At 50.6% G+C, this 121,022-nt stretch overlaps 13 protein-coding genes and 2 long non-coding RNA genes across 22 annotated transcripts in view; 10 read left to right on the top strand and 5 right to left on the bottom strand.

Annotated features, from left to right (window-relative positions):
• The first annotated feature begins 11,116 nt into the window (after positions 1-11,116).
• Flywch2 (FLYWCH family member 2) lies at positions 11,117-19,806 on the top strand. Its single transcript, XM_027424882.2, has 3 exons — positions 11,117-11,232; positions 16,550-16,976; positions 19,604-19,806. The coding sequence occupies exons 2-3, from the start codon at positions 16,622-16,624 to the stop codon at positions 19,702-19,704; spliced, it is 456 nt and encodes a 151-aa protein (XP_027280683.1). The 5' UTR covers positions 11,117-11,232; positions 16,550-16,621; the 3' UTR covers positions 19,705-19,806.
• A 3,300-nt stretch (positions 19,807-23,106) lies between these two features.
• On the top strand, positions 23,107-42,501 carry Flywch1 (FLYWCH-type zinc finger 1). Of its 5 annotated transcripts, none has more exons than XM_027424877.2 (8): positions 23,107-23,263; positions 30,553-30,913; positions 31,292-31,717; positions 32,909-33,379; positions 33,521-33,784; positions 38,315-38,578; positions 39,242-39,670; positions 41,377-42,501. In XM_027424877.2, exons 2-8 carry the CDS (start codon positions 30,667-30,669, stop codon positions 41,400-41,402), a joined length of 2,127 nt encoding a protein of 708 aa, XP_027280678.1. In that variant the 5' UTR covers positions 23,107-23,263; positions 30,553-30,666; the 3' UTR covers positions 41,403-42,501. The 5 variants fall into 5 exon arrangements, with proteins under 5 accessions (XP_027280678.1, XP_027280677.1, XP_027280675.1 ...); XM_027424876.2 differs by having other exon boundaries at positions 39,242-39,679; XM_027424874.2 differs by having other exon boundaries at positions 39,242-39,697.
• LOC107977230 lies at positions 37,430-45,989 on the bottom strand. Its single transcript, XR_003487030.2, has 4 exons — positions 45,690-45,989; positions 45,507-45,617; positions 45,149-45,414; positions 37,430-39,038 (listed from the first exon to the last, which is right to left on the bottom strand). It is a non-coding gene; the product is annotated as an uncharacterized LOC107977230 (long non-coding RNA).
• Positions 45,990-46,006: 17 nt separating this feature from the next.
• Positions 46,007-54,015, top strand: Kremen2 (kringle containing transmembrane protein 2). The gene is made up of 12 exons (XM_035448026.1): positions 46,007-46,236; positions 48,639-48,918; positions 49,546-49,631; positions 50,129-50,427; positions 50,655-50,829; positions 51,507-51,598; positions 51,671-51,795; positions 51,978-52,131; positions 52,486-52,818; positions 52,897-53,022; positions 53,110-53,188; positions 53,422-54,015. Exons 4-12 carry the CDS (start codon positions 50,337-50,339, stop codon positions 53,630-53,632), a joined length of 1,386 nt encoding a protein of 461 aa, XP_035303917.1. The 5' UTR covers positions 46,007-46,236; positions 48,639-48,918; positions 49,546-49,631; positions 50,129-50,336; the 3' UTR covers positions 53,633-54,015.
• Positions 54,016-54,783: 768 nt separating this feature from the next.
• Positions 54,784-58,999, top strand: Paqr4 (progestin and adipoQ receptor family member 4). Its single transcript, XM_027424880.2, has 3 exons — positions 54,784-55,326; positions 56,813-57,034; positions 57,164-58,999. The coding sequence occupies exons 1-3, from the start codon at positions 55,161-55,163 to the stop codon at positions 57,595-57,597; spliced, it is 822 nt and encodes a 273-aa protein (XP_027280681.1). The 5' UTR covers positions 54,784-55,160; the 3' UTR covers positions 57,598-58,999.
• On the bottom strand, positions 58,446-69,617 carry Pkmyt1 (protein kinase, membrane associated tyrosine/threonine 1). Of its 2 annotated transcripts, none has more exons than XM_027424878.2 (8): positions 69,391-69,617; positions 62,817-63,304; positions 61,188-61,681; positions 60,211-60,317; positions 59,901-60,073; positions 59,552-59,709; positions 58,772-58,849; positions 58,446-58,684 (listed from the first exon to the last, which is right to left on the bottom strand). In XM_027424878.2, exons 2-8 carry the CDS (start codon positions 63,165-63,167, stop codon positions 58,573-58,575), a joined length of 1,473 nt encoding a protein of 490 aa, XP_027280679.1. In that variant the 5' UTR covers positions 63,168-63,304; positions 69,391-69,617; the 3' UTR covers positions 58,446-58,572. The 2 variants fall into 2 exon arrangements, with proteins under 2 accessions (XP_027280679.1, XP_035303916.1); XM_035448025.1 differs by lacking the exon at positions 69,391-69,617 and adding an exon at positions 68,748-69,307.
• A 5,991-nt stretch (positions 69,618-75,608) lies between these two features.
• On the top strand, positions 75,609-77,687 carry LOC118237887. The gene is made up of 5 exons (XR_004770784.1): positions 75,609-75,696; positions 76,602-76,631; positions 76,983-77,015; positions 77,298-77,327; positions 77,612-77,687. It is a non-coding gene; the product is annotated as an uncharacterized LOC118237887 (long non-coding RNA).
• A 1,159-nt stretch (positions 77,688-78,846) lies between these two features.
• Positions 78,847-86,106, top strand: LOC107977228. The gene is made up of 20 exons (XM_035447842.1): positions 78,847-78,865; positions 78,954-79,013; positions 80,344-80,376; positions 80,481-80,516; positions 81,247-81,279; positions 81,368-81,427; positions 81,505-81,537; positions 82,514-82,653; positions 82,738-82,779; positions 82,975-83,004; positions 83,124-83,156; positions 83,245-83,286; positions 83,738-83,767; positions 83,838-83,870; positions 84,635-84,670; positions 84,811-84,837; positions 85,276-85,305; positions 85,384-85,416; positions 85,511-85,546; positions 85,999-86,106. The coding sequence occupies exons 4-20, from the start codon at positions 80,490-80,492 to the stop codon at positions 86,021-86,023; spliced, it is 690 nt and encodes a 229-aa protein (XP_035303733.1). The 5' UTR covers positions 78,847-78,865; positions 78,954-79,013; positions 80,344-80,376; positions 80,481-80,489; the 3' UTR covers positions 86,024-86,106.
• Positions 86,107-86,931: 825 nt separating this feature from the next.
• LOC113836621 lies at positions 86,932-90,481 on the top strand. The gene is made up of 11 exons (XM_035448089.1): positions 86,932-86,983; positions 87,090-87,134; positions 87,452-87,493; positions 87,612-87,644; positions 88,333-88,608; positions 88,703-88,732; positions 88,814-88,873; positions 89,014-89,115; positions 89,374-89,418; positions 89,508-89,564; positions 89,732-90,481. Exons 1-11 carry the CDS (start codon positions 86,932-86,934, stop codon positions 89,755-89,757), a joined length of 768 nt encoding a protein of 255 aa, XP_035303980.1. The 3' UTR covers positions 89,758-90,481.
• A 12,300-nt stretch (positions 90,482-102,781) lies between these two features.
• On the top strand, positions 102,782-103,435 carry Cldn9 (claudin 9). Its single transcript, XM_035448293.1, has one exon. It carries the CDS (start codon positions 102,782-102,784, stop codon positions 103,433-103,435), a length of 654 nt encoding a protein of 217 aa, XP_035304184.1.
• Positions 103,436-104,061: 626 nt separating this feature from the next.
• Cldn6 (claudin 6) lies at positions 104,062-107,928 on the bottom strand. Of its 2 annotated transcripts, XM_027424870.2 has the most exons (3): positions 107,125-107,928; positions 106,868-106,939; positions 104,062-105,399 (listed from the first exon to the last, which is right to left on the bottom strand). In XM_027424870.2, the coding sequence occupies exon 3, from the start codon at positions 105,381-105,383 to the stop codon at positions 104,718-104,720; it is 666 nt and encodes a 221-aa protein (XP_027280671.1). In that variant the 5' UTR covers positions 105,384-105,399; positions 106,868-106,939; positions 107,125-107,928; the 3' UTR covers positions 104,062-104,717. The 2 variants fall into 2 exon arrangements, with proteins under 2 accessions (XP_027280671.1, XP_027280672.1); XM_027424871.2 differs by lacking the exon at positions 106,868-106,939.
• A 796-nt stretch (positions 107,929-108,724) lies between these two features.
• Positions 108,725-110,631, top strand: Tnfrsf12a (TNF receptor superfamily member 12A). Its single transcript, XM_027424867.2, has 4 exons — positions 108,725-108,882; positions 109,581-109,685; positions 109,910-110,044; positions 110,137-110,631. The coding sequence occupies exons 1-4, from the start codon at positions 108,789-108,791 to the stop codon at positions 110,190-110,192; spliced, it is 390 nt and encodes a 129-aa protein (XP_027280668.1). The 5' UTR covers positions 108,725-108,788; the 3' UTR covers positions 110,193-110,631.
• Positions 110,632-110,943: 312 nt separating this feature from the next.
• On the bottom strand, positions 110,944-112,194 carry Hcfc1r1 (host cell factor C1 regulator 1). Of its 2 annotated transcripts, none has more exons than XM_027424869.2 (3): positions 112,062-112,194; positions 111,486-111,614; positions 110,944-111,274 (listed from the first exon to the last, which is right to left on the bottom strand). In XM_027424869.2, exons 1-3 carry the CDS (start codon positions 112,145-112,147, stop codon positions 111,139-111,141), a joined length of 351 nt encoding a protein of 116 aa, XP_027280670.1. In that variant the 5' UTR covers positions 112,148-112,194; the 3' UTR covers positions 110,944-111,138. The 2 variants fall into 2 exon arrangements, with proteins under 2 accessions (XP_027280670.1, XP_027280669.1); XM_027424868.2 differs by lacking the exon at positions 112,062-112,194 and adding an exon at positions 111,801-111,941.
• A 259-nt stretch (positions 112,195-112,453) lies between these two features.
• Positions 112,454-117,456, top strand: Thoc6 (THO complex 6). The gene is made up of 13 exons (XM_027424866.2): positions 112,454-112,592; positions 115,158-115,273; positions 115,380-115,444; positions 115,533-115,636; positions 115,727-115,764; positions 115,852-115,900; positions 115,990-116,061; positions 116,150-116,252; positions 116,490-116,539; positions 116,614-116,676; positions 116,758-116,868; positions 116,949-117,083; positions 117,160-117,456. Exons 1-13 carry the CDS (start codon positions 112,554-112,556, stop codon positions 117,238-117,240), a joined length of 1,026 nt encoding a protein of 341 aa, XP_027280667.1. The 5' UTR covers positions 112,454-112,553; the 3' UTR covers positions 117,241-117,456.
• Bicdl2 (BICD family like cargo adaptor 2) overlaps positions 117,396-121,022 on the bottom strand; it is a 3,884-nt gene continuing 257 nt past the window's right edge. Inside the window, exons 2-9 of the mRNA XM_027424865.2 lie at positions 120,676-120,891; positions 120,412-120,528; positions 120,185-120,331; positions 119,329-119,526; positions 119,067-119,216; positions 118,689-118,819; positions 118,029-118,149; positions 117,396-117,937 (exon numbers count right to left, since the gene is read on the bottom strand). Of these exons, the coding sequence (XP_027280666.1) occupies positions 117,776-117,937; positions 118,029-118,149; positions 118,689-118,819; positions 119,067-119,216; positions 119,329-119,526; positions 120,185-120,331; positions 120,412-120,528; positions 120,676-120,891 (1,242 nt within the window). The 3' untranslated portion in view covers positions 117,396-117,775. The remainder of the gene's footprint in view (positions 117,938-118,028; positions 118,150-118,688; positions 118,820-119,066; positions 119,217-119,328; positions 119,527-120,184; positions 120,332-120,411; positions 120,529-120,675; positions 120,892-121,022) is intronic.

The raw sequence follows: 121,022 nt of genomic DNA, 5'->3' as shown, positions 1-121,022 counted from the left end.
GATTCACCTGTCTCTGCCTCCTGAGTGCCGCATGTGCCACCACCTCCTGGCTATTTTTGTGTTAGTTTTTTTTTTTTTTTTTAAGATTTTATTTATTTCTTATGTATACAGTCTTCTGCCTGCATGCCAGGAGAGGGCACAAGATCTCATTCAAGGTGGTTGAGAGCCATCATGTGGTTTCTGGGAATTGAACTCAGGACCTCTGGAAGAACAGTCAGTGCTCTTAACCACTGAGCCATCTCTCCAGCCCATATTTTTGTGTTTTTTATAGTAACTATTCCAGTAGGTATAAATGATATAATTCTCCCCCTCTCTCTCCATCTTCTCAGGGTGAGTATCAAACCCAGGACCATGTATATACCAGACACTCGAGTGTTCTCCTCCTGAGCTAACTCCCCATCCTGTGATCTACTATGTTTTGTTTTGATTTTGGGATACATTTATTTTATATTATGTTTTTCCTACATGTATGCCAGTGCCAGGTACCCTTGGAAACCAGAAGAAAGCATTGAATCCTATGTCTAGGAACCAAATGTGGGTAATGGGGAAACCTGGGCCTCTCTGGAAGAACAGCGAAAATTCTAAACTGCTGAGCCATCTCTTCAGTCCCTACCAAAATAGTTTTGATTGGCAATCCCCAATAACTAATGAAATGAAACCTGCTACATTTGAGCCAGTGTTGGTGGCACCCGCCTTTGATCCCAGCACTCGGGAGGCAGAGGCAGGTGGATCTCTGTGAGTTCGAGGCCAGCCTGGTCTACAGATTGAGTGCCAGGAAAACCTCCAAAGCTACACAGAGCAACCCTATTGTTACGATAAATCTACACAGAACTTTAACAACCAATAAGATAAACATATACAGTACATTCCCCATCACCCTATCTTGAAAAAAATAAAAGGAAAGAAACATGCTACATAGGATGATTGAAGATTTTCTTACTTTCTCTGGAGAAAATTTATTCAAGTCCTTTTTCCTCACTCACTGGTGGCAGGTATGCTGGAGGCCAAATCCAAGACCTTGTGCAGACATGTGCTTTATTATTGAACAATGTCCCATGACCTCTTTGACATTTTTTTCTTTCTACAAAGAAAAAGGAGAGATTGGTGGGAAGGCTTGCTTTGTTTCTAAGCCTGACCTCCTGAGTTTGATCCCCAGGACCCACATGGTGGATGGAGAGAGCCATCTGACACAGATTGTTGTCTGACCTCCACACAAGCACACCCCCCACACACATAATGCAAATACACAATGATAATAATAGAGTTTGTTTTAAATGTGATACATCACCTTTAAGTTATATTTCTGAAGTTCTCCCCTCAGAGATAATAACATCATGGAGGAGACAGACAGCTGTCCCTCAGCTTGTCTCTGTTGCTCTCAGCTGCCACGGTCCACACCCACACTGGCCACAAGTGATGGTTTCCCCTCCAGCCTTCCTATAGCCTTCAAAATGTTTTTTTTTCAATTTTAATTTGAAAAATTATGTCATGCAGTACAGCAGTTTGAACAGTCTTGCTCAAAATGTCATGTCCACACAGACATGCAGTCTGGTTTGAGATAACAGGCTTTGCAGATATAATTAAGAAAATATATATATGTATATAAACATATATAATTAAGGGTCTTGAGAAGACATCATGAATTTAGGTCAGACCTTAAATCCAGTGACTTTACAAAAAAAAATTGTCTTTACTAAAGCAAAAGGGGAGACTGGGGAAACAGCTCAGTCCATAAAATGTTTGCCATGCAAACATGAGGACCCTAGCTCAATCTTCAAAACCCACGTAAAAAGTAAAAAGCCAGACATGGTGGTGCCCCTGGTAATTTCAGCAATTGGGAAGGTAAAGACAGGTGGATCCCTGGGGCTTAATGACCAGCCAACTTAGCTTAATCAGCAAGTTTCAGATCCCAGTGAGATCTTCAAAAAAAAAGCAGGGCAGACAGTGTGTCTCAGTGGTTAACGGCAACTGCTAACAAACATAATCTGAATTCAATTTTGAGGACCCGTATCGTAGAAGAGAGGACCTGACTCTTACGAATCGTTCTCTGACTCCACATGTCTTGTATATACATACACATCTTTTGTATATGCATACAAAATAAATAAATGCAATTTTAAAAAAAAACACAAGGTGGCAGCACTCAGGAGGTAGAGGCAGGTCAATCTTTGAGTTTGAGGCCAGCCTGGTCTATAGAGGGAGTTCCAGTTCAGCCAGGGCTACATAGGGAAAACCTGCTTCGAAAACAAAACAAAATAAAAAAAATGACAATGGTTGTTGTGCTCAGAGAACAGTGTCCTACAACATTGGGAACGGTAACTGTCAGGCCTTGTTTCTGCCCCTTGCAAGTGATAAGCCCGTGTAGTGCAGAGCTGGTCATGGCCCCTCCTGGAAGCAGGAAGCAGGAAGCAGGCTGATTTTCAGAGCACTGGCTGCTGGCTCCTGTGGCTTAGAATCCAGTGTGTCGCTGTCTTTGGAGATTTCTCAGCAGGACAAATGAAGGGCACAGAGTGGAGACTCCATTCACTCTGACAATTTCTTTTCTTTCTTTCTTTCTTTCTTTCTTTCTTTTTTTTTTTTTTTTTTTTTTTTTTTTTTTTTTTTTATCAAACCGGGGTTTCTCTGTGTAGACTTGGCTGTCCTGGAATTCGCTCTGTAGACCAAGTTGTCCTGGAACTCACAGAGATCCTCCTGTCTCTGCCTCCAGAGTGCTGGGATTAAAGGCATATGTCACCACCTCCCAGCTTCCCTGTGACAATTTCTTGAGCCTTGGAGACTAACTCTGGCATCCCTTTCTGCTCACTGAGAAGTAATAAGCCCATTCCAGGCACCACACCTTGTGATGTGAAGCGTGCTCTTCCACAGTGGCATGTGGAAACGACGGATTCCTGTTCCAGGTAGCTGGCTGGCACAATGACAACCTCTAATCTCAGAGGTACTTTCCACACCTGGGATTGGTTATGGAAAACCTTGTCCCACAGGGCCCTATCTCCAGGAAGTATCCTCCTCTTGCCTGACCTTCCCAGAATGTCCAATTTTTCCCCTCCCCCAATCTTCCAGGCCTGATGGATTCCAACGGAGAACAGTGTCTAGCGCCACCGCTGCCCCTCCTCCTGCTCCTAGAATTCCTGGCCTGTCCACAGCTGCGGCCCCAAGGAGGACTCAAGGTCCAAGGGCGCCTACCAGAGCAGGGTGACACAAGGCTTCTAAACAGCCGACTTCGGCGGCGCAAGGAACAAAGGCACAGCGATTCCAGCTGCCTGTGAGCCGCCAGCGAAGGGGAACTGTCAAGCTGCAGGTTCCTTCACAGTCGCTTGTTTTGTTTCTTGAGATTGCCAAGGGGGCCCTGGTGCTCAACAGTAGTCCAGACTGGCATCTCACTCCTCCTGCCTTGGCCTCCCAAGTGCTAGAATTACAGGTATGAGCCACCATACTAGAGGAACACTGTGACAAGCCATACAGCAAAGGAGGAAAGGGAAATAAAATATGGGGGAGGGGAGGTAAAATACTGTACCCTTGACTTTTCCTTACAAAAATATTGTTAATATTACTTTTTTGTTTTTACTTAATGGATTTTGTTTTTGGACAGGCTCTCATTAAGCCAAGGGTAAGTGTTAATGCTTTACCACTACACTGTATCCCCAACCCTTTCTATTTTTTGACACAGAATTTCATGTAGCCCAGACTAGCCTCCAACTTGCTATGTTATGGGAAGGGGCCTTGATCATCCTCTCTCAATCTACTAAATGCTGGGATTACAGGCATATACCTGTTAGGTCCCAAAGAAATTCAGGACAAATGACTGAGGTACCTATTAACATATCAACAACATCCAGCTGGCTGTTAGGAAAAAGCTCCAGGGGAACCTTGGTGGATTCCATGGCAGGCCAGGGTTGGGGAGGGGGGGACGACAAATATGCCCGGTAGATAGAAAGGGAAAGGGGGAGGGAAGAAAAGAGGTAAAGAGACACAGAGACAGAGAGAGAAGACGGAAAAGAGGGAGACATGAAAAGTCCTGTCTATTCCAGGGGAACAGAAGAAAACAGAGCAGGAAAGAGAGTGAGACATGAAAAGTCCTGTCTATTCCAGGGGAACAGAAGAAAACAGAGCAGGAAAAAGAGTGTAAGTGGGCACTTAAAGGGGTCCTTTGCACCTGTGTCCAGACAAGTACTCACAGAACCCTGGGCTGACCAGGGTACTGCCTGAGTGCATTCTGCCAGGTGACAGGGTCAGGCCAGCATAATGCCTGATTTCCTTACATTGGCTACACAGCTCTCTCAGCATAGCAGGTACCTGTTACAGAACCCTGGCTCCTCTCAGCACTTCTCACCCCCACCCTCTACTCTCAACATCTCCAGCCCTGAGCTCCCCTTCCCTTTCCCCAGGTTCTCATTCCTATATAGCCCAGCCATTTTGACCAAGCTCTCTTGATTCTTCCTCTCCTGATCCCCTCTCTTGTCCCTCACTCTTCCTCTTCCACTCCGCTCCTACCCCCATCTCATGGCCTGGTTCAGTCTGGACCCTTCCAGAGGCTTCTGGCTGTACTGTCCCTCATATCTAAAATAAAAACTTCCTGAACCATACATTGGAGTAGTCAGGTTCTTATTTTCTTATTTTCACTCACACCACCATGTCTAGACTGTTCTGTTTTTTTGTTTTTTTGTTTTTGTTTTTCTGAGACAGGGTTTCTCTGTGACTTTGGAGGCTGTCCTGGGACTAACTCTTGTAGACCAGACTGGCCTCAAACTCACAGAGATCCGCCTGCCTCTGCCTCCCAACTGCATGTGCCACCACCGCCTGACCCTGTTTTGTTTTTTTTTTTTGAGACAGGGATTCTCTGTGTAATAGTTCTAGCTGTCCTGGAACTCACCTATGAAGCCTTTTTTATGTTTGTTTTTCGAGGCAGGGTTTCCCTGTGTAGCTTTGGAGGCTGTCCTGGAACTAGCTCTTGTAGACCAGACTAGTCTTGGAATTCACAGAGATCTGCCTTCCTCTGCCTCCCAAGTGCTGGATCAAAGGCTTGTGCCACCACCAGCTGACTCTGCCAGGCTTTTTTTTTTTTTAACTTTTTATTTTGACACAGAATATCACTAAATTTCTCCTCTTTGACCATGAACTTGTCATTATTCTCTTTCGTCAACCTCCTGAGTATCTGAGATTAGTCTTGTATCATTCAAATCAGATAAAAATGTAAGAGGTTTTGTTTTTTTGTTTGTTTGTTTGTTTTTCGAGACAGGGTTTCTCTGTGTAGCTTTGGAGCCCACCCTGGCACTCGCTCTGGAGACCAGGCTGGCCTCGAACTCAGAGAGATCCGCCTGCCTCTGCCTCTGCCTCTGCCTCCCAAGTGCTGAGATTAAAGGTGTGCTCCACCACCATCTGGTTAAATACTTTTTTTCTTTTTTTTGGAAACCCTTTCTTACTCTGTTGCCTTACTGGCCTTCAATTCTATGTAGAGGGATGAAAAAAAGAAATAAAAAGGAAGGAAAGGACATGACTGTTCCTAGGTGTGGAGGAGGAGAGAAAGTTTATTGTAGACGTGTTGGAGAGCATAGGCAGAGGCAGGGACATCTGGGAGACTCCAGAGTGGACATGACGAGGCTGAGCTGGGCCATGTGGGATAGAAGGAGGAGAAGAGAGAAAGGAGAGACAGGAACCAGGTGCAGCAGTCAGGAGGCCCAAAGATACAAAGTGTGAGTAACCAAAATGTCTGGATTATATAGGGAAGAGCCTCTGGAGGCAGGGCAGCCCAGGCCCTGGGCTGGATAGTTCAGTGTGCCATGATGTTTAGGGCTGAAGGCAAGGACACTAGGAGGGGATGGCAGAGAGTAGGTTGAGGGCTAGATTGTTTCTCTACATCTACCCCAGGGTTACCCAGCCTCCTACCATGCTCTCTCCCACCCAAGGCTTGACATACCATAGATTCTCAGGACACATGTGCGCCCCGGGCTCTGCCAGAGCTTTAAAGTGGGAGCTGGGCACCTGGGCAGCAGAGGAAACCATCTGAGGACAAGAAGTGATTGCAGAGTGTTATCTGAGGAGCAAAAGGGATGAGGGGGACAAGCCTGGGGCATTCAGTGTGGAAACCAAGAGGGCTTTGAACCCTACCAGAGCACAATCTGTATTCCAAGGTGGGAGAGAGAACAGGAAACGGAAGCTGAAGAAGCAGGGTGCCAATGGAGGCAATGACCATTCTGCAGGCCACAGGGCCTTGACGGGAACAAGACAGCAGCTGACTTTTAATCAGTTCACTGGCAGCTGGAAGCCCTCTGTGTGGAACCAGCTGTGTGGTGCCCTGTCATGTGCACACACACATCCCTTCCCTGCCCATGCCACCCCTTCCCCTGTCAGCTGCGTCCTTCTTCAGCTGCCTCCTCTGTCAGAACCCTTAGGAAGCCACAGGATGGGCCAAGAGCAACTCCTGGAATAGGGCAACTGCAGAGCTTTGATGTCTTCTCAGAGCACACTGGCTTATCAGGGTGAGCCCAGGCAGGTCTGGGAGAAATTAGTGCTCCAGCCATGGTCTGAGAGGTGTGAGGGCATCTTCCTGAAGTGGAGAGTTTGTAAGAATTGCTAAGCTATTTTGCCAACCCCTCCTTTCGCTTTTGGAATACTAGCATTCTCTCTCTCTCTCTCTTCCCCCCTCTCCCTCTCTGTGTGTGTCTGTGTCTGTGTGTGTTTGAAACAGAATTCCACATAGGTCAGGCTGGCTGTAGACTCACTATGTGGCTGAGGCTGGCTTTGAATTCTTTGATCCCCTTCCCTCCTTTTCCCAAGTGTTGTTATAACCCCACCCATTTACTTTATTTTAGAGAAAAGGTTTCATTGTGCAACCTAGGCTATTCTCAATTCTCAATCCTCCTCCCTCATAGTGAGTCCAGGGCCAGCCTGACCCCCCACCTCAGAGTTTTGTATTACAGGCCAGGTGTGTGCGTGTGTGTGTGTGTGTGTGTGTGTGTGTGTGTGTGTGTGTGTGTGTGTGTGACCACTCCCAGATATTCCTGCTCTTTTTTTCACTCTGAGACAGAGTAGGGTGTCTCTGTCCTGGAATTCTGTAGACCAGACTGGCCCTGAACTCAGAGAGATCTGCCTGCCTCTGCCTCCAGAGTGCTGGGATTAAAGGTGTGTACCACCACCGCCTGGCCAATTCCTGCTTTCTAATTTTTATTGTTTATTTATAATTTTGTTTTTGTTTTTTGAGACAGAGTCTCATTTTGTAGTCCTTCTGGCCTGGAACTCACTATATAGACCAGGCCAGTACTGCCACACCTAACCCTGCTATTTTGTTTGTTTGTTTGTTTGTTTGTTTGAGACAGGGTTTCTCTTTGGCTTTGGAGACTGGCCTGAAACTAGCTCTTGTAGACCAGGATGGTCTGGAACTCAAAGAGATCTGCCTGCCTCTGCCTCCCCAGTGCTGGGATTAAAGGCACATGCCACCATCGCCCAGCTAGCCCTGCTATTTTTAATAAATAAGTTTTACATCTCCATTTAAAACTCTACATGACAAATTTTAAGCTCACATAAACTAGAATCTCTTTGAGTTTCTCAATAATTAGGAGTGGTGGCGCTCGCCTTTAAGTCCAGTGCTTGGGAGGCAGAAGTAGGCAGGTCTCTGTGAGTTTGACAGCCTAGTCAACATATCGAGTTCCAGGACAGTGAGAGCTATGTCTCAAGAATAAACAAATAAAAAATTTCATGGCATAAAAGGGCCCAGGGAGATGGGTTCTAAGTTGGCTGTGTGGTGCATGCCTGGAATCTCACAACTGTGAAGATTAGCGATCTAGGATTCCACTTGGTTTGGGCTGTACACCTGCTTCTAATGCACATGACAACCTGAGACCTTCACCCACCTGTACACAGCCCTCTCTGAACAATAACTATCAAACTTGCATGTTTTGTCTGTCTATTTTTAGAGATTTATTTATTATGTATACAGGGTTCAGATTATTTGCCTGCACAACAGAAGAGGACATACTCATTTATAGATGGTTGTGAGCCACTGTGTGGTTGCCGGGAATTGAACTCAGGACCTCTGGAAGAGCAGTCAATGCTCTTAACCTTTGAGCCATCTCTCTAGCCCAGCCTTATTTGTTTTGTTTTGTGTTTCTCTGTGTAGTTCAGGCTTTCCCGCAACTCTCTCACAGCAATCCATCTGCCTCTGCTTCTCAAGTGCTGTTGGGCTAAACTTGAACAGTTGTTTGTTGGTTTGCTTGATTTTTTTTTTTTTTTGAGACAGGGTTTCTCTATGTAGTTCTGGCTGTCCTGGAACTCGATTTGTAGACCAGGCTGACCTCAAACTGCCAGAGATCTGCCTGTCTCTTCCTCCTGAGCACCAGGATCAAAGGTGTGTACCATCACTGCCCAGTGCTTATACAGTTTCTATTCAACAGCATTCTCCACACATCTGGTGGGAGGGTAAGAGGGCTGATTCAGCCTGAACTAATTTTAGGTGCATGTTTGTATTGGTTACTTTTCTATTGATGGGATAAAACACTGTGAACAAGGCAACTTGTAGAAGAAAGTTTATTTGGGCTTAAGTTTCCCAAAGAATAGGAGTTCATCCCAGCAGGGAATCATGGCAGCAGGTATAACATCAGGGACAGAAAGCTGAGAACTCACATCTCAACCATGAGCACCAAGTGGAGACAGCAACTGGAAATGTCAGAGGTCTTTAAACTCTCAAAGCCTTCCTTATGTGACATACTTTCTCCAAAAAGGCCATATTTCCTAACTCTCCCCAAACAGTGCCAGATTCTGAGGACCAAGTTGAGCCTATGGAGGACATTCTCATTGAAACCACTACAATATACAATAAGACAAACCATATCTTCGAAGTGAACTTTTGGGGAAATCCCCTATTTACCATGCCTATACATAAACAGGCATGTATCGGATTAAAATCAGTTGCATTATGGGAAAGTACATGCACAGTGAGCAAAGGCTGACAGTCAAAACAGAGAAGCACCCAAACTACAAACCATGGTAACTACTGACCCCCATGTTCACAGGGCCTGCTGCCACACACTACAGGGTATCTCACTTGTTCTTTGATTTGAATAAAGTTTCCTTGCTACTTTACAAATTTGTGTCTTCATTTCAATTCCCTGAAAAACCAAGAACCTGGAAACACAGACCCTGACCACTAGGAAAACTTGGGATGCTGAGGCAGGAGGACTGTTATGAGTTCAAGAGCTGTATGGTGATATGCTATTTTAAAAATGTATATATATGTTATTTCCTCTTAAAACAGCTTCCTGTGTAGTCAAAGTTGGCTTTGAACTCTTAGTCCTCCTATCTCTGAGATTACAGTCAGGTGCTTCCATGTGTGTTTGTTTGTATGCTATTTTTTTTTTTTTTTTTGGTTTTTCGAGACAGGGTTTCTCTTTGGCTTTGGAGTCTGTCCTGGAACTAGCTCTTATAGACCAGGCTGGTCTTGAACTCACAGAGATACACCTGCCTCTGCCTCCCGAGTGCTAGGATTAAAGGCATGCGCCACCAACGCCTGGCGTGTGTTATTTTTTTTAAATACAAGATCTTTATTGGTTCTATGCTTCGAAAATAGCTGCCACAATATTTATTTAATTTTTAAAATATGTTTGTGTGTTTTGCCTGCATGTATGTTTATGCACCACCTGCCTGGTACTCATGGAGGCCAGAAGAGGGCATCAGATCCCCTAGAACTGGAGTGACAGACCATTGTGAGCTGTCCTGTGTGTGCTGGAAGAGCAGCCAGGGTTCTTAGCCAATGGTTCTTAGCTGGAAGGAACCATCCATCCTTCCAGCCCTAGTTCATTGTTTTTATGTGAGGCCATAAGCTTGTGTGTGGAGATCAGAGGACAATTTTGCAGGTTCCCTTCCCTCTGCCTCCTGAGTGCTGGGATTAAAGGTATGAGCCACCAACACCTGACTCTCTTCTCACCTTTATGTAGGTCCTATTGATTAAATTTGGGTAGGCGAGGCTTGTCAGCAAGTGCTTTATAGACTGAGCCTTTTGGCTGAGCCCAGCTATCCAACTGAGCCAATTCACCAGACCCCTTGTTTTATTCTTTTTTTGTTGTTGTTGTTTTTTGTTTTTGTTTTGTTTTGTTTTGTGTGGTTTTTTTTGGTTTTTTTTTGTTTTATTCTTTTAAGGCGAGGGTTTGCCATCAGTGATTTATTTATTTTATTTTATTTAGAAACAATCATTTTACGCATCAACCGCCGTTCCCTTTCCCTCCCATCCTCCCATATCCCCTACCAACCCCCACAACACAACCCCCACCAGCGCCCCAAGGACGGTGAGGCCTTCCATGGAGGATCATCAAAGTCTGTGACATCATTTGGGGGACATCAGTGGTTTATATACGAAGACATTTATGACAATAAATTTAGAAATAACCAAGGCTATGATTGATTGCAGATGATGTAATTAACGAAGGCCCTTGAGTTACTGGAGAATGCCCAGGAAATGACGTTGACTCGGGAGAAAGGATGGGGCCAAGGAGATAAAGGAACCAGAAAGGAGAGTGGGACCCAAGGATCTGCAGAGCCAGGGACACGAGGGAGTAAAGGGGGTGAACCTTTCTGCAGGTGGATGTAGGCCAGACAACCCCAGGAAGTCAGGATGCGCAAGCATGCAAAATACAGAAAGAACGCAGTGTCTGAGCCATCTCAGTCTCTACCTCCACAGTGCAAGGTTTCAGGGCCAAAGTGTTATGGTCTATAAGCCGGAGCTATACCAGCAGGCGGTGACTACAACAATGGGAGAGCTGGGCTAATGACAAAGGATGTTACGCAGTTAGGAATGCTTGTCGGAATAACCCAGTTAGCTTCAATGAAGAGGAAAACATTTCCTTCCCCTCAATGGGACATAAAAAAATTAAATAAATGGCCCAGCTTCCTCCTCAGGGAACCAGATCAAATACTGTGTGAAGTGAGTGGAAAGACATCAGTAAACCATACTCAAACTGGATCCCAAATCCAGTTTGCTGCATCCATACTGGCTCCGCCCCTTCTGGGTAGTGGGTCCGCCTCTCACGCCGATTGATCAAGCGGTCCACTCGCCGCTGCGAAGGTAATATCCGGATAAGCGGAGTTCGTCAAAGGAATGGATCGCCCTCGCGGCCCTACTGCGCATGCTCGCCCCGTGACCCCAGCTTGAGGTGACGGCGGGAGCCAAGGCGGGGGCCCAAAAGCACTGAGGCTGAGGGACCCGCCACGGCTCCGTCGTCCGAGAGGCAGGGCCTGTTGCCGTCGGTGAGGACGGGCCCCATCGGGCGGGAGGGTCCCGGCCCGCGAAGCGACTCCCTGGGCCTGGCTGTTGCGGGATCCGGGACTGGTTGGTGCTAGGGAAGGGTCCCTGACTCTGCCCCCCAGATTCAGGCCGTCTCCCTGCCGTCCATCCGCAAGGCGCTTCCTTCCTCCATGCTTCCCTTTCACTAACCCACCCTACCACTGAACCGAACCTGTACATCCCCAACCCGGGATCCACCCGCCCAATGCGCACCTACCTACCCCAATCGGTCCATTCTGCCTGGTACACGCCCATCCTTAACCTCTGCAGTTTTGTCGCATCTGTCCTGGGGGTGCTTGCCCCAATGGCAGAGTTTAAGGGCTGGGAGCTGGGTAGATGCTTTCAGAGACTGGAGAGGGGGGCATTGGTGAGAGGGGATCAGGGAGCCAGGGCGTTTTATTTTAGGCTCAAGACCAGACCTGTTGGGCAAGGGTGGTGGAAGATACCATTTTGAGTCAAGGTGATTAGGGAAGGGAAGCGCCCTTATTTGAGACCCCACATTGGAAATCTCTCCACTGTTCTGTATATTATTCCATCCTTGACCTTTTGGGAGGGTCACTGCCTTTTTCTCCTGTCTCCCCGTGAGAATATGTCCTGCACACCTCAACGTCATATTGTTCCCTAAGCAGTCCAGTCACAGTCCTCATGACTGTGCAGGACAGTGACTGGGAAGCAGCTGTCGGTATCCTGAGTTCAACAACCTTACCCTCCACCTGATGCTAGCAACTGCAACTACAGAGATCTAACCAGCCCTGAGAGAGTAAGGGGTCTGTCCTTCTGCTAGGACATAGATGTTTCACCCCAAGATAAAAGTTACAAGCCTCCAGAGCCTCATCGGTAAGAGTTTGGACCTTAATTGTTTTATGGCCACCATAATAAATCGACACCAACCTAGTGACTTAAAATAACACAACTTCATTTTCATACATTTTAGAGGCCAGAAGTCTGATGTGGGTGTTGTTAGTGTCAGCAGAGCTGTATTCCTGCTGAGGCTTTAGGAGAGAAACACTTTTCTAGAAACAGCTTACCTTGTTTGGCTGGTGAGGGCCTTCATCAGTCCTCAAAGTCCCATCTCAACCCATGGTCCCTGCCTCTAGCCTTATCCTGCTCTTTGCCTCACTTTCACATTTCTCTCTCTCTCTCTCTGGGGGGGGGGGTTGAGACAGGGTTTCTCTGTGTAGCTTTGGAGCCTGTCCTTTTGGGAGGGTCACTGCCTTTTTCTCCTGTCTCCCCGTGAGAATATGTCCTGCACACCTCAATGTCATATTGTTCCCTAAGCAGTCCAGTCACAGTCCTCATGACTGTGCAGGACAGTGACTGGGAAGCAGCTGTCGGTATCCTGAGTTCAACAACCTGGTCTCGCTCTGGAGACCAGGCTGGCTTCGAACTCACAGAGATCCGCCTGCCTCTGCCTCCCGAGTGCTGGGATTAAAGGCATGCAACTCCAACGCCCGGCCCCATTTTTCTCTTTTTGTTTCTTTTGTGTGCCACATGTGTGCGGTGCCTGTGGAGGCCAGAAGAGGGCATCTGATCCTCTGAGCTGTGCAGGTGGTTGTGAGTCATCTGATGTGGGTGCTGGGAACCAAATTGCTGTCCTACGAAATTGCAGGAAGCACTAGACCACTAAGACATTTATCTGGCTCTGTGTCTTCTGTTTGACTGCGTGGTAGGGGGCCAGGAGTATGCATATACCTGTGGACAACTTGTGGGAGTTGACTCTCTCCTACCATGTGGATCCTGGGATGGAACTACTCAGGTCTTGAGGCTTGGTGGAAAGCACCATTACCTGCTAAACTGTCTTGATAACCCTTGTTTTGGAGACAGGCTCTGGATACATAGGTTTGACTTGAACACCCACCCCCACCAGGCCTCCTGCTTTAACCTTCCTACTGCTGGGATTATAGGTGTATGCCACAACACCAGGTTCTAGGGACTAGGATCTGGAGAGCTGAGTATTCATTACTCTGTCACAGACCTGATGATGTGTGAATGACTCCTGCTCATTGTATGCTCTTGACTTTTGAGCCATTTTTGCTCTTCTGGGTCTCCTGGTCCATGAACAAGGTCATGAGTGCTGATTCACTTTGTCATGCTGGGGATTGAATGTGGGCAAGCTCTCAACTGGGCTACACCAACTCTTGCTTCATTTTTTTTCCCCTTGGTGGGGGGATAGTGTGTGTATGTGTGTGTGTGTTCGTGCAGTGCTTCTGTACACATGCAGAGGCAAGAGGAGGATGTTGAATGCCTCCCCCCTCCCACCTTATTCCCTTGAGACAAAGTGTCTCACAGGAAGTGGAAGCTCACCATTTTGGCTAGGTGGATTTGTCAGCCAACATGCTCCAGGGATCTGAATGTCTCAGCTTCCCAGTGCTGGGTTTCAGACGTGTATTGACAGGTCTGGTTTTAACGTGGTGCTGGGAACTTGGACTCAAGTCCTCAGGCATGTGCAGCAAGTGTGTTTTTTTCTCGAAGTTGGAACACATGACAGTCTTCCTGATTCACTCTCCTTAGTGCTGGGATTTTAGGTGTGAGTCACGACACCTGGCTTTACTTCTCAATTTTATTTATTTATTTATTCATTTATTCATTTATTTGAGACTGGGTCTCATGTAGCCCAGGCTGGTCTTGAATTCCTGATCCTCCTGCCTCAACTTCATAGGTGAGAGGTCTGTCTGAGACTATTTTTCTCTGAGTAGTAGACTTAAAAAAAAAAATTATCCCTTGAGTAAATGTGTCTTATCTTTTAATATGTTAAATGTGTTCCTACTGCAAAAAAGAAAAAAGAAAAATAAAAAGAAAGAAAGAAAGTGAGTTCATGAACATTACAACTTGAGAAGATGAGTCTGGAGAGATGGCTCAGCAGTTAAAAGTGCTTGCTGCTCTTTCAACAACCCCAAGTTGGGCAGCTCACAACCACCTGTAACTTTAGTGATCTGACACCCTCTTCTAGCCTCAGAGGGTACCTGTACACATGACATCCACTCACACAGACACACATATAAAAATAATAGGAGTAAATCTTTAAAAATCAATCTGTGATTGTGAAAGGTAAAATCACACATTCTCATCAACCCAAATTCATTCCAGATCTTGGCAGATTTGAAGAGCGTTAGCCAGGCATTTTGTACAATAACTCATAATGTGGGGCTGAGATTTCCTAGGATCCCACAGAGATGAACTGCCTCATGGCATCACAGCACAGGCACTTCACATCTAGGCCGATCACCACAGATTATATGTTGGCTTTGATCACATGGTAGAGGTGGTATATGAGCTGCACTGCAGTCACTATTCTTATCATCCCTGTTTCCTTGGGAATGAGTCACTGAGTGACAAGGTCCACCTTAGGTAGGAGCATACTCTTTAGAATTCTGTTAGCTTGAGACTGGGTCTCATTTAGCCCAGCTTGTCCTTGAACTCTGTATACGGCCAACGGTGAGCTTGAACGCCTGACTCTTTGGCCTCTACTTCCCAAGTGCTGAGATTATAGGCATGTGCTACCATAAAAGGTTTATGTGGAACCCATGGTTTTGTTGGGACTGGCACCCATGGTTTTGTGCATGCTAGCTAGGCACTCTCCCAACTATATCCCCAGCCTGGAATTCATGAGGAAGACTTGGGCCCTTTCCAATAGATATTCAATTATTTGTATTGTGGGCTTGTGGATATTTATTTTATTCTTAGGGTTATAAACCTGCCCACTTAAGGGTGGACTTCATTCTGTGGAGCAGTTTTCTTCATAGCTGGTTTTGGCTGGAATTGGCTATTGGCCGGGGGGTTCTAGTCTCAACTCTCACCAGCTGTGTGTCCCTGAGCCACTCCACTAAATGTCCAAGGTCACCTCCACTCCACCCCTGGGGTGGGGGATGGGGGCAGAGTGGGATGATGGTAATACCTGAGAGGGACATCACTGGGTTCCAGTAAAGAAGTTGACATCAGATCTCATTCTTGACTTGGGCTGCTTTGTGGACAAGAAGGCAGTAGGGTAGGGTACCTGAGCACTTCCTCATACCATATCATCCTAGAGGTTTCTGGGTCCCTCTGTTGTGTGTGTGCATGTGTGGTGTAGTGTGTATACGTGTGACTGCAGTGTATATGTGTTTGCAGGTGTGCTCTTGTGTACATGTGCAGGTCAGAGGTTGTTACTGAGCATCTTCCACAACCTCCACTTCATACTTTTTTGAGACAAGGTCTCTCACTGAACCTAGAGCTCGTTGTTTTGGCTTAGACTGGCAGGCAAACTATCCCCGGGGTCTCCCTGACTCTGCTCCCCTCCCTGCAATGCTAGGGTTACAGAGGCTGACATACTGGGCTTTCTGTGTGAGTGTTGGTATCCAAACTCAGGACTTCTGCTTGCACAGCAAGACTTTGCTCACTGAGTCTCTGGGTCACTTCTGTCTTTGTCAACTTGTGTGCTGTCTTAAAGTCTGGAGCAAAATCTTTTCCTCCCCATGCTATGGATTGACCGCTCAGATGCTAGGCAAATGTACTGTGTCCCTGAACTATATCCCCAGCCTAAAACTAGGGTTTTTGGTTTTTTTTTTTTTTTTTTTTTTTTTTTTTGGACAAGGTCTCATTATATAGTCTTTCTTGTTCTGGAACTCCCTATGTAGACCAAGCTGGCCTCAAACTCAGAGATCTGCTTCTGTTTCCTGAATGCTGGGATTGAAGGCATGTACCATCATGACTGGTCCTAAATTTTAATATGCTTGATTTTATTCTAGTGATTTGTATTAATCTTTGTTTGTTTTTTGAGACAGGGTTTCCCTATGTAACAGCTCTGGTTGTTCTGGAACTTGCTTTGTAGACCAAGCTGGCCTCACTCATGGAGATCTGCCTGCCTCTGCCTCCTGACTGCTGGGATTAAAAGTGTGTGCCATCAATGCCCTGCAATTTGTATTAATCTTATTTATTTGCTGTTTAGCTTTTTTTTTTTTTTTTGAGGTTCTGGAGATCTAACTCAGGACCTTGTGCATGCTAAGCTTGAGCACTACCACCAAGCCACCAAGCTGCACCCCAGCACACTCACGTGTGTTTTCTTTTCTGACATTTACATTGCACAGGTAATGAACTAATGGGGAAAATTACCTTGTGAGTAAGTATATCTCATCTCTTTTTAGATGTTAAATATATTGCCACTGGGGGCATGGGAATGAACTCATGTCATAGTAAAATAGTGAAGGGTAAAACCGCTCATTCCCACCATCACCTCAAGCTACATCCAGATCCATTTGGTAGCACTCCATCCTCCTCCACTGACTGCTTTGCCTCCTCCCTTAGGACAGAGCCCTGGACTCTCAGGTTCCTGGCCAGGGAGGTGGAGGAAAAGGAGAGACCTATCTGCCAGGGAGAATGTGGCCTGAGGGTCAGGCTTCTGGTCCTGGGATGCCCCAGCCCAAGCCCAGTGAGCAGGAGGGGGAGAGCATGAAGGCCGGCCAGGAGCCAACTCCCCAGCCTGGCACAGATGTGGTCCCAGCAGCCCCCAGGAAGCCCAGAAAATGCTCCAAACTGGTCCTGCTGACAGCCTCCAAAGACAGCGCCAAAGTGGCTGGGGCCAAGCGCAAAGGAGTGCACTGCATCATGTCCCTGGGGGTGCCAGGCCCTGCTACCCTGGCCAAGGCCCTCCTCAAGACTCATCCTGAGGCTCAACGAGCCATTGAAGCAGCCCCCCAGGAGCCTGAGCAGAAGCGCAGCAAGCTGGATCCGGGTGAGGCTTCTGTAGCTGGCACTGCCCCTCAAAGATACCTGGTTCCTTTCAGAGCTGCCATAGGCAACTGGCTCCAGTTCTAAGAGTCCTGGTTCTTCCTTTGCCTTCGTGATCCCTTCTCCTTTACTTCTCCGAGCACAGGTTGGAGGTGGAGGGCTCAGGGGTGATAGATAGGTGCTGCTGAGTACTCCTTGAGCCTGGGACCCTATCTTAGCCCCTCCTACTCTTGCCAAATAGCTTTGCCCCTTTGAGCCCACGAAGAGTTCCCTCTGCGTGGCCTGTATGCCTTGCTTCATCACACAAGTGTCAGAGGTTGAGATGGGCCTGCTGTCAAGCACTTTCATGCTGGAGGCTGCTGGCCACTCTCAAAGTCTTGGCTATGTTCAGGTGTTTCCAAAGGCTTGGGCTTCTTGGTCCACCTGCCACATGCTTCACAAGCATTTCATAGACAGTACAAAAATTGCCATCATTTCTTCAGTCAGCCAGCTTACCTGTGTTTGTAGACTTGGGGCAATGTGCTCACTGGGCACTAAAGGCCATCGGAGTTGTGGGGACTCCCCTCCCTGTCTCTTCTGCCCCAGCCTCATCCACACTGAAGCTGCCACAGAGGATAGAACAGGGCTCCAGAGGACTGTCATGAGGCAGCAAAGAAGTAGCCTTAGAAGTTGCAGGCTGATGAGGGTACAAGGCTTCCTGGGAAAGTTCAGTGCCCTCTTCTCTTGTTTTGCAGTGATGAGATGGTGGGAGGTGATGGACAGGGTTAGCCTCACCCCGCACTACTCCACCATAGCTGTGTCCCTTCCTCCAATGTGACTGGATGGGTGGTGGATGGTGACAACAAGCGGTCCCTTTCTTTACACCTAGCTCAAGCTGGCCTCATGTCAGATTATTGGGACCTGTGGCTGTTACCTCAGGCCTCCCTGGCAGTAGTGAGGTGACAGGTAGCAGAGGAATTGACTGGGGACAAGCAAAAGAGGGTTGGCAGATATCCTTTGAGTGTTCAAGAGGTTAGAGGAGAACAGCAAGTGGCCAAGCTGGTAGTCTTCAGAGTCAGGATGCTGAGGGTGGTGCTGAGGTGGGGAAAGAGAGGGGGCTGCTGGCTACAGGGTGTACTTACACAAGTCAAAGACTTGAGACTGGGTCTAGGGTCTGATCCACTTGCCAGGACACAACAGTTCCCAAAGTCACTAGAACTGGAAGGAGAGTCCTAGGCCAACAACACCTGGAGACCAGGGAGGGTGACAAGACACCTTCCTGGATGGAGCTGGAAATTCCCTAACCTGGGTGTCTTACTGTGTGTGTATATGTTGTGCCCATTACTGTGTGTATTCTGTGTGTGCTTGTCTATGTGAGCATCTCTTTGTTTCTCTTGTCCCTTTGTATGACTTTTACCCATGAGAGTGAGTGTGTGTTAGTCTGAAGCAGTTACCCCTCCCCACTAGGTGTGAAGCAGGAGATACTGCAACTCAAACACCCCATTAGGGGTGCTCAGTAACAGAAAAAAGATAAATGAGGTGATCTATCCCAACAGAAGAGCATCTGGTAGGCCCTGAGATGGTAGGGGTAAGAAAAGCTAAGTCCTTGGCCTCCATTTGTTGTCTTTGTACAGGTGGCCCCTTGGGATCAGCCATGCACTGGCATGAGGAAGGAAAGGAAGCTCCTGTGTTATCAGTAGTTAGCTAGGCTGGGCAAGGTACCCTGCCTCACAGGTAAAAAGTTAATGGGATAGCCTAAGGTCATAAAGATTCATAGTCCCACCGCCCACCCCCATCTGTAGGGGCTAAAATCTCAAGAAAGCCAAGATGGAGGGTCTATGGCTACACACTTGGATTTCTTTGGGGGAACCATTGGATCCTCAACCTCCCACACACAGCTGGAGCAGTACTGAGGAGTCAAAAAAAGACCTAGGAATGAGGACTCTGAATGCTCCCACTAGTCAGTCCTGCTCTGGGTGCCTCCCTATCCCCCATCTACTTCTCACCAGCACAGGGGTAGAGAATGGGAGTATCCAAGACCATTAGGAGGCTGACCTCACAGAGTCTGTCACCAGCTAAGCCACCTACACAGAGGGAGAGGGTGGAGTCTGGCTGGGAACCTGTTCTTCCCACAAGAGTTGGGTATAGAGACATCATGTGTCTCCTTTCCAATCATGGGAGCCCTTAGCTTGCTTGTGTAAGATCAGGTGCTGCAACGCCATGGCTTCTATGAGAAGTGGGACAAAACTCACTTCTCCAGATGAAGTACAAAGGAAGGCATATACCCCTTCAGGGCTTTCTGGGCAGGTGCTCCTGATCAGTGGACAACCTCCTGCCCCCTGTTCCCACATGCACATCTCCCTGTCTCTGTCCCACCCAGGGCCAGGTGGTGGTGATTAAGCCACTTCCTGCTCAGATGTTTCCTAGAAATGAGTTGAGGAATGTTTGTAACCCTGAACTTGTTGGATTTTTAGGAACAGTGTCTCGTGTGGCAAGTACTTCTCTAAATTAACAAAGATATCTGGCCCTGTACTGACCCCTAAGAAGTCAAGGTGAGGGTGGTTTTCAGCTTATAGTGTGAGCCTAGGGCCAGCCTCTCCCAGCCCTCCTTTGTTCTTTGTTACCAGCCTGACCTATCTGCCTTTCTTCTAGATACAGGTGGCCCAGAAGACAACGGATGGTCTGGGGTGTCTTCTTCAAGTCCTGAGAAGGAGACCACTATGCTTCCCAAGGCACCCAGCACTTCCCCATAACCTTGGCAACTGCTGCAGCATGGGCTGCTCACTGTATCAGCTACTTTTATAAGCAAGAAGGAAAAAATAAGAGAGAAAATAAAATAAGCTGTATGCTATTTCCCACCATGGGTAGGTTTTTGTTGTTGCTATTGTTTTTTTCAAGACAGGGTTTCTCTGTGTAGCCCTGGCTGTCCTGGAGCTTGCTCTGTAGTCCAGGCTGGCCTCAAACCCACAGAGATCCATCTACTTCTGCCTTCCTAGTGCTGTGTGCCACCACCAGTACTGGTATCAAAGACCTGCACCACCACCTCCAGGCTAAGGTAGGATTAAAACGTTGTAGGACTTTGGGTCATTGGAGACCCACTGTGACCTCATCATTCTGGAGACTTCCTTTTTGACTTTCCTTCCTTTCCCAGACTTGCCCGGCCTGGGCCATTGGACCAGCGGAGTCTCCCTTGAGGCCTCCAATCCTTAGCCTCACAGTTGGGCTCCCTTGGCCTGGAAAATGAGCGCTTGGCATAATTTAGACTGGTTCCCATGGCTTCATGTCCGTGCTGCCACTAGCCTGAAATGAAACACTGAGAGCTCCTGCCCTGGACCAAGAACAGTCTGATCCTCATCCCTCCCCTCTACAAAAGGCATCTAGTTGAGTCCTCTAAGGTTGCCATAGGCCTTTGTCCTTTCTAACCTAAGACTGCTCTCTAGGAGAAGACCCTCAGATTGCTGGCACCCAGGCATGGGACCCCAGCATCCTCCCTACAAGTGCCACTGAGGAAGGGATAAGCCTGTACCCGACAGTTGTCAAGGATCTGCCCGGATCCTCACAAGAGTGCAAGGCCATCCAAGAAATCACACACAGCCTGAACCCCTCTCCAACTTGTGGATAGGAGAGAAAGGAAAACTGTTGCCTTCCATTTCCAGTCCCCAAGTTGGGAACTCCCACTCCCAGAGACCCCCAAAGGCAAATGCTTTGACTTCCAGTCCTTTTACATAAAGGTTCTTATTCTTTAAAAACCACTTTTGAGTACAAAAAACATCTTTTTCAATGTAAGATGTTCCCTATGTTCCAACCATGTCTTCAAAATTGGCTGTCTCTGAAACATACTTGGCACATTTTTCTCCTGCCATTTTGTTCTATTGCTTTTACAGTTTTAGGGGTTTTTTTGTTGTTGTTGTTTTGTTTTTTGAGACAGGGTTTCTCTGTGGCTTTGGAGGCTATCCTGGAACTAGCTCTTATAGACCAGGCTGGTTTGGAACTCAGAGATCCTGCCTCTGCCTCCCGAGTGCTGGGATTAAAGGCATGTGTCATCACTGCCTGGCCTATAGGTGTTTTTTTTTTTTTTAATTAAAAAAGGACTAATTTTGTCTGCATGTATGCTGTGCAGCTTCTCACTTCAAAAGTGAGAAGCTGTTGGGTCCCCTGATACCACAGCCACAGATAGTTATGAGTTGCTATGTGGGCACTGGGAATAGAACCTAGGTCTTCTGGAAGAACAGTTAGTGCTCTTAACCACTGACCCATTACTCCAGCCCCATCGGGGCTGCTGCTTGTAATATTGCTATTCTGTTCAAACCCTGGAAGTTTGTTCTTTTGTCCTAATGCTCTTTTTAAATGGAGTCCACTGTGTTTTCTCTTTTGCTGTGTGCATTTGGTGGTCTAGTTTTGTCAGATGATAAGAAGTCCTCAGCAGGGTGTGGTAGCTATGCCTTTAATCCCAGCACTCAGAGGTGGGCTGGGGGTTGGGGTGGAGGGACAGGACCTAGGGAGATGGCTCAATTGGTAAATGCTTTCTGCTGCTCAATTATAAGGACCTATTTCTAACACACAAATGTGCGCGCACCACACACACACACACACACACGAAGGCTTGAGAACAGAGTAAGGGGAGAAGGGGGAGCAGAAGGGGGCAAGGCTATCCTAACCTTTGTGTGCAAACCTCTATATGTATATTTTCCTGGGTTAAAGTGGCTGGCCCTTTCCAATACCCCTAGATCTCACAATTGCTGCTGGAGACCAGATGGTGGCGCGCGCGCGCAATCCGCACAGCTCCCGCATCTTCGTGGTACATGTGAGTGCTGAGCGCCTCCTGGAGTGCGGTCTTGGATTATACGTCTCAGTCAGTCCGGCAAGGCACTGAGTCAGAAGCAAGGCCTCCTTTTAAGGACCAGACACAGGATGGTTTCTTGCATCATATGATGTATTAGATTTATTGCCCCTGCTTCCTACTCCATCCCCACACCACAGTAGGCTAACACTACCAGGGAAGGGATCTCTGTCCCTTGGGCTCCTGAGTTTGTGGAGACCCTAAGGAGAGGAGCCTGCAGGGTCACCGAATGCACAGAGCATGGGAGGGAGAGATGGAACAGAGATTTGAGGTGACCAATTTGCGAAGGCGTATAGGTTCTGCCCATGTGTAGATCAGCTGTGTGGATGAGATTAGCCCCCCCCCCACTCCCGGTGGGGGAGTGTTGCAGGAAGCTGGTATCATACTAATTCTGAGGGGAAGAGATGGCAAAGCAAGTGGGGAGCCAGTCCTAGGACCTTTCAGCTAGGTTAAAAGCAAGGAAGAGCAAGCAGTCCTCCCTGTGGGAGCCATCCTCCTGCTTCTGCCTCCTGATTACTAGGATTACAGGTGAGCAACCACCATACCTGTTCTTTTTTTTTAAAAGATTTTATTTATTATGTATGCAACATTCTGCTTCCATATATATCTGCACACCAGAAGAAGGCACCAGATCTCATTACACATGTTGTGAGCCACCATGTGGCTGCTGGGAATTGAACTCAGGACCTCAGGAAGAGCAGTTGGTACTCTTAACCTCTGAGCCATCTCCAGCCCGACCATACCTGTTCTTAAATTTTGGCTCTTTTAAAATAGGGCTCATTGTGTCCTTGAACTCTTGATTATCTTCCATCTCCCAAGAAGCTAGAGAGAGAGGGATGGAGGGAGGGAGGGAGGGAGGAAGGAAGGAAAGAAGGAAGGAAGAAAGAAAGAAAAGAAAGAAAGAAAGAAAGAAAGAAAGAAAGAAAGAAAGAAAGGAAAAGAAAGTTCAGGAAGGTCACCGGCCTAAGAACGCATTTAAGCCAACACTACAGTCAAATCGTATGAAAGGCCCGGGTGTCTCAATAAAGACTGCTGATATCCTCTCACTGAGGATGCCCCGCCTGCATCCCTACAACAAATTCACCTGCCGCCCTGCCCCAGCCCCTGCCCCTCTCCCTCCCCCCAACAGTAGCCGGTCCAAGGGTTGTCCCACCTCCTCCATGTTAATAGACCCGCCCCTGTACGCTGATTGGCTAAGGTGTTAGGTTGGCACTGAGCAGAGAAGACCCGGAGAAGTAATTCCCGCCTCGGGAATGGCTCGGCGCCTCTGCTGCGCATGCTCACTAGTTGTGTTATGGCGTTCCAAGCCGGCTCCGCGCGGGGGCGCGCGCGCGGGCACGGGCTCGCTCCCCGGGGTGCAGTTGGCGGCGGGATCGGGCGCTCAGGTCCTTGTTCTTAGAGCTGCCCCGGCTGCTAGGCCGACGCCTCCGTTGGCGGAGACCCACACGAAGGACCGCGTGGCTCAGCCGCGGGTGAGGACGGGCCCCTACGGGCGGGAAGGTCCGGCCCGCGGGGCGATGCCTGGTCCGGCTGCCCCCGGGTCGGGCCCGGTAATGGGGAGGGGCCCCAGCCCCGCAGCTCGGGCTCGGGCTCGGACTCGGGTCGCCTCCTTGTCGGTCATCCGCGGTGCGTCTCCTTTCTCCCTGCTCTCTGCACCAACCCACCTGACCCCTGTGCCGATCTCACTATCCTTAAATCCGGGATCACACATTCTCCCGTCTTCCTCGGACCGTGTCCACCCTGCCCACTGCGTGCCAGCCTGGCTCTGTCGCGGCCCATCCTTGCGGCCGCAGGTCCCAGTGACCTTGCACTTTTTGCCGGTTGTTATCCCTCTGACTATAGATTGCCCCTTATGGCTTTCAAACTTTGTGACTCATTCTAGCCTGAGAAACATGTTTTATGTGTATATTCAGTGCCTGACGATAGATTCGTGAATCACAAGTTTAAAGAGAGCCGCTTACTCGGCTCACTGACGCAGATCTATTAGCCTCTGTTCTAATTCATTCCTTTCTCTTCGGTTCCATTCTGTTCTATTCCAAATGACTGACTCGCTAACGCATTGATTCAAGACTTAGTTTATCTGACGGCTTTAAACCCTCCTTTACTCCTTACTCCCATAGTCAAAGATCTTTTTGTTGTGGTGGTGGTGGTTTTGTTTTGTTTGTTGTTTTTTTTTTTTTTTTAACGTTTCTGCTTTCCAAGATCCATACCATTGCTGGGGCTTTTTTTAGGTTTTCTGGTATGATTCAGGTATATTTTTCTCATTGTTCTTCCAAGAGCCAGTAGTCTGACATGTGTGGAAAAAAAAAACAAAAAAAACTGAAGTTGTGACTAAGGGAGCTTCTTATGGGTGAGCTGATGAGATGCTTGCCTATGACCAAGATGGCTTTTACTGGAGGCGTGCGTGTGTAAACTTGATTTTTAAGAAGAGTAATTTGTCAGCTTGTCGGTACTCTTGGGGAGAATTGGAGTGGCCAAAGATGAAGACCATCAGAGCACTGCCCAGATTTAGCTGGGCTGAAGAGGAGGCAGTGAGGAAGGACAGGCCTTGATTACAGGAAAGCAGATGAAAGATGGTGTGACTACATATACAGAGAGTGGCATTTGAGGGTACATCAGGCTAGGCAAAGGAGTACATTAGTCAAGATGATTCTGGTCTAGGATGATTGGGGAATGTATCAGTTGGCTTGCCGTGTTTCCTTATCGTGTGTGTGTGTGTGTGTGTGTGTGTGTGTGTGTGTGTGTGTGTGTGTGTGTGTGCGCGCGCGCGTGCAGAGGCCTGTTCCATCACTCTGCCTTATTCCTTTAAGACACAGTCTCACTGGACCTGGAGCTATCCTGAAAGCCATATCTCTGCCTTCTACAGCACTGGGGTCACAGTCTACCCTCACTTGAATGCTGCTATCTGAGCCAATGTCCTCATGCTTATGCAGCAAGTGCTGTTGTCTGCTGAGCCATCCTCACCCCACCCCCATCCCCAGCTTTCCGAATCTATGACAAAATACTTCAGAGTTGTTGTACTCCTCAGGGGGGTGGGGGATAATAACATTGAGAAAAAAAGAATGAAAACACATTAATTTTCTTTGGTTTTGGAGAATCTAGTCCAAGATCTGGCAGTCGAATTTCCTTACAAAGGGTGAGCTGTGTGGTGATGGCTCGGAGCATATAATAGAGCAAGCTGCTCCTATCATAGTCAGGAAGCAAGAGTGAGAAGGGCTGACTGGGGTCCCCGTAGGTTGCTCAAGGGCATATACCCCAGTGATCTAAGGGCCTCCCCTAAAGGTTTCATGACCTCCCAATGGTGCCACATTGATTGTTTGATTTCTAAAAAAAAAAAAAATTCTACTGAGACAGGGTCTTTCTATATAGGTCTGACACCTAGAATTCAATATGTAGCCCAGGCTGGCCTTGAACTCACTCTGTAGACTAGTCTGGTCTTGAACTAACAGAGATCCTCCTGCCCCTCCCTCCTGAGTGCTGGCATTTCACCACCATGTCCTGCTGCAGTGTCTGTATTTCTAATTGCTTTGAAACAGTGCTCTCAGACAGTCTACTGTTGTCACCTCTCCACCCAAGACAGCCAGCAGTATTGCTTCCACAGTTACTTGGAAAAAGAGGTGATAGTGGATTTTATGTAGTATACAGATACCAGAGGGGCCGATAAACACCCTACCTGCCCTGCCCCTCGAAGTGAAGCAAGATCAGGTCTAGAATGCCACCAGTGCTGAGGGTGTGAAACTCCACTTCAGAGTAGTCAATGGCAGTCTTTCTGGGAATTGCTACCATCTTCATCCTGTCAGGAGTGATGCTTGCCCACATAATTTCACTTACAGTATCTCATTTGATACTTGGTAGGGAATGTGGGGGGGAGGTCAGAGGAGGAAGCCAGGAATGGCTCTCCACCTTATGTTTTGAGACAGAACCTCACACTGAACCTGAAGCTTACCATTTCAGTGAGACTGGGTAGCAGCAAGCTCCTGAGATTCCAGTACTGGGGTTACAGACAGTCATGTGACCCTGTTTTACATAGATGCTGTGTAGTATTCTGACATGATAAGTTCTCAGCTGCAGTCACTAAGAGCACCACCTGTGTACATTCACTACTTTCCCCTTTAAAAGAGCCCTGCCCACCTCCCATCTTTCTTTCTCTCCCTCTGTCTGTCTGCCCTCTCCCCTGATTCTCTGCCTGTCTCTCTTTCCCTCACCCTCATCTCTGCCTCTCTTCTCTCTTCTGTTGCTCCTGTCGCCAGAGGCCGGGGGCATATACCTTCCTCCTTTTCCCCATTCCCTTTGCCCTAATAAGAAACCCCTCCATGTGAGCTTTCTCAAATGGCATCTTTCTCTCTTGTGATGCTTTTTATTTTTTTTTAAGATTTTATTTATTTATTATGTATACAACATTCTGCTTCCATGTATATCTACATACCAGAAGAGGGCACCAGATCTCATAACGGATGGTTGTGAGCCACCATGTGGTTGCTGGGAATTGAACTCAGGACCCCTGGAAGAGCAGTCGGTGCTCTTAACCTCTGAGCCATCTCTCCAGTCCTCTTGTGATGCTTTTTAAATTACGACATGCTGGGGAGTTGAATCCAGTATCTCATACTTTTACAGCAAGTACTCTTACCCACTGAGCCTTCTCCCCTGACCCTCATTCACCGGTTTTCCTACTTTGTAGGTGAGTGGCCAGGGAAATTCTGGTAATACCATGCAAGGGCATGGTAATATAGTTTATCTCCCATGTAAAGGTAAACTGTTGCTCTGCTGTTAGCTGTCAAGAGAGGCTTCTGGCTTTCAGGATTTTAGTAGTTAGCGATTGGACTCACTTGTGTCTGAGAGGCACTGATTAATTCCTAACATTGCAGGGCCTCTTGGCCTGCTCTGAGCAATGTGTGACCATCTGCAGGGCCACAGTGGGAGAGCTGTAATCACCCAGCTCTGACCTCAGCACTGAGGGAGGAGAGGGGATGGAGAGTAAACCACAAACTTTATAGACTCTTGAATGTGCTGTTCACATCTGTCTAACCTGAACACACTGTGTTTTCATTATAGACTTATATTGGGTGAGAAGTAGATATTGCAAAATAAACACATTAAAGCTCAAGTTGATGGGCGAAGTAAATAAAACAAGGCAGGGCATGGTGGCACACATCTGTAATCTTAGCATTTGGAGGTAGAGAAAGGAGAACCAGTCACACATCTGTAATCTTAGCATTTGGAGGTAGAGAAAGGAGAACCAGTCATTCAAGACCAGTCACAGCTGCATAATATAATGGGTATGATGCCAACCCCGGGCGGAGGTAGGTGGATCTCCTTGAGTTCCAGGCCAGCCTGATCTACATAGTGAGACCTGGTTTCGACAAGGGAAAAAAAAATCCCCAAACAAACAAATCCTGATGGGCTGGATAGATGACTCAGCAGGCACAGGCACTTGCTGCCATGCTGAGGACCTGATTAGATAACCAAAATCCATCTTGACCATAGAGAACTGACTGCTGCCTATCTCTTGGCCTCCGTGCACTGTACCTCACACACATGTGATCCAGTGCATGCAGACATTCACATAGACAACAAATACAATGTATTTTAGGGTTTTATTTTTGTTTTGGGGGTTTTCAAGACAGAGTTCTATGGGTAGCCCTGGATGTCTTGAAACTCTGTAGACCTCAAACTCAGAGATCTACTTGCCTTTGCCTCCAGAATGCTGGGACTAAAGGTGTGCACCACCACTCGGCTTTGTTGTTGTTTTTAAACTGAAATAGGGTTGGGGACATGGCTCGGCCAGCTAGCTGTGAGGGCTGGTTTGGATCCTATTGTTTATGTAAGACTAGGTGTGGTATCATGCATCTGTAGTCCTAGCTTTGGTGTTGAGGCGGGAGACAGGCGAAGTTCAGGACTCTGGTAAGCAAGCTAGCCTGGCATTTCCTTCCAGAAGGGAATAAGAAACTTCCTCAAATGAGGTGAAGGCAAAGACTGACACCCGAGGTTGTCATCTGACCTCCACATCCATGATGCTCTTGCCCACACTTATACTCAAGCACATGTGTATACCCTCATGTACATACATACAAAGACACACAAAGATAAAAAAGCAGGATTGTGTGGAGAACCCCATGTCCCCATCAACATGAATGTCAGCATCTTACACTTTTTATCTGGTTTTTATTTATTTGTATGTGTTTGTGTGATGTGGGAGAGGCCTCATGCTATGACACTTGGGTGGAAGTCAGAAGACAACTCTATCTATAGAATCAGTTCTGCTTTTATGTGGCTTCCAGGGAGCAGGCTTGCACAGTCAGTGCTTCTACCCACTGAGATATCCTACTGGCCTTGATTTTTGTTTGTTGAGACAAGACCTGATTATGTAGCCCAGACTGGCCTCAAATTCTGCCTCAGCCTCCTGAATGAACTGTCCTCATGCCTGGTTTTATTTGCTTCTGGGGAGTAAAGTAGCCTTATATTCACCAGGCAAGCATTTTTTTTAAAGGATTTATTTATTTATTATGTATACTATGTTCTGTCTGCATGTATGCCGGCAGGCCAGAAGAAAGCACCAGATCTCATTACAGATGGTTGTGAGCCACCATGTGGTTGCTGGGAATTGAACTCAAAACCTCTGGAAGAGCAGCCAGTGCTCTTAATGTCTGATCTATCTCTCCAGCCCCACCAGGCAAGCATTTTAGCAACTGAACTACATCCCCAAATCCATTTTTTTAATAGTTTTTTTTCCGGTTCTTGTTTTGTTTTTTATTTATTTATTTATTTTTTTAGCCTGCATGTATGTCTGTGTGAGGGTGTCAGACCACCTAGAACTGGAGTTACAGTTATGAGCCACCATGTGGGTGCTGGGAATTATACCCAGGTCCTCTGGAAGAGCAGCCAGTGTTCTTAACTGCTGAGCCATCTCTCCAGCCCCCCTCCATTGGTGTTTTTAAATACAGAGTGTACAGTCATCACCATGGCCAATTTTGGGACACTTTCATGATTGTAGATGAAAACCTACACCCATTAGCAATCACTTCTCAGTCTCCAGATCCCACCACTCAATTGTTTTCAGTCTCTATATGCTGGCCCTCTCTAAATATTTCATATAAACAGGTCCTAAGAGACTGATCTTTTCTTACTGGTTTCGTTCACTGAGGGTATTAAAAAAGAAGCAGTAGCTGGGCAGTGGTGGTACACGCCTTTAGTCCCAGCACTGGGGAGGCAGAAGCGATCTCAGTGAATTTGAGGTCAGCTTGGTCTACAGAGTGAGTTCCAGGACAGTCAGAGCTACACAGAGAAACCCTGTCTTGAAAAAACAAACAAACAGCCTGGTGGTGGTGGTAGTGCACACCTTTAGTCCCAGCACTCAGGAGGCAGGAGGATCTCTCAGTGAGTTCCAGACCAGCCTGGTTTACAGAGTGAGTTCCAGGACAGGCTCCAAAGTCACAGAGAAAACCCTGTCTCGAAAAATCAAAAATATATGAATTGCGTGTTTTTTGTTTCTGTTTTGTTTTTTTTTTTTTTTTTTTGACTCAGGGTATTACTATGTAGTCATGGCTAACCTGGAACTTACTATGTAGACCAGGCTGGTCTGGAACTCTGAGATTCATATGCCTCTATCTCCTGAGTGCTAGGACTAAAGGCATGTGCCACTACGCTCAGCTTTAAAAAAAAAAAAAAAAATTTAAAGAAGCTAAAAATGTCTGGAGTGTTACCATCTTATTTAATGGCTCTTATTGGAAGGTGGGAAATTCATTGCTAACTACATATTACTCAGTTGTCCCAGAAAGACAGGAAGGTCAGCCCATCCTGGGGTAGCATCCCATATCTGACCATCCTTGTCCAGACTGGAGCCCTGGAACCTAAATGCCTAGCTAAGGCAACACCAGGAACAGAAGTTGCAAAGTCAATGCAAAGGGCCTCCAGTATCTGGAGGAATGGGCTGAGTTGAGGCCTCCAGAGTAGGTCAGAGGATAACCTGTGTGAGCCTAGAGTCCCATTTTCCGGAGCTAGGTATCAGGCTTTTGCCATGCAGGGTACTAGCACTTACTGGCCTGGATTCTTTGAGACAGGTACCCAGCACTGAGGTGAACTGCACAGGACCAAGCCTAGGTAGGCACCCAGACATCTGAGCAAGCACAGTGGTATTTCGTCCTCTTCATACTCAGGCAAGTCTGGTTCCTGTGCCTCTCTTACCTTTTAGATGGGTCACTAAGAATGGTCTGGAAGGGATCTATGCTGGACATTGATGAGGCTTCTAAGGTAGAAACTCAATAGCTAGTACATTAGTCACCAGCAGCCCTGGAGAGGCTTGGGTGGGGCTGCCAGCAAAGGTACTACTGGTAGTCCATCCACCCAGGGCTCCTACTTATATCAGGTCCTATTGTGTGCACTCAATGATGATCCGTAGGCCGTAATGCTAAGATTTCTTTATTCAGAAAAACACCAGCCCAAACGCAAGCCAGAGCGTGCCCAGAGGCCACAAGCTAGCGTGGCCAGAAAGAAGGGCACTCCACATGTTCGTGGCCTCTTTTTAAGAATTCTCTCCCCGTCATCTTTGACCTCCCCTGACCATGCCCTCACGGGTGTGGCCAAGCACACCTGTAGGGGCTACTAGGAGGCGGGGCTACAGTGTCTCCCTACAAGGTCCCTCTGCAGCCTCTCAACCCCAGGGTACTGAGGAAATTCCATCTCCCCCAGGCTCCATTGCAGATCCACTTATTAGAGCCCCAGGCCCAGGAGCTTCCTCCACTAACTGCCTTGGTTCCTCTCTTAGGACGGAGCCTCTGGGCTCTCACAGTCCGGCTTGGGTGGAAGAGGAAGAAGGGGAAGAGAGATCCATCTACCAGAAGGCTCAAGGTGGCCTGAGGGCCAGACTCTCAGACCCAAGATGCCCCTACCTGAGCCCAATGAGCAGGAGAGTGAGAGTGTGAAAGCTGGCCAAGAGCCATCTCTTGGAGCCAGGAAGCCCCAAGAGCCCTCCAATCTGGTCAAGGATAAAGGAGGATCCAAACCAACAGGTGCCATGGCCCTAGAGACCTCGGGTCCTGCCACCCTATCCAGCAACACTTCCCAGACTTTGCCGGCCAAGAAGCAGGGACGGATAATTCACCGGAAACGTAGCAGGGTAGATGCAGGTGAGATTTCCTGATCCTGCTGGTCCTGGCTCTGCCAAATCTGTTGACCTACACACCCTCATTTTCCATCAGGGTGACCTTGGATATTCCATTCTTCCTTCCTTTCAATTGTGCCATTTAGTGTCTAAGTACATCCTGTGTCCCAAGCACCAGGCCCACTCCCCAAGCTCATGGGAACTGCAGCTATATGCAGCTAAATTCCTTAAATTTCCCTTAGTAACAAAAGCAGCTTCTAAAACCTGAATTTGCCTGGCAGTTAGGAACCTGAGAAAGCATCCTGCCTACAGGACTCTACCCTATTCAGAGACCCACTCACCAAGGCCCCTGAACTTGACCCTTGCCCTAGAGAAGCTAACCCAGCCTTTTTCATACCCTCAGCTGCCCCTCAGCCCCTGGAGTTCCTGAAGACCCAATATGGGGGCCGCCTTCTAGTGCACAAGTCATTCCTGTACAAGCAAGAGAAGGCTGTGGGGGACAAGGTATACTGGAAGTGCCGCCAGCACTCAGAGCTAAGCTGCCGGGGCCGGGCCATCACCCGTGGTTTTCGGGTCACAGTGATGCGGGACCATTGTCACCCACCTGATGAGGAGGGCCTGCAGGTCCGGCGCCAGAAGGAGAAGCCGCCTAGCTCAGACCTGCCTGAAGGCTCTGAAGGCCAAGAAGAGGGGGTGAGCCTATGGCTGTACCCTGTGGAGCCAGAGCCCACCCCTCAGCAAAGCACTGAAACCCCAGAGGAGGACCAGGGGTACCGATCTCTGGCACTGCAGAGTTTGCCTCCCAAGAAACGCCCCACACCAGGAGTGGGTGAGTACATGTCCTCTTCTCAGTTGGAGCGGGAAAGAACCCTCAGATCCTTCATGACCAAATTTAAAAAAGTGTGGGGTTTCATGAGGGTTCTTAAAATATGCTCAAAGTCAAAACTATAAATGCACCCCAGTCAACATTAAGCCCATGGGACAGACAGCATTGTGGGGGAGAGGGGATCCTAGAAATCTGCATGCTGATGGCCAGGGTTCAGTGATTCAGGCTAAGTTTGGGTAGGGTTCCCAGGGGCAAGGTGTGGCTTTTGAGTTACAGGTTCAAATTCTAGCCCCGAGGATTGAGGCCTCAGTCTCAGAAAATTCATGTGAGTTCTGGGGTCCCAGGAGCTTATTCCTGAGGCAGGTTGTGGAACTTGTGGCAGGGAGGGGGGAGTGTGATGCTGATCACTTCGTATTCTGCACAGCTTAGCTAGCTGAGAGGTGGTGCATTCTTAGAGTTGGTTGGTGTGGTTTCTGGGAGGCTGGATGTTTCCTGACCCATAAAGAGCTGTGAGGATCTGAGTGGCCACACTGGGTTCTGGTGAGAGGGAGCATCTATTCACATATGTTAAGAATATTTGAGTGTGTGCCTATCCTATATTACTCAAAAAGAGGGGCTAACAATGTCACTCGGTGGTAGAGCGATTGCCAAGCATGTTTGAGGCCTTAGGCTTAATTCTTTTTTTTTTTTTTTTTAAAGATTTATTTATTTATCATGTATACAGTGCAGGCCAGAAGAGGACACCAGATCCCATTACAGATGGTTGTGAGCCACCATGTGGTTGCTGGGAATTGAACTCAGGACCTCTAGAAGACTAGTCAGTGCTCTTAATCCCTGAGCCATCTCTCCAGCCCCTTAGGCTTAATTCTATACACTGTAAAAACAAAAAACCTAGACAAAAATTTTGAAGAAACCCTAGAAAAATATGGCTAAGAGTGGCCCAGAACATAACCTGTGAATCAGAGCCCAGTTTGGCCTCTCCCATTGTGGTGTGAACTGGTGGACTGAGATATAATTGACTTGGAAAGGAACCTTGTTCCTCTTGGGTGGCTTGCTGGGAATGCACTGGGCTTCACACATGCCCAGCTCAGGGAAGTATGTCCCAAAGCATTTGGGAGAAAAATACTTGGCAGTTCCTCCTGGGACCCTGGACTCTTGTCCTTGGTGTGTGACCTTCTTGGGTTCTTCCTCCAGTACGGTATCGGCCCCTTGAGTTCCTGAAGACATGCTACGGGGGCACTTTCCTGGTACATCAGTCCTTCCTCTACAAGCGGGAGAAGACTGTGGGGAGCAAGGTGTACTGGACCTGCCGGGAGCATGCGGTCCATGGCTGCCGTAGCCGCGCCATCACCCAGGGCCAGCGCGTGACAGTGATGCGCAGCCACTGCCACTCCCCTGACATGGAAGGCCTGCAGGCCCGGCGACAGCAGGAAAAGACCATCAAGAAGATACAGGCGAGGCGAATTGGTGCTGGGGACTTGGAAGATTGTGATGACATTGAGGACACACTGCTCCAAGGGGTGGACAGCCTCTTCTACCGCAGGGGGAAGAGAACCCTGACTCTCAGTAGGTCCAGGTCCAGGTCCAGGTCCAGAAAACGAGCAAAGAAGCGCAAGGAATCCTTTCAGGAACCCCCGGAGCAGGAGGACCAGGATGTGGACCCCAGTGAGTCTTCGTGTTTGGAGCCTGCTGACCAGAGTTGGCTGCCTCATTTTGGGAGGGGGTGGCCAGCCTTCTCAACCTAACCCTGCATTCTTAATCCACATCCTCTCCCCCAACCCTAACTGCCTTTCCCATGCTCTGCAGGAGGCCCAGAGTTCCTGAGGACCCCTCTAGGGGGCAGCTTCCTGGTGTATGAGTCCTTCCTCTATAGGAGGGAGAAAGTAGCTGGTGAGAAGGTGTACTGGACTTGCCGGGATCAGGCACGAATGGGCTGCCGCAGCCGAGCCATCACTCAGGGCCGGCAGGTGACTGTGATGAGAGGCCACTGTCATCCACCTGACCTGTTAGGACTGGAGACTCTGAGGCAGCGGGAGAAACGCCCCGGCCCCACTCAGTGGGATGGCCCAGGTACCTGCTGTGACCCCACAGCTTTTCTTTTTTCTATTGGTTATATGTGTCCTGCCCTCTCTCCTTCTGTAAATATTCTGGAAATCACAGTCCTCTCTTCTATGTCCCCTACTTCGGCCCCCATACTTAGTCCATCTGGGATTTGATCTCCCAGGTTTCTCTTTACCTGCCTACTTATTCTTCTAGGCCCAAAACCTGATAAACCTAATCTCTCCTCTGTTATTTTAAGAGTTATCAGTAGAGGCTGCTGAATGTGTGAGGTCAGATCCTCATTCCTACAGTGTAAGCAGAGGGCAGCAAGTCAGTCTCAGAGTCTGGGAGCTGAAAGCGCCAAACCTCTGTCCAGCTTTATCTGTTGTATACCTGCATGCCAGAGTCCTAGCTCTGCCCATTCAGCTCCAGAAGAGCCTGGTGTCTGCCTAAGGAATGTGGTTGTAGCTAGCCTTCTCACCTGCCAGCGCTTAGTTCTTCAGCCCACACTCACAGTCTCCCAGTCCTGTAGTTTTTGGAGTCCTTTGAGTTACCTTTTGGTCCTAAACTTATTCCAGATACAGGAGGTGTTTTATCATCCTTACTCCCTGTTTTTTTGTTTTTTGTTTTTTTTTTTTTGGTTTTTCGAGACAGGGTTTCTCTGTGACTTTGGAGGCTGTCCTGGAAATAGCTCTTGTAGACCAGGCTGGTCTCGAACTCACAGAGATCCACCTGCCTCTGCCTCCTGAGTGCTGGGATTAAAGGCATGCTTGTTCTGTTTTTATGACAACCCTTATAAACGAGGAGATGATGCCAGGACATGACATCACCCCCAGCCCTGTACATCCCTACTCTAAGCATTTGCTTCCCCGTTTCTTAAAATGCATTCTACCGTTGTTATATTAATCCATTTAATCCATTTTTCAATCTCCTCATTACCTGCTGATGTCCAGCCATAGGAACTGATTTAGCTTTGCTATAGTTTCTGAGTAGGTTTTTATGCTTTTTGTTTGTTTGATTATGGGTCATTGTTTTGTTTTTTGAAACTTAAGAAGTCTCAACTAAATAGCTTTGAATGACCTCAGACTCAGAGATCTGCCTTCCTCTGTGTGTGTGCACATGTGGGCAAGTGTGCACAAGCATGTCATGTATAAGTACGGGCATATTTTAGCATACATGTATCAGTCCAAGAACAACATGTAGGAGTTAGCATTTCCTTCTGTCATGTAGGTCCTGGGGATTGAACTGAGACTGACAGTCTTGAAGGCAAGTGCCTTTGTTTTCTGAACTGTCTTACTAGCCCCTGCCTTCTATTCTTATCAAATTCTGCCCCTGCTAAGCTGGGACTATCCTTCACTTTTCTTTCCTTCCCTGTGTGGATATCCAAAGCTGCTGTGTGTGCCTCTTTTTCCAGGGACCCATCACTGCCTCCATCCTTCTCCACTGTCTTTAAATCACATCAACAAATGACTCCAAAGCCCTGCTGATTCAGCCTTGCCTGGGGACTGGTGCTAAGCCTGACCATCACCTAGATTTCCTTGGCCAAGTGCCCTGCCTCTGGGCTTTCTTGTCTTGGTTTGAAAGGTCCTTGAACCAGTCATCTTGGAGGACCTGTTTGAGACCATGCCCATTAGGAGTTGTTGTTGATTTCCTCATACACTTGCTGGATAGTGTGGCTGTCTGAGAGTGCCAGGCTGTAAAGTGTCACTCCACAGTAGTTGAATCTATTTGAAAATAACACAGTCTTTTTTCTTATGGCTGACCCTAGAGGTGTGACCAGATTCTGCTGTAGGACTTGGGAATCTTCTGCCTCCCTGATGTGCCAACACTGTGGTTCCCTAGGTTCCTTTTCAGACCATAGCTTGTGTTTGTCAACAGTGTCTTCCTTATATGTTTTTGTTCTGTTCTGTTCTGTTCTTTTTGAGACAGGGTCTCTCTGTGTACTCCTGGCTGTTCTGGAGCTTGTTATGTAGACCAGGCTAGATTTGAACTTGAGGAGATCCTCTTGCCTCTGCCTGAGTGCTGGGATTAAAGGTACGAGACACCATGCCTGGTGCAACACAGTGTCTTCTCATATGCCTGCCTAATGCTCCTGTTCCATGGCTTTCTATGACCAGAGTTACACAGTCATTGATCCTCCTGTGATGACCCTGGTCACTTTTGTAGTACTATCTAAGATTTTCTAGGTTTTGTTTTCTGTTGCTTCTATTAAAGCTTTAAGTTTCTGCCCTCATACAAAAGGCGGAATACAAAAATGACTTTTCTGTATTGTGCCGAGTCTTGGCAGAATGATGGCCCCTGCCTGTGTCCTGCTGAGGCAATAGCTGGTTTCTCCGGGCACAGTCTTCACCAGCCTGCTTTGGTGTCTGCCTTCCAGAATGAGCTTTCCTCATGTGCATTGGCCTTCCAGGCCTGTTCATATAAAAGGAAGGCCCTGGCCTGTCTGTGCACAGGGCCTGACTTAGCCTCTGCAGAGCTGGAGTTCTGGGTCTTAGGAATATTCCAACACAGACTTCTGTCTTCTCCCTTTCAGTGTCTTGTCTCTTCTGGGCCACCCTGCTTTGTTCCACATATATAAACCCACCTTGATGCCCTTGTGCCTCTAGTTCCTCCAGTGCCTCTCTGGCTCAGCCACTGTCTACATGTTTGCTGTAGATCTTGTTGGCCAAGTTCTCTTGTTTATTGTGTAAATGAGTGTTTTTCCTTCATGTGTGTTTATGCTTATTGGAGGCCAGAGGCAGCACTGGATCCCCAGGAACTGGAGTTACAGATGGCTGTGAGCTACTGTGTGGGTGTTAGAAACTGAACCTGGGTCCTCTGAAAGAGCAGTCAGTGCTCTTCATGGCTGAGCCATCTCTCCAGCCCCTTGGCTCAGGTTGTATCTTGCTACATCTTTAACATTTTACAATTCCTCTGCCTCTGTTCACCCTGTTCACTCTGTGTTTTTGGCTTACTGTTTCTCTATCCTTGTGCTCTACTATTTTTATTTCCTGAAAGCCATTTTCTTTGAAAGTGTTCACGAATATAGCTGTTTTGTTTGTTTATATGTTTATGTACCATGTGTGTGCCTGGTGTCCACAGAAGCTGTGCCTGGTACCTGTGGATGCCAGAAGAGGGAATCCGATTCCCTGGAACTGGAGTTATAGATGGTTGTAAGACTTTGTGTGGCTGCTGAGAATCGAACTTGGGTCCTCTGGAAGAGCAACCTGTGTCTCTTAACAGCTTAACTTCCATCTCTCCAGCCCTACCCTGACAAACATTTTACTCCAGTGTGGAGGAGGTGGACCATTCCCTACAACCACAAGGCTTGCTCTCCTCCCTCTTGTCCTCTGGGCTGCTTTTGTCTGCAAGTGGTCCTAACCTGCTGGTCTCCTTCCCCACCTTTCTAGTTTTCTGGAGTCAGATGCTTCTACCCAAGCCCTTAGCCTCTCAGGGCCACACACACCCCAACTTCTTTCGTCATCTGATGACTCCCTAGTCTGTCACTGTCTTCAGTGTTCCTACTGGTATGGCCCATTAAGCCCTGCTTAAAGTATTTCCTAATCCAAAGTCCACATCCTGCCAACAAACAGCATGATCAGACAGACCTGCCACAGAAATGCCTGGCTCCCTGGTACCAACTTCTGTCTTAGTCAGTGTTGTATTGCTGTGAATACACACCATAACCCTGACAACTCTTATAAAAGAACATGTTTAATTGGGATTTGCTTACAGTTTCAGAGATTTAGTTCATTATCATCGAGGTGGGGGGCATGGCAATACAGTAGACATGGTACTGGAGAAGTAGTTGAGAGTTCTCCGTCTACTTCTGTAGGCAGCAGGAAGAGAGAGAGCCACTAGGTCTGGCTTGGGCTTCTGAAACCTCAAAAAAAGCCCACCCCAGTGATATAACCCCTCCAACAAGGCCACACCTCCCAATCCTTTTTAATAGTGCCACTCCCTGGTGACCAAACATTCAAATCTGTGAGGCTATGGGAGCCATTCCTGTTGAAACCAACCACAGCAGCCCTTGTGCCTGGTCAAAATGATGACAAGTAGTAGGGGAGTGGTAAGAGGATCTTCTGAGCAAGATTAGGCTGTCTTTCAGGTTCCTCTTACCTCCACAGCTCAAGCTTAAGCCTAGCAACCACACATATACAGCCCTTGGGCTCGTGACTAAAACTCCTCTCTTCAGCTCTGAGTGCGCTGACCCCAACTCACTCTTCAGACTATGGAGTACCTGCTTTCTGGCCTGGAGGGCACCTAGTATAAGCGAGCAAACAAATACCCTGCCCCCTTCCTACACTATCATGATGGAAGCCTTTTCCTGCAGGGATTGGCCTGGCCAGTCTCCAGCCTTGGGACAGGTAGACCCTGGACCCTGAGGGTACAGTGGGGTTTGAGGATACAGAGCTATCTCATTGTGAGCAGGGGGGAAGGCATGAAGTGGATGGTAGGGTTTCTCCAACACATATGGTGTTCTTGGCTATGAAAATAGGAACATTCCCCAATGCTCCCCTCCTAATGTCAGGTTCAGCTTCCATGCTCCCTTCCCTGATTGCATCCCTGTTTTCTTTACAGAGGGGCCAGAGTTCCTGAAGACCCCTCTCGGGGGCAGCTTCCTGGTGTATGAGTCCTTCCTCTATAGGCGGGAGAAAGCAACTGGCAATAAAGTGTACTGGACTTGCCGAGACCAGGCACGTATGGGCTGTCGTAGCCGTGCCATCACACAGGGCCAGCGGGTGATGGTGATGCGCAGGCACTGCCACCCACCTGACATGGGTAGCCTGGAAGCCCTGCGGCAGCGAGAGAACTTCCCTAACCTAACCAACTGGGAAGGCCCAGGTATGTGGAGGGAGAGTGGCTTCTCCTCTTTGCCCTACAACATTCCAGTCCCTTTCCAGGCTCTGTGCTTGAGGCACTAATTTTACCATGTGATTGATTGCTATTGCTGAGAGACACTAGTTCTGGCCCACAGAAAAAGTGAGGGTGGTGGGCCAGGGGTGGCATGGCTGGAAGTCGCCAGTGACTCATGGCTGAGCAGTATAAAGACCCTCTCTCCCAGGGCCTCTTCTTTCTCCTGTCTTCTCCCCAGGGCCTGTTCTGCTCTAGCAAAGTCTGAAAATGGTTTTGTGGCCAGCTGGTGGGTGGGGAAATAACAGGCCCCCACTACACAGAACAGATGAATCACTGGCCTTCCAGCAGGGCGCCACCTCTGTCTGGTAGACCCCAGGAAGCATGGAGTTTGTGGTCTTGCAAGGTCTCCAGCAGAGCTCCAGGGACAGCCCAGGCAGCATTGGAGCCTCTGCAAAGGAAAGCAAGTATGTATTAGAGTCTGAGGACCATGGCTGAGCATTAGTTCCCAGAACCCCAAGGAGCAGGCAAAGTGAAGGGGACAGGGTCCAGAGAGGATCCTCTTGGGATTGCAGTGGACAGAGAAAGGCCAGTCTCCTGTTGCCTAGGGCTGGGCTCCAGTGGTCCCCTCACAGCATGACTGTGCCCCTACAGAGCCTCTGCAGCCACTGGAGCTCCTGCGGACACCCCTTGGAGGCCGGTTCCTGGTGTACGAGTCCTTCCTGTACAGGAAGGAGAAGGCTGCTGGTGAGAAGGTGTACTGGATGTGTCGGGACCAGGCTCGTCTGGGCTGTCGCAGCCGCGCCATCACCCAGGGCCGGCGGGTCATGGTGATGCGGAGCCACTGCCACCCACCTGACCTGGATGGCCTGGAGGCCCTGCGGGAGCGAGACCGGGAGCAGCGAGAGCGGGAGCAAGAACAAGAAAAGGAGCGAGAGCAGGAGTTAGAGAGGGTGCGAGAGCGAGAGCGGGAGCGAGAGCGAGAGCGAGAGCGGGAGCGAGAGCGAGAGCGGGAGCAGGAGCGGCGCTCCAGTGCAGCCAAGAAGAAAAAGAAGAAGAGGAAGAAGAAGAAAAGTACGAAAAGTACAAAAAGTACGAAAAGTACAAAAAGTACGAAAAGTACGAAAAGTACGTACTGAGTGACCAGGGGCTTTGTGCCTAACTTCTTCACTTTCAGAACCTTTTCCTCTCGTTCCTATTGGTCCCTTCCCATTGACATGAAACTATACCTATGTCTTTGCAGTCCTTAGACCAGCTTCCATTCTGAATTGATGGGGGCTGGAGAGATGGCACAATAGTTAAGAGCACTGGCTGCTCTAGTAGAAGACTCAATTTTCATGCCATTCACAAGCATCTGTAACTCTAGTTGCAGGGGATCCATCACCCTCTTCAGGACTCTGAGGGTACAGGTGGCATACACACACACACACACACACACACACACATTACACACAAATAAAAATTTAAAATGATAAGACAGGTGTAAGTGGCACATGCTTTTAATCCCAGCATCAGGGAGGGAGAGGCAGGTAGATCTCTATGAGTTCAAGGCTAGCCTGGTTTACATAGTAAGACCTTGTCTCAAAAATAAACGAAATGATAATAAAAGAACCATAGGCTGTTATAGACAACATTTATTGGTATGTCAACAACTTTGATAGCTTATTTAATGAAACTAGAGAGAGGAGACTGGAGGCTCAGTGGTAGAACATCTGCCTACAACGTGTGAGACCCTGCATTTAATACCCATAACCACAAAAATATTCCAAGAGTGATAAAAACTACAAAAACTGATTCAAGAAGAGCGTAGAGCAGGAGTCATGTTGGAAGTAAGTCCTCTGTCCTTGAGCCTTCAGATGACTATGGTCCTGGTGATATCTCCTCAACTTCATGGTGAGTCAGAACTACTCAGCCCAGACACTCTTATAATTTTGACCTCCAAAAGCTGTGTTAGGTGATTTGTGATAGTGCATTGGGTAACTAAGACAATCACCTACAAGTCTCCTGGCTCTCGGGAGAACTCAGGCACCAGTTTCATCTTTGCGAGGGAACAAACTAGAGCCTTTCTATAGTGCCAACACTCAGGGAGCTGAGGCAGGAAGAGCACTAATGAAGGCCTGCCTGGGCTATATGGTCAGTTCCAAGCCCAACTCAGTATATAGTGAGATAGGGTTTTTTGTTTTCTGAGACAGGGCTTCTCTGTAGCTTTGGAGGCTGCCCTGAACTTGTTCAGTAGACCAGACAGCCTCGAACTCACAGAGATCCACCTATCTCTACCTCCTGAGTGCTAGGACTAAAGTTGTGCACTACTATTGCCTGGCATGAGATAGTTTTTGTTTTGTTTTGTTTTTAAAGCAAAAACTCAGAATCAGATCATAAATAAATCTTTGGGTTTTTGTTTTTGTTTCTTGTTTTTTGTTTTGCTTTGTTTTGTTTTTGAGATAGAATTTCTCTGGGTAGCCCTGCCTGTCCTGGAACTCACTTTGTAGACCAGGCTGGCCTTGAATTCAGAGATCTACCTACCTCTGACTCCCGAGTGCTGGGTCTGAAGGCATGGACCACCATACCTGGCTTGATTTCTGTTTTGTTTTGTTTTGTTGTTGTTGTTTTGAGACAGGGTCTCTAGTAATAGCCCTGGCTGTCCTGGAACTCACTTTGTAGACCAGGCTGGTTTTGGACTCACAGAGATCTGCCTGCCTCTGCCTCCTGAGTGCTGGGATTAAAGATGTGCACAGCTACCTCCTAGCTAAATAAAACCTTTGTAATGATACACATTTCTCTGTCATCAGGAACATCAAAGAAGAGCAAAAACTGAAGTGATCCCAGTGAGGCAAGTCTTCTCTGAAGCAACAGAAAAGCAACTGACTTCCCAGATGCAGGCCTTTCCCACCCACTCAGATTCGCTTGACAACTCCCTTCACTCTTCCAAAGCATCCACGGCCTTCACATCTCCTCAGAGGTCTCCCAGGAGGAGTGCTTCAACCTTGGGTGGTTATCTTGTGTTGACAAAAAAATAGTGCCAAGAACTGATGGGTGGCCTGCAGACCCGTGCCATGCTGCTGCTGTCACCTTTGTGACCTTAGCCAGCTGTGGAGAAGTGCGTCTGGACTGATATACCTCGATCCCGCTCTGCTGTCCAGGCCTCAGCACCATCTGCTTCCAGAGCATGCAGCCTTGCAGAGGGCTTCCTAGTGGGGTATGACCCCTCGTAAGCTCCATAAAGTACAGCAAAATGAATTTGTCCTTAGCCAGTATATATACGGGAGCTTCTTGCCACCCTCTGAAGACAGTGCAAGTCACAGCAGTTTTTGTTTTGTTTTGTTTTTTGCATCTTTTAGGGACAGGTGTTGGGGCCTTCCTGGTCTTTGGTCACTTGCTGCTTACTAGGACACAGCCAGCCCCAACCATGACAGAGCAGGCCAGGCTCAAGGCTTCGATATACCTTCTGTCAGATTTTGCATCTTGCATTCTGTCCCAACTTAAAGTAAACTTATGTCCACAGTTCTCATGGCAGCAGAAGTTCCTAACAGTGGGAGCCAGCCCTAGATGTCAGGAGGAGGTGACAGCAGATAGGTATGCTCTAGTGGCAGCTGCACCACTGAGAATCGCCCACTTGGTGTCGTCGCTTGATGCACAAAGAGAGTTAGATGGCATCAAAGCCTGCCTCCTATAGAAGATTTTAGCAGAACTTAGAGAGACATGCTAGAAGTGGCACTGTGACATCCCTAGGAACTGCAGAACTATCTGCATGCTACACCCTAGACAGAGCTGTCCTTACCCTGTCATAGAGCTGCATGCTCCCCTCCTTTAGCAAGCAAGCCATGAAGCAGCCACCCCTGTGGGATAGTGATGGCCTAGTGCCTGCCACTGGCTTCTGCTCATCTCCTTCCCTCAATAAACCCTATTTAGTCTCATGGTGCAGTACTGCTCTGTCAACACCCCGTCTGCAACAATAGGCTGAGCTGCACAAAGCCATGTACCGTTTCTTCCAAGTGCTGAGGAAGTAATGGGTTTGGTTGGCAACTCCTGGGCCCTGGTATTTTCTTGGCCTAGACCTAGACTGGGAGGGGACCTGCTGAAGATGTGCTTCCAGCCATAGGGAAGACTTAAAGAGTGGGCGATGTGTGCAACCCCTCCTCTTGAGTCCTTCGTGAGCTCACTGGAATGAGTTGAAGTGAGCCCAAAATGGAGGAGGCACCCCCAGCAAAGGCCATGTTTGCTTCTTGAGATCCTGGATACCATCTGGACAGGTACCTGCCCACTTTTCACATTAGCCCATTACCTAGCCCTGACTACCAGCCACCCTGGGTTTCCACCTGAGATCTGCCTCCAATCAAAAAGATGGTCTGGGGACTGGGGAAGGTGCTTGCTACACAGCCATAAGCATCTGAGTCAGGTTCCCAGCAACCCTGTGAAATGCTGAGCCTGGTAGCACATGTGTATAATCTCAGCGCTGGGTAGGTAGAGACAAGAGGATTTCAAACAAATACTCAACAGTGTTGTTTTTGTTTTTTGCTTGGTTTGATTTTTTGAGACAGGGTTTCTCTGTGTAGCTGTCCTGGAACTCACTCTGTAAACCAGGCTAGCTTCAAACTCAAGAGATCCACTTGCCTCTGCCTGCTGAGTGTTATGGTTGAAGTCATGGGTATTTTAATACACATCCCTATCCCTCTGCTTCCAACTCACCTGGGGCCCCAGCTGCTTACCCTGTGACCCAGCAGCTCCCACACCCACTTCTTCCTCAACGGCCTGTCAAGGCAGACTCCATCGTACTCCACATGGAGTCCTCTCCCTGGCTGTGTGCATCAGGACCAGATACTAAGGATGTCTCCAGGACCCATGTAGGATAATGCAGGCTTTAGGTCTCCTCCCACTTGCTTCATCCTACAACCTCCTGCTCTGAAGGGCTGCAAGAAGATGTGCAGTACTCCAGGGAGGCCAATCTTCTGTTCACATTATGGAGGATTCTAATAGATCCATTGCGACCTACCTGACCACAGCAGGGGCCCCTGCCAAAAAGGAGAGTAGTAGAGGCTAGGCCAGCCTGTCTAGTTTGGCACACATTATTGTTTTAGAACAAATTGCCAGGAACAACCACCAAAAACTATTATCTCATACTTTTGGTGAACCAGGGCTCTGGAAGGGCTGAACTAGGGTCACACAGCTGCAATCAAAGTGGCAGCCTCAGACTGGAGGCACATCCTCTCCTGGGTAACTATGGGCAGACCCTTAGACAATTCTCAGGCCATCCAGGCTCATCATCATCACCACCACATTTTTTTTTTTTTTTAAATCAAGGTCCCAAACTGTATGTTTGGGAGTCAAGGAGGATCTCAAATCAGTGTTGAGGCCAGCTGAGGCTACATAGCAAGTTCCAGGCCAGCATGAGCTACATTGCAGACCCTATTGAGAGGTAAGGCAGGGCCTTGCTTGCTTTGTTACCCAGGCTGGCCTTGATGTCTTGGACTCAAGTGATCCTGCTGCCTTAACCTGCCAAGGCATGCACCACTGTTCCTGGCCCCATCTCTTACTTAACACAGAGACAATTTAATTAATTAGACACTATAATGAATCTGCATCAATCCCTCCACTACACAGCACGACCTCATCAGAGAAGTGTGTGATACACTCACAGTTATATCTACACTCCAGAGGACCATCTCATGAGCCTGTGGACCTCCAGGGACAGGAAACTTAGGGACACCTTCAAATTCTACCTGCCGTAACCTAACTAACTTGCCCTTACTAACTCACCCTCCTTAGCCCAGGAAAGCCCTGGAAAAATGATCAAGTGGGCCTGGGGCTTGGTTCTCAGGAGTCCAGGTTCCGGTCACTCTGAGTCTGGGAAAGTGGGCAAGAGGGTTAGCTACCGCAGTGTCCTGAGCTAGAACGCTCACCAGCTCAGTGCTTGGCAGCCAGGGACCCCAGACATGCTTCAGGAGGCTGATCCCTGATGACTCAGGCTACAAGAGGTGAGGTTGTAGTGGCCCTTGCTGTGGTCACAGAAGGGAACCAGCCTGGACTGTAGGCCCACAGCTCTGCCTAGACAGTGACAGAGCTCTTGGGAATGGAGGGAGGTCAGGTACCTGCTGTGCCATTCACTGGCCGTTCTTGAGGGCCTCGGGCCTTTGCTTCTAGCCCATGGCTCTCCTTTGGGACATGGCATTCACATCCAGGGGAACAGGCTACTATTAAAGATGGAGTAACCAGGGCTGGAGAGATGGCTCAGAGGTTAAGAGCTCTGACTGCTCTTCCAGAGGACCCGAGTTCAATTCCCAGCAACCACATGGTGGCTCACAACCATCTGTAATGAGATCTGGTGTGCAAGCATGCATGCAGATAACTGTATACAAGCATGCATGCAGATAACTGTATACATAATAAATAAAAAAAAAAAAGATGGAGTAACCAGAACCTCTGCTTCCTCAGGGTGGCTTTGGGGAAAGTTAGCTTTGCTGCCATAAAGCAGAGGAGAGAGACAGTTCTGCCAGTGTCTCCCTACCTTACACCAGACTCCTTTGGGACAAGGACCCACCCTTCATCCCACCAACGTCACATTACCTCCATCCATGTTGATAGTGCTTGGTGGATACCACAGCCGCTCTGAAGCATTGGGGAGGGCTCCTCTTCATACCCAAAACTGAGGAGCAGTCCTGGTGCCATTAGGGCCTTCAGGGGGACACTGGGGAAGGCAGCTGAGGGCCATGGGGCTCTGAAGAGAGGATTCCCAGCTGGCCCTCTTCCAGCCTGTGAATGAAGACAAGTTGTAGGTTCTCTCCAGTTTGAGGGCAGTCTCCACAGCAAAGCCTCCATCTGGATTTCCAGGCCTGGGCACAAAAAACAGTAGTCATGAGGAGGGGGAACAGGTTTTGAGGAGATGGCTATGGGCAGAGGCATGGAGTCAAGAGGAGAAATGTACCTCTTTGAGACAATGATAGGCCAGAGCCAGGAAAGCAAGGAGGGCCAGGATTCCAGCAGCAATTGGGACCCCTATGGGCATTTGTAGCTCCCAGCTGATGCTATAGTTCTCCTGAGGAAAGAGGAGACAGAGTCAAGGGTTTGGGGAGGCAGGAGGGGAGGCTGGACAGGGTACAGTTCTCACCTTTCTGCTCCAAACCAGTGGACTCTGAAACCACGTCATGGATGGTTTCTTATCAACCACTGTTGGGCCTCCGGGCTCTGAGTCTTCTTCCCAGAGGCCCCCCACACCCCAGATGCCCCCTCAAGTCAAGTTATTGCAGCACCAGGCACCACCAGGACAGACTGGTAGCAAATGACCAAACGGGGCCTTTGTGCTTAGCCATCTCATCTTTCGAAAGTGAAACCCTTCCTTCTCAGGCTTTCTGTGAAGGAGGGGCACTGAAAAACCAGCATAACCCATAGCCTCAGCTCAGTAGCCGCCCTTCCTGAGGCCCCTCCAGAAGAATTTAATGGGCGGAGCAGATAAACTGACTCCACCTCTCAGTAAGGCCAACCTGGTCCACAAACGCAATTTCCAATAAATCATGAGCTGGCTCAAGAAACAGAGTTCTCCAGCACCCCCTGGCGGGTGTAGCTAGCAAAGGTTGCTACCCTCTGTTCCTCCCAGAGAGCCAACTTCCTGCATGATTGCTGCATTTCTCCAGTTGTAGCCATTTGGTGGCATCCAGGTAGGGAAACTGAGGCCGGGGAAGCTCAAGTAATTTGTCAAATCTCACAGTAGACGGACAAAGTCAAGAGTGTGTTCCCCTCTGAGCATCTCCCAGTCCTGCACAGGCTGTGACCAGAGCACTTAGGAAAAGCCAGCAGCAGCAGCAGCTCATGGAGTGTGGTCTCCAGTGTTGGTCCTCTGAAATGATCAGGCATCCTCCCCTCACAGAGGCCCATGCTGTGCCCTGCCTGCTCACAGCTGGCCAGGTGGTAATGCAGGCAGAGAAGCTAGACCCAGGAAACTGGAACAGGGGTCATGGCAGGCTTTTGAGATCCAAAACAGCAAACAGCATCCACATAAGGTCTCACTTGCGACCTGTGACCAAGTGAAGACAGATGCAGGGGAGGTGCAAGTCAGAGAAAGTGAGAAAGACAAGAGCCTCCTCTGGGGTGGGGTTGAGGTGGTAACGAGAAGTTTGAATGAGGCGTGCACACAGAAAGATAGCTTGGAGTGGTGCCTTTATAGGCAGTATCATTTCTGAGAGACCAGGATGCCATATCAGGAATCTGGGGGTTCCCTTTGCTCTGAATCCACACTAGGGTCTACCCTCACCCTGATAGACTCCCAAAAAGAAATTGAATGGGCTCAAATGCACCCTGGGAAACTTCCTGGGATAATGTCTACAGCCTTTCACCTTTTCCACACTGGACCAAACAAACCTGACTTCATGTACTTCAAATTAAATAAGAGGGGCTGGAGAGATGGCTCAGTAGTTAAGAGTGTTGACTGCTCTTCTAGAGGACCCAGGTTCAATTCCCAGCACCTACATGGCAGCTCACAACTGTCTATAATTCCAGTTCCAGGGGACCAGACACCCATGGCAAAACACCAATGTACAAATAAAAACAAAGAGACAAAAAAGAAAATAAGAGCAAGGACACCCACTTCCATGCCCAAGCTGTTTTTTGTTTTTTTTTGCTGTGTGTGTGTGTGTGTGTGTGTGTGTGTGTGTGTGTGTGTGTGTGGTGTGTGTGTAAGTGTTCTGCAGGTCAGGAGAAGGCACCAGATCTCATTCCAGATGGTATGAGCCACAATGTGGTTGCTGGGAATTGAAGTCAGGATCTTTGATAGAACAGCATCTCTCCAGCCTCCATGCCCAAGTTTTCTCTTCTTTTTTTCTCTATTGCCCTACATGACATGACATTTATGTATGCAAATCTATTCATGAAAGTAACAGGCCTGGTCGGGCGTTGGTGGCACATGCCTTTAGTCCCAGCACTCAGGAGGCTGAGGCAGGCGGATCTCTGTGAGTTCAAGACCAGCCTGGTCTACAAGAGCTAGTTCCAGGACAGCGTCCAAAGCCACAGAGAAACCCTGTCTTGAAAAAAAACAACAAAAAAGTAAGTAGCAGGCCAAGATACACTCTATGTCTGTCAGGGTCAGAGTCTTAGGCTCTATGACCCTGAACTAACTCCTTCCATACTTCAGTTTCTCCATCTCTGAAGAAGCGACACTGTGGAGACTGCTGTGGGACAGCAGCTCTCACTGGAGGTGTGGGGAAGGCAATAGGACTTTTTCCTATTTTTTATTTTTGTCGAGACAGGGTTTCTTTATGTAGCCTTGTCTGTCCTGGAACTCAGATCCGCCTGCCTCTGCCTTCTGAGTGCTGGGATTAAAGGTGTGCACCACCACTGGCTGGCTGGCAATGGGACTTCTGGTCAAGGAAAAAGAGAACAGAGCTGGGCACCGTGGCCCACACTTAATTCCAGCACTCAGGAGGCAGAGGCAGGGGGAATCTATGAGTTTAGTCCAACTTGGTCTATTATGGCAAGCTCCAGTCCAGACCTGTCTTAAAAGTACACTGAAAAAGACACCTGGTGGGATAGGGACAGCAGTGTCAATGCCAGGCACCTAGATCATACTCTTCTTGAAACTGGGCTCCAACACTGAATAGCTAGTGAGTCCACAGTTGCCAAGGGCCTCTGAGCCCCAGTTCTGGGATCTGCAGAATGGGGAGGTACAAATGTTCCCCTAGGGCCTTGGGAATGCTGACAGGCTGCTGCCTGCACGATGCGGAGTGTGGAATGCTCGGGAAGTGTGTGTTGAGGGGTGCAGGGCATGAAACCATTCTTTCGTCTCAAAGGGTCCACAAGCCACCCCAGACTGGAACTTGTGGCGAGGACACTGCCTACTCACTCCCGTTTCAGTGAACCCCGCCTGCTGACAGAGCACCACTTCCCTCTCTTGCCCCTTTGCAGAGGATGGGACTGGTCAGATCCACCCCAAACTGTGGAGGGTTGTCTTTAGGGCCCATGGTTCTGCCAGGGAGAAGCCATTCCTCAGCTAACTCTGCCATGATTCCCGCCCTGTGTGTTGAGGTCTGGATCACTCATTCTTGTGCTTTGACTTCCTCCTCCACAGGACTGACCCTCACAGAAAATGTGAGGGGTCCAGAGTACACAGCCCCCAGGTTCTTCTGGCCCTCAGGTGAAATGGAAAGGCTGGCTTCCTTGCTAGGTGTCTGGAGCTCTCTGGAGGTGTCAGTGCAAGAGGGAGACTACCAGCCCAGAGCTCAGCTTGAGGACTGAGTGAGCTGCCAGCCGACAACCTCAGCAAATCCATCTCCTTGGAATACTTCATCCCTACCCGACCCCCTCCACCCTTTGGCGACTTGTCATAGCCCTGAGAACCTTCGAATGAGGTGCCAACTACACAGCTGCAAGATTCCCACAGCTAATTGTTGATTTCTGCCACGCAGGCTTCAGCCTCCCTGTGAATCTTGCTTCTCTATCTGCTTCAGGACCTGAGTTAGATGGGGAAAGCCTAGGATTGTCAGAGCTGGGCCAGGTCAGCCTGGACCCAAGGCATACTAGCCCAAGGGTGGGCAGGCTGGTCTGATGGGCAAGGGGTTTGAACAGGGTAGGGCTGCATAGGGCACCCCCCACCCCCACCCCACCCCCGTCTCTCTCCCTGGGTCCCCACCCCCGCCCTCCCACGCACCTGCGCTGGCCTCCCCCCAAGCCCTGGGGCAGCACTGGGAGATCAGAGGAGTCGGGCTCAGGGGGATGGGGCGGGGAATTTCCCCCCACGCCTGCCTGGGCCTGCTCCCCTCCCCCTCCCCTACCAGGTGGGGGGCACCGCTGGGGGAATTCCACCGCAGGCAAGGCTCCGGAGAGCCTGGGCTGGGGTCCTAGGGAATGGAAGAAATGGAAGCGGGAGAGGGGGCGGGCTTGAACGGGGGGCACAGCTGCCTTCCTCCCCAGACACCAGCTGCCCCTGCCTGTCGCGGGCTGAATGTCCACGATTCCTGCCTGTCTCCCGCGATCAGGGGCAGGGAGTGGCGCTTCTTTACTCAAGCCAGCCGCAGCGGGACCTGGGGAGAGAGGAGCGCGAAGACTCGGAGAAGATGTGCATGTGAGCGGTTTACAATGAGTGGGTTGAATGGGAGTGCTCTCCTGCACTTCAATCAGTGTCCATTTGACTCGGTGCATCCGTGGGGGGAGTCCTGTAATGCTCCTTTTAGGGTCCTCTAGAGGTCTGTTAAGCTGACTGGCTTGTCGCCCTCCATACCCTCCCAACAGAACCCACACCGACTCTGGAAGAAAGAGAAAAAGGGGTGGGAAGACATGTGTTGGGACGCTGGGGGTCTCGGGGACAGGCGTGGGAGGCGTCTGGACCTGCTGTCTGCGCTCCAATCCCGGGCGGGGTTTCTAGTCTTCCCGGGGGGGTGGTGGTGAGGGGGAGGGACCAGTAGGGACACAAGCGGGGCAGGAGGCAGTGCTTTAGAGACCTGGAAGAGGGAGATTCAGGGTGCAAGGCACAGTTCGATGGGGTGGTTGTGGGGGCCCAAGCGCAACCGAGAGCTAGAAAGCCGAGCCTGAGCTCATCCTCTGGCCACATACCTCTCCCAGAAGCCCCTGAGGAGAGACAGCTGGGCAGAGATCCTGTGAAGATATTTCCTGGTCCCAGACAGACGGGCAGCGCCCACCAAAGACAGACCAGGACAGAGGATCAGAGGACAACGCCCCCTCCCTTAGGTCACCTGGGAGACCCTAGAGCGATCCAGGGGGCTTCCCAGGCCGTGTTCTGGCCCAGGCAACATTTCTTTGGTTAGGGAAGATGGGGACATGGGCTCTGCAGTGCCTCCTCTTCCTCTTCCCGATGCTGCTGCCGCCGCACGGAGCCTCAGCCGGGAGCCTGCACAATCCAGGTGAGTTAGGCACAGCGGCCAGGCCAAACTCTTCTGCGCCCAGGGCTGGGGCCTCAAAACTGGGGAGGCGGGAGAGCAGGTGGATGGAGCAGCTGAGCAGCCCGAAGGTCCCCTCAGAGATGGGAACTGGGGAATACTGAGTGGGACCAGGCAGGAGTTGGGTGTTGAGAAGTGAGGAGGCCTAGTGAGCATCCAGACTTCTCCAAGATCCCACGGTCGCCGGGCAGGCCTGTCCGAATGCTTCCAGGTGAATGGTGCTGATTACCGCGGCCACCAGAACTACACCGGCCCCCGGGGGGCCGGACGCCCTTGTCTTTTCTGGGACCAGACGCAGCAGCACAGCTACAGCAGCGCCAGTGATCCTCAGGGCCGCTGGGGACTGGGCGCGCACAACTTCTGCAGGTGAGGAGTCTGACTGAGCTGTCAGCAAGGCAGGACCAGTGATGGCAGGAGGCTGGGCAGAGGGCAGGTCGGCTCTGGCCTGGTATAGTACCCTCAGGAAAGTTTAGGGGCTGGGCTTATCTCATACTAGGTTCACCAGGTTCCCAAAAAGTTGGAGTTAAAGCTTTGTCAGACTTAGGTGATAAGTTTCTGCGAAGCCTCCAGTCAGAGCCAGGAAAAAGGCTTACACACTTAAGGGGCCCTTGGATGCCAGATCTGGTTGGACTCGAACCCTGAAATGACTGGACTGGCTCTTGTAGTAGTTACTTGAGCAGCATCTACAGCCCATCATGTGAGGAGTTCAAAGTCAGAGCTTTCTTCTGGAACATCAGCCAGAGACTGAAAGGGAGCCGCTTTCTGCCTAACCACAAAGCTGAGGGTTTACCACTTGCCCTCCTTTGACGTTTTGGGCAAGACCCATTGAAAAGGCAGGAAGTTCTCCCATGAGGTCAAGTCACACACCTAAAAACAACTCTCCAGGCTCTTATGGCAACTTCCTTGTCCCCTGGAGAGGTCAAAGTCCAGGAGCAGGTGAAGAAAACTAGACTGTGTCCTGAAAGAGAGGAGCATGACCTCTAAAGCATGGTGGCCACACTGGGCAGGGTGGTGGGCTCCTCACCACTTCCCTCCGTCCACAGAAACCCAGATGGAGATGTGCAGCCGTGGTGCTATGTGCCAGAGACAGAAGAGGGCATCTACTGGCGCTATTGTGATATCCCCACATGTCACAGTGAGTGAACTTAGTGAGCCTAGCCAGGGGGTCACTTTCAGAGGTGGAGTTCTGACTCTGCTTCCTCCACAGTGCCTGGGTACCTGGGCTGCTTTGTGGACTCTGGGGCACCCCCTGCTCTCAGTGGTCCTAGTGGCACCTCCACAAAGCTCACAGTCCAGGTGTGCCTTCGATTCTGCCGCATGAAGGGCTACCAGGTACTGTACTTGGGCCCAGACCAGTGACCCTTGACCTTGATCTCAGGACCCCACCCAGCTCCCAACACTGATGACAAAACTTGACATTAACTTCTGAACCTCACCAATCCCTACTTCCCACCCCACTACTCCACCCATACCCACCTTCCCTGCCTTTGGGGTCACCCAGTCTGTACTCCCAGCTGGCTGGCGTGGAGGCTGGTTATGCCTGCTTCTGTGGTTCTGAAAGCGACCTGGCCCGGGGACGTCCAGCCCCTGCCACCGACTGTGACCAGATCTGTTTCGGCCACCCAGGCCAACTGTGTGGAGGCGATGGGCGACTGGGCATCTATGAAGGTGAGATGTGGATCAGAATGAAAACTGGAGTCTCAGTGGGATCTGATGTGCCATTCCCTAGCAGGAATGGAATCGGGGAAGCCTGATGTTGGAGTAAGACAAGATAGGGAGACTAGGATTAAAGGCAGGATCTGTAATCGGCATGAGGCTAAACCTGATTGTGAAGCCCGCACTTGATAAGGGATTGGTCCGAAGGGGGGGCCTATTTAAAGAAACTGGTGGGTGCCAGGTGCCAGTACTGGGGCGGGAATGAGTCCTAGCTGGAAAGGGGAATCTTCACCAGGATCTCTGCGCTCGAAATAAAGAGCACAGCGCAACTGGCGTTGGGTTCTTGACCGCCTGCTCCGCCCACAGTGTCCGTGGGCTCATGCCAGGGAAACTGGACGGCGCCTCAGGGTGTCATCTACTCCCCGGATTTTCCGGATGAGTATGGGCCAGACCGGAACTGCAGCTGGGTACTGGGCCAAATGGGCGCTGTGCTAGAGCTCACCTTCCGCCTCTTCGAGTTGGCCGATTCCCGAGACCGGCTGGAGCTACGCGACGCCTCGTCCGGCAACCTGCTCCGCGCCTTCGACGGTGCCCACCCGCCACCGCCTGGGCCTCTGCGTCTGCGCACTGCTGCACTATTGCTCACCTTCCGCAGCGATGCGCGAGGCCACGCTCAAGGCTTCGCGCTCACCTACCGCGGTGAGCAGGGGGCCGGCCCTCCTGTCCCTGCCTACACAACCCTACTCCGGCCACCTCTCCTCATTTCTCTCTCTGCAGGGCTACAGGACACAGTGGAGGACAGCGCATCTGCTAAGGATTCGGCCGAGACTACTGCAGGAGACCCCGATGGTGCCAACGTGAGCTGCAGCCCTAAGCCGGGAGCTGCGCAGGCTTCCATAGGGGGTGAGGCTGCCTTGCAATGTGGGAGCTAATCAGGGAGTGGCCCCTCGGAGGCCTGTCCTCATCGTCCCCCCCGCCCCGTGCCCACAGCCCGAGTCTTCTCCACTGTGATGGCCATCTCCGTGCTGCTGCTGTTGATCCTGTCGCTGCTGCGTTTGCTGCGTCGACGGTGCGGGCGCTGGGGCAGGGCCTGAGGGCAGACCCTGCACTGGGCGCCCGATGCCCCGTGTTTCGGGTGTGGGGGCTCTGGTGGGAAGCTGGGATGAGGGAACAAAGCTAGGAAGGCCCGGGGTTCTTGAGGGGGGCAAGGCCTTGGGAGACTTACACGTGGGTTCGCAGGCAGAGCAGGATGTTGGAGCCAAGACTGGGTATGGGTCCAGCTGACGTCTGCTCCCTCTCTAGGAGCTGCCTGCTGGCTCCAGGAAAAGGGTCTCTGGCCTTGGGACCTTCCCGGGGCCCCAGGAGAAGCTGGGCTGTATGGTACCGCCGGCCCCGAGTGGTGGCCCTGCCCTGTCCCCCAGGGGACTCTCAGGCTGAGGGTCCTGCTGCAGGCTACCGGCCCCTGAGTGCCTCCAGCCAGAGCTCCTTGCGCTCGCTCATCTCTGCTCTCTGACCCCAGATGTCCGGGGTCCATCACAACTTCTGCCAGCAAGATGGACACCTGAGATATTATGCAGCACCCTACCTCTTCCGTGTGCCCCTTTAAAGGCAGCTCGGTCTCTAGTCATCTCGGGGAGACCAGAAAATCGGACAGGAAGCATTCAGTGCTATGTGGGAACTTGGTCTGACCTTTGGGGTCCAAATGGTCGAAGCCAAAGGGCAAAAGGAATCCAACACCCTAATCCTTGGACCTTGATGTGAGGGGTGGTGTCTGGTTTCAGGGTTCTTTGAGCCTCTTTTGGGAGTGGTGCTAGACTGCTGCCCTCAGTGAAAGTTAGGGGTCAACAAAACTGATCTGAAGACTGACCAGAGACTTAAAATAAAGGGCTTATTTTAGTAGAGGCTTCAACAAGTTCTTTGTGTGATGGAGGAGGTATGTTAATAAGTGTGTAGGGCAGGAGGGTTGCAGGCGAGGTGCTGGGTGTTTCAGAGCTTTCTTCTGAGAGAGGAAGTAGAAGCTGGTTGTGGGTGGTTTTCTGCGGAAGAAGTTCCTTTCTGGTACCAGCAAGAGCAGAAGAGAGCCGATCTTTCTTCTCTGGCCTCCTGCCTTTGCCCGTTCCTTGCCTGTACTGGACCCGGCCGAGGGTGTGCCTTGTGGGCGATAATAGCGAGTTGGGTGGAACCCAAGCTCAAAGAAGCCTGGCCGGAAGGGCTGGGCCTCGCCAAGGGCTCCAGGTACGTCACACATCTTAGACGCTTGGGTACCCGACCAATGGATGGTATACGTTCAAAGTGGGTGCGAGCCATAGTTGCTCGGGACTCATCTGGAGAGGCCGTAGCCAGCAGCACCTTGGACAGAGCTTGACTGTGGGCTTAGGCCTGGGTAGTGGGGCTGTGTACTCGAGGTGGGTACCCAAATGTGCGGCAACCTGGAAGTCACTAAGAAAGCTGGGGTGTGAAATGTTAGTAGACGCCAGGTGCCAGGAGTCCAACCCAGAACACCGTGTCTCAAGCCAACAGGCACCTCATGTAAAGAAGGCTGGAACCGCATATGTTAAAAAAAGAAGGCCTGGGCGGTCTCGGGGAGGAGCATCCCTGCCTGCAGCGCCCATTGGTCCTTGCAACGTGAACGTCAGGAATCCAGCGCGCGAAACATGGGCAGGGTGGCGGGGGCGAGGAGCTGGGGTGGAGCCTGGCGTCCCCTTCAGCGTCCGGCCGCGCCCGTCCTCAGGGCTGCGGCGAGACGCCAGGCTGCTGTTGCGGCCAACGGGAGCTCTTCCTGCGGTGCTCTGCCACGGTGGAACTGGAACTGGACGCACAGGGCTCCGGCAGCCGGGTCGCCAGCTTCCTTTCCCTTGCGGGGGCGTCGACCTCGCGCGTGCGCAGCGCGTGAGGAAAGAGGGCTGGAACCCCCGGCTGACCCCTCGCAGGGCGACCGGACAGCCCGGAGGAGATTCGGGATGAGCTTCCCAGCGCTGCGGCTCCACTGAGAAGGAAGCCTGGGAGCAGAGGGTCGTCGGCCGGCCGCAGTGCGTGAAGCCATGGCGTTCCTGTCCGGGCCGCGCCTGCTGGACTGGGCTAGCTCGCCGCCGCACCTGCAGTTCAATAAGTTCGTATTGACTGGCTACCGGCCGGCCAGCAGCGGCTCGGGCTGCCTGCGCAGCCTCTTCTACCTGCATAACGAGCTGGGCAACATCTACACACACGGTAGGTGAGCGGCGCCCGGTTCATGCTTCCCGCACTCGCGACCGCCTTGTCTATGAGCGTAGCAGCTCCCCGAGCCCCAAGTCCTAGGCTGCCCCTGCCCTAGTTGGGCCGGGAACCGCGGTGACAAAGCTGCCATTGTCCCAAGCTTCGTTGCCAGCTTCTGCTTTTCCTGCAGTGCCCCAAGGCAGGAGAGGGGAGCGGAGTGGAAGCCAGCTTAATCCCGCTGAGCTCTAGGGGTAAGGATCCTAGTATCCCCTTGGTAATCCTGCGCCCTGGGCCCCCTCCTCCTCCAGCGCTGGTCCTGGAGATGGGCGTTCACTGGCTAGGAGGAGTCAGAAAGTAGAAGACCTCCCCTCCCCTCCCCAGCCCAAGCCCCTCCTCGTGGTGGCCTAGTGTCCCCGCCACCATAGCAGTAGCCTTGGGGTTCTGCCCGGTGCCCCCCTCCCCTTGCGGCCCCTAGAGCTCTGCTGACACAGCCCTGGCCTGTCCTTGAGCCGCCCCAGCTGGGAAAGGGAACTAGAGCCAGTTAGGTTTAGACTTGTGCTTTTCTCTAAGGAGAACGTTGTCAGACCCCCACCAAGAGTGGGGCTGATGCTTGCATTTGTCCTCTATTAGGGCAATGCCAACTGCCTGTGGGGAAGGGTGGGAATCTCCAAGAAAGGCTAACACTGGAAGAAACAGAGGTGGAAAGAACAGTGCTCCTGAAAACACCCCCAGAGGAGATAGAAAAGCTTCTTTCAGCCCCCTTTTCTTCGTTCTGGCCTTTCCTGGCCTTCTTTCTTTATGAAAAACAAAAAGTCCCAAAGTCTCATCTTCCTTGACAGTCCTGAGTCTGGTATGTCCCTCCTGTCCTAATCAGAATTCAGGTTGCAGTCATGCTTCTTCTCCAGGCTTCTGCCAACACTCCAGGACAGGCAGACCTGGTCTGGCCTCCTGTGTGGCAGAAAGGAGCTGTGGCTTTAGCTTCAGCCAGGAGGACAGCTCAGGAATTAGTCTGCCCTGGCTCATCATCCTCTGTCCTTTGCCTAGTTGCTGAGCTCAGCTGGGACATGTCACTGAAAGTCTGTTTCTACATCTGCAAAGTAGGACTCATCGTCTTACTTATAGACCTGCAGTGAGCCCTGACAGTACACTTCTGAAAGTTTGGAGCCCATAGACCTTCTGTCTGGATTGGCAGCAGCATTGAACTCTGCCTTGCTCTTTCTTGTGTTTTTAATAGTCAGGTCACTTTAATTTTTTTATATTTATATGTTAACTTAGCATGTGTGGGTTGGTGGGTATACATCTGCCAAGGCATGTGGAGGTTAGACGACAAATTGTGAGAGTTGTTTCTCTTCTACCATGTGGAATCCAGGATCAAACTAAGATTGTCAGGCTTAGCACCTTACCTATGAGCTATCTTCCTGACCCAGTTGATACTTTGTTTTTGGGTATGCTTTTCCTTTATGATGAGTGTGTCGAATGGGTAACTCTCCTTCCCTTCTAGGATTAGCCCTGCTGGGCTTCCTGGTGCTGGTGCCAATGACCATGCCCTGGGGTCAGTTGGGTAAGGATGGCTGGCTGGGAGGTACACATTGTGTGGCCTGCCTGGTCCCCCCTGCAGCCTCTGTGCTGTATCACCTCTTCATGTGCCACCAAGGAGGCAGTCCTGTGTACACCCGGCTCCTTGCCCTGGATATGTGTGGAGTCTGCCTTGTCAACACTCTTGGTGAGCCAGGGCCCCAGGAAGGTGGAGGCAAGGGCTACTGGTGAGAATCCCGGCTAGGGAAGATCAGCTAGCTTGGACTGATATCCTTTTTCTTCTCTGTCTCTCCCTCTCTCTCTCCTCTCTCTGCAGGGGCCCTGCCCATCATTCACTGCACTCTGGCTTGCAGACCCTGGCTTCGTCCAGCTGCCCTGATGGGTTACACTGCACTGTCAGGTGTGGCCGGCTGGAGAGCCCTCACTGCTCCCTCCACCAGTGCCAGGCTTCGAGCCTTTGGTTGGCAAGCTGGGGCCCGCCTGCTGGTGTTTGGAGCCCGTGGAGTAGGGCTGGGCTCAGGGGCTCCAGGCTCCCTGCCCTGCTACCTGCGCATGGATGCATTGGCACTGCTTGGAGGGCTGGTGAATGTGGCACGTCTGCCAGAGCGTTGGGGACCCGGCCGCTTTGACTACTGGGGCAACTCCCACCAAATCATGCACTTACTCAGTGTGGGCTCCATTCTCCAGTTACATGCTGGTGTTGTACCTGACCTGCTCTGGGCTGCCCACCACGCCTGTCCCCCAGACTGAGCTGTCTCCTAGCTGCCAAACCAGCCTGCCCATAGCTTCCTGGGACAAATAACACCACCTTCCCTCCTTCTGCTGGTCTGCAAGGGGCTGGTTCCCTGGAAGAACCAGGACATGGGACTTCCTATCTGGGAGACCACTCTTCATTCTTTCCTGTTGATTAACCTCTTCTTGTACCCAGGCCTTCAAATTCTAGCTACCCCTCTCCCTGCCAACTCCCCTCCAGGGTACCATTTCACTGTCGGCTAGAAGGAAATCATTCTTTGGGCTTCAGTTTACCCTGTTTGACCTGAGAATCTCTGAATTCATGTCTGACAGTTGAGTCCTGCCAACTTACCAAGCCTCCAGCCCAGAATCACTGCCCCTACCTTGCCATTCCTACATGACACCTCCTGGATTCTTGAACTAGCTTCTCTGCCCCTGCTTCCTGACGGCCATCTTTCTGCCCTGCATGCCAAACCTCTCAGCAACCAGAATTTTACCATTCCTGTCATTCCTGCAGTCAGCATGCAGGGCAGTGAGACCAGACCCTTTTCTCAGGACCAAGTGGGCATGCTTGTATCATCTGGCCAAAAGACATAAGAGGAGCTGCTACTTTTCCTAGGCCACAGGCACAGATGTGGAATGGTGGCTTTGGATTCAGGCCTCAGTGGACCAAGGACTCACCTTCAGTGCCATGGTCTGACCGGTTGACCTGCCTACCAGAGACATGTCTGCTCAGGAAATCTCTATACAATGTGTGGTTCCAGCCTGCTGGCCAAAGGCCATTCTATAGCAGAGTATTGCCTCATAGCCAGATCATCTCAGAGGCCTAAGACCCTAGGCAACATCAATAAAGGGACAAGAAATGCTATGTTGCCACATGAACAACCTTGGGTGCTCCCAAGATTCATTACTTTTTATTAGATACAGAAATTTCCAGGGGAGAGGTAGGAAAGAGGGTTAGAGGTTTAAAAGCACTGAGGCTGGGCCTGTGGCTCAGGCTGGGTCTAACGAATCCTCAAATAGGCTGAGGAGGTTCCGTGGCTCAAAGGTAGGGCAGGGACCTCTAGGAGGCTCCGAGTCCATGTCAGTTAGGTCCAGGGCATCCCTTGGGGGAGGAAAGAAAAAGGAATAAGACTTTGGATCCCAAAGCCAACTGCTCAGCCCTAGGCCCTGGGCTTGCTCTCCTCCTCACCTTGGTGTGTACCTGCCTCGAGGGGTAGAGGTTCTCCTAGTGATCCGGGACAGGATGGTCTCAGGGGAGAGTGAGGGACTACAAGAAAGAGGACAGAACAAACAAGGTGGTGAGGGTTGAGGAGGGTAGGTCCAAACCAGCTCTGACTCTATTTGGTTCCAGGCCTCTGCTTGGAAAAGGTAGGAGGCCATTACTGAAACAATAAACACGCACATTGACAGCTGTCAAGTCTTCCTATCTGACCATGTTCAGAGGTCACCTCTGTCCTTTTTCAGGTTCAACTGAGCTGGTTGTCAAGTTTTATTAAATGAAGCTTTTCTAGCATTTTGCTATGTTACAAAGAACCTTCAGAGTGAGGGAAACAGTACTATAAAGGGAGGGATCCTGAGAGTATATGGTTCTTCCTTGTAGCAATTTCTTAACTACACCTTTCCCTTGGCTAGCAGACATCTGAGACAAAAAATCCTCTCAGGACAAGGACTTACCAGGTTCTGGGAGGTGTTCACCCAGGGGAGGACAGCACTTTGTCCCTGAACAGGAGCAGTCTCTATAGAAGTGGGGGCTGCAATCCTGAACTAATGACTAGTATAAAGCTTGCTAAATGTCACAGTTGCCCACATAGGCCATGAGCCACACCCACAGAGCCAATCCTTGTCCCCTGAGTGTGACAGAGGCCCATTCACCCTCTTCTCTATGGAGCCTAGGACACCTTCCATGGGGCATTGACCACAGTGATGTACATACACACATCTCACTCCCATGTCCTAGACTCTCACCCACCCTATGCTGTCATCATCCCAGCTGCTGGAGAGGCTGCTGTCCAGGAGGGGGCTGCAAGGTGGAGAGCCAGGTGGTGTAGCTGGTGGGCCTGGAGGCTGCAGCCAACTGGCAGGATGAGCCAGGCCATGCCAGAGCCAGCAGAGCAGAGTGATCAGTGCCTAAGGGGAAAGGGAACCTTAGAAATCAAGCCTTGTAACAAAAATCACAGTACTTGGGAGGCTGAGGTAGGAAGATGATGAGTTCAAGGACAACCTGGTCTGTATAGTAAGTTCAAAATGGAGCCTTGGGAGACTGGCTGGGTCCCCTGGGCAAGGAACAGATGGCATAGACCAGCATCATAGAGGCTTACCTGCCACAGGGCCCAACCTCGACTCAGGGCTTCTGCAGCCATATACCACAGAACATTCCAGGGACGTGGCTGCCTCAGCATGGGCAGGGCCAGCAAGGCCTCAGCTGTGGCTCGAAGCTGGGGGTCAGGCTCCAACATCATGGTGAGGACAGAACGCAGCTCAGAAGACAGACCTGCCCATGAGGCAGAGCCACGCATGTCAGGAGCCAGGGTATTGACCTGGCCCTCAGCCCAGCAGTGTCCCTACTACTAGCCACCCCTTGCCAGAGAAGCTGATAGTAGTTGGTTCTTTTCCTGAGCCCCCACTCACCAGCAGTGAACTCAGGGGGCAAGTATCCCTGGCGCAGCTGCTGCCAGCCCTCCCCACCATGGGGTAGTTCCATGTTGCAGGCCACTTCCAAGATGGTGAGACCCAGACTAGGAAGGACAAGGCATGAAGAAAAAGAGAGGCAAAGTCAGCTTTGTGACACAGATCCCAGTCCTATGCAGCATCTTAGTAGGGAAGGGCTGCTCTCTTCCCCCATAAATCAGTACATTGATGAAAGAGGGATAAGGAGCTTTGACGAGGCCTCTGGAGGGCCAGTGAGTACCAATCAAGATGGAGACTTTGCTGTGAAGCAGAGACCACACACTTAAGCAGTTATCATGTTGCAGTGGAGGTTCACTGGAACCCACTGACATGTGAATTAGTTTCCATGATTATTAGGGTTGGCACCATCATTATGTAGAAATAACTGTAGCCGGGAGGTGGCAGCACACGCCTTTAGTCCCAGCACTTGGGAGGCAGAGGTAGGTGAATCTCTGTGAGTTCAAGACCAGCCTGGTCTACAAGAGCAGTTCCAGAACAGCCTCCAAAGCCACAGAGAAACCCTGTCTCGAAAAACCAAAAACCAAACCAAAACAAAAACCAGACAACTGAAGCAGAGCAGTAGTAGCCAGTGTGAACAAAGAACTCTGGGCCTGGGTATAGTCCTAGATGCTAACTGTGGACTTGACAAGTCCCTCAACTTCATTGTACCCTACTCTCCCTGTGCTGGAGCATAGCCAGAGAGCTGCTAGACAAGGAGATGGCTAACCTACAATGTAAAGGGGCCTCTAGAAGGTTTGTTGCTTACTCTGGAGACCCCTCAGCTAGTGGGGAGGGGCAACACCTCCCAGGCCCGAATGCCCTCTTACCCTAGTACCAGAAAGAGCTCCTCTGTTGGGCAGCCCCTCCCTTTCTGCTGATCAGTCCCCAATAAGGGCCTCTTACAGTCCCTTCATGACCTCTCCACATCCCAGCCTCACCTGAACACATCTGCAGCTGTTCCATAGGAGCCCTGCAGCAGTTCTGGGGCCATGTAGCGAGGGTCTCCCTCCTGGGCCTCACCAGCGCCAGTTGAACCCAGCTCCACCAGTAGTCCAAAGTCACCCAGCTTGCAGCGGCCTCGGGGCCCCAAGAAGATGTTGGCGGGCTTGACATCGAGGTGAACTAGGCCTTGACTATGTAGGTGGTCCAGAGCCAGAAGAGTGTCCCGCAAGTAGCCCCAAACCTGGGCCTCTGGCAGGCTGGCCCCCCAGGCTTCACAGTGTTGCTGCAGGCTGGGCCCACAGAGCTCCGTCTGCAGGTACAGGATGCCGCCCTCCTCCCAGGCCTGCTCCAGTCTCACACAGTGTGGGTGCTGCCCCACCTTCTCATGGCCGCCTACCTCAGCCAGCTTTCGAGTCCGGTCTTTGGGGCCTCGGAATGGCGACATGGAGCGCTTAACAGCATAGAGTCGGCCATCTTCCTTGGAGCGCACCTGGAAGGGAGGTGTGGCCCAGAGGCAGGATAGAGGACAGAGAATGCTATTAAGATTTCACCATGTAGGGAAATACATGTCAGTCTTAAGTCCTCTGCATGCAATGGTAATGAACTGGACATATGTCCATTGCAGGAGAGTGTATTAGAGACCCAGCAAGAGAGGAGATGGGGCAGACTATGCCCTCTGACCAGGGCCCAGTGCTAAGAGAAAAATTTAGACCCAAAACAGCAGGGGCAGTATGCTCTGTGTGCCCAAACTTTCCTCTGGAAAGGAAAGATGATCCAAGAGCCTGCTGCTTAAATTTTAAATAAAATTGCCCTAAATAGGGCTGGAGAGATGGCTCAGAAGTTAAGAGCACTGACTGCTCTTCCAGAGGTCCTGAGTTCAATTCCCAGCAACCACATGGTGGCTCACAACCATCTGTTATGAGATCTGGTGCCCTCTTCTGATGTGCAGATATACATGGAAGCAGAATGTTGTATACATAATAAATAAATAAAATCTTTAAAAAAATTGCCCTAAATAGTGCTTGTGTAAAGGAAAGCTACTATTTTACAAGACATATAAATAATTGGAAAATTAATACCATTTTTTTTTTTTTTTTGAGACAGGGTTTCTCTGTGGCTTTGGAGGCTGTCCTGGAACTAGCTCTTGTAGACCAGGCTGGCTTGGAACTCACAGAGATCCGCTTGCCTCTGCCTCCCGAGTGCTGGGATCAAAGGCGTGCGTCACCACTGCCCAGCCTTAATACCATATTAAACAAAACAAAATTATGATGGGAAAGGGTACAGATGTTGAGCCTGTAAGCTTAGGGAAAAGGTAGGCATTGGGATCAACTCCAGGCCAGACAGAACTGGTCATGGATCCCAATACAGCCATCTCCAAGCAGAGAGGTGGCACAGAGAATGGCTGCAGGCTGTGCCAGGATCTGGACAAGGGGCTAGTGATCATGAAGCAGGTCTTCAAGGTGCTTGACCTAGGGATGAGGAGTGAGAGGTGGGGGTGGGGAGGTGGCTCTAAGCCCTAGAGAGGCAAGCTGTCAAAGAATAAAGAGCAGTAGGATACCTAGGATACTATCCCACCAAGGCAAAGAGGTTCCCTAGAGAAGCCCTGGAAACCATCCTTCATTTACCTTGAAGACCTCTCCATAGGAGCCATGACCCAGGCGGCTAAGCCTCTGGAAGTTCTGCTGAAAGAAGGACTCTGGCCGGTTTGGGTCATACCCAGGACTCTGCAGGGTCTCTGAGGTTTCACCCAGGAATGACACCCTCCGGGGCTGGGGCTGGTGCCAGCCTGGGGTCCGAGGAGGGAAGAGGCGGCTGATAGGAATGCTGCCCTTGGCAGGGGGCCGAGGTGGAAGGCTCCGGCTGAGGCCCCTGGGCCTTTTAAGGGAGAAACCAGGCTCTGCATGTCGGAAGTAGGCTGGAACTGGGATGGGGGTACCACTTAGGGGTGGTGGGGTGCCCTCAGTGGGCATGGACATGGTCAATGCTAGAGGATCAAAGCACAGAGCAATGTGTGCACTTAGACAGTTCTTGATTCTGTGGCACACAGGAGAGCCCCTTCTTTGCCACACACACGTTCTACTTTCCACATGAAGCCTGTGTGGGCCACAAGTACCTGCGGAGAAGAAGAACAGGTAGTCATACCCCTACACGCTGTGCCAACTTTAGCTTGAGCTGACATAAATATCAAGTCAAGACCATAAGCTGTATCCCGAGGGCCTCATACCCAGCAGGGGAATTATAAGACAGGCCGCTCTAGAGTTGCCCACTCAGCCTTCTCTGCAACCCAAGACCCTGGGATGGGAAAATCATGCCATCCCTCATCACCAATTCCACAGTAAAAACAACTTCCAAGTTCCAAAACTTGACTCGCTTCTAGAATATGTATACAAAATGACTGTGGACTTCCCCCCAGAAACAGATAGATGAAAAGTATACACCATCTTAATCTCTGCATGTGATATTAAAGACAGAAAATGAAACACAGAAGAAAATCTAGTATGTCTTGGTAAGAACATGGAAAAAGAGTAAAACCTGCAAGTCATCCAGAGGTGAGGCTCTTGCTGCCTCAGCTCCCTGTCAGAGTTAAAGTGTCAGCCTAGGAAGAGCAGGTTCTCAATATTACTGTTTCCCACCAACTATACAGGGCAGAGAGGCTGGATTTGTTAGTAAGAGCTAACCGGGGGCTTTCTTCTCTCTCTTGTGCCACTGACAGATGAGATGGAGATTCTACATCAGGCCCAGCAGGCTGAGAAGCCCATGGTCCAAGCCCCAGCTCATTCACAGGAAGGGAGATCCACATTGGAAGAGGCAAGCAAAGAATGCCAGAGACCTCTGTCCTGTTCCAGCACCCTGCTCCTTAGGCAGCAGGGCCAACCAGGGGGAGGTACATCACTGTCCACAGCACAGCTTAGAAAGACTGCCCAGGGGTAGAAGCAGGCTGTAAAAAAGAGTCCTAAGGCTGTCTCCAGGAAGTTGACTTTGAAACAGGGTGAAGTTCATACCTGACAATGCTGTCAAAAAAGTAAGGAGTGGGGTTGTTCATAGAGCTAGGCACAGAGAGGGTCACCTATAATCCCAGCACTTGGGAGGCAGAGGCAAGAGAATAAGGAGTTCAAGGCTATCCTTGGCTACATAGAGAATTCAAGGCCAACATGAGTTGCATGAGACCCTTGCGCAAAAAAAAAAGGGGGGGGGACCTGTAAGATGACTCAGTAGGTAAACACGCTTGCCTTGCAAAGCCTGACAACCTCATTCAAGACCCAGAACCTACATAAATGTGGAAGGGGAGAGCAATTCCACAAAGTTATCCTCTAACCATCACATATGTGTCATGGTACACTCTACCCCAACAATGATAAATATTTTTTAGAGAATGAAAGCTTTATGTCTTACTTGTTGGGGTTGGACATGGTGGTATATCCCTGTAATTCTACCTAGTAGGACTGAGACAAGAGGTACACAAATTTGAGGTCAGTCTGGAGCATATATTCAGATCTTGTCTCAAAACTAAGGAAGAAGGGGCTAGAGAGATAGTTCAGCAGTTAAGAGGATTGACTGCTCTTCCGGAGGACCTGGGTTTGGTTCCTAGCACCCACATGGCTGCCTGTAACTCCACTTCCAGGGGAATCTGACACCCTCTTTTAGGTTCCATGGGCACTGCCCACATGTAGAACATAGACCTACAGTCAGATAAAAACCATATACATAAAATAAATAAACCCATACATATAAAATAATCTCAAAAATTATTTGAAAAAATAAAAACTAGGAAGAAATGCTGGGCATGATAGTGCACGCCTTTAATCCCAGCACTTAGGAGGCAGAGGATCTCTATGAATTTGAGACCAACCTAGTCTACACAGATAGATAGACCCAAGCCAGCCAGGGCTACATATATAGTGAAATCCTGTCTCAAAAAATAGAAAGGAAAAGAAAGAAAGAAAAGGAGAAGAAGAAATGTAGCTCAACTGAATGGTAGAGTACCTTTCTGGCATGTGATAGGCCTTGGTTTGATCCCTACTACCAAAACCAAAATAAACAAACACATGTTTTGGGAGCACAAATGTCCTTGTTCTCACAAATGGCACCAGGGGCGGGGCGTTGGTGGCGCACGCCTTTAATCCCAGCACTCGGGAGGCAGAGGCAGGCAGATCTCTGTGAGTTCAAGACCAGTCTGGTCTACAAGAGCTAGTTCCAGGACAGCCTCCAAAGCCACAGAGAAACCCTGGCTTCGAAAAACAAAACAAACAAACAAACAAACAAAAAAACAACAACTAGCCCCAGAGATATCAGGAATGCACAGGGTTGTCCTTTCAAAGAAAAAAGATGTGTTGATATATTGCTTATGATCAAATAAAGCCACTGAAGATCAGAATGCAAAGTCAGCCATAGAGGCCAGGCAAGAGTGGTACATACCTTTAATCCCAAGACAGAGGCAGATGGATCTCTGTGAGCTCAAGGTCACCCAGGCCTACATGAGAGCGAATCAGTCTAAAAGAGAAACAGAGCTCCCAAGAGCTCCCACCTTTAATCTCAGCACTACAGAGGTATATAAGATAGGAGCAGGGTTTTGTATTCTGGCAATTAATTAGTCTCCAGCCATGGTGAAGACAGGATCTCCATTTCAGCCTTGGTAGAGGTAAGAGCTCTCTGGTGGCTTGGCTGCTTTGCTTCTCTGATCTTCAGCTTGAACCCTAATATCTGTCTCTGGGTTTTTATTATTCCTACTACAAGATGTATAACCTCTTCTGCCCAGAAGGCTGGGAATAGCCTAGGTGGCCCCTGTGCTATCTATATAGCCAGGCCACACCTGGCTCCCACAAGCTTCTTCAACCAGGACCAGAGGTGGCTAAAAGCCCAGATGACCTCTACCCTATCTGTATGATATGTATGATATGACCAGATCCTTCTCTAGGCCTTAGAATAACACAGTAGCCTATCTATAGAACTGAGAAGAGTTTTGATCTAACTATGCTGCCTTGTGGACAGGGAGTTGTGTTTCAGCAGAAACCTTTTCCCAAATTGTGCTGTACTTAAAACATGCCTGCAGTAGACTGCCCAGTATCAGACTCTAGAAGTTTGAACCAACGCTGGCTACTAGTTGTGTTGAATGGGATTTCCTTCTTGCCTCACACAGATCAACTCTTTGTAGGTCCTGGTGGTTTCGAGGCCCCAGAATGTATGCATATACAAACAAAGGCCTAAATAAAAAGGAAAACACATTCATAGCAATGGTCTTAAAGTTGTGAACTGGGGTATAGTTCACGGTACCGTGTTTACCTAAAGCACTATAGTTTCAATACCTTCAGAGGCCTTCAGCTCAGCCTTTTTCTAACACAGAAAACAAACCCCTGTTCAACCTCTCCAAATTGGTCTGCAGATTCAGTACAATCCCTGTCAGAATCCCATCTGGCTTCATTACAGAAAACAATGAGCATGCCGGTCGGTGGTGGCATACACATTTAATCCCAGCACTCTGGGAGGCAGAGGCAGGTGGATCGCTGTGAGTTCAGAGAACAGCCTAGAAAGAGCTGATTCTATAATTCATGTGGATGTTCAAACCCCCTACCCCACCAAAGTCAAACTCTCATATAGGACTAAATTTGGAAGACTTATACTTCCAGATTTTCAAAGTTTCTTCAAATCCACAGTTAATTGAAACAATTCATTCATAAAAAAATGAAGGGGATAGAATTAAGAATTCCAAAATTTATGGTTTAATCATTTTTCTTTGAAGTTGGGCAGAGTGTTACTCATCTTTAGCCCCAGCACTCAGGAGGCTGAGGCAAGAGGATCTCTGTGATTTTGAAGCCAGCCTGTTCTACATAGCAAGTTCCAGGATAGCCAGAGCTACATAGAGTGACCCTGTCTCAAAAGAAAAATTTCCCCCCTTGTCTTGTGTTTTTGTTTGTTTGTTTGTTTGTTTTCCAAGACAGGGACTCATCATGTAGTCCAAGCTAGCTTTGAACAACTTCCTGCCTCACTCTCCAGAGAGCTGGAATTATTTTCAAAGTTAGTGCCAAACAACCCAAAAGGAAAGAAGTCTTTTCAAGAAATAATAGAGACAACTGGGTAGCTTCATGAAAAATTTAGGAAAAAAAAATTGACTATCTATTCTCACTCAGTGTGTGTATTTATAATTTTATTTTGTTTTGAGAAAAAGTCTATGAAGCCCAGACTGACCTTGAATTTGTAGCAATCCTCCTGCCTCGGTCTTGCAAGTGCTGGGATTACTGACATGAACCACCACAGCTGATTTTCACTGACAGAAATATTAGTGTTTGATCTTGGATGCTGCAGACTCACTAGTGGTCTTACAAATATATGCTTTCTTATGATGCCTTTTTAAAAGCTATTATTTATTTATGGCAGTAGGGAGTAAACCAAAGGCCTAACACATGTTAGGCAAGCATTCTACCAGAACTACATCCTTGTCCCTACATCTGTGCTTTCTAAATCTGAGCCCATAGTAGCTTTCTAAATTTATTTATTTATTTAGTTAGTTAGTTTTTCCGAGACAAGGTCTAAAGGCTTCAAACTTGTTGTGCAGCCAAGGATAACTGTGTCCTTCTACCACCATCTCCAGTGTGCTAGGATCACAAGCATGTACCATTATACCCAGTTTATGCAGTGCTTGGAATGAAGCTCCGGGCATCATTCATGTTAGGTAACAGCTATATCAACACACTTACTAATATAACCCCCATGCCCTAAATCTGGGATATTTTGAATTATGAAGAACACCTGGCATGACGAGTTTGTGAACTTGCAATTCTGCACTGACCTACAAAAAGCTGAAGGATTTAAGACTGGTGTCTGGCATAAATGCAAACTGTGATCATAACCGGTGCTTTAGTTAGTAATTGAAACGACTCAAGCACAGTGGTACCACCGTGTCAATAATTGTGTGCCTGTTGGGAAAAGAGGAGCATCAGGTTGCTACAATGTTATCCTTGAAACAAAAAACAAGTTGAAAGCAATTTTAGGGGAAAACACAATGTATCAAAATTTCCCACACCTCGTTGAGGGTAGTGGCTAGATCAAATTACTTGGAGAATGATTAGCCTAGTGAGGTTAGGGACTTAAATTAAGAGGCTTGGCTGGAAGGCTCTCTTGCTATAACTCTATTTACTTCAAGAATCCCATCCCAGAGCTGGCCTGGGCTTAACGGCCTAGCTAGCATGGTCAGGGCCCTGTATTTGGTCCCCACCACAAATAAATAAATAAATAAATAAATAGTTCTTAGAGGAACCAGACTGTCAGGATCCATGATCATGCTGGTTAAACATGCAGCCTTGAAGGAAGGGAGGGATGGCTCAGAGGTTAAGAGCACTTGTTGCCCCTCCAGAGGACCCAGTTCTGATTCCCAACATTCATACAGTGACTCACAAGCATCTGTAACTCCAGCTCAGGGGATCTGACACCCTTTTCTGGCTTATGTGGGCACCAGGCACGACGAACATGGTGCACAGATACACATGCAGACAAAAATATACATAAAAAAAGAAATACTTAAAAAAAATAGTCCCCATGCCTAGCACAGGGGAAGCCATCACCTTCTGTCTTCAGCCGGGAAGACCGGCCCCTCTCAAAGTCATTTATGTTTTAACACCTCTGACTTGGCCAAACCGCCTTTATGGGATGAGAAGGGTTGGCAGTAGAGTCCTGGCTGAGTCCAGAGTGGCCCTGAGCCACTGACCAGTCAGGGTGACCTCCCCGTTTCCAGGGGCCTCACCCTCTCATTGGGCTGGACACATTTGTTGACCACCGTCTAGCGCTAGATTTTGAGATCCTCCCGAGCAGCGCTGCTGCTGCTGCTGCTGGATTCGCTCCGTGGGCGAGGGGAGACGATTGCGTAGACCCGCTGTCACCCACCCGGAAGAGGCTCTTCCCAGAGAGATGAGGTAAGAGAGAGGTAGTGCTGGGGAAAGGACTTCCAGTGGGGAGGGACGGGCAGTCACCTAGAGCGGCCCGCGGGAGTAGGCGGGGCGTGGGCGACAGCGCTGACCCGGAGTCACCCGAGGGCCAGTCGGCCCGTGACAAACAGGGAGGGGTGGGGCTGCTGCAGAAGGGCGACCGGCCACTGAGGGGAGGCCGGAGGGCCGTCTCGGGGCGCAGCGCGGCAGGAGCGCGGGGCAAGGCGCCGGGCGGAAGAGCGGCGCGGCCCGGAGCCCTCCTCTCACCCGGGTGTGGGCTCACCTGCGGAGGCTGGGCGGGGCGGGGCGCGGCGCAGCAGCGAGGTCCCAGGTTCCGGGTCGGCGGAGGCCGCTGAGGGCCTCACAGAGGCCAGACAGGCTGGGGTCCCGGCAGCGGCGCCTCTGAACACCGGGACGAAGCACTCTCTCAGAAGGGGAACGGCCCGTGAACGCGCGCGGAGCCAGCTCGCGCCAAAAATTCCAAACCGGCCTCGAGGCCCCGCCCAGGATCGCCCGTGGCCCCGCCCCCTGGCGCAGCTCGTCGGGCCCCGGCATTGGCTCCGCCTCGCGTCCTGCGTGCGCACCGAGGCCTCCCCACCCCCAAGCCTAGCCGAGCGCCCTCACTGCGCAGGCGCAACCCTTCTGGGCGTGTTGCTGCCCCGGGAGCTAAATTCTTAATCCTGGACGCCGGCTGGGATCGCTCCTTGACTCCCTCAAGATCCCCAGGACTTTTGTCAGCCTCCAGATTTTGGTTCCCACAATCGCTGCCCTCTGTGGGCTGCCTTAATTCTCGCGTCCATAAAAGGGGCAGGCAGGGCCCTGCATCCAAGTGGCGTTTCCTCAGGAAGTCAAGTGCCCTGCTACACATAATCTTATATACATTTGGACGCCGATCCTCGTCACAGCAGGATAGCCACGGCGAGCGCCTCTTCTAAGAAGCTGGAGCTTCCTTGTGCCCAAGCTTCTTCTGGAGAAGAAAGATGAACCAGGGGCCTATGCTGCTTGTATTTTAAATAAAATTCTCTTCAAATAGTGTTTGTGTAAAGGAAAGCTACTATTTCAGAAGACATATAAATAATTAGAAAATTAAAGACAGCAAATTATAATGGGTAAGGGAAAAGGTACAGCTTTTTGTTTGTTTTTGTTTGTTTTTTTGAGACAGGGTTTCTCTGTGGCTTTGAAGGCTGTCCTGGAACTAGCTCTTGTAGACCAGGCTGGTCTCGAACTCACAGAGATCATCCTGCCTCTGCCTCCCAAGTGTTGGGACTAAAGGCGTAGGCCACCAACACCCAGCTTTAGGGCTACTTTCTGCCAGCCCTTTTTTTTCTGGACAGGCCCCATCCCCTTCCAACTGTCTGTTCCTCAAAGTTTAATTCATAATGATTGAAACAAACAAAACAACAAAACAATGCAGTGGTACATGCCTATACCTCAAGCACAGAGGTGGCTGAGGCAAAAAGATCATGTGAACTCAGAAATTGGAAGCTAGTTGGGCACTATAACAAGACCCCTTTCTCAAAAGTCTATCAAACAAATGAGTTAGGCAGAGTGTTGCAGATGTGTAAATCCCTGCATTGGGGAATCTGGTGAGAATGAGGCAGGAGGATCTCTGAGTTTAAGGCCACCCTGGTCTATATCAGAAGTTCCAGGCAAGTCAGGGCTACATAGTGATACCCTGTCTCAAGGAGGGGCAGAGTTTTTGCAACTCGAACCCTGTCTCATAAAGGAAATGGGGATGGGAGTGAAATGGCTAGGCTGTCAGCTGAATGGCACATTTCTTGCCTAACATGGGTGAAGCCCTAGGTTCAATCCCCAGCATTACAAAGATAAATGAAAACATTTTCATTTCAGCAGCATACTTCAGTGAACATCTCATTCTGTAGAGAAAGGCTGTACTATACATGCAATAAATGGGAATTAGTAGAAGTTGCTGGTAAGTGTGCAAACGTGTCAGGGAAATAAAGGCTGTGGTGCTACTCCACCAGTCTAGGAGGTGAATAACTCATCTCTCTTTGGAGACATGAGCACTAGCTGAGAAAATATATGTGAACTGCTTTCATTGTAGGAGAGGCTGACCAGAGAGGTCAGCCCTTTTCTGTCCGAGTTTGTGGTCTCATTAATAAAAAAATAAATTAAAAAATTAAAAAATTATGGCCGGGTGGTGGTGGTGCACGCCTTTAATCAGAGCACTCAGGAGGCAGGTGGATCTCTGTGAGTTTGAGACCAGCCTGGTCTACAAGAGCTAGTTCCAGGACAGCCTCCAAAGCCACAGAGAAACCCTGTCTCAAAAAGAAAAAAAAAAGTGAGAACTGGGAATGATTGGTTTAGCACTTTTTATGGGTCAGATGTTAGAGCCTCTAGTGCTGTGGTTCTCAATCTGTGGATCATAACCCTCTGGGGAATCTAATGATCCTTTCATAGGGTCATTTCACAGGCCACCTAAGACCATCAGAAAATATGGATGTTTACATTATAATTCATAACAGTAGCAGTATTACAGTTATGAAGTAGCAAAAACAAATTTAAGTGGGGGGGCGGTGTTTCCAGACAGGGTTTCTCTGTCAACCTTGGCTGTCCTGGAACTTGCTTTGTAGACAGGCTGTCCTCAAACTCACAGAGATCCGCCTGCCTCTGCCTCCCGAGTGCTGGGATTAAAGGGTAAAAATACTTTTTATATTTGGGGTCATCACAACATGAGAAAATATATTAGAAGGTGACAGCATTAGGAAGGTTGAGAACCACTGCTCTAGTGGAAGAATCTTCTCTCCCCTTGACATAAAATCAAACACTGTTGCATCAGTCAAGACTATGAGCAACTGCTGTTTAAGTCAGGAGTTAGGGACCCCTATCCACACTTTAGTGGCACAGACAGAGGCATGTTTCCAAAGGGATCAAAACCAGGATTCTTAGCTGATCCTGGTGGGGTGTGTGTTTAATCCCAGCACTTGGAGTCAGAAACAAGCCAATCTCTCTCAGAGTTCAGGGCCAGCCTGGTTTATGTTGCAAGTTTCAGGCCAGCCAAAACTAAATATGGAGACCTTGTCTCATCAACAAAAACAAACAAATGAAACAAAACACTAGAACTCTTGTACTGGAAGCCTCCAAACCTCAGCCAGGTGCTAGGTGCCATAAATCCCATCCCCACAACTAGGAGAGAGCCCTGCCCAACATTCCAGTGTGACACTTTATTACAACAGTACCACAGAGCTGAACACACCTCCCAGACCCTGAGGAAGAGTCCTGCACCCAGATGGGATCACAAACAGAGTGAAGCAACATAAAAGGGGAGGAGAAAAGGATAATCTCAAATGGAATCCTGGAGATCCTAAGAAAACTGTGATGGGCGGGCGCTTCTGAGAACTGGCTGTGTTCCCTTTCTGTTGCATAGTGTTTATGAGTATATCTGTTAAATTGTGTATTTCTGTCTCATGTGTGCTTCTCTGTGTATATCATATTTCATGGTTGCAGAAATTCTAATTGGCAGGTGGGTGGGAAAAGAGGTTGACAGAGGTCAGCTTTGCCCATTTGTGAGTGCCTGGGTAATGTCTGGGAAGGTGTCCCAAAGGCAGCCAGGGGAAATCGGAAGCTCAGATGTGGCCTAAAGAACTCCCAACACAGGGTAGAAGGGGCAGCTGAAGAGCAGCGCAGCACAGCTGCTGGTACAGGAGGTGTCTGCCCACAGGCGCCTGGCTGTGCCTCCAGCTGTCCTCCCAAATTCCCACCCTCACAGGTGCTGCTGGGGGTCAGGAACCCTTTGATACACACTGCCATTTTAGGTAATGTGTGTCTTGGGCATCAGTCTTGCACTTTCAGCTCTCCAGCTATCTCTTTGCACTTGATTCCTGCTATAACCCCTGTAGTTGCTCTTCTGTTTAGATATCCGGTCATGTCCCCTTCAGCCCAAGGTGCTCAGCACCCAGACTAGTGCTCTAGCAGAGTTTCTTTGAACTCCCAAATCTGTGTTCTTAGACTACCTGGGTGGAGCTGGGTGTAGAAGTGACGATTGTGCGGGTCTTGAGCAGACACCAAGTTGGCCCAAGGACTCAGGCTGGCTGGTATTTTCCATAGGCCTCTGCCAGCTCTCAGGCAGCCTGGCACTGGCCAAGCAGGCTGTCAGAGTGTACCTCCTGTGTAGACCCTTGGAGTCTCTCCTCCTACCTCCCTGGCGCCCTGCAAATGAGTCCTGTGTGCTGTATGTCTGTCTCTGCTCAGGGGGCCCTCAGCCATCCCAGTTCTGAAGCTTGCTGATATCACTGGGCCTGGGCCTGCTCAGGGGCATGGGGAATACTAGGAACAGGGGAGAAGAGTCAGAACCTGTGGACTGCTTGGGATCAGACTCCAACCCAACTAAGCAGTTGTACCATTTAGGCCATGTGCCTTTTCCTCTCTGCCTGTTTCCCTACCTACAAAACAAGAATTTTCAATAGCCCCGGCCCAAGGGGCTCCTACTGTCATCACTTTGAAGGATAGTACCCACATTCAGAAAGGCCAGATGAGTGCCCAAGGTCCAAGGTCAACTCATCGTCCTGCCTATGATCCACTCAGCTGGCCTCTGTGAAGGTCAGAGAACCAGTGCTCATGGACTTGGGGCAAAGCAGACAGCATTCTCTCTGTCCAGTTGTCTGGATTCTTAGGGAGTGGTTGGGGCCAGACTACCTCTGCATCCTTCCCAGTGACTACTGGAAGATCCAGTCCATTCAAGCAGAATGGAAGTGGGCATGCTGGGTGCTGCTGTACTGAGGTGCTGGGCTGAGGGACCCTCAATTGGCTGAGGAGCTTTGCATTAAAGGTGGGTCTTTTGGGGAAGGTCAAGAGATACCACAAGACTGGTATGATATGCACCCTATAGGTAGGAGCTCTGGGTGGGAAGAGATTATCAATGGGGTGTAGCCCTGAGTGTAGGGGAGCCAGAGGGGAGTGACTGTAGAGCTGGCTTGGTGCTGGGTCTGGCCCGTGAGTGAAGGGTTCTGGGTACTAGTCTGCAGTCTGCTGGCTACTAAACTGGGCTTCGAAGTGTGGTGGGCTCCAAGGTCTCATGTCAAGAAGCCCCCATTGTCTCTTCCTTGCTCCAGACCTCCACCCTGTCTGGAAGCCAGACTTGGCAAAGTGGCCTCCTCAGTCAGCAGCTCCAGGAGGGCCTGGCTAGGTTTGAGAAGAACCAACAGACAGACAGGATATGGTGCTTTCAGGACTTGAGTCCAAGAACTAGGGGCTGAGTCAATGCCATCCTCAACCAGCTCAGTGGGGTCCGCAGATTCACTGGCCAGACTCCACCCTAGCTTATCCCAGGCTCCACTCTCCCAAATACCCCCTACCAGGCCCCCTGCACCAAGCCCAGCTCCAGGTTGAGTTGCCCAGACCTTAGAAATGAAAGGTGCTCCAAGTCCTCAAGCACCCCCACACAGCCTACCCCACCCATCCTAAGCAAAGAAGAAACAAGACAGCAGAAAGCAGAGTAATCTGTCCCTGTGTGCCACTGTTCCACACAGAATGAGGAGGAGCATAGGATGTGGATTGGAGGCTGGAGTGCCCCAGTAGCAAGTCAGTCCTCAGTTGGGGGGGGGAGGTCTGTTTCTAGTGATCCCCAGCAGGATCAGAGGGGACAATAGCTCCTCTCTTGAGGATACAAACTGTGAGTTGTTGCAGCTTCTAATACACTGTTGCATTCCCATTTGCCTTTCTAGTAACACAGTTAAAACTTTCCTAGAGCTCTGTGTCAGCCATGCACAGATCTCTGGCCCTGCTCCCACCTTTTCCACAGCTGTGTTTGGGCTGGGCCTGCTGTGCCAGGCTGATCCTCCCCAGCTGCTGGGGGAACATCTGAACCCTTCCAGTCTGGTGCCAGGACCAGCCACTGACAGGGGTGGAAGAGTCCCAGGGAGGCCTATTCTAGCTGTCAGCACCGATGATGGATGAGGGGGTACATTATAGGGAGGCCCAGAGGACCAGGCGCCTGTTTTGCTCCAGGGAGAGCCCCTGCACTGACCTCCTGGGGTTTGCAAGCAGAGCCTCTGCCCCTTACAGCTGGGGGCCTGAGTGAAGGAACCTCCGAGTAAAGCTGTTTAAAAGCCCAAAGGATACTGCACCCTCCCACTCCCCAGACATCATGGGTATCTGGGTCTTTCCCATTGCCCTCTTGCTGCTGTGCCTGACTTCTGAAAGCCTGCAAGGCGGTGAGGGTGGGCTTCTGGGGAGGGTCCAGGCAGCTGTGACCGGGACTGAGATTTGACTAGGACATGGGTTCCCGGGGAGTGGAGATGGAGTGTAGTTGGTAGAGTGTTTGCAGAGGAACCAGAAGTGCAAGGTCATTCTTGGCTTCATGGCTATATGGTTACATAGAAAGTTTGGGGCTAGTATGGGGTACATAAGCCCACATAAAAAAAAAAAAAAAAAAAAAGCTTGATTTCTGGAGTGATCAGGAGGTGTGGGCATTGGGACTAGGGGAGCCTAGGAAGGCAGGAAATTCAAATGAGGAGGGTTTTAAGGGCATTGGAGGTAGATCTGGGTCTTGCCTTTCTGATATCCCAGCCCTGAATAGTACCCTTTGCTTCCTTAGGACTGCCTGGACCCCCTCCCAACCTGGGGAAAGGTAAGTGGCCCTCTGGATACTTTTTGATCCCAGGGACCTTTGGAGCTTGCTAGGGACTCCCCTAGATGTTCCCCAGCTCTGGGACTCCAGATATGAAAGCCAGGAGAACATGGAGTCTCCTCCCAACTGGCAACATTGGCAATGCTGCTTGAGGGCGGGAAGCTCAGACACTCATCTTCTTGGAAGAGTTGGGAGCTTTGTCCCTGAGAACACGTGGTGGGGGGGGCTGGAAGAGGGGTCTGGAGCTGTCTAGAATGGAAAGCAAGCTGTGACAGAGGGAGGAAGGAAATTCTGGTGGCAAAAAAGGCAGAGTGCTAAAGTGGACTGCAGCAGGGGGCAAGTGAGCTGGAAGGCAGGGGTGGGGGTGAGAGGTGACTTCAAGGCTTTGGGAATAGGCCTGAGTGTCATGAAGGGGCCGATGGGGTCCTAAGGGTAGGAGGAGTGATCGCTGAGACTAGATGAAGAGAAGAGTTAGGAGGGGAAAGGAAGGGAATTTCCAGAAAGGGAAGGGTCCAAAGGTGAGGATCTTTGGATGGGAGGAGAGGGCTATACATAGGTGAGAAGGAGAGCAAAGTGAGCTCTGGCCCTCAAATATTCAGGGGTAGAGCTTGGACACCTCCGTCCATGCCAGGAACTCAGCTTCAGTTTCCTAATCCCAAACTGTTCCCTTGGTTCTGTCCTTATGCCTCCTTATGTGACCAGAGGAGAAACTGAGGTTCAGAAACAGATGTGACATCCACATTTAGCCATCCAGGCTACTTTCTAAATTCTACCCAACTCAACAGGCTTTGGCAGTCCAAATAGCTACATATGAGGCTAAATTGTAAGAGGTGCAGGCAGGGTGGCCCAGAGACGCTGCTACCCTTCTGCCCATTCCTAGAGTAAACTTCTCATTTCTCCTCCAGGCTACAGCCCCTCCAATGGACCAGGAACAGGTGAGTCGAAGTGAGAGCTTGAGGGCAGGGCAGGACACTCTAGTCTCTCTCCCCCAAAAGGAGGGCCAGACAGCAGCAGGGAAAGTGGATACAGGTAAACAGATAACTCAGAAGCAGGGGGTATGATGGCTCACACCAGTAAACCCCAAACTCAGAGCCTGAGGCAGGAAGATCACTGAGAGTTTAGGGAAGGATGGTTAATGCTATGCACATTCTTCCTTATATTGATCTGAACATAGCCCCAGAAGGTGGGAAGACCCAGTGATGACAATGACAATGGGAGCAATGGGTAGTTCTGGGAGACCATCAGCCTGGTGCCCCTTCGCACTCACCTGCTTTCTTTCTCTCCAGCCTTTGGAGGAGATGTTAAACCTCAAAAGCCAGGTGAGCCCTACCAACCTAGCTCTGTCTGTCTCTCTTGCACCTCTGGCCTCCATCTGTCTAACTGGGACTTAGAAACCCCCAGCCAGGTGAGCATGGTGAGGTGGGAGGATGTCAACATTTAGGGCAACTGTTGCCTCTGAGACAAGAACTGGTGAATGATGGGGACTGAGGAGACATTTAGAAGTGTTAGTGTCTATCTTGGTCTCAGAGAAGAATTTCAAGGCTCCCCTACTTCAGCTGGGACCCAACACTTCCTCAACTCAGTTCTTTCTCACCTCACAGGCTTTCCAGCTCCAAATGGCTATGGACCAGGTAAAAGTGGAGCTGCCATGCGGGGAGGCTTGGGAACACTAGGTTAGTTCCCCTGGCCCTAAGGAAACAGAACTAGTGGCTTAGGAAAGGCGGCCAGGAGAGACTATGACAACCTCTGGTGTCAGGTGTGGGGAGGAGAGAACAGGAAACCCTGTTTCACCACTAGTTTAGCTCAGCCTGAGTCACCACCTTAGGCCTCTCAGTTCAGAATGGATATGGAACAGAGAATCCAGGAGGAAGGCTTGGTCCCTGGGCCCCATCATCTGCCTCATCTCTTTCCTTAGGCTTTGGAGGGGTTGTGATGCCCCAGAAATCAGGTGAGAACCCTCTCCATGCTGTTCCTCTCTGCCTGATGTCCCCAGCCCTTCTTTATTCTTCTTTCTGGTTCTTTCACCCCAGGATATGGACCTGGGCTAGGAGCTAGAGTCTTTGCAGGGGTGGCAGCTCAGCCAGGTAAGGACCCCTGGGACCAAAAGGAGAGAGGCTGGTTCTAGATGAAGGGCAGGGGTCAGCTCCCTATGTCCCCCAAACATGTCCACCCATGGCCTACCACTCTCTCCTCCATATTTAATGGCAGAAATGGCTTGGGCATCAGTGGGTCCCCTGAAGCAGGAAGGTCTGTCGGGTGAGAGTAACTGAGGCAGGGTGGTAAAGTAACTGTGGGGGTGGTGAAGAGGACTCAGGGCACAGTTTTAATCAGAGGACAGTGGATATCAACCTTGTTATGTCTGTCTCTGGCCTAGGAGGGAGCATGAAGCCAGGTGAGGAGAAGGCCTGCTTTTCTTTTCTTTCTTCCTTCCTTTTTTCTAAAGATTTATTTATTTATTATGTATACAGTATTCTGGCTACATGTATGCCTGCTGATCAGAAGAGGGCACCAGATCTTATTATTACAGATGGTTGTGAGCCACCATGTGGGCTCTGGGAATTGAACTCAGGACCCCTGAAAGAGAAGCCAGAGCTTTTAACCTCTGAGCCATCTCTCCAGCCCCCTTCCTTCCTTCCTTCCTTCCTTCCTTTCTTTTTTTCTTTCTTTCTTTTCTCCCTCTGATGCTGCATCCCCGGCTTAGCTCTGTCATCTCTAGGTTCCACCTCTCCCTATCCTATCCCTATCTCTGTCACTGCATCACCTTCCAAGAGCCGGTCCCTTCAGTGGCCTGCCAGACCTGTTGCTTGAGAAGTAGTCTCTGTCTAGGGACAGTCTTCTAGGCTGATCTTTGGGCATGCTCCCTAAGAGAACTGCCGGGGGCCTGGGAAACAAATGTCTGGGGTAGGGATACCATAGGAGTAGAACAGGACCACCTCAGTCTAGCCTCAAACTGGTCTGGCTGCAGACTCTCACTCTCTGCCCACAGCCCCTGCACCTCAAAATGGCCATGGACCAGGTAAAGGAAGAGATGGGAGGAGTTTGGGGGTATGTGCTGGGGTTGGGGCTTTGGGGTATATTCTGGGGTTGGGGTTCTGGGAGCTCTTGGTTTCTCACTGAGTCCTTATTTCTTCCTCAGGCATCAGAGGGGGCATGAAACCTCCAAAGCCAGGTGAGCTCTGCCCTGTCTCAGTGTCCCCGTGCAGCCTACTCACCCTACATAGCCTGGCCTCCCCTTACTCTTTTCTGCTGTCTCCCAGGGTTTGGCAATGGGAATGGAATCGGAGCTGGGGCCTTCCCAGGAGTTGGAGCCCACCCAGGTGAGGGCTCCTGGGCCAAACTGGGTATCTATAGATGAGGGTAAGGGAGAATCTAGGGGAGGTTATGGTCTGGGAGAGCAAAAGCTGATTTCTGGAGTCTAGTGTGGTACACGCCTTTAATTCCAGTGCTCAGGAGGCAGAGGCAGGCAAATGTCTGTGAGTTCTGGGCCAGCTAAGGCTACATTAAAAAAAGAAGGAGGAATCCAGCCTTGTAGCACAGACCTGTAATCTCAGAGACTTGGGACAGAATGACTGGAAGTTTAAGGACTGCCTGGGCTCATGAGAGAATTTAAGGCCAGGCTGGGAATCTTAGGGACAGCAGCCTGTCTCAGACATAAAAAGTAGAGGCTGGTGATGTATCTCAGCTAGAACAGTGCTTGTCCAGCACAGGTCAAGGTCTGGATTTGATCCCCAGAACCCCATAAACGGGGTTTGGCGATATGTACCTGTAATCCCAGCATTGGAGAGGCAGAGGTAGGAAGACTAGGAGTTCAAGGCCATCTTCAGTTTCATAGGCAGCTCAAGGCCATTTTGGCCTAAATGAGACCCTGTCTCAAAAACTAAATAGAGTGGGCATGATGATGCATCTCTTTATTTGCAGCACTCAGGCAGCAGAGGCTAGTGTATGTATGTAGAGAGAGCTGCAGGCCAGGTAGGGCTGCATAGTCAGACTTTCTCAATAAATAAATAGATAAAAATAAATAGTGGGGCCATGCAGTGGTGGCACACACCTTAATCCCAGTACTCGGGAGGCAGAAGTTCTGGTCTATAGATGGAATTCCAGGGCAGTCAGTGCTACACAGGGAGACCCTGCTCCCCACCCCCCCAAAAAAAATTAGTGGGATGAGGATGGGAAGGGAATAAGAGAAGGTAATGGTGTGTGTGTGTTTGTACATATGTATGTGTGTATATGTGAAAATAACCAAAATCCATTAAATACATTAATGAAATTGTCAAGGAATTTTAAAATAAATAAAATTGCCAGGCGGTGGTAGCGCACGCCTTTAGTCCCAGCACTCTCGAGGCAGAGGCAGGCGGATCTCTGTGAGTTCAAGGCCAGCCTGGTCTCCAGAGCGAGTACCAGGATAGGCTCCAAAGTTACACAGAGAAACCCTGTCTCGAAAAACAAAAATAAATAAATAAATAAAATTAAAGACAAAAGTAAAAGACCATCTGTATATAGTTCAGTGATAGGGCATTTCCCCAGTGTGCACAGGGCCTCAAATTTAATCTCTTGTACTGAAAAAAAGAAATGAGAAAGTTGATTTCTGAGACAGTCAGAGTGGTGTGAGGTCTGCACGTGGCTTAGTTTGCTGGGGTCTTCCCCCAGGCTTGGGAGCCGGTATGAAGACTCAGAAGCCAGGTGAGCATGCACCCATTCTTTCCACTGTCCCCTCCCACCTGTGACCTTCTTTTACTCCCAAGCCCCCCTCAAACTCTCCACTCAATACCCAATTTTCCCTTTAGGATTCGGCAATGGAAAGAGCCTGGGGGCTCAGCAAAGTAAGTACATTGATGGGGAGGCAAGTCCAGGGCTCCTACCTGGGGACCCTAAGCCTGGGTTTTTAGGAGGTTACTCCTTTAGCCAATCTCTCAAGTACATCCCTGAGCCAGACTACACAAAGAAGTCCTGCCTTGAAATAACAACAACCAAACAACAACAGAACAAAAACAGGGCACGGTGGCACAAATAATCCTAGCATTTGGGAGGTAGAAACCCTCTATCAAGGTCACCCTAGGCTAATAGTGATTAGGGGTCAGCCAGCGTTTACAAGTGACACTTTCTCTCAGGACATTAGTGGCACACGCCTTTAAGGCTAGCACTCAGGAGGCAGGGACATGTCTGTGAGTTCAAGAGTTACTCTATGAGTTACTCTCTATGAGTTACTCTACATAGAGAGTTCAGACCAGTTAGGTGCATGTAGTGACACCCTGTCTCAAAACAAACAAACAAGAAGTAAAGTTCCAATTGGGAAGGAATTTAAAGAATGAGGAACAGGTCCATGGACAAGGCAGATGGAGCCAGGAGCTGGCCAGCTCCAGCCTCACTCCCATTTAAGAGCATCGGCAGCTCCTATGTCAATTCCCTTTACCCCCAGTCAAGTCCTGCAGTTCAGAATGACTTTGGAGTAGGTAAAAAAGGGGACAGGGACAGATGCAGGTGTCCTGGGATGAGTTTCTGGAAGGAAGCTAGCCCAGAAATGAGAGCACCTCACCTACACATCTCTTCCAGGCTTTGGAGGAGTTGGAAAACCCCAGAAACCAGGTGAGGCTCTTGCCATGACCATCCTTGTGTTTATACACCTGCATTTCTCCAGACTCCCAATCTCATTGTTTTTTCACTCTTTCCCCAGGAATTAGGGATGGTAATGGGCTGGGAGCTGGGGCCTTCCCAGAAACTGGAGTCCAGCCAGGTGAAGCACTGTGATTTTTCAAGCACCCCTGGTGGGAGTGCTAATGTAGAGGCCTAAATATCTCTCTTCTTCCCTAGGCATTGGAGAAGGACAAAGACCCCAGAAGCCAGGTGAGACCCACTTGCTTGCTTTCCAATTTAGCCTCACACAGCAAACACTCATTCAACAAACCACATCCATTCTGGGCTAGCCAGGTGTGGAAGCATGTTGGGAAAACAGATAGGACAACAGCATGATACTGAGGCTGTCACAAGAGCCACCCTAAGCATTCCCCAGAAGTTGGGGAATTGGCTGTGGTCCACGAAAAGCTGGTGGAGAAGTCGGGCGTTGGTGGCGCACATCTTTAATCCCAGCACTCAGGAGGCAGAGGCAGGCGGATCTCTGTGAGTTCGAGGCCAGCCTGGTCTCCAGAGTGAGTGCCAGGATAGGCTCCAAAGCTACACAGAGAAACCCTGTCTCGAAAAAAATAAAAAATAAAAAACAAAAACAAAAACAAAAAAACTAGTGGAGGCTTGAGGAACATGGAAGAGACACCCACAGAAAGAGGTTGTGGGCTCTAGAAATGGCTGAGTGGCCAAGAAGGCAGGAGATAGAGTGGATGAAGGAGGAGGATGCTTTTCTGACTGGTTGTGATACCCAAGGGAAGACTCAGGCAACTGGATATGGCTTCACTTTGGAGAGGCAAGAAGGAGGTTAAAGGCTCATAGCAGAAGACAGAACCATCATCTTCTAGAACATGAGCAGAGGAAAGAAACACAGGAAAGAGACCGAGGAACAGCAGAGGACAGACGAGGGGCAGAAAGTGAGGGATTGCCAAAGTCAGACCTGGGAGACAGAAACTCTGGCGGGATTTCCATAAGCACTCTAGGTCTGAATACTCAGAGGCTACTAAGGACATAGTGAGAAGATGCTAGGACTCGAAGCTCAGGGTTTGGCAAAGAAAACAAGAATGGCATAAGGAGAGCACATATGACTCCCCTAAAACCCATGTACATCTATCGGTGTGTGGATGGAGATGGAGCTCAGACCTTGGGCAGAATTCCAGAAAGACTCCTGATATGTCATCTCCTTCTTTCCCCCTACTAGGTCCTGCATCTCAGAATGGCTATGGACCAGGCAGGAGCAGGACTGGGCTCCTTGGGAGGCCCCAAATGGGAATCCCAGGTCCTTCACCTTGATCTTTGTCTCTCCTCTAGACTATGGAGGTGTGAAGTCCCAGAAGCCAGGTGAGCCCTTTCCTGACCTGTTCCTCTGCCTGTCTCTCCCCGGGCCCTGAGCTCCCCTTCATCCACACTTTTCTCTGTCCCCAGGATTCGGGAATGGGAATGGACTTGGCCTGGGAGCCCAGTCAGGTGATGCTGGTGGGCTGTGTATCTGCAGGAGGGTCATCTACACGCCTACAGCCCACCTTCCCCTCTCAGGCTTTAGAGGACAGTCGATGAGGAGGAGGGCTGGAAAGTCCCCAGGGACCCTGTTTTTTCACATGGTATGAAGTGGGGACTGACTGTGGGACTTTTACCCCTTGCTCATCCCTCCCTTCCCCACAGGTCCCCCAGCTCAGAATGGCCATGGACCAGGTAAAGGAAGAGATGGGAGGAGTTGGGGGTATGCCCTGGGGTTGGGGCTTTGGGGTATGTGCTGGGGTTGGGGTTCTGGGAACTCTTGGTTTCTCACTGAGTCCTTATTTCTTCCTCAGGCATCAGAGGGGGCATGAAACCTCCAAAGCCAGGTGAGCTCTGCCCTGTCCCAGTGTCCCCGTGCAGCCTACTCACCCTACATAGCCTGGCCTCCCCTTACTCTTTTCTGCTGTCTCCCAGGGTTTGGCAATGGGAATGGAATAGGAACTGCAGCCCAGCCAGGTGAGAGCACCAGGGAACTGGGAGAGATTACAGCCAGGGTACTAGGGTTCTAAAAGAGGCATCCTGGGGCCCCACCCACTCCCCATTTCTCTCTCATGCTTTGGATCGCATGCAACACCCCAGAAGGCAGGTGGGACTCACTCCTGCCAACGATTCTGTCTCCCTCCAATGACAGTGCTCCCTCTGGAATCATCTCCACCTTCACTTGTCCCTGCAGGGTTTGGGAATGGATTGGGGGGTCTAGCCAAGTGAGATAAGGGCCACACCTGGGGTGTCCCTCTGTGCTCCCCTCTCAGGCCTCAGAGGGGCAGAGTTGGTACAAAATTGAGGAGGTGCTGAGAGCAGGCCTCCAGGATTCTAGGTTTCTAGTTTTGTACAAGAGAAAAAGCCTTCACCTCCACCAAGCCCCATATCCTACTGAACCCCATATCCTATTTTCCCCTTCACACAGGCCTGGCAGCCCAGAATGGATTTGGAGCAGGTAGGGGTCGTGTGTGTATGGGGCAGGGGGTGAACAAGCAGTGTTCACCAGCTGTGCATGTCTCCTACAGGCTTTGGAGGGGGCAGGAAAGCCCAGAAACCAGGTGAGTCTTTTCTACTTTGAGTCTGTCCCTGCTTTAGCTTGAGTTTCTATTGCTGTGATAAAACACCATGGCCAAAGCAACTTGGGGAGGAAAGGTTTCACTTAGGCTTAAATGTCCTGGTCACAGTCCATGGTGAAGGGAAGCCAGGACAAGAACTGATACAGAAGCCATGAGGAGTACTGCTTACTGGCTTGCTTCTCATGGCTTGCTCAACCCGCTTTCTTATAGCACCCAGGACCAGCAGCACTGCCCATAGTGAGCTGGGCCCTCCCACATTAACCATCCATCAAGAAAATCCCCCACAGGCCAATCTGATGGAGGCATTTTCTCAATTCAGAGTCCCTCTTCCCAGAAACTCTAGGCTTCTGTCAAGTTGACAAAACCAACCAGCACAGGGTCCCTGACCATGCATGCACTCCTGGATCCATAAATACCCCCACCACGTCTCCCTCCCTCTCTCTTTATGGAAGTGGGCTGGGAGCTGGGGCCTTTCCTGCGACAGGATCCCAGCCAGGTGAAGACCTTAAGGCAAAGACAGGCCTCTTAGAGGGCTGGAGCCACAAAGATTGAGCCTGAGAGAATGGTGGACAGATCGGTGGTCTAGCCTGAGGCTTGGATTCTGTGTTGTCCTCCTTCACAGACCTGGGAAGGGTATGAAGTTTCTTAGCTGGAGACTTAGGAGTCTAGAAGAAGGGATAGCCCCCCCTCATTCCCCTGCTTCCTCTTGAGATCCCCATCTTACCCCCACCCCCTTTTCTCCTCAGGATATGGGAATGGAAACGGACTGGATGTCCTGCCAGGTGTGGTCTTCTGGGCATGGGTCTTGCAGTGATGTTGGGAAACCAGGCAGATGGGGAGAAGGGCTAGCGACAGGAGTCAGGAGGACAGAGGGCTGACAGGATTCCTGACACAACCCCTCTCTGTCTCCTGCCAATTGTAGGAGTTGGCGGGAAGCCTCAGAAGCCAGGTGAGGATAGCGCCCCCTTCTCTGTCTGTCTGTCTGTCTCTGTCTCTCTGTCTGTCTGTCTCTGTCTCTCTGTCTTTCTCTGTCTCTCTCTGTCTGTCTCTGTCTCTCTGTGTCTCTCTGTGTCTCTCTCTGTCTCTCTGTGTGTCTCTGTCTGTCTGTCTCTGTCTCTCTCTGTGTATGTCTCTCTCTGTCTCTGTCTCTGTCTCTCTCTCTCTCTTTCCTTACCATCCTTAGTCCTTAAGCTCATGGTGGGAAAGGGGTTTCCTGTACCTGTCTCCAAGGAGAGCCCAGGCTTAGTTCCTATTAAGGAAGTCTGTAAATCAGTAGGAACACTGGAGATGGTGAGGCAGGGAGGGAGGTGAGGGACACCAGGAGACCACCCTCATCCTGGTCCCTTCTTCCATGGCCCACTACAGCATCTTCTTTATCTTCCCACAGGCCCTGCCACTCAAAATGGCTATGGACAAGGTAGGAGCAGGGCTAGGCTTATGAGGCCCAGAGGCAGGGAACCTAGCATCTCTCACTTGTACCCTGTTTCTCTTTCAGACTATGGAACAGACATGAAGCCCCAGAAGCAAGGTGTGCCCAGCTCTAGCCTGTCTTTCCACCGCCTGTCCCCACAAGCCCTGAACTTTGTTCCCTCTTTAATGGCCCCCTCCATCTGTATACCCAGGATTTCGGAATGGGCATGGGCTTGGAATCCAGCTGGGTAAGGATCCAGTTTGTGTTTGCCTGTTCTGCCACTGTCCCCTATCATGTTTGCAGAGGTCGAAAGGAGCCTGTAGTTTCTGGCCTGACTCTAAAGGGGAGGCCAAGTCCCTTCCACCCTAACTTTGGTTCCATTCACTTCCCCCTCATCCTCCTCCCAGTTCAGAATGGCAACAGGCAGATACTAGGGGCTTGGGGAGCAGGGGGACTGGGAAAGTAGAGCAAAGGAAGCAAATGGAAACTCACTCTCGAACCCATCTGAAGGGGCCCCCTGGCTCTGCAAAACCTGATAGGGCTCTTCTGTCTTCCATCTCTCTCTGCCCACTCGACCCTGCAGTCCCCATTAACTCTGGACCAGGAAGGGGAGGAGGGGTAGGTGCTGTAGGTCAGATGCTAGATAGAGATCAGAGGAAAGGTCTTTGGAGGAGGGGTAACCCCTTTTTGTCTCCATAGGGTACAGAAATGGACTGGGAGCTAGAGCCTTCCAAGGCCAAGGCCAAGAGTCAGGTAAGGAGCACAGAAGGGGAACAAGGCACCTCAGGCACAGATGGTCCTGGGAAGGGCCAGGGGCAAGGTGGGGTCCCCATGCCCTGTTCATGTCACCTCAGATCTGGGAGGGGCTGGGAAACTTCTGAAGCCAGGTGAGGCCCTTTTTGTCCCTCTTCCTGCCTCCCTTGATATTTATATACCCAATGTTAGCCCAGTCCTCATAGCCTGCTTTCCTCCCAGGGTACATGCCAGAGAACAGGCTGGGGATTCCCCCAGGTGGGTGGGGGCGCACAGAAGTTTCATTCCCTGGAAAGGTTGTGTATATGTGATCAGTTCTCTATCTCCACCATGCCTGGGAGGGGGAATGAAACCTCCAAGTACAGGCAAGTGAAAGAGACCCATTCACCTCTGCCTTCTGTGGCCCCTGCCTCTCCTGCAAAGCCACCCTATCCTGCCCCTTGTTTACTTCTTTTCTTCGTCAGGATACAATGGAAATGGAATGGCAACCCAGTCAGGTTAGGAGAGGAGTCAGAGGGCATGGCTGGGAGGAGGAGGGGTTGGGTGTGTTGACAGCAAGAGCCCTTTGCCTGTCTGAGCCATCCCCCTGAACAGTATGGCCCACAGAACTTGGCTGTCTCACATGGTAGAGGTCACATGGCAGAGGTCCTGGAAGCCACTGCAAACTGTGGCTTGTCCTGGCTCAGGTGTTCTGAGTGACACAGGGTTAGCCACTGCCTGGAGCCCACTCCTCACACTTTACCTCCCTCCCTAATCTAGGTCCCTGCAGTGGTGGGATTGCTCCACCACAGCTCCTTCCCAGGTCTCCCACTCCAGGAGTCCCTTCAGATAAAGGAGGTAGCTGGGGCCTGAAATCCCAGCTCCTGCCCCCAGTGCAAAATGGTAAATCCCCAGGTCAGTGTGGACTCTGGGGGTAGTGGGGTGCCAGGAGGTATGTGGCTCTGAGAGGGGCTGGCCCTGGCTGCATTTTCTGATGTCATATCGTCTGAAGCTCAGAGAGACCCTGTGAGGGCTAATTTCTGTGTCCCTCATTCTAGCACCAACCCCGGCCATCCAGTGGGGACTGAAGCCTCAGAAAGCAGGTGGGGGTCTGTCTGTCTCCAAGTCCTGAATCTCAGAGGGACAAGCCCTCAACTTCTCTATTCCTTTCTCTCTCTCTCTCTTGGGTATCAAGTCCTTTATCACCCTTGTTCCCAAGCTCCTCAGGTACCCTAAGGCCTGGAAGACCCTCCCACAGTCTACCCTCAAATCTCTTGTTGCTTTCTAAGATCTTCCTTTGGTTCTATTTCTTGTAAAGAGTTCCTGCTTCTTCCCCAAGGTTCCCTAGGTCAATATGTGGCCCTTAGGAGATCTGCAAAGTCCCACCCTCCATCACTGACTGACCCCACCCTTTTCACAGGTTACCAGCCCTCCAATGGCTATGGAGCTGAAGCAGAGCTGGGTGAGAAGAGTGTTTTCCCTCCCTCCCCTTCCTCCATCATGTTTCTCTGTATTCCACCTCCAGAAGAGGAGAGGGAAAGGCCAGGGTCATAGCTGATCCACAGTTTCCTCTCCCTTAGGCTTCCATGGTGGCTTCAAGCTACAGAAAGTTGGTGAGACCTTCTAAATGCCCATCCTGTACTCAGCAAGTCTATCTCAGGGCCAGACTCTCTATTCCTGTGTCTCTTGTCTCTCTCTCCCTGTCCCTGTCCCTCCTTCCCTGCCTTCCCTCTCTCTCAGACAGAATCTCACTGTGTAGACAAGGCTGGCCTGGAATTCATAGAGGTCTGCCTGCCTCTGTCCCTCTGCCTCTAGAGTGCTAGGATTACAGGCACGTGCCACCACTGTTCTATTTCTTAGTCACCCAACATCCACTCCTGTAATGGCATCTTACTTTGCCTGTGAACTTGTGGTGGTGGCCACAGCCCATGGGCATGGCTTTAAGTGTGCAGATGTGACCACTTATAAGGAAGAGGAGGGGCTGGCTTGAGCTCTTAGGTTGTGGTCTTATGGACTCATTTAAACCCCACCTTTACACTCTTCCACAATGGTGGCCAGTGCCAGTTGTGACCCTGCCTGAAGCGGAGGTACAGTGACAGTCAGAAGGAAATTGGAAAGATAGCAGCTTTAGAAGTTGCCCATGAGCCGGGCGTTGGTGGCACACGCCTTTAATCCCAGCACTCGGGAGGCTGGGGCAGGAGGATCTCTGTGAGTTCGAGGCCAGCCTGGTCTCCAGAGCGAGTGCCAGGATAGGCTCCAAAGCTACACAGAGAAACCCTATCTCGGAAAAAAAAAAAAAAGGCATATGCCACCACCATGCCAAGCCTTTTTTACTCTCTATTTTGGTTCTCAGCTTCCCCCAAGTAGCTGAAATTACATGGCTGCACCTCCAAGGCTGGGGTGGGGTTGGGGCTCTGCCTTTGCATTCTGAGTTAGTGTTTTCTGTAACTCCTGGCCAAGAGCTGGCTATCTGGCTGCCCTGCCCTGGCCCTCCCTGCTCCAATCTCTCTCATACAGGTTTCCATTATGGGAATGGAGCTCTGGAAGCTGGAATCTTCCCGGAGACCCTGAAGTCAGGTGCCTGGGGAGGGGCTGGGGGTGAAGGCTGGGACACGGGACAGGAAGCCAGACTTATCACTACCTCCACTAAACTTTCTCTTTCATCCTCCAGTGTTCCCCATAACCAATGGTTTTAGGAATGGTGAGTTGAACCCCGGGTTCCAGATACAGTGAGGGGCTGTAGCCAGGAGCTGGGTAGGAATAAATAACTGATCTTTTGCAGGACGCAGGGAGGAGACTCTTCTGTACCCTAAAGCAACAGTTCCAACCCTAGAGAGAAATGGTAAAATAATAATAATGATGATGATGATGATAATAATCCAGCAAGGAAGGTCAAAAGGGTTTCAAAGTCCAGAAGGACTAGGTCGTCCTGAATGCCCAGTTCTGGGGAATAGTGTACCCATACTAGTTCTCCTCCTGCAGGTCAGGCTGAGGCCCTGCAGGGCTCCCCCAGGCTGGCCCTCCAGCACTGGGGGGCTGGAATGAAGCCAGGATATGGATATGCAGGCCTTGGGAACCAGGCAGGTAAATGGGGTGTGTGAATGAGGGTGGGTGGGCAGTGTCAGGGTCCTGAATCCAGCCCTAACCCACAGCAGTGTGTAGGGAAGGAGGGAGCATACCCATGGCTGAAAAAAATGGCATGAGGGCACAGGAGGGACTGAAAAGGAAGACATACTGCTAAGGGAAGGCGCTGAGCCCAGCCCACATGCTGTACTGAGATTTGGAGGGAAAGGAGGAGGCACAGGGCTGTGTAGGTTAGCTACCATAACCCATTTCTCCCAGGGCCCTATGGTCAGCTGAGGCCAGAGCTGGGGCTGGAACATTTTGGTGAGTGAGCGTCATTACAAGCCTGGGGTAAAGGATCTGTGTGGCAGAAGTCCCCTGGTGTCCCACATGTCTTGTGGTCTGTGTTGCAGAGGAGCCTGAAGTGAAGGCAGTTGATGTCAAGAGCCAGCTGGCAAATGGCTCCAGAGGTAAGAGGAGTCGTGGTGACCACATGCTCCACTCAGGGGTCACCACTGTCATTCCTCCAGCTGTCCCCAGTCCTTGGCAGGAATAGTAGGCTCCATGGCCCTTAGACTGCTGAGTGATGATTTCGGAGACATCACCAGTGCCCTAACACTGTTCTGCCTCTCCCCAGGACACTGCCCTTCTGGGAAATGCTGAGCATGGAGCCTGTCCCCTGCCCACCCTTAGGGTCTCTGCATTAGAGCCTGGCTGGAGGAGCACAGCAGGGGGATCTCAAGACTTGCCCAGGGCACTGCCCTGCCTGTGGTATCCTCTGGGCTGAAGTATTAATAAAGCCATATGGTTCTTTAGTTGCTTCTGTGTGCCATGGAGAAGTGCTGACTTCAACGGGGGTGGCACCACAGTGCTTCATCTACTCATCCGTCTACTCACTTATCAAATGACAAAGTGGCTCTGCGCCAGACGCTCTATTCCAAATGGAAGACACGACAACAAAAAAATAGACTCAAAACTGTTCCCAAAGAGGGGTGTCACTTGGTCATAGTCGAGTAGGGAAATGTGTCCATTTAGGGTCTTTTGGCTGGGTATGCACCTCAGTGGTACATACCTGGCAAGCTCAAGACCATGGGTTTGACCTCCAACACTGGAAAAGAAAGACTGCCTTTAAATAGGGTCCTGGGGGTCTGGGATCTAGGGAGTTTTTATCATGCAAAGGAACATTTTTGAACTTGTTTTAATTTGTCATCATTCACTAAAGTTGTTAAGATGGGTGTGATAGCTCGACTTCAACCTTTCAAGAAGATCAAGAAGCTGAGGCAGGAGAATTCAGAGTTCAAGGTCAAGCACAGGCTACACAGTATGACCCTATCTTAAAAATAAAGGTGGGGTCTGGAGAGATGACTTAGTGGTTAAGAGCACTTGCCTTTCTAGAGGACAAGAGCTCAATTCCTAGCACTCACTGTAATCCCAGGGGATCTGTCTCCCTCTTCTGGCCTCTTCTGGCCTCTAAGGGCACTGCATGCACATAGCTTACAGACATACGGGGCTGGAGAGATGGCTCAGGGGTTAAGAGCACCGACTATTCTTCCAGAGGTTCTGAGTTCAATTCCCAGCAACCACATGGTGAGTCACAACCATCTGTAGTGTGATCTGGTGCCCTCTTCTGGCACACACTGTATACATGATAAATAAATCTTAAAAAAAAGGATACAGAATACATTCAAGCAAAACACCAATATTAATTAAAATTTAAAAATAAAAGTCTCCTGGTTTCTAGTTTAATTTACTATTATTCTGTATGTGTATGATTTGTGTGTGATGTTGTGTGGATGCATATCAGAGTGGGGGCCAGACGACAATTTTTTAAAACATTTATTTATTTACTCATATTTTATGTGCATTAGTGTTTTATCTGCATGTACAGATCTGTGAGAGTGTCAAAGTCCCTGGAATTGAAGTTACAGACAGTTGTCAGTGGCCATATAGGTGCTGGGAATTGAACCTTGGTCCTTTGGAGGAGCAGTCAGTGCTCTTAACCACTGAGCCAAATCTCCAGCCCCAAAGCTAAAGCTAAGTGTTCTTTTTTTGTTTGTTTGTTTGTTTGTTTTTCGAGACAGGGTTTCTCTGTGTAGCTTTGGAGCCTATCCTGGCATTCACTCTGTAGACCAGGCTGGCCTGGAACTCACAGAGATCCACCTGCCTCTGCCTCCCAAGTGCTGGGATTAAAGGTGTGCACCACCAACGCCTGGTGTGGTGGTTTATGCCTCTAATCCCACCATTTGGGAGGTAGTTCTCTCCTCCTACTGTGGGTTCCCGGTCTTAAAGTCAGGCTTATGTGGTGAGCACTTTTGCCTGCCAAGCCATTTCACCAGGCGTTCTGAGACAGGATCTTATGATCAGGGATATAGCTCAGTCACAGAGTACAAGTGTGGATTCAGGCCCCAGAATAAAAAATAAATAAATAAATAAATAAATAAATAAATAAATAAATAAATAAATAAATCCCCTCAATGAAAAATACCTTCTAAAGCTGGGAGTTGGTGTCGTGCGCCTTTAGTCCCAGTACTCGGGAGGCAGAAGCAGGCGGATCTCTGTGAATTTAAGACCAGCCTGGCCTACAAGAGCTGGTTCCAGGACAGCCTCCAAAGCCACAGAGAAACCCTGTCTTGAAAAACCAAAAAGAAAGAAAGAAAGAAAATGAAAAATACCTTCTACTTGAGTCTACAGATTTCTAAATGCTGAAAGGGCACAGATCCTACAAACAATACCTTCATAAGCAGTTAAGGCTTCTTGGAAATCTTATTCTTCCAGATTTTTTTTAAAAACTATAATTTTTAAAGTCAGTCACAAAAGCCGGGCGTTGGTGGTGCATGCCTTTAATCCCAGCACTCGGGAGGCAGAGGCAGGCGGATCTCTGTGAGTTCGAGACCAGCCTGGTCTACAAGAGCTAGTTCCAGGACAGCCTCCAAAGCCACAGAGAAACCTTGTCTCGGGGGAAAAAAAAAAAGTCAGTCACTCATCCTCATCCCACGTTACCTCATGCTACTGGGTGTCTTCATTTCTACCTCTTGGAGCTGCAAATGTGGACACAGTGGCCTCCAAAGAAGGGTCCAGAATAGAAGTTAAGAAACTGAGCCCTAGCCAGGCACTGGTGGCGCACGCCTTTAATCCCAGCACTCGGGAGGCAGAGGCAGGCAGATCTCCGTGAGTTCGAAGTCAGTCTGATCTACAGCGAGAGTTCCAGGACAGCCAGGGCTTTTACACAGAAAATCCCTATATGGGAAAACCAAAAGGAAAAAAAAGAAATTGAGCCTGACCTCAAATAATTATCTCCCAGACCCTCCTCTCATCACACTGTGTGCTCCACTTCACAAGGCTTTTCTCCTTACAGTGAGCCGACACCACCTACTCCCAGTGGAAGCTCTCAGTGCGGAAAACAGATGATACCCCATATTCCCATGCTGGAGATGGAGTCCAGGGCCTCAAACACATTAGGAAAGTATTCTGTCACAGCCACACCCCCAGGCCATCCATGTCATTAGCCCTAGAATCTTCTGATGCTACTAATTAGTCTAATTCTTCTATATACCAATTTCAATTTTTCCTTTTTGCTTTTGTTTTGTTTTGTTTTTCTAGACAGGTTTCTCAGTGTAGCCCTGGCTGTCTTAGACTTGCTCTGTAGACCAGGCTGGCCTTGAACTCACATAGATCTACCTTCCTTCGGCCTCCCAAGTGCTGAGACTAAAGGCATGTTCCTCCACCACCCAGCTCCAAATCACCCTTCCTTTCTTTCTTTCCTTCTTTCCTTCTTTCTTCCTTTCAAGACAGGGTTTCTCTGTGTAACATTCCTGGCTGTTTTGGAATTCACTTTGTAGACCAGGTTGTCCTTGAACTCACAGAGATTTCCCTGCTTCTGACTCCAAGTGCTGGGATTAAAGGTGTGCAACACTACTGCCTGACATCCAAATTTCTCTTAATTTTTAAAATCTTATTTTATATGTGTTGAGGGTTTCACCCACATGTATGTATGTTGGAGGAGGGCACTTGATTCCCTAGAACTGAAGTTATAGGGATTATGAGACAGCCTATAGGTGCTGGGAATCAAACCCTGGTCCTCTGCAAGAGAAACAAGTGCTCTTAGCCACTGAACCATCTACCAAGTGTCCTCCAATACCAATTTTGAAGGTATTTTCCTCCTCTTTACAAATATTTATTTATTTATAATGTATACAGTGTTCTGCCTTCATGTATGCCTGCAGGCCAGAAGAGGGCGCCAGATCTCATTACAGATGGTTGTGAGCCACCATGTGGTTCCTGGGAATTGTACTCATAGGACCTCTGGAAGAACAGAGGTCTTAACCTCCGAGCCATCTCTCCAGCCCCTTTTTCTTCTTTCTCTTTCTTTTGTTGTTTCATTTCTTTTTGAGGCAGACTGTCAGGTAGTCCAAGGTAGCCTGAAACTTGCCTGGTGGCTGAGTCTGGCCTTGATCTCCTGATCCTCCTGCAGCAACCTCCCAAATGCTCTGAGTATATTACAGGCTTGGGCCACTGTTTGTTTGTTTGTTTGTTTGTTTTCCAGAGTCCCACCTGTTTGTCATTCACAATTATTGGGAATTTTATCATATATACTGCATATTACCAGCAACCCCTCCCCCATCTCATCTACCTCAGACTAGTCTTGAATTTGGCCAGGTGCTTGAGAATGTTCTTGAGCATCTTCCTGATCTTCCTGCCTCCATCTCCCCTGAGTTCTGATATTAGAGACATTACATCTGATTTATGTGGGGCTGAAGACTGGACTCAGGGGTCCATGCATGCTACAGAAGCATTCTACCAACTGAGCTGTATACTCAACACAAAACATTGAGTAAGAGTACTTTTCTTATTTATTTTGTGTGCCCATGTGTATGTGCGTGCGTGTGCGTGCGTGTGCGTGCGTGCGTGCGTGCGTGTGTGCGTGTGTGTGTGTGTGTGTGTGTGTTCCTGCCACGGATTTGTCGGTCCGAGGACAGCTAGTAGGAATTGTTCCTTTCCTTCCACTACGTGAGACTCCGAATTGAACTACAGTCAATCAGGCTTGGAGACAACCAGCTTCATCCACTGGGTCATCTCACGGCCCCAAACTTGGTTTTTGCAATTATGATAGTCCTATAACTAGAATGAATGGGTCGTGGTCTGTAATCCCAGAAGTAGGGGGATCACGAATAGGATGCCATTTGAGCTACGTCTCAAAAAAGAAAAATATAATGAAAATATGCATCACTCCAGAGTCACCATTGATAAATAGCAACAATTGCTGTGACACATTCTATACGGAGGGCCTAGAGATTGCAGCCTCTCAGAGCATCATTGGACCAGGAGGGGGCGCCCAGGGCACGTATGCACCTCGAAGGATAGCGGGAGGCAAAGGAGGCTCCGCGGGACACGGTGATTGGTCGGGGTGTCCAGGCAGTAAGCGCACCAGCTTGTGTTTGGCTGGAACGCGTGGCAGACGACTCTAATTGGCTGGGCGGGCGACCTCAGCGGGCTCGTGGCCCTGGCTCCCAGGCTGTGGGCATCGCGCACTGGTCTCCGGGGTGGCAGCGGCGGCCAAGCTGGCGGCGCGGTGGCCCCGCTCCCGCTCGCACCCGCGGCGCGACCGCGGCCGCGTGCACTCTCGGCTGAGCCGGGCCCGCGCGTCCCTGCCGCCCACCCCACCGCCCGCATCGTCCCTGCCGCACCCTCCGCTGCCCGGCTTGCCTCCGGGCTTGAGCTCAGCACCGCCGCCACCCTCGGCTCTCGCTCTGGCCGAGCTGCCGCCGCTGCCCGCACTCCCGCTGCGCCCGGAGCTGCTGGCGCCCTGGGGCCCCGGGGTCCACCTGGCGCTGCCGGAGTTGCCGCCCGAGGTCTGCGCGCCGCGCCCTCCCGCAGCCGCGCTCGCCCTGCAGGACCTGCCGCGCCTGCCCGCGCCCGCCGCCGCCTGCGCACCTGCCGCTGCGCCGCTTCCCGAGGCAGCTGTCGCAGCCATCCCGGGGCCCGTGGGCGCTCGGGCCGCCCCCGCTGCTCGCCGAACCTCCCCCGCAGCCGCTGCCACCGCTGCCCGCGCGGCCCTCACCCTTCACCCTGCTGGCGCCGCCACTGCCCCGTGAGCCCTGGCCGCTCCCGGTCTTTCCCCCGCCGCTGCCGCCCCCACCCCCGCCGCCCTACTTCTTCCTGTCGCCACCCTGCTGATCACCTGGCTCCGCTGGGCTACAAGTGGGTGAGTCCGTGCCTGGACACCGGCAGGTTCGGAAGACCGGGCCAGACCTCGGCTGGGGAACCAAAGAAGAGTGCCAGGACTGCAACCAAGGCTCGGGAAGGAAGAAGTAAGACTCAGTTCAAGATGAGGGACTGGTGACACACGTCTGTAACCCCAACACTAGGGTATCCCTAGTGTTAAGCAGGGGCGGGGGGAGATCACGAGTTAAAGGTCAGCCTTTGTTACTTAGTGAGACCCTGTCTCAAAACACTTAAACAAAAATTAGGGACTTTTACCGCGCCTTCCCCCAGCCTCCAGTCTTGCGGTGTCTCCGTGGGATATTTGAGAATGTAACTCTTCTAAGTGTTGATAAAACTAGCCGTTGCCTTAGGACTTCAGATCTACCCACATCTACCCACACACATGGAAAAAACCCGAGTCAAAGGGATGACAACAAAAGTTTGATTCTTTTGTTTGTTTTGGTGCTGGCTGCCCTTGAACTCAGCTATACAATTATTCTGTCAGCAGGTTTAATAGTCCGGAGCTACCAAGTTGGGCTTTGAGAACAAACATTTCAGATGCTGCAGCCTGTATCCAGAATGGCCCCTGTCCCTTTTCCAGGGTGTGTGTGTGTGTGTGTGTGTGTGTGTGTCTTCCTCACCTTTGGAAACTCCGAAGCCTTATGAGTCAAACTTCTGACTGAAATAAATCCAAGAGTCTCCCTAACCCCAAGTGGTGGTGGTGGACGATTGAAACTGGGCAGGAGGATCAAGAGCAATGGCTGTGGAGTTATCCACACCGGGAGAAGAGAGCTAGCTCCAGGTGGAGTCCTGAGTAGAAGAAACTCCTTTCTCCCGATTTTCAGGCCTCTCACACCCACACTGGTTTCTGTGCAGCCAGTACACTTAATAAAAAGTTCTCTTTGTTCCACAGGTAGCCTGGGCTCAGGTAACCAAGTGGATGGCAAACCTCTTCAGTCACTCAGGAGTGGTATCAGGAAGCCAGCCTTGACTGTAGGGGACCTCTGAGAGCTCAGGTCCATCAGCAAGAGGATCAATTAGTAACAAGCTATGCAAACTAAGTGGCCTGGAACAATAGGAGTTTGTTCTCTTAACAGTGCTGGTGGCCAGAGGCCTAACAAAGGACTGGCAGTATCAAAAGCAGCTAGAGACCAGGTCTGTCTCTTTGCCTTGCTTCAGCAGGGCCTGGCTGGTCCTCGGGTGCTAGCAAAGGACTTTCTTTGCCTCAGCTTCTAAGGACATCTATCATTGCCTTTCCAAGTTGACTTCCTATTGAGATCATTCATTAAATCATGTTTGCAAAGATACTTTTTATCAGCTAGATATGTTGGTAGCATGTGCCTTTAACAGAGCACTTGGGAGGCAGAGGCAAGTAGATTTCTGAGTTGGAGGCCAGTCTGGTCTACAGAGTGAGTTCCAAGCTAGCCAGAATTATATAGTGAGACCTTTCAAAAAGCAAACAAAAGACACTTTTATCACATGAGGTCACACTCCCAAGTTTCATTACCATCCAGTTCATACAAGCTAAGCCATCTCCGTAGTCCAGTCTACCTTTGAACTTGGAGTCTGACTGCTTCTGCTGCCCAAGTAGCTGCATAGCAGGATTGTGCTACCAAGCCTGGCTTAGGCCATGGCCCACCTTCCTATCCATCTTCCCAAAATTTACCTAAGCCCTGTCCTTCACTAACTTGGGGGCCTTGAGTAGTCTGAGAGCCCATGGTCAGCTGCTGACACTAACATTGGTACAGGAAGATAGTCTGCCTGCTTTCCATAGTGACTATCTCTCTGCTTCCTTGTGTTCCTGAGCTTGCCGCCTTCCATTTTCATGTTCCCCAGCTCTCTTCTCTCTGCTCAGAAGCAAAAATATCAGGAGGGACAGTGAATGTATCTTTTAAAGATAACTCTTGGGGCCTGCCAGTGGTGGCACACACCTTAATTCAAGCACTCGGGAAGCAGAAGTGGTTGGATCTCTGTGAGTTCCACCTGGTCCACAAAGGGAGATCCCAGACAGCCAGAGTGGTTACACAGAGAAACCCTGACTTGGAGATGGGGGTAGGGGTGGGTTGGGGGGCAGGGGTATAACTCTTCTGCGAGACGGGCGAGCCAAGTTTGAGAGCCACCTACTGCTTCGGGTTGAAAGCTGATCAAAACTGATAATAAAGTTAATTGTTACCCAGTCCATGGTTGTGGCCTATCCAGGTGTACAAGTGAAACTACCTTTATGCTCTTGACAGAATACTTTTGTCTGAGACCTCATGGGGGATGAGAGCCTGGGCTGCTGCTCTTGAAGGCTTTCCACACTAGGGATCCAAACACTGAGCCTGTGGCTTCCCCACAAAGTCAAGTACATACACACATATGTATGCATGCATATGAGACAGAGGTTCTGTCCAGAGAATGGACAGGTCTTAGGCACCTCCCCAGGGGTATAAGGGAGGCTCAGCAGAGGAAAGGAGCTGCCTCACAGTCCGCCACCTCCTGCTGATAGATGGGTTCTCAGAGGCCTGCTGGCCTGACCTGCTGAGAGAGCGGCAGACTCTCTCAGCAGGTCTTTGCTTCAGGCCTCTTCTGTGGCCTGTGTGTATGCACAGACTAGATTTTTAGTGCTCTGGTTGTGTTTCTTATCTGTAGTAATTGATTAGTGAGCTGCTGAGATGGGGGTGGAAGGGTCTTCAGTCTTTACCAGCAGTCATTGAAGGCTCAGAGCTAAGGGGCTGGCTCCTCTGCCTATAAAGCCAGGTTTATAGGCTCCTTTAGACTTAATAAGATAGTAGCCTAAGGTCCCCTTTGAAGAGAGCAAATTGACCCATTTAGGCCACATTCATGTAAATTCAATCCTGGTTTGTACTGCCCTCCAGAGCCTACTGGCTCCTGATGCACTCAGCCTGGACAAAGAATGTTGTTTAGTTACTTTAGTTGGTGGAGCGCTGGGGCACACCTCTGTTTCCTCTAGCAGTTAGAGCATTGGGGAAAATTCCTCATATCCTTCCTAGTCTGCGGAGGTGGGGGGTAGGGATTCTGGAGAACTTGTTAAAATCTCGCTGAGATGGTAACTGCTCAAGGGGGGCCCTACCTCTCCATATCAATGACACTACATTCCAGTCCATAGGTCCAGACTTTAACCCTTTTTTTCCCAAGAAGATAACCTAATGGAAATCCAGGGCCACCCAGGTAGCCTCCAGGAAAGTCAAGGGCTTCCTTGTAAGCAGATCTTTGCAGCCTGGCCTAGAGTACCCCAAAGAGCAGTGCCCAGTCCTTCAGGCTTCTGGAATGATGTGGGGGTTCCTCCTCACATTTAGTCTCCCCCAGATCTGAGTGGAGCTTATATTAAAAAGGAACAGCAGGAGACTTGCTACCTGAGCCACTTGAGGACCAGTTAAACCACAATTGGTCACTGGTGATAGTCCATGTTGCAAATCACTCCCTGTGGTTGTTGAGTCCGTGGCAGTGTGGGTGCTTCCTGCTATGATCCCAGGTAGAGGATAGGGAGCTCCCACACTTTGGGGCCACAGAAGAATTGGGGATCTTTTGGCCTCTGCCCCCTGAGAATACTTACTGTTTTTTGTTTCTTTTCTTTTTTGTTGTTTTGTTTTTGTTTGTTTTCCAGACAAGAGTTTCTCTGTAATAACACTGGCTGTCCAGGAATTCAGTTTGTTGACCAGGCTGTCCTTGAACTCACAGATATCTGTCTGCCTCAGGCTTGCGCTGCCACCGCCCAGGTGACAATGCTAAATCTACTGGGTTGTGTGCTATCACACACACCTGTGCCAGGGGTGGGGGTGGGGATGGTATAGGTCTATCTGCAGCAATGGTGGGCTACCTGGAAAAGCTTTCCATAGGTTAACCAACTCTCCCAATCTTGGATGCAGAACTCAGTCCTCCAAACTCAAAATATTCAGGGCCAACCAGGGTGAGTTGGCCTTCAACACCCTAAGGCAGAGGACTTTATCTGCTCCTGGGGAAGGCAATCCAGGCTTGAGGCTGCAGAGGATGGAGTTGATGGCCCCTAGACCCAGGCTTGCCCCAGTCTTAGACACCTAACCTAACCTGCGTGACCAGATTCCTAGAGGCCCCCGGAAGGCTTCAGAAGGGGCCTCTAGGCAGGCTGAGCTCTATTGGCCCTCCTTTGCAGCCACTCCCTCCTAACATGCTGTGAAATCCATGCCCCAGGAGGCAGATGAGCTGGACAGATCTCACCCCATCAGCAAAGTACTGGAAACTGACCACTGATCTGAAGAAGTTCCTAGTTCTAACTTGGAAACTGCAGAAAAGCCATCTCCATTGGCCATCAGAATGAGTCAGTGTGTAAAAATGTACTTCCCAACAAGCTTGATAATCTGAGTTTAATTTCTGGGCCCTGTGTAGAGGAAGGAGAGTAGCACCAATTGCTGCAAAGTTGTTATCTGACCTCCTTACTGTGCAGTGACACACAGTACACACAAATAAGTAAAATTTAGTAAGACTATCAGCTTGAAGGCTGGAAAGAGTTCTGAGTGCATACTGCTCTTCCAGAGAACCAGAGTTTTGTTCCCAGCATGAATGTTGATTGGCTCACAACCATCTGTAATTCCAGTCCCAGGGATCTGATGCCTCTGGCTTCTGCAGGTACCTGCACTCATGTACGAACCACAATACTCCTTCCCCAAAGTTAAGGAAAAAAAAAATTTTTTTTTTTGGTTTTTTGAGACAGGGTTTCTCTGTTTAGCCCTGGCTGTCCTGGAACTTGCTCTGTAGACTAGGCTGGCCTTGAACTCAGAGATTCACCTGCCTCTGCCTCAGGAGTGCTGGGATTAAAGGCAGGCACCACCACACAGGGCAGAAAAGAGACATCTAATACTCTGGGGTCTGAGAAGCCTTCTCATCAGGGAGTGGTAGTGTTCCACTTTCATACCAGGTGACTAGCACTGGCTTCCATCTAGTTATTTGGTGGGAGAGCAAACTTCTCTTCCAAAAGAAGTATTCAGGCATCTGTACTGGCCTGCCCTTGGGGTTTTGACAGGATACACTCAGTTGCAGCCACTAAGAGCCTGTGCACATTCACTATCTTCCCTTTTAAAGGGGCCCTGCCCACCTCCTATCTTTTTCTCTTTCTCCTTCCCTCTCTCTTTCTCTTCCACCACTCTTGTCCCCAAAGATCGGTCTCTGCCTCCCCTTTTTATCCCTTCTCTGTCTCCCCTTCTCTCTCTTCCAATAAACCAATTATGTGATCCTGTTGTATGGCATGACTTCTCTTCACGGTGTTTTAAAAATTACAACAGTGCTAAAATCTACACCTAGAAATTATGAATACACCACACCCCTGGGTTCTAATACCACCTTCATAGATACGGAGCATTGAGATGGCTCAGCTGGTAAAAGGTTCTTGCTACCAAACATCAGTACCAGAGTTCCATTTTTATGCCCCCAGAAAGAGAACTGACTTGATTCCTGCATGTTACTCTTTGGTTTGTTTGTTTGTTTTTGTTTTTTCGAGACAGGGTTTCTCTCTGTAGCCCTGGCTGTCCTGAAACTCACTCTGTAGACCAGGCTGGCCTTGAACTCACAGAGATCCACCTGCCTATGCCTCTGGGGTGCTGTGATTAAGGGCGTGTACCACCACTGGGGCTGGAGAGATTGTTTGGTGGTCAAGAGCACTATCTGTTCTTCTAGAAGTCCCAAGTTTGATTCTCAGTAACCACATGGTAGCTCTCAACCACCTGTAATGCTAGTTGCAGGGAATCTAATGCTCTCTTCTGGTCCCTGCAGGCATTAGGAACATGTGTTGTACAGGCAAAACACCTAGGGTTCGGGATGCTGGCCTGGCCTCTGACGGAGTCTTTTTTTTTTTTTTTTTTTTTTAATAGTCTTCAGAAGCTGAGCATGGTGGCACACACGTTTAATCTTAGGACTCAGGAGGCACAGGTAGGCAGATCTCTGTGAGTTCCATGCCAGCCAGGGCTATATAAAGGAACCCTGTCGAAAAATAAATACGTTAAATAAATAAATAAATAAATAAATGCCTCTGGAGTTCTTAGCCTCCAGGAGGGGATTGTTCATAACTTCCATGACTGCCCTGAAATATGCACATATTGTCAGGACTGTATCCCTTGTGGAATGCAGGCTCTTTAAGTTTTCTCAACTGAGTCTCTCTGGTTGGAAGAGGTTAGGACACCTCCCTGATCACCCTGGTAGGATCAGATTTTGAGCTGAAATCAGGCAGCACCTAGTGAATGGAGTCTCTAAGGGAATGGAAGTCGGGGCTCAGAGTCATTTTAATCCTCTGGCCCTTACCGCCTTTGCCCACCTCTGTGGTGTCTGGGCCTGTCTGGCAATGCATGTGACTATCAAAAAGAGCACCCTATCTCAGGGTCCCCCTTGTCTCTTCTTACCCCAGTCCTCTTTCTGTCCATCTCAACAACAGGCTCTTTATCACCAGACCGCTAGGGACCTTCAACAGCTCAGCTCAGGCCCGTAGTTTCGGCTGTGGGGGTGGGGTGGGAACACCTGAGCTGAGGTGGAAGTGTGTGCCTATGTGTGTGTTGGTGGGGGGGAGCTGTTTTCTAGGCCGTTGCCTTGGTAATGCCACCTGAGCTGGGCGCCAGGCACCTGTTGTCTGGGAAACTGTAGGCGGAGCCTCTCCCCTAGGAACTGCCAGGGCTATTGAGCTGAGACTGGAGACAGATCAGATTCCGAAGAGTCCTGAGAGGGTGGGGGATGGGGATGGGGTTATGTATGATGATGGATAATGGGGGCATACTTTCCCCACCATCACAAGAGTGAATTAGACAGGTGGCAGAGAGGGAGCAGGCTCAGGCTGAGAGCGCAATAGCCCATTTCTCTGTTTCAAGCCAATAAACTGACTCCTCTCGTCCCTTTTCTGTTTGTCCTGTCTTCCCAGAATTCCTTTGTCCCTGGGTTTCCACTTAGTCTTGGCACCCTACCCTAACCCTGAGGGCCCCCATCCTATCCCCTTTTCACCATTGCTCTGGTTCTGCTACCCAATGGCAGCCTCCAGGTCCCTTGCTGGGCTCCTCCCCTGTCCTAGGCCTTAAAACCCCGCCTGCAGCCAGCGCCCTCAGACGCCCCAGGTGGCACCTCACAGTTCTGTTTTGAGACAAGCTGCATACCAGCTGGGAGGACTTCAACCAAGAAAGGACGTGAGCAGTCAGAGAAGAACACGGCTGTTCCAAGTCCATGGCAGGTTTGGAGGGTCTGTGATGGGCCATAGGCTTCCCAGAGGATACAAGCAATCCCGTTGAGCAGGATCTAAGGACTTCTTTGTATTCAGTGAGTATCAGCTGTGTGAGGCCTATAGATTTGCGGTCTGTCCTGGCCTGAGAGCAACAGATCCATCTCCAAAGCATCGAGACCCACCCGCCGGGCGTTGGTGGGGCACGCCTTTAATCCCAGCACTCGGGAGGCAGAGGCGAGACCCACCCCGAACTCCGTGCTCCCAACCCCTTGAGTGCGTGATTCAGGCTAAAAGCTGAGAAGACCTGAGGAGCAGATGGCTTCAACTGGCCTTGAACTCCTTGGCATGACCCTGGCAGTGCTAGGCTGGCTAGGGACCCTGGTATCCTGTGCCCTGCCACTGTGGAAGGTGACTGCCTTCATCGGCAACAGCATCGTTGTGGCCCAGGTGGTATGGGAGGGGCTGTGGATGTCCTGTGTGGTCCAGAGCACTGGCCAGATGCAGTGCAAGGTGTACGACTCACTGCTGGCACTGCCCCAGGATCTGCAGGCTGCCAGAGCCCTCTGTGTTGTTGCCCTTCTGCTGGCTTTGCTGGGGCTGCTGGTGGCTATCACGGGTGCCCAGTGCACCACATGTGTGGAGGATGAAGGTGCCAAGGCCCGAATTGTGCTCACTGCAGGGGTCCTCCTCCTCCTCTCAGGCATCCTAGTGCTCATTCCTGTCTGCTGGACAGCCCATGCCATCATCCAGGATTTCTATAACCCTCTGGTGGCTGAAGCCCTCAAGAGAGAGCTGGGAGCCTCCCTCTACCTGGGCTGGGCAGCGGCTGCACTACTCATGCTGGGTGGAGGGCTGCTATGCTGTACGTGTCCCCCATCCCATTTCGAGCGGCCCCGTGGACCCAGGCTGGGCTACTCCATCCCTTCCCGTTCAGGTGCTTCAGGACTGGATAAGAGGGACTACGTGTGAGGCCGAGGCTTCCTCCAGAAGCTCGAACCTGCAGCTTTATGCCCAGGCATTGGGCTGCACCTTGCATCTCTTCATCGCCCTCATGTGCCAGGGAAGCTCACTTTGTTTGGTCGGGACCTGGCTGTAGGGGAATCTCAGCTGGTTTGTCCTGAGCCAGCTCTTTGCAGTGGTTGCAAACTTGAGAAAGCGCCAAAGCTATTGAGTACCCTGGCTCATCCCTGCCTCCCAGGGTGTTGCTGGTATTCCTGAACTGACTTACTCTCCTCTCTGTGGAGCTCTACTTTACCCCAGGAACCTGGGCTTCAGCCTCCTTACCTTCAAAACAAGGTGTGCACTGTGACCTAACAGCCTACAGATGGTCAAATTCAATCCAACCACAACCTGAATCCAAGCTGCTCAGTGCCCTACCCACTCCCCAACCTGACTGAGCTGGGAATAAAAGCACATGGTAACTGAGCTTCCTCTGATTTGTGAAAAGGAATGGGGGTGGGAGTGCCCCAGGTTCCAGTCAGCAAGCATGCTTGCTTAGACCACAGGGTCTGAGCCAGAAAGGTTTAGAATTGATTATGGAACTGCCAACTGCCTCTAGTTAGGCTTGTACCAAACACCAAGAGAGACATCAAAGGCACATTATAAAAATGTTTTATTTAGTAAAACATTGTGCGGGCAGGGAAATGTGCAAGGTTATAGAGAAATGGGGGTGGAGGGTCTACAGCACAGCTGGGACCTGATTTGGGGGAAGTACATGGTAACTTTGGTATTAGGATGCAGGGGCCAAAGGTGTTGGAAGATCTGGAGTAGAAAATTCTTTGGTAACTTATCACTTGTCCTTCCAGGACTAGGAACTCTTGGGACAGGCCATCTTGGGGATCACAAAGGTCAGATTCACAAGCAGTCTCAAAACAGTTTCCACAGAAGATGCCCAGAGTGAATAGAAACAAACCAAAAGTGTCACCCATCCTGATGCATAATCTAAGAGTGAGAATTGGCAACAGCAGAGTTACGTGGAATCTGGACTTAGGTTGAGACAGGGAAAACTAGAGCTGGAAATCAGTCAGGGCTCCATAATGAGATGCAACCAACCCTAGGGGCAGGGTATCATATAGCTCATGGGTAGAGAGTGCTTGCCTACCAAACGTGTAGGTCCCCAGGTTCAATACCCAGTACTGCAAAACAAAACCAAGGAACTAAACAACCCCAAACTACTAGGCATCATTTCTTGATGGCTCAGCTCAGGGTCCTAAGGTTCCCTGGCCAGTAGAGCCTCATTCGCTAGTGAGCATCACACATAATTCTTGGTGGGGTATTCAGAGGGTCCACGAGAGGCTGAATGTGGGGCAGATGTAGAATAGCGGGCCATGTAATGGGCAGGTCCCCGGGGCCCTCCAGAGGAGCAAGCACAGCACAGCAGCCCTCCACCCAGCAGCAAAAGGCCTGAGGCTGCCCAGCCTAGATAGAGGGAGGCTCCCAGCTCCCGCTTTTGAGCATCAGCTACCAAGGGGTTATAGAAGTCCTGGATGATGGAGTGGGCTGTCCAGCAGACAGGAATGAGGGTCAGGATGCCAGAGACGACAAAGATGATCCCAGAGATGAGCACCAGTCGAGACTTGGAATTCTTGTCTTCCACACAGGTAGTGCATTTGGCTCCTGCGAGGTAGACCAGCAAGCCAAGCAGGACAATAAGGAGAGTGATGACACAGAGGGCTCTTGCGGCTTGTAGGTCCTGGGGCAGTGCTAGTAGCGAGTCATACACCTTGCACTGCATCTGGCCAGTGCTCTGGACCACACAGGACATCCACAGCCCCTCCCATACCATCTGGGCCACAACAATGCTGTTGCCGATGAAAGCTGTCACCTTCCACATGGGCAGAGCGCAGGACACCAGGGCATTGACCCAGCCAAGCAGGGTCAGGACGATCCCCAAGATTTGCAGACCGGCAGAAGCCATGATGAAGTCAAGGGGGCTGTGTAGTGTGGGAAGAATGAAATAGTAGAGTGTTAAAATGTGGCAGGCCCCGATGTAACTTGCCAGCCGTGATAGGAACACAAAGCACCTTGAGACAGCTGGCTACTGTGTTCTGCAGTATGGGTTAGATACACTCTGTAGGCCAATCAAAAGCAAAATAAGCATTTAATTCTTCTCTAGTCTGTGAGAGGTAAAGCACAAAATCCTGTTTTTTTTTTCGTTCAGGTAACAGGAAATAGGACAAAGCTGAAGCATAGACTAGTCCAGTGACAGATGCTTTCTTTCTTTCTTTTTTTTTTAAGATTTTATTTATTTATTATATATATAACATTCTGTTTCCATGTATATCTGCACACCAGAAGAGGGCACCAGATCTCATAATGGATGGTTGTGAGCCACCATGTGGTTGCTGGGAATTGAACTCAGGACCTCTGGAAGAACAGTCAGTGCTTCTTAACCTCTGAGCCATCTCTCCAGCCCCCGACAGATGCTTTCTTTTACATTTATTTTATTTGAGACAGGGTCTTATGTAGCCCAGGCTTGAACTACTTTTAACTCCCGATGTAGCTGGGGCTGACCTTGAACTTCTGACCTTCCTGCTTCCACCTCCCTGAGTGCTGGGCTAACAGGCAGCATCTGCAACACCTTACCCAGATAATGCAGCACTGGTGATTGCAAACTCGGGGCTTCGTGCATGCCAGGCAAGCACTCTACAAACTGAGCTACATCCTCAGGTACATTTTCTCAGGTGAGCAAAGTGGCACAAAGAGGGAAAATGTCAGGGGTGTGATTTTGGAATGGTTGGGCTCTAGCCACAAGTTTCAGGTCCAACAGTATCAGTTCAGCACTCAGGTGAGATCTCAAGCCTCCTCCCACCACCCAAAGCTCAAATGGAACCCCCCAGCTCCGTTCCAGGTTCCATTTCAGGTGGATATAATTCCTTGAAATCCCAGGCCTAGCCCTCCCCCACACTCCAAGTATCTCTTTCCAATCCTTGGAAGTAGCTGGAGGCCCTACCAGGCCCAGCCCACCCTGGAGGGCAAGAGAGATGAGGAAAATCGCCCCAAAGCAGATTTTCTAGGTTACTAGCCGATTCTCGTCCAGCCTCTGCCTCTAAAGGTCAAGGTGCATGCCCTCAAGGATGCCAGCATTCTTTCGAATTTTAGACCAAAGGCCGAGCTACCTTTCCTCTCTTGACACAGCTTCCTAAGGAGCTAAAGACCCCAGTGCCTTCTGTGACAGACTGCACCTGTGTCGGTCACGTCGCGGTTCACATAGCTGGCACTAAGCGAGTCAGTTCTGCTCAGCGCCATGCTGTGGCTCCCCATTACCCTCGATTCTAAGGGTGCACCTTGCACCTAAAGAATGCCACAGACCCTTCCGACTCCTCCCAGTTGCAGTCTCACACAGGAGACAAGATCTGGAGAGACATTCGCTCCTTCTCATCTCTGTCCCTCTCCACTTACCGAGTGCTCACTCAGCTTTGTCCGAGGGCGTGCTGTCTGGCTCGGCCACCCGGGGCTGGTTGATTATTAGGCCTAGGAGTGAGCGACCAGGAGGGGCTTAATGGCGGCGGCGCCCGAAGCTGGGTGCAACTACTTCTTGCCTGGGGACCTGCGGACCCAGGTGGCTGCCACTAGGATCGAAGCACCAGTCTCTGCACAGGCCCGCATGCACCCTGCCACATCCCCACGCCCGCAATTCACACTTGCCCCAGGCTTACCTGCAAAAGTGACTGCAAAGATTCCCAAGTCGAAAGTAGGGACGAGGGCGGAGGCAAAGGGTCTTAAAGTCGCAGTGACGTCACTGGACCACCTCCCTCTGGGAGGGGCAGAGACCCCCGCCCGGACAGCAGCCAGAGTGCGTTTCTCAGCCCCTTAGTTGCTGGCGACTCCAGCGGCAACACCTGCTGCCTGCTGAGTTCAGAGACCTGAGCTGAGACTTGAGAATTCATTCAACTTTCCATAGCCCCAGTTTCTTACTTTGCGAATGGAGACAACTCTGCATGTAAGTCCTATGTAGGACCTATGTAAGCCCTCAGGTACAAATTAAAGGGCACATTACTTTTTTTGGGGGGAGCTGTCAAACTGCACACCTGTGGTCAGAAAACTGCTAGCAAAAGTAGGCTCTCTCGTCTAACACTCTGTAGCCCCGGGGAATCGAACGAACTCAGATTGCCAGGCTTGGCAGTAGGCATCCTTACCCCGCTGCCTGCTCGTTGTTTTTGTTATCCCCCGATACCCACAAGAAAGCAGCGAGTGTGTCCGGAAAGACGGCTCACCGGTTATGAGCCTTTCTGCTCTTCCAGGTGACCAAGTTTATTTGCGCCAGTTTATAACCACCTGTAATTCTATCTCTAGGAGATCCGTTGCCCCCTTCTGGACTCCAGGGACACTCATGCACACGTGACACACACACGTACACAAAAATTAAATCTTTTAAAAAATAATGTACCTTAGCCGGGCGTTGGTGGCGCACGCCTTTAATCCCAGCACTCGGGAGGCAGAGGCAGGTGGATCTCTGTGAGTTCGAGACCAGCCTGGTCTACAAGAGCTAGTTCCAGGACAGCCTCCAAAGCCACAGAGAAACCCTGTCTCGAAAAACAAAAAAAAAAAAAAAAAAAAAAAAAAATAATGTACCTTACCAGGAGTTGGTGGCGCACGCCTTTAATCCCAGTACTCGGGAGGCAGAGGCAGGCGGATCTCTGTGAGTTCGAGGCCAGCCTGGTCTACAAGAGCTAGTTCCAGGACAGCCTCCAAAGCCACAGGGAAACCCTGTCTCGAAAAACAAAAACAAAAACAAAACAAAAAGCAAGATTCTTTCTAACAAAACAAGCAAACGAAAGAAAATCTGGGTATGGTGGCGCTTGCCTGAAATCCTAGCACTTAGGAGGCTAAGACAGGAGAATTGTTTCGAGTTTGAGGCCAGCTTGGGATACAGTATGAGATCCTGTCTCAAAAAGTCAAAACCAAACAAAGCAAGCGAACATAAAGGCTGTGTGGGTATATAATAACTCAGTGCTTGCCTGGTGTATTCCATCCTCTGGTTTCCACCCCAGAAATGTAAAATAGTAAATAGATTATTTATTTGGACTTTTTTTTTTTTTTTGCAATTATGGCTTGTAGCTGATTTTCTCCGCTCCACGCCCTTGGGACTACCGCTCGCAGAGGGTGGGGCAGGGTAGACGTCCTCCGGGCGTTCTAGACATTTGGAGAGACTGTGCTGAATGAATGGCTCGTCAGAGGCCTGCTTTGGGCACCGCAAAGCAAAGGGCGGGCAGAGGCAAGGGCTCCGCCCCGGAAGGCGGGGGCGGGGGCGGGGCCCCGGCCCTGAGACTTGGCCCGCGGGTGGTGGGAACACACTGCTGTGGCCGCGGGACCGGCAATCATGGCTCCGGCTTGGCCGCAGCCTCTGCCGCAGATCCTCGTGTTGGGACTCGGGTTGGTGCTGATGCGCGCCGCGGCCGGGGAACAAGCACCAGGTATGCTTGACTCAGAGGACGGTGAAGCTCGGACTTTTGGGTGGCCAGGAGCGGAATTTGGGTGCCTGGAGATCTGAGTGGAACCGGGTAGACGTGCGGATCTACGATCCGTGGTCTTTAGGAAGCGTGTTCCAAGTGGGTAAGGTCTCAATCCACTCCAAGCTTTATCCACAATCCGAGCCTCGGTTTCGCTACCTGTCCAGTCAGGTGTGGGGTCTTCTGTCTCAAAAGTTCGAGCCAGAGTAGAGAGGGAAAGTAAACTTTGAGGGAAGAAGTTTTGTTTTGGGAGGGGGGCATGCCCTCACCCTGATCTGTAATGGGGTCTGAGCAGTCCCGATATCTAAGAATCGCGAAGGGGCACTGGGGTCTTTGCCCTCTATACCATGTGGGGGTGCCCCTTCCATTCGGTGACTTCAATGCCCAGTTATGCGGGAGGAGGGACTGGGGTCGGGCCCAGTGCCCAGGAGTGAGTCACACGCTGACGGCGTGGGGGGGGGCACCAACCCCCCAAGTCGCGCGCTACCCGACCCCCCCTCCCCGCACTGCCGTGTCTCGGTCAGGCGGTGCGGTCACCTGTGAGGAATGCGGGGGTGGGGGGGCGATGGTGACTCACGTTATTTGAGCCGACTGACCCTGACCTCAGCCCCCAGAATAGCCGCGCCCTGCCGTCAGCTTCTAACTTGCAGCCCCCTCCCCAGGCACCGCCCCATGCTCTAGCGGCAGCTCCTGGAGCGCGGATCTCGACAAGTGCATGGACTGCGCTTCTTGTCCAGCGCGACCGCACAGCGACTTCTGCTTGGGATGTGAGTGGGGGCGGGGCCGGTGGTCAGTGGATCCTAGAAGTGGGTAGAGGTTTGCTGGGGCGGAGAGGCGGGACTTGAATTTAAGATCTCGGAAATCAGGGAAAAAACTGACTGGGGAAAGGGCTTCTATCAGATTGGGGAACGCAGTGGGGCAAAGCTTGAGACCCCCTTGAGGGAGGACTGGCTTCCCAAGGGCGAAATCTGATTTGAGCCCTGGCCACTAGGCGCAGCAGCACCTCCTGCCCCCTTCAGACTGCTCTGGCCCATTCTGGGAGGTGCTCTTAGTCTGGCCTTGGTTTTGGCGCTGCTTTCTGGTTTCCTGGTCTGGAGACGGTGCCGACGGAGAGAAAAGTTTACTAGTAAGTAGCCTCTCCTCCCTCACTCTTCCCACCTTCCCCAACACTTCCCTAAATGTCCCCTAATCATGACAACCCCACTTCTTATTTTCCAGCCCCCATAGAGGAGACTGGTGGAGAGGGCTGCCCAGGTGTGGCACTGATCCAGTGAGGAGCACCCGCGCCGGTGCCCACTCATCGTCCATTCATTCATTCTGGAGCCAGCCTGGCCTTCCAGACAACCCCAGCCAGACTCTTCCAACCACAAGGGGGTGGGGTGAGGTGGTGATTCACCTCCCAGGACTGGGCTTAGGGTTCAGGGGAGCCTTCCAGGGTGTCTAGATTGCCCTGTCTCTGGTTCCAGGGCAGGGAGCCTCAAGCTGGGTCACAAAGCAACACACACTAAGGAACCGCAGCATTTGCACAAGGGGGTCTCCTGCTCTCCCCAAGTCCTGGAGACCTGGCTGACTTGAGGGGCAGACACACTAGGTCCCACCCACTCAGATGGGCTGAAATTCAATTACACTAAGTTTCAGCCCTGGGAGTGGGTCAGATTTAGGGACCTGTGCTTAACACTAAGGGGGCTGGCCCTCTGGGAGGGCTGGCCCTAATACACACACACCCATCCTCTAAAGGGGGGGGATATTTATTTGGGGGATAAAGTTTGAAGGGGTGGGAGAATTTATTAATAAAAGAATCTTTAACTTGAAATGGTTTGGAGTAAGGCCTGATCCCTATGGAGGGAGGGAGGGAGTCAGTCGGCCACTGCGGGGGCGGGGGGTGAGGCTCTGACTCACACATTCTCAATGCCTGGAGCCCAGCTTGCCAGGACCTGGCTTGCCCTCACCGTTTTCCAGGGAAGATTTTGAGGAGAAAGCCCCAGCATCCAGCACTCCACCCTCTCCAAATGCTGTTGAGAAACCTTCAATTGCTCAGAAATCTTTATTCACTAATGGGGTGATACTTTCCCCTTTCCAAGCTGCTGCCCCTCCCATTCAGGGTATCACTGAGCTTGATTATCATCTGTCCTGTTACAGGGGAAGGACCTCATCCTTTTCTGGGGGTTGCTGGTCTTTGTTGTCAGGAACAAGGTGAGGAGGGACACTGGCCATCAGCACTTAGAGCTCCATGATATCCCCAGCTGGGGATGCAGGGTAGTAGGGACTGGGAGTATCCCCCAGCCTCAGCAGTCTGAGGGCCTCAGGGATCAGGCTCCCGGGATAGCGCCAGAGAAGCAGCTCTGGGCAAGGGCTCCTGAAAGAAGAAGAGAGACAGTGAAAGTATGGGGCAGAGGCTGGCCTGGCAGAGCCACCTCCTACCAGGTCCAGATCCCCTGGAGCCAAAGATGGAAAACAGCACAGAAGTTGGCTAGAAGCTAAAAATAGCATGATGAGGCAGATCATGAGGAGGGGCTCTGAGGACCGAATGTGATTCTCTAGAAGGCCCTGCGAGGGGAGGTGCCTACCTGAGTGGTGGCAGGGCTTGGGGAAAAGTCACAGGGGGACTGCAGTAGGGGTGGTCATTATGTAGGCTGAGTCGGGAGAAGTGGGTGGCCATGTTCTCCTCAGACAGAAACTGCTTGTGCAAGGGTTCCCTGGGGGAAAGACCAGAGAGGAACAGAGGGTGGAGGCAAACTGATGAGGACCAAAGGTGACATCTAAGGAGACCCATCTGCCCCCAAACTTAATGCTCCTCCAGGGGTTTCCGTGCTCATGGGCACAGCTCCTAGGAGAGGGGAGCTGGGAAATAGAGCCAGGTGTAGCCCACCCTCTCTCTTTACCTGAGCTTGCAGAATAAGCCAGGATTCCAGAATCAGTCTTGTCTGTGTGGCCTAAGCCACTTTACTCTCTCAGGCCATCATCCACCAGGCTACCTCGGAAATCCTGACCGTGGCTTCCCAGTTCCAACACAAGCTCAAACACCACGGTTTCCTGTACCACCTTGCCTCTCTTCCCAGGATCACCCTACTGACCGGCCCTGGGCCCCCAGCCAAAGCTCTTGCCCTCCGTTAGTCCGGCCCACGCAGGGGCCGCTTACGCACCTAGCGTCCAGGCCGCGAGTCACCCCAGTGGTGGCCCGTGGATCACGATTTGGAGGGCCTCGCTCCAGGGGCTGTTGTAGGATCATTACGGTCCGGGGTCCTGCAGATAGAGGGGTGGGATCCAGGCGGCAGAGGCGGAGCCTTTGAGGGCGTGGTACAACGCGAGGGGCGGGGCTACCGGCGTGCTCACTGGAGACGTTCGACGCAGGCGCGGAAGGCGAGCACCGCGAGGTTAGAAGGCGGGACAGGTCGGCGGGGTGGGGGAGGGGATTCGGTGTAGCTGGGCAGTCCTGGACGCTACTTAGCGTAAGGGTGCTTCGCAGAGTTCCCCTAGGTTTCAGTGGTTCGAGACAGCACCGACCTGCCGCCTTAGTTGTTGAACGGCCGACAGTGCCAGGTCCTGGGGCGCAACGAGAAGAACCACTCTCACGCACGTAGGGAGTCGAGAGGTTGTGTCGCGCCTAGAGCCCTCTGGGACTTGTAGTTCTGAAGATGGATCACGTCGCACCGTCGCCGGTGCCTCTGGGTCAGGTGAGTCGAGTGTGCGCACAGTGCCTTCTGGGGTTTGTAGTCTTGCCATGACCTGGTGGCCAAGAAATACTCGGACTCTGACTCTGACCCCCCCAGAATAGTGATCCCCGGTCCTTGGGATCTAATAGTGACATAGGGACTAAATGTCAGTACATTTTACTGTGAAGGATAATAAAGCCACTTTAAAAAAAACTAGCCGTTGGACGTAGTTCCACACACCTGTAATGCCAGCACTGGGAAGGCAGAGGCAGACATATCTCTGTGAGTTAGAAACTAGCCTGCTGCATAGTGAATTCCAGGTCATCCAGGGATACATAGTGAGACCCCAACTTAAAAAAAAAAAAGTTTAATCATTGTACATGAGCCTTTTTTAAAACCCTGGGCCTTAGACGCAGTAAGAACATGCTCTGTCATTTAATTATACCCCAGCCCAAGAACTGCTTGTTGTTTGTGAGACAGTGTCATATATCTCCAGCTTTCTTTGAACTTTGTTATATAATGGAGAATGACCTTGAACTTCTGCCTCCCTCTGAATGTTATGGGCTATTGGGTGTGCCATAATGCCCAATATATACAGTGCTGGTGCGCAAACACAGAACTTTGGGTTAGAATAGGTTTTAGCGGTTGGAAAGATGGAAGAGGACCCAAGTTTGGTTCCCAGCACTCAAATTTCAAATCTTGTAATTGCCTGTAACTCCAGCTCCAGGGGATCTGCATCCTTTTGCCTGTGTGGACACCTGCACTCACTTGCACACACTCCCCTCACACACATATACACATAATTAAAAGCAATAAAAATAGAATCTTTATTTTTTTTTTCCAGACAGGGTTTCTCTGTGGCTTTGGAGGTTGTCCTGGAACTAGCTCTTATAGACCAGGCTGGTCTTGAACTCACAGAGATCTGCCTTGCCTCTGCCTCCCGAGTGCTGGGACCAAAGGCTTGCGACACCGCTGGCCGGCTAAAAATAGAATCTTTAAAAAAAAAAAAAAAAAAAAAAAGAGAGCATAGGCTTGTTGGTGGTGGAACATGCCTTTAATCCCAGCACTCGGAAGGCAGAGGCAGGTGGATCTCTATGAGTTTGAGGCCAGCTTGGTCTACGGAGATAGTTTGTGGATAGCCAGGGATTACACAGAGAAACCTTGTCCCCCCACAAAAACAAAAAACAAACAAACAAAAGAACATGGTCTACCCATTGAGTAGTTACCTTTTTTTTTTTTTTAAACAAGTTTTCAGGAAGTACAGCAGGCTGGCCTGGACCTCATAGAGATCTGCCTGCCTCTTCCTCAAGTGTTGGGATTAAAGGTGTGCCTCCACGATAGGCTCATTTATTTTCTTGTAAGATTTATTCATTGTTTTATGTCTATAAATGTTTTCCTAGCAGTTGTATGTGTGCTATGTATGTTTATCATATCCTCGGAGGCCAGAAGAGGCATCACAGGGGGCTGGAGAGATGACCCAGTGGTTAAAAGTGCTTGCTACTCTTCTGGAGGTACCAAGTTCAGTTTCCAGCATCCATATAGGAGTGGGTTTACAGATGCCTGTAATCCAGTTTCAGGAGACCCAACAAGCTCTTTTAGTCTTCATGGGCACTGGTATACACAGCACACACACACACAAATTGAAAAAAACAAAACAAGACCTAATGACTCAGTGCCTTTAACGTCAGCACTTGCAAGGCAGAGGTAGGCAGATCTCTATGATGCCAGCCTGATCTACATAGAGAGTTCTGGTACAAAGAGGGCTTCTTGTGAGAACCTGTCTGGAGGGACTGGGGGAAGTGACGTCAGCTCTCCTGGAACTGGAGTTACAGATGGTTGTGATCTGGCATGTGGGTCTGTAGGATTCTCTGCAAGAGTAGTGCACACTTACCTGCTGAGCCATCTTTCCAGGCACACCCCCCTATTTTAAAAATAGATTTATTATTTTTATTCACTTAGTTTTTTGAGACAGAGTCAACATATTTCAAGCTGGTCTGGAGTTTGCCTTGGAGTGGGGGAATGTCCTCCTGCCTGCAACTCCTGAGTGCTGAAATCACAGGCCACAAGTGTGTGCTTGTTTAATGCAGTGTGCAGTGCTGGGGACTGGTGCATGCTAATCAAACACTATCAGTTCAGTTACATCCTCAGATGTGTGTATGTGTGCGTATTTGAGACTGTCTCGTGTAGCCCAGGCTACCCTTGAATTCACTATGTAGCTGAGGATAATCTTGAATTTCCTCTGATCTTCCTGCTTCCAACTGTTAAGTGCTGGAATTACAGTTGTGCACCTACTAAACCTGGCTACAAAGCTCTTACTGTTCATTAGTTACCTAATTATGACCAGCGTTTCCTGGGAGTGCCATCTGTCTACTAAGCTGACAGGAGAGGCTTGGTGCTTGTTCTAAGTGTTAGGTACTGTGCCCCTGTTCTCCTTTTCTCACTCTCTTCCTGGAGCCACTCTTGTATGGGGAGATGCCTGTGGCTGTGGCTGAGCAGGGCTGAAGTCTGGGCAGGGTAGACAAACAGGAGTCTGCAGGAGGAGGACCCAGACCTCCCAGAATCTCCTCATCCACCCTCTTCCCACAGGCTGAGGTAGCGCAGGCCCTGCAGCGCCTGCACATGACCATCTTTTCCCAGAGTGTCTCGCCCTGCGGGAAGTTTCTGGCAGCTGGCAACAATTACGGGCAGATTGCCATCTTCAGGTACCCTCCACTCTGAGTCCCATCACACTTAAGCCCTAGCGCTTGTGCCTTCTGGGATTAATGCTCCCTGCTTCTGACTCTTGGCTCCTCCTCACCTTTCTTCCAGTTTGTCTGCTGCCTTGAGTTCAGAGGCCAAAGAAGAAAGCAAAAAACCCATGGTGACCTTCCATGGTGGGTATAGCTGTTGGTGTGGTTCAGGAGATCTCAGGGTAGAGATGGGGACACAGAGGGCTCATTGACGTTCTCTATGTCCCTTTAGCCCATGATGGGCCTGTCTACAGCATGGTCTCCACAGATCGGCATCTGCTCAGTGCTGGGGATGGGGAAGTGAAGGGCTGGCTTTGGGCAGAGATCCTCAAGAAGGTAGGAGTCTGGAGCCTGGGCATGGGCTGGGCTTTCTCACCTGGAGAGGTTTGGGGATCACTCAGTGTTTCCTCCTGTTTCTCTGTGAAGGGCTGTAAGGAACTGTGGCGTCGTCAGCCTCCATACAGGTGAGCGAGAACCATGTTGGTGGAGGGCTGGTGAGGTCAATGGCACTACCTCTGGGATTCTGATGCCTCTCCTCCTCCTCCACCTAGGACCAGCCTGGAAGTGCCTGAAATCAATGCCTTGCTGCTTGTCCCCAAGGTCTGAGTGCTTTGTGACCATTCTAGGCCAAACGTTGCTCTCTGTCCCTATTGGCACTGACTTTCAGCTCTCTCCTGCTTCCCCCATAGGAGAATTCACTCATTCTGGCTGGGGGGGATTGTCAGCTGCATACTATGGACCTGGAAACTGGGACCTTCACAGTGAGTGGGGGTCTGGAGCCAGGACAAGTCTGGGCCAAAGATAGTATGCCTCCAGGATCTCCCTCTGAGCCTTCCTTTTTCCCTGCAGCGGGCCCTCCGGGGCCACACAGACTATATCCATTGCCTGGCACTGAGGGATCGCAGCCCTGAGGTGCTATCTGGTGGTGAGGATGGAGCTGTACGGCTTTGGGGTAAGGAAAAGTCCAATTAGCAAGAAAGTAAGCTGGGTCTGGTGGCATATGTTTTTAATGCCAGCACTTAGGAGACAGAGACTGGTAGATCTCTGAGTTCAAGGCCAGAGTGGTCTACAGATCGAGTTCCAGGACAGCCAGGGCTATGTAGAGACTCTGTCTCAAAAAAAAAAGTGAGAAAGTGGGGGCGGGGCTTTGTTGCTCCTCAAGAGTCCCAGTGGTTTTATTTCCCCACAGATCTCCGTATAGCCAAAGAGGTTCAGACCATCGAAGTCTATAAGCATGAGGTAAGGAGAGACCTATATTCTTGTCCCCTTACTTATCCGTCCCCCAGTGTCCTCACCTCTTCTCTCCTTCCCAGGAGTGCTCGAGGCCCCACAATGGGCGCTGGATTGGATGTTTGGCTACTGACTCAGACTGGATGGTAAGCTGGACAGAGTGGGATGGAGTGATCGCTGAAGTCCATTGGCTCAGAGTGACTGGGGCCTGCTACCTTTCTGCCTAGGTCTGTGGAGGGGGCCCAGCCCTCACCCTCTGGCACCTCAGGTCTTCTACACCCACCACTGTCTTTCCGATTCGGGCACCACAGAAACATGTCACCTTCTACCAGGACCTGGTGAGACACTCTGTCTTGATTCTGTCACCTTATCCAGTGCTCCTGTCTAGACCTGACCTCTGAACCCTTGTCCTCCACAGATCCTGTCTGCTGGCCAGGGCTGTTGTGTCAACCACTGGCAGCTGAGTGGGGAACTTAAGGCCCAGGTGCCTGGTTCCTCTCCAGGGCTGCTCAGCCTAAGCCTCAACCAGCAGCCAGCAGCACCCGAGTGCAAGGTGGGTCATGGGACGGATGTGGGATCTCAAGGGGCCTATGGGATAGGTAGGTCAGCCATGTCTTCTTGGCTTTTAGGTCCTGACTGCTTCAGGTAACAGCTGTCGAGTGGATGTCTTCACCAATCTGGGCTACCGAGCTTTCTCTCTGTCCTTCTGACATCATGATCCTCCATCTCAGGATGGGGGTTTTATACTTTAGCCCAGGCTGGCCTGGAACTCACTTTGTGGCTCAGCTTGGTCTCAAATTTTGAGGAGTACTCCTATCTGTTGCCAGAGTGCTGAGATTTAGACCTGTGAGCCACTACATTCAGCTTTTTTTTTTTCTTTTTCCTGTCAAAATAAAGTTTTATGCTTTTCTTGTTTGCACTTTCTATCCAAGAATGGAGACCAAGTAAGTATAGTGATTTATATATTGCTCTGACTTATCTTTACACATAAATACCCATCCCCAACCCTGTCCCACAGAAAGAGCAGGAGCCTGCTTAGAGAAGATAGACCTATATGATTCTGCCTGCCACCCACCTGGGGCTCCTGCCCCAAAGCTGGCCCTGCTCCCAAAGTGTCTCTGTCCACCTCTTGGGGCAAGGAAGACAATGGTCTCACTTGGAAGTTATTCAGGCCCTGTGGTTTTCTTGACTGTTAAGAAGAAAGTGAGCCTCAGGGCGAGGAAAGGTAGCCCTGTCTCCCAGCCCTCAGGTCCTTCGAAAGAGGTTGCTTAGAAATCCTCCACTCTGCCCCGATCCCAGACGAAGTGAAAAGCCAGTCTTAGTGCGCCGCCGGGCTGCTGCAGCCTCACTGAGCTCCTTCTGGCGCTGGGAGTGCACCTGCTGTCCAATCACGATCTGCATGTCGTCCTGCAGGAGCAGGGTGGGTATGGGTGGGAGTGGGAGTGGGGTCAGGTCAGGATGCATTCCCACCAGTCCTGTTCAGGGCCCACTCTCTCACCTGCCAAGCCTCGAGTTCCTGTGTCAGCGCCACTTTCTGGCTGATGGCTCGAAGCAGTTCCCGGGACAAAGAGTCCCGCTCCAGCGAAACACGACTGAGCTCCAGTGACAGCTTCAGGGCCCTGTATAGTGGAAGGGATAGAAAATGTGGTCAGGCGCTGGAGAGATGGCTCAGATGGCACTGACTGCAGCCGGGCGTTGGTGGCGCACGCCTTTAATCCCAGAACTCGGGAGGCAGAGGCAGGCGGATCTCTGTGAGTTCGAGGCCAGCCTGGTCTACAAGGGCTAGTTTCAGGATAGGCTCCAAAGCTACACAGAGAAACCCTGTCTCAAAAAACAAACAAAAAAGAGCACTGACTGCTCTTCCAGAGGTCCTGAGTTCAATTACCAGTAACCACATGGTACTACCATTATGAGATCTGGTGCCCTCTTCTGGTGTGCATATATACATGGAAGCAGATTGTTGTATACATAATAAATAAAATCTTTTTAAAAAATGTGGTCGGAGGGTATTGGGGACTCTAGGAAGCTGGTGAAAAGGGGGTGGGGTGGGGTGAGTCAAGATGGAGGTTATACTCTTGTCAGGGCGGTGGAAATGAGGGCCCAGAAAAGGCCAGAGAACAAGCCCCGCTGCAGCAGTGGGTGAGAATGCCAGGCTCACTTGTTCACTGCTTCGTCGCGGTCAGAGAGCGCACAGCTCAGGGCTTCCTCGGGATTGTCCTGCGCCCTCAGCTCCTTCTGTCGCTGTAGCTCATCCCGTAGCGTCTGTAGCTCTGTGCGGTGCAGGACGATCTGCAGGCCAGGGAAGAAGGAAGAGTGGTACATGAACCTTATAGGACAACGTGCCCTCCTCCCACAGCCTCAGGAGGGATGAAGGGAGAAGTTTAGGGAGGAGAGTGGAGTCCAGAAGGCTTCCTGGAGATACAGGCCAGCTCAGGAAACAACTACAGGCTCACTGAGGAGTGGGTTGGACAGTAGTGAAGATGGGAAAGGTCGGGACATCTTGGGCCTTTGCATCCAGTACCATCCCCTCTCCAACCTCATCCTGCAGCCGGGCCACTTCTGCCTCCTTCTGCTCCAGTATCTCGGCTGGGCTCAAGGATGCTCGCTTCTTCGGGGGCTCCAAGTTCTCTTCCTGGATCGAAGGCTGGGGACTGGGTGCCTCTTGGATCTCCGGGGACAAGATAGTCTGTAGGCCAAAGGAATGGATCACTGCTGCATGGAACCTCCGGGGAAAGAAGTGCGGAGCCTGCGAACCCTCATTGGTTATTCTAATGCGGGGTGGTAGGCTGAGAGCTCACCTGGGCGCCTTCACACTCACTGACATGCTGGTCTTGGTCTTGGTCACTGTCAAGGCTGTGGGCCAGCTCGGTCTGTAGGGAGGCACCCGACACTTCGGCGTCCTGGAGTCTCGACTCCTCCTCCAGCTCTGAGACCCGCCTCTGCAGCCTCCGCAGCGTGCTCAGCGCCTCTCCAGCCTCAAAGCGAGCCCGGTCCAGCTGAAGGTCATACAGATCATTCCAACTGTCAGCAGGAAGCCTGCGCTCTGCGGTGGGCCCACAGGAGGCGCCCGAGGGCCAAGCAGTGCCAGGGTCAGCATCCCGATGGACTAGGCCGGCCCCCTCTCGTGAATCACAGAGCAACCTGGAATACACACCTCCCCTCGCAAGCACCAATTTCCTCACCCATAAAGCAGGGCGTGCCTGGCATCATCGGGTCCAGGCCATCCCCTGCACAGCCTTCCTTCTAATTCACTAATAGCTTTGATCTAGCGTTTATTGATCCTTCTGAGCCTCACACCCTCACCTCGGTCCTTTGAGGTGTATAATACCACCCCATCTCACAAGTGGGGAAACTGAGGTAAGGTGGGGCTGAGATACCAAACCATCTGAACTCAGGCTACTCTCCCCTTTTTCACCCTGTCCCCAGCCCCAGACGAGGTATTTCTGTCCTGAGCTCCGCTCTCAGCCCTCTTCCGGGCCTTCCAGGCAGGCTCTGAAGCACTTTAAGACTTCATTCCCCTCACTCCATACTCTTTCTCGGTTCCCACTTGCCCTCAGGGTCCCACTTGCCCCTACTCTGGCCACATCTTCCAGAAAGTCCTGAGGCACTGCCAAGGGCCTAGCTGGCTGGCCCCATCCCCTACCCTCTGGTCACCTCTAGCTGGTGCTCTTTTCTCTCTCGATGAAGCAGCAGCAACTCCTCATGGGTGGTCTGTAGCCTGCTTTGACCTTTGTCCACTTCCTCACGAAGGCCTCGGATCTGAGCCTCCAGGTCCTGCCGGCGGTCCTGCAGCATCTGGTTCTGGGGACAGGTGTCAGATGAGGCACAGGCTGTGGTGGGGGGCTGCTGGGCAGTCTCGGGGAGCACTAGCTGATACTCACCTCCGCCTGCAGACTTTCCAGCCGTGCTCTCAGCTCTGCCCCGGCCAGGGCTTGAGTCTGACACTGCCCCCGAAGGGTGTCCAGCTCCCGTTGCAGGTCCTGCTCCGTCCTGGAGGCCTGGGGGTGGGGGTGGGGACCGACAATGGAGCCATCCAACGGTCTGGGTTCAACACCAAATACAGCCTGCCTATTGACTTGTCCCCCACTGAGGACCTGTGTGTCAGCCACCACTACCACCTCCCCTAGGAGTCAGAGCCATTTTACCTGGGCCAGCTGCTGGCTGAGTCTGAGGTTTTGCTCGCTGAGTTCACTGAGGGCCCTTGCCCTCTCTCGACCACTGTCCTGCTGCTCTGACCGCTGCTCCCCAAGCTGGGCCCGTAGGGCTTCCACATCTCCTTCCAGCTCCACAGCTCTGGCTTCCCACTCAGCACCCCGGGCTGCCAGTCCACGGCGGAGCTCATGATTCTCCTGCTGCAGCCTCTGTGGGGAGGGGAAAGACGAAGCCACCTAAGACTGGAGCAAACTCAGAGACTATGGTGAAGGGACAAGAAAGCAAAAAAGAGTCAGTAAGAGGCAGAAAGAGTGAAATGGCACCCAGAGAGAGCTAGGAA

The sequence above is a fragment of the Cricetulus griseus genome, chromosome 7, assembly GCF_003668045.3.
Source record: "Cricetulus griseus strain 17A/GY chromosome 7, alternate assembly CriGri-PICRH-1.0, whole genome shotgun sequence".
Taxonomy (NCBI): Eukaryota; Metazoa; Chordata; class Mammalia; order Rodentia; family Cricetidae; genus Cricetulus; species Cricetulus griseus.
The sequence above is the reverse complement of the archived record's forward strand: the minus strand, read 5'-3'. Positions and strand labels throughout refer to the sequence as shown.

What these genes read in the sequence shown, in the direction of transcription:
- LOC113836621 (XM_035448089.1), top strand. Translation starts at nt 86,932, where the DNA reads ATGGTAAATCCCCAGGTCAGTGTGGACTCTGGGGGTAGTGGGGTGCCA. An exon ending in CCCGGAGACCCTGAAGTCAG is followed by an intron (nt 88,609 to 88,702) that starts GTGCCTGGGGAG and finishes TTCATCCTCCAG; the next exon opens with TGTTCCCCATAACCAATGGT. An exon ending in TCCAACCCTAGAGAGAAATG is followed by an intron (nt 88,874 to 89,013) that starts GTAAAATAATAA and finishes CTCCTCCTGCAG; the next exon opens with GTCAGGCTGAGGCCCTGCAG.
- Thoc6 (XM_027424866.2), top strand. Translation starts at nt 112,554, where the DNA reads ATGGATCACGTCGCACCGTCGCCGGTGCCTCTGGGTCAG. An exon ending in CTACTGACTCAGACTGGATG is followed by an intron (nt 116,677 to 116,757) that starts GTAAGCTGGACA and finishes CTTTCTGCCTAG; the next exon opens with GTCTGTGGAGGGGGCCCAGC. An exon ending in CAGCAGCACCCGAGTGCAAG is followed by an intron (nt 117,084 to 117,159) that starts GTGGGTCATGGG and finishes CTTGGCTTTTAG; the next exon opens with GTCCTGACTGCTTCAGGTAA.
- LOC107977228 (XM_035447842.1), top strand. Translation starts at nt 80,490, where the DNA reads ATGGAAAGAGCCTGGGGGCTCAGCAAA. An exon ending in AGGAACTGCAGCCCAGCCAG is followed by an intron (nt 83,287 to 83,737) that starts GTGAGAGCACCA and finishes CCCTTCACACAG; the next exon opens with GCCTGGCAGCCCAGAATGGA. An exon ending in CATGAAGCCCCAGAAGCAAG is followed by an intron (nt 85,417 to 85,510) that starts GTGTGCCCAGCT and finishes CTGTATACCCAG; the next exon opens with GATTTCGGAATGGGCATGGG.
- Kremen2 (XM_035448026.1), top strand. Translation starts at nt 50,337, where the DNA reads ATGGGGACATGGGCTCTGCAGTGCCTCCTCTTCCTCTTCCCGATGCTG. An exon ending in CGGGAGCCTGCACAATCCAG is followed by an intron (nt 50,428 to 50,654) that starts GTGAGTTAGGCA and finishes GTCGCCGGGCAG; the next exon opens with GCCTGTCCGAATGCTTCCAG. An exon ending in CTGCGTTTGCTGCGTCGACG is followed by an intron (nt 53,189 to 53,421) that starts GTGCGGGCGCTG and finishes CTCCCTCTCTAG; the next exon opens with GAGCTGCCTGCTGGCTCCAG.
- Pkmyt1 (XM_027424878.2), bottom strand. Translation starts at nt 63,167, where the DNA reads ATGTCCATGCCCACTGAGGGCACCCCACCACCCCTAAGTGGTACCCCC. An exon ending in ACAGCTGCAGATGTGTTCAG is followed by an intron (nt 60,318 to 61,187) that starts GTGAGGCTGGGA and finishes TGTCCTTCCTAG; the next exon opens with TCTGGGTCTCACCATCTTGG. An exon ending in CGAGGCAGGTACACACCAAG is followed by an intron (nt 58,685 to 58,771) that starts GTGAGGAGGAGA and finishes TCCTCCCCCAAG; the next exon opens with GGATGCCCTGGACCTAACTG.
- Cldn9 (XM_035448293.1), top strand. Translation starts at nt 102,782, where the DNA reads ATGGCTTCAACTGGCCTTGAACTCCTTGGCATGACCCTGGCAGTGCTA.
- Paqr4 (XM_027424880.2), top strand. Translation starts at nt 55,161, where the DNA reads ATGGCGTTCCTGTCCGGGCCGCGCCTGCTGGACTGGGCTAGCTCGCCG. An exon ending in GGGCAACATCTACACACACG is followed by an intron (nt 55,327 to 56,812) that starts GTAGGTGAGCGG and finishes CTTCCCTTCTAG; the next exon opens with GATTAGCCCTGCTGGGCTTC. An exon ending in CTGCCTTGTCAACACTCTTG is followed by an intron (nt 57,035 to 57,163) that starts GTGAGCCAGGGC and finishes CTCTCTCTGCAG; the next exon opens with GGGCCCTGCCCATCATTCAC.
- Hcfc1r1 (XM_027424869.2), bottom strand. Translation starts at nt 112,147, where the DNA reads ATGATCCTACAACAGCCCCTGGAGCGAGGCCCTCCAAATCGTGATCCA. An exon ending in ACTCGCGGCCTGGACGCTAG is followed by an intron (nt 111,615 to 112,061) that starts GTGCGTAAGCGG and finishes TCTTTCCCCCAG; the next exon opens with GGAACCCTTGCACAAGCAGT. An exon ending in CAAGCCCTGCCACCACTCAG is followed by an intron (nt 111,275 to 111,485) that starts GTAGGCACCTCC and finishes TTCTTCTTTCAG; the next exon opens with GAGCCCTTGCCCAGAGCTGC.
- Cldn6 (XM_027424870.2), bottom strand. Translation starts at nt 105,383, where the DNA reads ATGGCTTCTGCCGGTCTGCAAATCTTGGGGATCGTCCTGACCCTGCTT.
- Flywch2 (XM_027424882.2), top strand. Translation starts at nt 16,622, where the DNA reads ATGTGGCCTGAGGGTCAGGCTTCTGGTCCTGGGATGCCCCAGCCCAAG. An exon ending in GCGCAGCAAGCTGGATCCGG is followed by an intron (nt 16,977 to 19,603) that starts GTGAGGCTTCTG and finishes CCTTTCTTCTAG; the next exon opens with ATACAGGTGGCCCAGAAGAC.
- Tnfrsf12a (XM_027424867.2), top strand. Translation starts at nt 108,789, where the DNA reads ATGGCTCCGGCTTGGCCGCAGCCTCTGCCGCAGATCCTCGTGTTGGGA. An exon ending in GGCCGGGGAACAAGCACCAG is followed by an intron (nt 108,883 to 109,580) that starts GTATGCTTGACT and finishes CCCCCTCCCCAG; the next exon opens with GCACCGCCCCATGCTCTAGC. An exon ending in CAGCGACTTCTGCTTGGGAT is followed by an intron (nt 109,686 to 109,909) that starts GTGAGTGGGGGC and finishes CCTGGCCACTAG; the next exon opens with GCGCAGCAGCACCTCCTGCC.
- Flywch1 (XM_027424873.2), top strand. Translation starts at nt 30,667, where the DNA reads ATGCCCCTACCTGAGCCCAATGAGCAGGAGAGTGAGAGTGTGAAAGCT. An exon ending in ACGCCCCACACCAGGAGTGG is followed by an intron (nt 31,718 to 32,908) that starts GTGAGTACATGT and finishes TTCTTCCTCCAG; the next exon opens with TACGGTATCGGCCCCTTGAG. An exon ending in GGACCAGGATGTGGACCCCA is followed by an intron (nt 33,380 to 33,520) that starts GTGAGTCTTCGT and finishes CATGCTCTGCAG; the next exon opens with GAGGCCCAGAGTTCCTGAGG.